The 112,073-nt window shown below is 40.9% G+C and overlaps 9 protein-coding genes and 1 non-coding gene across 17 annotated transcripts; 3 read left to right on the forward strand and 7 right to left on the reverse strand.

Moving 5' to 3' along the window:
- Positions 1 to 6,682: 6,682 nt before the first annotated feature.
- Positions 6,683 to 6,755, reverse strand: trnaf-gaa (transfer RNA phenylalanine (anticodon GAA)). Its single transcript has one exon. It is a non-coding gene; the product is annotated as a tRNA-Phe (tRNA).
- Positions 6,756 to 7,561: 806 nt separating this feature from the next.
- LOC137128121 (G-protein coupled receptor 22-like) lies at positions 7,562 to 20,621 on the reverse strand. The gene is made up of 2 exons (XM_067505850.1): positions 20,168 to 20,621; positions 7,562 to 11,006 (listed from the first exon to the last, which is right to left on the reverse strand). Exon 2 carries the CDS (start codon positions 10,893 to 10,895, stop codon positions 9,360 to 9,362), a length of 1,536 nt encoding a protein of 511 aa, XP_067361951.1. The 5' UTR covers positions 10,896 to 11,006; positions 20,168 to 20,621; the 3' UTR covers positions 7,562 to 9,359.
- A 1,037-nt stretch (positions 20,622 to 21,658) lies between these two features.
- cidec (cell death inducing DFFA like effector c) lies at positions 21,659 to 25,137 on the reverse strand. Its single transcript, XM_067506013.1, has 6 exons — positions 24,963 to 25,137; positions 24,534 to 24,602; positions 24,291 to 24,444; positions 23,769 to 23,918; positions 22,809 to 22,999; positions 21,659 to 22,136 (listed from the first exon to the last, which is right to left on the reverse strand). Exons 2-6 carry the CDS (start codon positions 24,584 to 24,586, stop codon positions 21,956 to 21,958), a joined length of 729 nt encoding a protein of 242 aa, XP_067362114.1. The 5' UTR covers positions 24,587 to 24,602; positions 24,963 to 25,137; the 3' UTR covers positions 21,659 to 21,955.
- Positions 25,138 to 28,483: 3,346 nt separating this feature from the next.
- LOC137127679 (urocortin-3-like) lies at positions 28,484 to 31,309 on the reverse strand. The gene is made up of 2 exons (XM_067504988.1): positions 30,398 to 31,309; positions 28,484 to 29,922 (listed from the first exon to the last, which is right to left on the reverse strand). Exon 2 carries the CDS (start codon positions 29,908 to 29,910, stop codon positions 29,533 to 29,535), a length of 378 nt encoding a protein of 125 aa, XP_067361089.1. The 5' UTR covers positions 29,911 to 29,922; positions 30,398 to 31,309; the 3' UTR covers positions 28,484 to 29,532.
- Positions 31,310 to 32,665: 1,356 nt separating this feature from the next.
- On the reverse strand, positions 32,666 to 42,520 carry uqcrc1 (ubiquinol-cytochrome c reductase core protein 1). The gene is made up of 13 exons (XM_067505375.1): positions 42,386 to 42,520; positions 41,056 to 41,196; positions 40,868 to 40,954; positions 40,548 to 40,677; positions 37,394 to 37,592; positions 37,096 to 37,175; positions 36,866 to 36,981; positions 35,587 to 35,730; positions 34,366 to 34,526; positions 34,167 to 34,252; positions 33,321 to 33,409; positions 33,044 to 33,119; positions 32,666 to 32,951 (listed from the first exon to the last, which is right to left on the reverse strand). The coding sequence occupies exons 1-13, from the start codon at positions 42,446 to 42,448 to the stop codon at positions 32,887 to 32,889; spliced, it is 1,437 nt and encodes a 478-aa protein (XP_067361476.1). The 5' UTR covers positions 42,449 to 42,520; the 3' UTR covers positions 32,666 to 32,886.
- A 324-nt stretch (positions 42,521 to 42,844) lies between these two features.
- On the reverse strand, positions 42,845 to 49,247 carry LOC137127231 (tubulin monoglycylase TTLL3-like). 4 transcript variants are annotated; one of them, XM_067503914.1, is made up of 16 exons: positions 49,106 to 49,247; positions 48,032 to 48,099; positions 47,786 to 47,923; positions 47,308 to 47,394; positions 47,109 to 47,212; positions 46,848 to 47,019; positions 46,700 to 46,755; positions 46,413 to 46,541; positions 46,206 to 46,320; positions 45,993 to 46,097; positions 45,722 to 45,908; positions 45,483 to 45,631; positions 45,162 to 45,405; positions 44,086 to 44,345; positions 43,741 to 43,916; positions 42,845 to 43,641 (listed from the first exon to the last, which is right to left on the reverse strand). In XM_067503914.1, exons 3-16 carry the CDS (start codon positions 47,892 to 47,894, stop codon positions 43,501 to 43,503), a joined length of 2,034 nt encoding a protein of 677 aa, XP_067360015.1. In that variant the 5' UTR covers positions 47,895 to 47,923; positions 48,032 to 48,099; positions 49,106 to 49,247; the 3' UTR covers positions 42,845 to 43,500. The 4 variants fall into 4 exon arrangements, with proteins under 4 accessions (XP_067360015.1, XP_067360012.1, XP_067360014.1 ...); XM_067503911.1 differs by having other exon boundaries at positions 47,786 to 47,950; XM_067503913.1 differs by having other exon boundaries at positions 47,786 to 47,966.
- On the forward strand, positions 49,151 to 52,378 carry hmces (5-hydroxymethylcytosine binding, ES cell specific). Its single transcript, XM_067503915.1, has 6 exons — positions 49,151 to 49,339; positions 49,728 to 49,871; positions 49,971 to 50,189; positions 50,463 to 50,617; positions 50,687 to 50,879; positions 50,966 to 52,378. Exons 1-6 carry the CDS (start codon positions 49,151 to 49,153, stop codon positions 51,152 to 51,154), a joined length of 1,089 nt encoding a protein of 362 aa, XP_067360016.1. The 3' UTR covers positions 51,155 to 52,378.
- On the reverse strand, positions 51,312 to 55,831 carry rab7a (RAB7a, member RAS oncogene family). The gene is made up of 6 exons (XM_067503917.1): positions 55,487 to 55,831; positions 53,965 to 54,027; positions 53,695 to 53,821; positions 53,321 to 53,539; positions 53,027 to 53,155; positions 51,312 to 52,888 (listed from the first exon to the last, which is right to left on the reverse strand). Exons 2-6 carry the CDS (start codon positions 54,015 to 54,017, stop codon positions 52,793 to 52,795), a joined length of 624 nt encoding a protein of 207 aa, XP_067360018.1. The 5' UTR covers positions 54,018 to 54,027; positions 55,487 to 55,831; the 3' UTR covers positions 51,312 to 52,792.
- Positions 55,832 to 56,831: 1,000 nt separating this feature from the next.
- rpn1 (ribophorin I) lies at positions 56,832 to 62,264 on the forward strand. The gene is made up of 10 exons (XM_067505271.1): positions 56,832 to 57,186; positions 57,938 to 58,002; positions 58,409 to 58,715; positions 58,808 to 59,017; positions 59,109 to 59,301; positions 59,444 to 59,543; positions 59,763 to 59,901; positions 60,779 to 60,898; positions 61,010 to 61,255; positions 61,347 to 62,264. Exons 1-10 carry the CDS (start codon positions 56,947 to 56,949, stop codon positions 61,527 to 61,529), a joined length of 1,803 nt encoding a protein of 600 aa, XP_067361372.1. The 5' UTR covers positions 56,832 to 56,946; the 3' UTR covers positions 61,530 to 62,264.
- Positions 62,265 to 69,689: 7,425 nt separating this feature from the next.
- Positions 69,690 to 82,932, forward strand: gata2a (GATA binding protein 2a). 5 transcript variants are annotated; one of them, XM_067503919.1, is made up of 6 exons: positions 69,690 to 69,950; positions 74,024 to 74,470; positions 75,268 to 75,842; positions 78,588 to 78,746; positions 80,976 to 81,101; positions 81,739 to 82,932. In XM_067503919.1, the coding sequence occupies exons 2-6, from the start codon at positions 74,242 to 74,244 to the stop codon at positions 82,036 to 82,038; spliced, it is 1,389 nt and encodes a 462-aa protein (XP_067360020.1). In that variant the 5' UTR covers positions 69,690 to 69,950; positions 74,024 to 74,241; the 3' UTR covers positions 82,039 to 82,932. The 5 variants fall into 5 exon arrangements, with proteins under 5 accessions (XP_067360020.1, XP_067360022.1, XP_067360019.1 ...); XM_067503921.1 differs by lacking the exon at positions 69,690 to 69,950 and adding an exon at positions 73,672 to 73,783 and having other exon boundaries at positions 75,268 to 75,843; positions 78,601 to 78,746; XM_067503918.1 differs by lacking the exon at positions 69,690 to 69,950 and adding an exon at positions 73,672 to 73,783.
- The last annotated feature ends 29,141 nt before the right edge of the window (positions 82,933 to 112,073 follow it).

Below are 112,073 nucleotides of genomic sequence, written 5' to 3' on the forward strand. Positions count from 1 at the left end.
TTTGTAGTAGGGTAGTGAGAACAGATACAAATACAACACAAACACTAATTAAAAGCAGATATGAATGAATCCATGCATGAAGGAATATTTCTACTAGCTGAATGTGTATTATTAGGATGTACAAACTTTTTTCACAAAACGGTAAAGTTGGGTGTAGCAAAGCTATCAACGCAGCTAATGCTGATAAAGTTACCCTTTAAAAAATACAACCACAAAAATGTATACAACAGTATCAAGTGATTATTAATAGGTGTATTGCTATTCGTCGCCCCACTTCACACCAATAATAACCAATTAATCAGACGGCAACAACCTGCGCTTTGATGCTAACGTTAGCTAAACAGAGCACCGAGCAGCTGTGAGGCTAGTGGAAACCTTTACACAGCAAACACTGATGACACATAAATGTGCCCAAACTGGTCCGTCCCCTTTAAGCTAGCATTGATCATCCCAAGGGTTGTTTTAGTGCTCTAAAAGTATTTAAAATATACACTTAACAATACCTCCATTCCTCAAAGCCCACCTGGTTTCTAAGCGTCCTTGTTCCGTTTTGTTTTTTGGCAGATCACGGATTTTCAGGTGCCATGGCAACAGCGGGGTTCGCGTACTCTGCGATACGTTTGTTAATTTCCCCACTCTCTGAAAAAGACACTTTTCACAGGCAATTTATAGGTTTAACCATTTAACAAAAATGTCAAATATTCCTAGCTTTACAAATGTAATTTTTTTAACAGTATTTTTGAAAATGCTAATAATTCAACTATTGAACATAAATTGACATATTGGCAATCAAAACACATGGGCGGCTAATTAGAAGTCATGACTACATTGCCTAATGTTTTCTCTCTGTTATTCAATTGGCACACAGAAAGAAAGTGAGTAATTTCATAAAACATAACCTAAGTGTAATCTAAAACAGGGGCCCATGAAGGATGGAGGATGATGATAGTATTAATTTTCTAACATGTAAAGATGTTGGATGGAACCTATATAGTTTACACAAATAGCTACAGAATTTTACTTTGATTTTTGGTTTCCAGTACTTTACATGAGTTGTACCAAGTTACCGCTGAAAACTACTTTATTGTATTTTACTAGCACAATATTTCATATTATCAGTACTGCTGTCTAGGTAGTTCTGGGCTAAAATAATTTTAAAAAGAAAAAACTTTTTTTATAATACTATTACACATCATTACTGAAGGAAATTGTACTTTTTCTTTAATGGGTGTAGTATTTACAATAGATGCAGTAATAGTCACCTCACCGTGTACAGTATTACTATTTATATCCAGGGTTCTTCATTGTGGCACTGTTGGATGTTTTATCCACCACAGAATAGGGAGCGTACGTGTATAAAGTAGCAGCAAAGTGGTCACACTATAATCATTTGTTATTACCAATTTTTTAAGAAAAGAAAAATTGCATCAGAGCGTAATCATGTTTTTACATCTTCTATAATGGCTGAGGAACAGAGTTATGTAACAGGTCATGAACTTGAGTTTGTAGAGAGACAGAGTGGGGGAAACACGCAGCCGGGCTCCAGACTGCCATCAAAAGGCCTCATTGGGCCACTCAATCCTGCTGTTAGGATTTGCAGTTTGCATGAGGGAAGAGGAGACACTTCCTCTTTGTTGGCAAGTGTTTTTTTAAACCAACCCTTGCCATCTTAAGTGTCTCTCATTGACGTGTTACTCAGCTTGTACTGCAATGGTACTAATTCATCAAACCCTTGACAGATGGTGGAAAATCACAGATACTCATTAAATATTCACACAATGTTTAATTTCAGTAACAGCCACCATAGCTCTACTATAAAAGTGAATGAGAACTGCTTTCAGTGTTGTTTTCTGTGATTTTGGTGCAAATACTTTCAACCACTGTAGCTTCAATTTCATATATTAAAGGTATTTAAATGTGTTTTTGTATGTTCTGTTAATATAAAACTGAAATAACTGTTTACCCTCAGTAAAACGCAACAGGAGAGCTAATGTTCCAAGCAACTTTAAATAATTAACCGTGTGATGAATATGATGCATGTGGGTTTTGAGACTGAGGACGTTCACAGACTGAGCATGTAGAGTGGACTGGTGCACCTGGTAGTGTCTATCTCCAGTGAATGATGTCAGTGATCTTCATATGGCTGCAACATGCAGTGCAGGGGGTCAGTGATCTGCACAAACCTTTGCAGCAATACTGCCTTTTATGTGATACAATACTATGTAATGGAAGATTAACATAATCTCGAAAGCAAATGTTGAACTATGGAAAACTCCAACAGTAAGAACAGTGTCCTGAGAATTACAAAAATGTCATTATAATTCTGATTTCTTGTACATAGAAAAATTACCTGGTGGGATGATGTTTACCACTGCAGAATCCTAGATTTACTTAAGTTTTTTTTTTTTTTACATATTTTCATAAATTACAGCAATGTTGTCCAATGGAGAGAACAAATAAACAGTGATTGCAGACTTTTCTCAATTGCAGCATTGATTTAATGTCGCAGATCTCCGCCCAAGCATATGCAAAGGTCAGCACAGTAAGGAGAAAGAACAACTATCTGAATGACTTCTATACAGGCTTACACAGAGAAACAGCCTCCCCACTGTCCTTGGAGCTTTTTCAAGGAACAGTGAGTGGGTTCTTCACTTTCTACTCAGTCAGACAATGCCTCTTTTCTGTCTCAAAGGGCAAAAGCAAGATCATACTATTTTCTGTTAGACAACTTTTCCCTTGTTACGTTTGGACTGTATGCATCATGGCCAGTTATGTCATAGAAGCTCTAGCATACTTATCTTCTGTAAGCCACATCTCTCCAGTTTAGGAACATAAATATATGGGTCTACCAACAACTAATGAATATGCATGTGCTTCTACCCTGTGTTCAATTCTTCAAAGAACTAGTCACATTGGACTAAGGAAGAGACAAACAGACTAAAGAAATGTGTTGAGCCACAGTCATTTGCCTGGGACATGAGATGTGTAATCTAGTATTCATAAATCAACAACTCACTCCACATCATGACTGAGGACTTGGTGATGACGGCTGTGCCTTTTCACAGTCTTGTGAGCACTCTATGTATAGTACCAAAGGCTAGCCATGTGTATGCAGACAGGACTTAGGGGTATGTCACAGCAGATAATTTGACTTATCGAAGCTGTAAAGGCAGAAGTATAAATAGCGACATGTAATTTTGCCTCCTTTCTATTAATTGTTCCAGAAAGCTACCTCGTGTTTAACTCTATGGTCTGCAGCTTTATTCTTTGCATTTACTGTCACAACATCTGCCCCAGGTGTTTTCAGAAAAAAAACAAAAAAAGCTCCTATAAACCCACTGGACACTATCTCTCCAACAGCAAACAGCAGTGTTAGCTGATGCACATATTGGGGCATTTAGAAGCTAAACAGCCGGTTCTGCCAGGAGCTGATGCAATTCGAAACATAGCTAGAAAGTAAGTGAGTATTGCACTTTAATGTGTTAAGTGTTTAGAAAAACATCTCCAAATGCCTGCTAAGGTTGCTCTATCTCTTATATGTCCTAAAATGTCCTAAGTCTTTGCCGCAAAGATGTAACATGGCCAGAATATATCAATGTTGTGTTTGCAGCTTGTTCTATTCACACAGCTGACTAAATCATTGATGATCTAACCAATATCACCCATCACTCAGTAACAATTCATCTGCAACTGTTGCAAAAAATTGATTATCTAGTCACTCCTTAAAGATACTTACACAATAGGTTGATGTAGGGCTCCATCTGGCCTGGCAGCGCTTCCTTGGTTATTTAAATAAAACAAAAACGGAAATTTTGCTGAGTGGAAGTCACTGTTGTTACAGTTATGCAAGCCTTTAAGCAATGCCAAATTGACCAGGGTGTCTGTAGGAACTGCTAGTAAGTGGAACCACAGTGAATAGAGTTTTGATCAGTGAGAGCAAAAACATCCGCTTCCCCATGCACATCCATCTGTCAGGTTGTCTGGACTCCTCTCCACCTGTGGGCTTCAGTGAGCCGCCAAACTGAATTGATTTATTCTGGCATCTTCAGGTTTTTTTTTATGGTTGTCCAAGAGCAGCGGGAAGAAGGCCACCAGGAAACGTAACACAATGAAAATGGAGCGGGGAGAAATCTTACATAACCAAGAGCATAGAATGTTACAGGGAAACAAATTATATATTAAATGAGAAAGCAAAAGTGGATTTCTCATCTCTTACTTTAAACATTCAGGCACAAAAGAAAAACTAATATTGATATATGTTACAATGATACACGTAATGACAGACCTGTTTTTTATTAGTTGTTACTGATACTTTTCAAAGCCAGCTGGTTACAGGAACAAGGCCTAATCCTGCAGGATGTCTCAGTTTTATTAATGAGATTTTTTTTAAATCGGACCTAAATGGCTTATCTAAACCTAGTAAAATTTCCCTCTGTGTGTCTTTGTTTCTTCTCTTCCTAACCTTGTTTTTTAGGTGAGTTGCGTCTGTGGACGTTGTGTACACACTAACAGCTCATAGTTTCCCTGCAGCAAACCAGAACATTTTGAACCATTTCTAGCCCACCCTGTCAGTCTCCTGCGTCCTTTAGTTCTGTGAACCATTTTCTGTGTGTTCATTATCAATGCACTGCTGATGATCACCACAGAGAGCCGTCTGGCCATTCATTCAGAATTCAATGGGTGTGACGCAAATCCCTGACCTGTTTGGTTCCCCGTGGCCTGGTCCTGCTCTCTTGAACGGTGGCTCTTTTGCCTCTACATGTCTCAGCTGGCACTCCGACAGGTTAGAACAACTGAGAGAGGGCCAGAATCTCCAAATGTAACACAGGAGCTCCCATGAACCTGCTGCAGTTCTGCTGAAACACTCATGGTAGGATCTGATGGCTGATGTGACCTCAATGTGTAGCACAAACAGTGTTACATAATTACTTATTTTATTGCAAAGTGTTTCATTTGGACCCGACAGGGCCCATTAAACCAAACTTGTTACCTCTTCAGTCTGTGCAGATTATAGTTTTCCTCTGTGCCCCTGTGTATTCAGTAAGTGGTACAACACAAGGCTATTTTTTAAATCTATCATTTCATTTAGGTTCAGTAAAAAAACACTTCTAACACTGAATTCAAAGATGCTTACTGCATCCATCTTTATGGATATGTTCATTAAGTGCTATATTTTGTAAATTCACTGGTAATCACCTTTGTGAATCCCTCCCAGTGATGATCTAATCGCTTGATTTTACACATATAATTTCTAACATCATGGATACCTGTGGCTACAAGTTGACCATTTCACCACCTTTGCATACAAACGTCGGCACATTATTGGTCTTGTATGTAAAATATCACACTCAGGTACAGTGTGTTACTTCTGTCACTGAAACTCCGGTTAAAACTCAGTCCTACCATCTACTGGCTGTTATAAGAACTACTGCTGTAACTTGTTATTGGTCCTCTGAAAACCTATTTATAATAATGATAAAAAGAAGATGAAGGAAATGTAAAATAAGTTGTAATTTACTAATCATTCCATGTTACGAAGTATTCAGTGAGGCACTGTTAATTCCAGCTTTTCGCATTTATTCAACAGAAGCCAAAACCATTTGTTCACTTCCATCTCACACTTACACAAAGGACCAGACTTCTGCCGAAATCCGGAATCGATCCAGGGACCTTTGGATCTGCAGTCTAACGCTCTGCCAACTGAGATATTTCCGCTTCCAAAAAACACCTTGCACTTTGATAATCCATCCAGCAGAGGTCACAATATGAACGTGTATCTACAAGCATTCTTTATACACATAGACTATGAATGTTTAAAATGTATTTATTTTACCTTGAGCAGTTTGCTTCGGTTTCAGTCTCAGTTAAAAAAAACAATGGCTTCCGGAAAACCCTCAGAAGTCCTGTGTATGAAGCAGATTAACATTTTCTAATGTGTTGTAGATAGAAGACACAAGCACTTGAGAAGGCCAGTCATTGTACACCGTACGATTTAGACTATTTTCCAAACATCACGCATTCAAAATATCTGATATCTGTACTGCAGCTTACTTTACATATCCACTGAAAAGAAAGCATTGCACTATTACAATCCGTTACATTATTATTACATTATCACCATCCCGTTTGAGTACTTCATCCTTCACACAGTCGCTTCTTTTCAGTAGCCTACTACATGGATCCTTTTATTAAATTCAGCTTTACGATTTGCTGTCACGAAATCAGCATATAAAGCATATGAAATGACAGGCGTGTTGTCAGTACATCATGCTGACTCTTCATGTGTCGTTACCGGTTTGTAATTATTCTCCCCGCACGTTAAATTCAATCTGTGTTGTCACTTTGCGGAGCAAGGTGCGCCGATGTTTGCATAATTGGTGGAGAACAAAATTACTTTAAAAGTGCTTATTTTTTTCTGTAAATGTCACTCAAGTACTTTGCGGAGTCTTTCATAAAAAGATAAATGTACGTTTAAAGGTTTAAGTGAAAAATATGCAACATGGGCTAAAAAATATGCAGTACAATAGGTGCTTTTCGATGCAAATTCAGTTCTTTGCACTTCACACGTGGTTGTAGATTTGGATTTCCGGTCGGATTTTTATCTCAGCACTAGCGGTCCGGCCGGTTAAATACGCTGGACTAAAGTGAGACAGGTGGTCTATGCTGTTTTTAAAGTAAAAGCTGCCGAAACCCGGGATCGAACCAGGGACCTTTAGATCTTCAGTCTAACGCTCTCCCAACTGAGCTATTTCGGCTGCCGTGGAAACCGTCCAGCATTGTCTCCTAGTTGGTTCTTTTTTATACTTCAGTAGTCAACTAAGGAGTTAATTGATACGAATTTTATTATTTTAAAACAGAAAAGAAAACAATCATCAGAAGAAGTGCAGGCAATAGGCTGTTTGTTTTCACCACGTTTAAGTGCTGCAGGCTCCATCCCACGTGGATGACCTTATTCCTCCTATACTGTGGAGGTCTGCAGCGCCTCCCTCCCACGCAGATAAAAGCCCACGCAAGTTTTCAAACAGCGTTTCGGCAGCTTTTTAACTAATGTGCAGTTTAACTTGACTGTACTTAAGTGAACAGTGCCTATACTGAATACACCCCCTGAAACAGTGAGGGATGGCTTCCCACCAGTGAGCATCAACCTATAGAGTAAAATTAGATTTTAACATACCAACAGGGACAAGACTGCTAAAATTAACACATAGAAGCATAGCCGCCTACTCTATATCTTTCTGTGATCTTCTGATTGTAATAAATCAACAAATGCACACAGTATACCGTGTACAAAAGCAGCCTCTCTGCTCAGCACAGGGTGTTATTTATTGCAATAAGGTTTGGTGTTGTCCTGGAGGACTTGGTGTTCCTTCAGGTACCAAGGGAATAATCATGTGAGCCATAAGGATAGAGCCCCATACTGACCAATTATTTTAGCCAAACGAAGTCTGAGAACCTCTTGCTTCAGGCTTTTTACTATTAGTATTTTTACATTTATATATTTGGTCTTTTTTAGAATGTGCACATGAGCCCAGTAAAAATGCCATAAATGTGTAGATCAGTGTTTCATATTTATTGACATAATCAAACTTTGCATGGTGACACATTCACAAAAAACCTTAAACAACACCACTTCGAAGAACATTCGCAAAGATAGCAATGCCTATTCTTGGTGTACATATAATAGCCTATGTATATATTTTTTTACATTCGAGAGCAATTCAATTGTGTGTGTGCAACCACGCACTGTTGTTACTCTCGTGTGTTTGCGGGGCACTGTGAGGTTGAGTCGACTCTTGGGACCAGAGGACTGACCCCACTCCTCTAATTAAAAAAAAAAAGTTTATAGTACAACATATACCAAGTGACTTGCACTGTAGATTTCACATATAATAAATCCAGATCTGATCCATATTTACATCATGTACATGTGCTATTTCAAAGGAGTATTCTGGGCAAAAGCCCTAATTAAGCCACAGGGACACCGTAAATATAATACAACCCAAAACAATAAACCTGCAGTGAATGTTTTTCATTTTTCTTAATTTCTTAATCTGAAATGTTGACTGAACTCAGCAGTTACTGTTTGTAATTTTAGACGTTTGCTACTGGAATTGCTGTATACAGCTAGATGCTGCTGTAAAATTTGATCAAAATACGCTACTTTGGCCAGATGACTTTAATTATAACTCAGTCAATATTAAATTAACCATAAGATACATGTGCATCAATTTAAAAGGATAGTTTTCCATTTGGGGAAAACATTTATTCTCTCTGATGCCGAAAGAATAGATACCAGTGTTAGAGTGTGTCTGGTGACTGTTTTAGCATAAAGACTGGAAATAGCCAGGCCCAGTCATGGGAAAACAAAATACAGCTCTTATATACACATGATATCTTTTTTTATTTGTTTTGATCCATACAAAAGTGGAAGTGTGAAAGTTTTTGGATTTTGACAGGGCCAAGCTAGCTCACATACCCTAACAGGCAGCTGCTTTGGCTTCATTAGCATCTAGGCATAAGAGCGATATTTAAATTCACTGTAAGAAAGCACATTAGTGTATTTCCAATGTGTCAAACTATCCCTTTAGACTATGTGCTTTCCTATTCCCTGCAGTATATGCAAAACATCAATAATATTTTATGTAAACACTGTAACATTGGAACACATACTTAAGCTAATGCAAAGGTCTAATATGTCCCACTTTATTTGTCCTGTGACTGGTTCCTCTCCTGCTCTCTGTGGACTTTCTCTGACACATTTACACCTAAACATCATCTTTCATGTAGCAGTCAAGAGTGTCTTGCCTGTAATTATGCAACACTGGAACAATCATGTGAACATATTATTTGGCGAAATGTATAGAGCTGAATTAGGACAGAGACTGTATGAAATTAATTCAGAGCGTTTTTAGAGTATTTATTTGTTCGGTGTATCAACGATTTTTAAAGCTGCCTTGGGGCATTCGAGTGGGATCCTTTGCTTGCTAAACACATTCTTTGGAGAGGTTATATAAGCACCACTACAAGAACGCTCTATCATACAAGTCCACATGTAAACAGACTTCAGTTTTTGACAGAGTGCAAATTATATACACTTGTGTGTCTTTTGTTGTATGACTTTCTTCAGCTCACTGTGAACCACAGCAACATCAGCATCCTGCCTCCACTGCTGCCTAAAGGTTAAAGATAGCTGTGTTAACCAAGGCTTGCTGCTGGTGGTAACATTAAAACATCTCCCAGAGGTGGAAACGTTCGGAAATTTCTTTTACCAACTTCACACACCAGTGAGTTTCATAATGAAACACACCTGTGACTCTGTTCTGGTTTTTAATTATACTGGCTAACCCACGTGTGTCCTCTCACAGGGCCTCAGCCAGGTAGCGGTCAGTACCTTCGCTTGCTTCCAGCCGCACCTGCCGGCTGGTTTTTCTGTTTTCCACCCAGGAGTTGTGTATGATAGTGCCCCCTGGTGAAGGGTCTACTTGGAGTAAGGACACCACCCTCTTCTTAACCTTGGCACGAAGGGCACGCCGCAGCTTCTGTCGGGTGAATGCATAGAGCAGAGGGTGGGAGACAGTGGTGCCATAAGCCAGGGCTAGGAACCAGAGACGCAGGCTCACCAGGGCATCACTGGGGCCAATGCCAAGTATTAACATGTTTGTCACAGAAAGAGGAGCCCAGCAACCCAGGAATGTAGTGATGATGATGAGGGACATCCTGAACACCCGCCTCTGTCGTTCTCGTCGATCACGATGTCGCCTCACTGCCCGCCGCAAAGCAATGATGGCTGAGACGGATGCCTGGACACCCATGGTGGCTGGCATGGGAGTAGCTGCACCAGTGTCAGAGGTGATGAGCGGGGCTGACGAGGACACCGCAGGGGGAGAGGTAGCAGTCGGGGTTGGGGAGGGGGAAGGAACAACTGGAGGGTGGCTGAGGTGTTTGCTGTCATCTGTGGCGCCCTGCTCCTGCCCTACCTCTGTGCCCTGGAGCATTCTGACCCCTGCTTTCTTTTTTTTCTGCCTTTTGTGATGCCCCTTGCAGGAGGGGCTCCTGAATCGTTGGCTCTTCTTCATTTGGGACCCAATACGGATGTTTAAAGCTCTCAGGATTCTGGAGTAGGTAAACAACATGACAGCCACAGTGGTGAAGAAGATGGGCACCTGCAGGATAAGATGGTAATACATACCCAGACCTGTGTGATAGTCCTGCCCTCCAACACACAGCAGTGTCCTGTTACGCCATGCTGGCACCACTGTTGCACTGATGCCATGTGAGGACAAAGACAAGGGTGTCACCTCTGCACTCTCCTGTAAGTCCTCTCCGCTGGACCACTGTACTTCGAGGAATGGGAGAAAAAACACGGCTACTGAAGTAACCCAAACAGCCGCCAGGAGCAGCACTGCTCTTCGTGTTGTCAGCAGCCTGTTGGCCGGCCGCACTGAAATGTCGTACCGGTCCAAGCTGATAACCAAGATGTTGATGGCAGTGGCAACGCTGGCAAAAGTGACACAGGCTTCATGGAAGCAGCAGAGCAAAGCCAGGTTTGGTCCTGGAGGCAGAAGAATCACCACGACTGTGAGGGGCAGACACAGCACACATAACACCACATCCAGCACATGCAGATTGACAGTCACCATGTTGCTCACTGAGTCCACCAAATTGGACTGAGAACAGTACAATACGAGGACAGTCAGGTTGCTGCTGAAACCCAACACCAACTCCAGCACGAGGAAGGCAGTGAGTGAAACCTGAAACCCCAGTGAGTACGGCATGTGCCAGGACACAGAGTTGCTGAGTGAGCCACCTCCTTCCTGCTCCTCACGGATTCCCTCCAGGCTGGCCGCCATCCCAATCCAGTCAGTGGTGGCTGGGCCTGTGGTGTAGCTGTCCATGATGACCTCTCAGTCCTCATAAATTGTATCTGTCAGACCACTGATGAGTTCCCATGATGCACCAGGCTGAGCCTCCATGATGCAGGGGTGAGTAACAGCTTGGTGACAGTGCTAGGAAGAGGGGAACACAATACAGACAGATGAGAAAATAACTGTAAAGGAGAAAATCAAAACACATTATCATCTTAGCATAACTTTAGATAGAAAAGTCAAAATACATGCGGAGAAATACCTTTCTTTCTTTCTTTCTTTCTTTCTTTCTTTCTTTCTTTCTTTCTTTCTTTTTATCTGTCCATCAATCAATCAATCAACCAATCAATCAATCAAGCCCAGCATCTGCTGCATTATGCATCCATCCTCTTTTCAATCTGTCTCCTATCAGTATCTCTGATTACCATTTTGGCTCAGTCACAGCCTGAGACCTGCACACAAGCTGTCACAAACCACACACCACCACATTCGGCTATCACTAATGGGTACTGAAGCTCGGTACTGGGCAAACTCAATGAAGCTAAGTAGTCAGACTTGCAGGCAATCAACTGCCCTCTCAGTGAATCAGTAAAAACAACATATTCAACAAAATTGCTTATGATCTTGGCTTTGCCAGCTGCAGCGACTGCATGATTTATTTAAAATACCACCACAGCCAAAGGATGTATTAGTAAGTGCTGCAAGATCTCATAAAAACTAATGACTAGTTCGATTAAGTTCATGACTGAAGAGTCATGACAAGATGGAAATCTCAGCATCAAGTGTTTCAAACATTTGATGGCAAACCCACTGTATGAGTAAAGAGTGCAGGAAACAAACAACACAGTAAATCAACTATCAACCTCTGTACAACTTCACCCTGGCAGCAAAAAAATCCGGCAGAGTGATGGACTCATTTTCTCCCCGTTTCTGTTGCCAAGGCAACCACGCTACAAGGGTCTATATAAATGAGGTCTCAGGTGCTATAACATTGAAATGTATGACAACGAGCTGTTTGGTGACACCAAGTTAGTGACAGTGAGGTGGTAGAGTAGGATAGTAAAGTTAGGACTCTCTCAACAGCAAAAAGAGCTAAGAACATGTTACATTCCCATCGAGGAAGCACAACATACACATACTGGAGGCTTTTTATTGGCCTGTTGAATGCTGAATCCAAATGTCAATGGTAAAAAAAAAACATCTACCTATGTACTGAATATTGCCTCTATTGACTTTCGTGTGTTGGAGCTTCTGAGCTTTTAGTGCAACATTTGGTAAAAATATGTTGCTCAAATGTTATGGAAAAAAGTTTCACAGTGGAGCTGTGTGTCTGGCTGATGTGACTTTAATTGTTTTTGGACAACAAAGGAGGCCTTAGGCTCAGATAAAAAAGTCAATCCAGCTGTGGTGCTTGTGGATCAAATCGTCAATTTAGAAAATGACTGACACTCCATTTATTCGGCTGATGACTTGTGAGGAAGCAGTTGTCAGATTTACATTCGTGGCTTGGGTTTAAAACTGTAACAACTGCAAAACATACTATATCTGTTGGGGATGTATGTAGCAATGAAAGGAGGGATACTGGGAAAAAATAAAGTTAGCGAAAAAACAAAAACAAAACGTGACAGAAAAAAATTATGAGCACCGAATAAGCAATGCCCTGCAGCCACTTTGGTTGACTCATGTTGGAGGATTCCAGCTGGTCAGGGTGTGAGTAAGACTAGCTGATTGCAGTAGAAGCGAAAATGGGGAAAGCAAGGACAAGGGGGTGGGGGTGGGGGGAGTAGGTTGATGGAAGGACGGGAGTGGAATAGCAATGGAAATGGAAGCAGGTTTTTTGGAGAAGTGAGGGATTCTTGTTTAAAGCAGGTATATACCACCTGTAGGTAGAACATCAGAAAAGCCTGTTGGAGCACTGAGGCAGATTACACAAAATGTGCGAGTGCGGAAAGGAAGTAGAAAAGAAAGGCGAGCAGGCAGGACTGGTAAACAATAAGTCCCAAGAGGCAGAGGTAACATTTTTTTCCACTCTAAACGCTTACATCAGCCTTGCTCTTGCTGGTGCTGGTTTCCTGGTTGCCTTCGGTCCTCAAAAGACCATTTGAGTCCCAAAAGACTCCACTCATGATTGTCTGAATAAAAGGCTTTATAATGACTGCACAGGTTAGATGCTTTGGACAGGAAAGGTGAACAGATGTTGCCATTCCTAGAAAAGAATGTTTTCAGACCCAATCATGTTGCTGCCTGATACTACATTCATTCAAGTTTTTTTTCCTTATTAATCTACACTACATACTGATACTCCATAATGACAACATAAAAATAATTTTAGAAATGCAAAAAAATGAAAAGGGAAAAACTGAAATATCATACACTGGATATTTAGCTCAAGTGCCTCCCATTTCTCTTGATTGTTGCTAAGATCTTCCTACACCTTGACTGGAGTCCACCTGTGGTAAATTAAAATGATTAGACATGATTTGGAAAGGCACACACCTCCCTATAGAAAGCCTCACTCAGCAGACAATACATACTGTATTAGAGAAAAAGCCAAGAAGTCAAAGCCTGCAGAGTTTAGAAACAGGGTTATTGCAAGATACAGATCTGCGAAAGGCTACAAAACATTGTGCTGCACTGCAGGTTCTCAGGAGTGGCATCCACAATTCAGAGGTTTGGCACAACCAGTATTCTTCCAAGACCTGGTCGCCTGACCAAACTGAACACTTGGGGTACAACAGCTTTAGTAAGAGAGATGAACAAGAACCCGATGGTCAGTCTGACTGAACTCCAAAGATACTTTTTGTTGATGGGAGAAAGTTGGGAGAAACTATCACTGCAGCCTGATTTGCGCTTTAAGGCAGTGGTTGTCGGAAGCCTCTCCTAAGTGCAAACACATGAAAGCCCACTTGCAGAAAAAATACCCGAAGGACTATTAGACTGTGAGGAACAAGATGTTCTGGTCTGATGAAACCAAGATTGAACTGTTTGGTCTCAATTGCAAATGTTTTGTCTTGGGGAAACCAGGCACTGCCTATGACCTGCCCATTCAGCAGCAGGGACTTGGAAACTGACGGTCCCATCCAACCTGTCTGAGCTTGAGAGGATTTGCAAAGAACAATGGCAGAACATCCATGTTTACAAAGCCTGTTGCATCATGTTTTTTTTTTTTAATTCACTGTCTTGTATATGTAACATGTAACATGTAACATGTACATATAACATGGAAAAGGTCACATCAAGGTGATATCAGCAATAGTCTCTCCCATTGGTCTGTCGGATGAGAGAGAGCTGCGCATTTTCCCGAGAGAGGATCTCATAATGTTGAGAACCCAGAAATCACGTGCAGTGAGTTTTTTGAAGATTTTATTATTAGGATCTCATTTGAAAAACTGGAATTGTTCATTCAGAGCCTGAGTTAAACAGTTAAAGGGTAATTTCGTGAAATTTTCTCAATAATGGTATTGCTCACAATCCCCATACAGATGCTAAAACTAACAATAAATCGTATTCCTGATTTGTCTCAGCCTGCAGCTTGGATTAAAGCTTGTTCGAATTTGTCACAGAGCTCCAAAAAAATCACACAGTTGACCAAAAAATCGCATCAGCCAGATACACTACTCCACTCTGTGACATGTTTCTTCATTATAAAACATCTAAATTACACATTTTAACATAATATTGTCTAAACTGATGTAAATAAAATGAAGATCTTACATATCTGCAAGTGAACGTCATATTCCTGATCGCTTTACAAAGCAATGCAGATTCAGAGCATCTGGGGCACTAGAGCACTGTGGCTCCATTGCAAAAGAGAAGCCAGGCTGGCTGACAATTTGAAAGGTGAATAGAAAAGTCTCAATGTTGTAACATATGGAACTTGTCTTTTAAATTGTTTACCAGTTTGACACTTCAGCTGTCACTTTATGTTCATCATAGGGTCTGTTCATAAAATCAATCTTCTCATCTTTCTCTTGGCAACAAAGCAAAACAGTGTATTTCTAAAAATACTAAACCTTGAAGCAGAATTGATTCTTTTAGAAAGCTACGTACAGTGGTGCCATACTTTCTGAACACAATAATAATAATAAACTGATCTTATGTTATCTGTCTACAGTCTGATATTTTCAGCACAATTTGCAAAAATGTTCTGTGTCATATTAGCACAACTACACAACAATTCAAGTAATTTTTTAATGAGTACTGTTTATGGAAGCTTGTTTTGTCATTTTGTTTTGATGCCTGGTAGCAAGCCCATTTTTTTATGATAAACCAGACTTTTTAGCAATTTGGAAGCTACATGGTAGATTTATAGGTCAAAATACTACATAATGCTAACAATAGTATCTTCATCAAATGGAGATTCTGATTGCAAAATCAGAATTGCTCCCTTTAGTTTGCTCATATTTTGCTGATTACTATTCGTTTCTTTCCTGGAGCTGTCAGATATGAATGCAACAATTTAGATCTGCTCCCTGTGGCTTGTAGAAAGCTATTCTGGGAAGAATCACCTGCACTGATAAGACATCAGGTTTCAAATAAGGGCAATCAAAATTTAAATCACTACATCACAAAAACTCCTGAATACCACAGTCTGTTGGGCTGATCAGATAATATAATAGATTCATTCCCACTCACCGTGCAGCAAAGCCTCATCGTGGGGGGTGAATTCACAAAGTAACATGCCACATCCTGATCTAAATGATGCTCTATAACCTTTTCCCCTATGGCATAGGAGCCAGAAATTGTGTGACAAGACACTGTTTAGCATGCATAATTGAACAGCTCCAGTCACTTCAGCATTTCCCAGAAGAAGCAGCACAAAAGAGTAAAAAGATGAACGGCAGTGAAGATAGTCTTGCTATTCCTGTGAGACAAGCTGATGTAACAGGTTGTCAAAATGATATCAAGTGAGAGGACAGGAATGCAGATGAAGAATACATTAATAGAAGTGGTGAATACATTTTAATGTATGACTTTTGTATAAATACCGTCAAAAATTTTAATCATTTTCGGCTACAACTACAAAAAGATCATGGTTATATTAGACTGTTTGCATCATGTGTGCTACCGGTGGCAACCTGAGCAGCTCCAGACAACACTTAATGATGATTATGATCATTTGAAAGGTTACTTTTAAATACTCTGTTGTAATTATTGTTAATAAATTATGTAACACGACTAGGAGCCACGGACAACTCGCCGTGAGGCCCTACTTACGATACAGGCACAGTGGTTATGCTGATGTTTATAGGTAATTTTTCACTATTTCACCATCTTAGTTTAGTTTAGCAGCATGCTAAAATTGATTTATTATCACTGAAAAAAAAAGCTGATAGGAGTACGATTATCTTTGCCCCTATTTAGCCATAAGCCACAGTACTGCAGAGATGTACCCCATGACCTGATGGTGGCGCTACATGAAAACATCAGGTCACCTCCAACATTAAGTTGCTAAAGCGTTTAAGCCACACTGCTGACAAAGCTACTTTTAATATCAAAGCTGTGTCGTTAATCATCAAATATATCCACATGCATCTACTTCTTTTCAATGAATGTTACACATACATGCTGACAGGAACTCTGAACATGAACATGTATCTGGGCTATAGCAGGTTGATGAAATTCATTTTTTCATCATTAAGATGCAAAGTTATGCAGGAAGGTGACTGAAAATCTAATCAGACCGTCAACTCAGCTGAGGGCAGCTGTAAGGACAGTATAAAGTTCCTGTTCATGCAGGAAGAGTGTTGTTGGGAGAGTCAGTCGTCAGTAAAGAAAAGATTGTCATAGAAAGGAAGTAGTAAATAATTAGGGCAGGCGTACAAAAATACATAAATTCTATTTTATTCTAATGCAATTGCAATGACTTTCTAAACCCATCACATACTGTATACATTGATGTGACTGTTGCAACCACTGCAAAAGGCGAATGATAAACTCTTTCATCAATGTCTGACATCCATGAGTCTGATTGTTGCCCGTTTTGTATCAAAAAAGCAGCTTCAATCACTTGTCAAGACTGTGCCAACACAAAGCTTAACAGATTGCTGATTGTAACAAGCCATTACTTAAGACAAAGCAGTGTACAGGAATAGAAACAACAGCATTTGAGCCTGGGAGTCTGTAGTGAGTGGGAATGATGTAGCTATGAAACAAAGAACATGTACATACCCTCCACCACCAGCAGCATGTCTGTGTATGTAGCACTCAGTTGTGATGATTAAAGTTAGGGTAATGGCTAGAGACTGCATTATGGCAACGACTGGCCTTAAAAATATTAAAAGGCCAGTGTGCAAATGTGCATCGTGTGCAGGCTCCCTGAGACATCAAGCTGTTATTTGAACGCTCTCTCTGATGGAGAGAAAACACTTGCAGGCCACTGTACATCCTCAGCACAGTTGGCCTGGGAGACACACAGACACATGTAATATTCCATTTGTACAAACAGTTAGTTGTACAACAGAACACCTGCTGAGTTTAAGTGGTCTTAGCTGGATTGTGAACACAGAGAGGATGAAAGTCTCATTCTGATGCTGCACTGGAGTATAATACTGGGTGTTAAAATTTTAGGGATTATCCGTCTGCCAGTAGATTAAATGTAAACACTTTGAAAACAGAACTCCCTGCTGAATCCGGTGCATTAAACACATCAACTCTTTAGTGAACTAAGACGAAGCACCGCTTTGACCTGCAATGCAAGAACCACTACTGCAGCGACTTTATGGTTCTCATTTTCAAGATTAGTATCATCATCTTAAGTGCTGACATCAAATGCGTTGTAGGTTGTAAATTTAAACAATATGCCACTTTTATTTGTTATGAAAAAATAATCTTGAAAAGTGACTGCATATAACCAACTGTGCAGCACAGTACAGAAAGCTGACTGGATGTGACATTTTGGAAAACACACTATGTTTGTTAGAACATGTCTTTAAGAAGAACCAGATGCAGTAAGTGCAGCACACTACAAAGACTGGAATGCAGCCATTTTTTAAAATGTGTGACCTATTGGTTGGTGATGCTTTTTTAAAAACAATAACAAGTAACAATAACAATAACCAGTCCAAGTACAGTACATTTATCATGTTTACCACAATTGCTCATATTTCTTATAGACACTGATTTAACTCTTCCGAGTGTAGACGCACAGTGAGGGCAAGAGCAAGGTCACAGGGTCTGATTTATTCCCATTGGTCTATTGAGCCTCTCTAGGGTTTTTACAGCCCTCCAATGTGGCAGCAGTTAAAGACACATCTATACCTTCTATGCAAAAATCCAATTATCATTCCTGTCCAAGCCATAAATATTTGGACTAATTTTATAATGCAGTTGGAAACAGTAAGCAGGACTACATAAAAAATGGAGAAATACAGAGAGTGTATGAGGGACAGCAAAACCAAGGAAAGTGCATTGGAGACTATGCTTAATTTTTGTATATCTTTAAATGGTGACATAGAATAAATGTGACCAGTAACCTGCCCACAGTGAGTGAGTGCACCTACTGTCATTTCAGTCATTTACCAGAATACTCCTGGTACTGGGGAAACAAATCCATTATTGAGAAAGAAAGGTACCAAAAGGTAAATGGACAATTCAGGTTTGAGCAAATCATCCAGGCTCTCACTGAGGATCTTTGTGTTGTCCGGAAACTTGAATTATTTATTGATGAACTCAAATATGGGCCTGAAATAGCCAGCCATCAAAAACCCATGTCCAGGAAAGAAGCAGAAAATAGAAGAAGTTGAAACAAGAGAAGAAAAAGGTGTGTGCTGCAACTGACATGTGCTTAACAGACAGTCTCACTTTGGGAGAAATGACGGTGTTGCTTGAAGATGTTTGTGCACACACACATACATGCATCAAACACACACATGCTGTCTTCCTGTGTCCCGTGGGATTTGGTTTCACTCCTTCATTTTGATAATCAAAGCTGTCCACACAGAAGAAGGCGATGGCCGTGATGCAGCTCAAATGCTTTCACCAAGACTTCTCCCTTCTTCTCTTTGCTTTTCTCCCCCGCGACGCTGCTCCGACTGACCCCTGCCTTCTCTGTTTCTCCTCATCTCACCTGCTGTGTCGTCCTGCATTTAGTTTCACTTTCATGCTCTGTCTTTGTCCCTTGCTGCTTTCTCATTGTTTGGTTCTGTAACAAACTGCTGCTTGTGATGAACAGCTGAGAGAAACTGCACAACAAAGGACGTTGACTGAATGGGAGCATTAATCTGAGTTATTCAAATCTGTCAAGGGAGACTGCAGAGCTGGGATGCTGAGCAGCATATTGTCCCATCTGACAAAACTCTAATGGATACGGTTTGTCTTCCTGCAAATGGTTTACAAAATGCAAATCAAACATCTAGTAGTTATTTTTTTGGCCAACCAATAGTCAAAATCCCATGGGTATTCAACATACAAATAGGAATAACAGAACCAGAAGATATGCACAGCTGTTAACAGTGTAATACTCGCCTTTCTAGTAAAAATGATGTAAAGTCATTAGTTTACTGTCAGTGTTGAAGCTGAGTTCAGTCCTAAATGTCTTCTCACTGTATGTTAACTATTAAATCTAAGCCCTATTTAGGTTATGACACCCTGAAATCGCAAAGTGAGTGAGGGTAGATGGAGCCATACTTTAGCAATAAACGGATCCTGAGTGGCAGTGAGACTAGGTTACAGGACGTTTAAGACATTTTAAAGATATTTATAGAATGTTTGTCACCCAAGCTGTTGGCACGCACAATAATGCATAAATGCAAACACACCATCCAAACAGATAACTACTACACTTAGATGGAGCCATGCAGGGTGCAATGTTTCCAGCGGACTGCGGTATAAAGACTCCCTCGGGAGCGTGGGAGAAATACACAACCCCGGAGCCCGTAACTGTGTCAAGCATCTACTCCCACATACAGCCCGAGGTTCCTAATGAAACCTAAATTCCTCTGCTGAATCGATAGGTTATTTCGTGGAGCGCGGTGTGCCAAACGCGCAAGGAGCTGTGCGCCCAACAAAGTTCGATATTCAGTAGGTACATTATGAACATATGTTCCCAGATGATAAAGACACGATATGCTGTAAATTGTGACTGTGCTGTGTAATTGTTCAACATAGACTGGCATTTTCAAAAGTTGAAGAGATGTTATCATAAGTAAATATTCAAGTCCACATTCACAAACAAAATGTCTTTGTTTCACTGGCAAATTAAGTTATTAATGGATTGCTTTGGTAGATGCTGTGTGCCAACTGCTGAGCATTTTGCAGTGAATTCTTCTAGATTTATGCACAAATAGCTGAGTTTTACTCACCTCGTCTCGGGACCGAGCTCTCAGCGATCCACGTCCGTGTGCCGATGGGAAGCGAGTCCAGTCTGTCCTGTGGAGCAGCGAGCACATGCTCAGCAGCAGCTGCTCCACCACCAGGAGCCAACACAACACAGTGGGACGGAGAGGAGGATGCACGGTCTGCAGGGATACTCTCCTGATGAATCCACGGAGGATGACTTGAGCGTGCTGACTGGAGGAGGGAGGGAGGTACCAGAGAGGATCAAGGTCATTGAGATCAAACGCGATTTAAAGCTTCACATTAGCCTGTGGTGCTTGTAGTACCCTATATGTCTTTGAATGAGAACTTTAAAGCCAGTCCGAACTGGTGTGGATCCACATGTCGTGAAACTGGACCTAAATGCACCGGGCCAGGTAGTCTGAGCCTGTTTACTGACAAAATCATATAACATCCATTTTGATGTATAGGCTATTGAAAATGTTATAACAGGTTAGTCACCTCTGCAAAACAATGTCTTGGTATAAAAATCCAGATTCTGTATCATAAATATATGTCTGGCTCCTGGAAAGTCTGTTGTGCGATTGTGGTTAATGCAGATGCTATGCTTTGAAAAGGAAGAACAATGGGGAAAAAAATCTCTGGTTCCACAACATATTATAAATTAAATGACATCTATTTGAATTCGCTACAAGCTGCCGTGTGGGGAGCACCTGTACCCTGCCTCCGGAGGGAGGGGACATCAAGCAGTTTGCTAAACAAAGCTGTCAAACCAGAAAGATTGTACATATACAAATTCAGTTCAATACACAACGAATGCACATTAAGAACAGCAGCCTGTAGGCAACAAGCATATGGCCAGTGTCTCCTCTTATGTTGGGTTGTGTGTAGTTGCACATCTACAGTTTATGCATTCATGTCAATATCAACATTAGGAAAATGTCCAAATTCTCCTTCAGCTCCTTATTTTATTACATTTTAACACTCATATTGTTCAGCACATGAACAATAAAAGCAGGTTTCAAGAATAACGCTGGCTCAATGATTAAGTCCCTGTTCAGTGGTTTTTCTGCTCCCATTTTATTCTGTAGACTCTAAAATCAAGACAATAGAAAACCAATACAGAAAGAAAAAGAAGCAAATCACAGGCAGGTATTCAACCTAGCAATCCCGTTTGAAATATGTCCGGCAGGCAATTTTGCTAAAACCAGTATTTTGTTGCCACCGTCCAAGACTTAAAGGCCAAAGTGGCACTTCTACCACCAGCTGAACTTTTCATCTCTCATCATACTGGTTTGCTTCCATCCCCTCACCTCCTGCAGCTGCTTGCTCTCTCTTGCTCCTTCCTCTTGACTTTCTGAGGCAGGGGCAGGCTGCAGCTGACAGGACAGTGCAGGCCAGGGGACAATTAGGGAAGCGTGGGAGAGACAGCTGGGCCTGTTAACAATTACACTGGCTGTGATCAGAAACAAAATGCACACACTATGGATACTTGAAATGAATTCCACAAACGGAAATGTAAAAAAGTGTTTTATTTATTTATCTCCATAGGGAAAGTTAGAGGAGTGAGTAAAAGTGCTTTGATGCTGGCTTCTACATACATGACAAAAAAAAAAAAAAAAAAAAATTGTAACAGGGCAAGAAAATGACTGAGAAGTGAAAGCTACAATGTCTGACATGTTCCCAAAATGCACAAGATACAGTGACAAAACCAGATGAAGACCACTGGTTTCATCTGTGACATCTACATTGTGTCCTAAATCTAAGAATGGACAATTGTCAGCATCGTCTCCACGATTGTCAGCTTGAGTCCTTCACTGGGAGACCTTTCCCAGCAGCATGCTCTGCAGCTGCCTGATCCTGCCTTCCTGCGGCAGTGCCAGCCTCTTCTCTGCTTGCTCCTCTTCGTCCAGCAGCTGCTCGATGTAGCAAGAGGAGCCCAGGAGGATGTGGCCTGTGGCCTGCATGGAGAAGATGGTCCATCGCAGAGCCTCCCTGGAAGCACAGAGAGAAGGGTCATAAATAGAAATTTTGATATTCAAAAGCATTTGAATAACATTAAATATACATACAGCATACATTTAAATTACTGTTCGTAATATTACAGACCACACCAGCTAGCAAGAAAATTTAAATGTTCAGAGCCTCTGATCACTTCTCACTTCAGAGTCATAAAAGCGACATCTAACGAACCTTTCACCGCACAAAAACCTCCTATTTGACAAGTCTGCAGAATGTAATCCTCTCTGACTAAAGCTCTGTGCCAAAGCTGGAAATCAACAGATCTCATGGGTGATGACATAACTCCTCTCAAAATTAATTTCAGTAAAACCTAGCTTTTGTTCTGTATATCTGACCATTTCAACATTGCCACCCACACATAGGTTGTAAAACATGACTTCATGATAGAGGCTACACACAATGCCGGTGTTAAAGCAGTGGAAATAAATCATAATTTAATAGTTAGAAGGCTGATGTATAGCAAAAGGTGGTGATGCTCTTTAAATTTAGAAACTTATTAAATGTATCATCAGTCAGGACCAGTAAAGTCACCAGAGAGATTCTTTAACATGAGGAAAAGCAGACACATAAGTTACATAACAGTTCAAAACAAAAGCATAAAAATATCAGAAGGTCTTGGGTATTTGGCAGGCAGTTATTACTCACTTCAGCATCTTTTTGGCAGCGTAACAGCGCAGGTCGTAAGACACTGAATAAACACCGTACAGGGTCGCTTTCACATTCAGGCAACCAATAAAATCCTTGGGGTTGTTCTTGTAGAGGTCAAAGGTCACCTTGGCCAAATCTGTCCGGTGCTGCCTCTTGCGTTCACTGAGCTGGACTGTAAAGGGGCCGTTCTGTAAGTAAAAAAACATAAGTCAGATGAAAAGGGGAGACACACAAACATTGTAGTTTCAGTCAGCGCACAGTGCCAAGGACAACGATAATCACAGACTAATTACAACGAAGCAAGGTCAGCGTGAGGTCGTGGTAATGTTGCTGGGGTGGGGGTGGGATACAATGCAAATCACTGCATGCATCAATGTCTGTGGAAATTAATTGCTTTTCAATGAACACCACTAAAATATTATTATACCTCTGGGTCAGATTAATATTCAACCCCAGTCTCTCATTTGTTTTTTTCTAAGAAAACAGGAAGAAACTAATCTCTGGCGTTTGTCGTTCCTTTGCACAATCATTGTTACTCCTCCATTCAGTGTGAAGGGTAACATATTTGCTGCTATTCAATTTCCCTGAATAGTCAGGTTCAGTATTTGTAGTTTTTAGTTGTAAGGTAAAGCAGTCGTCCACGGACCACAGGGTCAGTGTTTTGATTCTCGGTCCCTCCTGGCTACATGACGAAGTGTCATTGGGCAACATCCGTGCTTTACAAGTGGCCATTTAACATTTTGTTATTCAGACCACAGATCTGTGTACCATTCATATTCATGGCTGCCGCATTAAAGAAACCAATATTTTTGCATCTGTCCAGTCACCACATCGAAAGAATCACAGGCATAACAAATGCTGAATAAAAAGCAGATAACGAGTGTTGTGCTTTTCACTGTACATAAGGAGCAAATGATCAACTGTCACCTAATGGCTAATGTGAGACGTAAAACGTACAGGAGGTGGGGTCCACTTCTGTCCCTTTTCCAGCACCATGAGGACCGTGTTCTCTGGCAGTGTCTGGAAGAATTCCTCCGTATCCACACCAGTGCCATCTTCATCCAGCACCAAGGCGCTCACACATGGTACGTGTAATGAGTCACTGACCTGAGACAATAGGGACAAAGAGATGTGCTGCGAGTGCATCACTTGGGAAGTAAATGTGTCATGGGGCCAGACACGCTTTACTCAAAAGGCAACAATCCTCCTGGGGTCACATACTGAAAGACAGATCTTCACAGCAGAAATTACAGGCACACCCACCTCAGTCTTCAGAACTTTTACCAGCATGAGTTTAAAACACACAAGCATCAGAGAGGGTGAGTGAGGGAGTCACAGGCCGTTGTGTTATATTTTTAGCGACACACAGTGAGTCTTCCTCTTTCACCACGATATCTGATTTTTAAAAATTCCTTCAGCTCGTTGAGTCACTCGATCATATCATCATTCAACATCCTCTGCTTGTGACCCTCTCCTCACCTTGTTCATCAGGTCAAGTAGCACATCTGCCATGATGCCCTTCTTCACACTGCGGTCAGCATTTGTGACCCTAAAGGGTTTCGGCCGAGGAGCTCGGCCCGATAGAAGCTGCTGGGTCATGGAAGCACTGGCTGACACACTTGCTGTCACACATCTGAAAGGAAGGAGGGAAAAATAAATAAATTAATAATTACATTTAAAATGATAATATACATTCTATTGTGCACCCGACAGTGTTCTTACTTTGAGAGAGAAGACGGAGTTAGAAGGCTGAAGGACTTCATAGCATAATCCATCTAAGACCACCACAAACTGCAAATGATATAAAGTTAGCAACCCAACTTCGTCAGAAAGATAAAAGCATCATCACTGACAGGAGTATCGTTACTCACACAAACTGTCAGAGAACTTTCTTCAGCCGTTCTTAACTGTGCTGAACTTCACAACAACACTGCTTAGCTTACATGTGACTGCACTAACCAATCACAAACTAAGAAGACTTAGACTGAGGTAGATTCAAGGAAACCTACGGAGGCACAGTCGGCCAGGATTATGGCAAATCGTGTTAAAGTTGTCGAGGAAAATACTTAGTGCCCAGGCACTAAATACAGGCCAAAAATTATAACACACACAAAAAAAAAAAAATAATAAAAAATAAACAAATAATCTTACAGTTATAGAAAGGTGGCACTTCCTCAGCTCTTGTCCTGATCGAATACGATCCTTAAGTGTGGTTATTCCTGAAGTGCTGCTCCTACTGCTGGTTTGTCCACTAAATCGCAGTGATAATGTGCCCTCTTCTCGCTGTGGGGTTTTTTTTGCACTACTTGGTCACTGAACTTTGTGCTGATGACTGTTGAACTAGTTGCAAGTCGTCAGCTTAATTGAGTAATTCTCCATGAACACTCCCACTGACCCTCCCCAGTGGAAGCCCTGGATACCAGTTTATCATATAGTTATAGTATTACATCACTTACATTACCCAAGCATCCTAAAAGGGTCAGTTCACCTAAATAACAAAGGCAGTTCTCTGTTTAACTTGTCCAGGTAATGAGAGAGCATTTCCCCTATTGGAGCTAAATTTCTACTAAAGATGTAGTTCCTATGTAAACAAACTAAGTGATTTATCCACAATAACCATAACTCACAGAGTTATTAGAAAGACCATTGTACATTTGTCAATACCTTGAGCAGCACAAAGCACATTTTGTTCATTTCATTTGTATTGGGGTGCCAGCAGAAAATTGCAGTGGTTATTTATATGTTTTTTTTGAAAGATGACAAAGTCTTCATTAATAAAACATGAAGTTGGATAATAGATAGTGGTAAAAATTAATTTCCTTCACAAAATTCAATTGAATCAAATACATTGACATCAGGCTAAATGAAAATAAATCATAGTCAAAAGGGGAACAGCTGCATTATTGCAGTTGAAATTCCTCCTTTAGTGCACAAAAACAAAACAAAAAAAAGCTGGTGACCCTGAGGTATTTAAAAAAAAAGGTCTTTACACTAGAATTATTCAAAAAAAAAAATACCATGTTGTCACAAACTGAAGTCTGAGAAAACTTTGGTAAAAATGCCACTGAGCCTTTGTGTAGGTCATAGGTTAAAAAGACTATGACATTGATAATTACTAAAAATGAACAACCCTTGTAAATTTCCCAAGTTAGGGCATCATAAATGTAACACATAATCATACGCGTTTGTATTCCTGCTTATGAGTACAAGGTGTGGTTACTGTTATCAAATTATATTGCACAACTAAAGCTACAGGTGATCTAAGATCAGCAGCATGCAACAGTGACAATTACAACTTTGAAATAAAAATCATGTGACATAAATCTAAATGAAATCTTTCCTTTTCCTACTATAACAGAAATATAGTCAGCACTGCCCCATTTAGTGGTGCAGTAAACTTTAGTACAGATAAAAAGCCAGAGAATACAGTTTCCAGCATCACATGCAGCTGTTTTACACAATCTGCATGCCATTGCCAGTGGCTGCATTTCATGCTGTCTGAGTTTACACACAGCAGAGCAACAGACCATACACACTCAAAGGCCTCCTTCAGTCCTCAACTAGAGCTAGGGAATAAAAACATTACACGTTTCATTACTTATAGTTTGCTTATTGGAAGGATTTTCCTTAATTCATGTCACACTTATAAGATGCCAAACACATGCTGTCTGTAAAGTCAAAGGGGTTGTTATTATTGGTAATTAAAATGTGGGAAGGGAAGAAAAATTAAAATGGGGGATCACCAGATGGTGGACTGGGCTTTTTGTGGTCATCAAACAACTACCAAGTCAATAAGCTGGATGGAATTCGGTGAGGAAAATATTTTGCCCCGTTTGTTTTACATGTGTTTAGCAGGACAAATCTCGTCCATCTAATCCACAAAAGGCTGTAGTTTGATCTCAGACTATGTTTGGACAAAGACAAACTGTGAAAGGGATGGTGGTGATGGTGGGGGGGGGGGGGAATACTCATCTGCTCACAGATAAAACAAACACCTCGTTTCTCATTTTATACAACATCTGAGCACATTCAAACATCATGTAGCACAAAGTTGGACCAACAAAGAGTACAAGGTTCAAACTTACTTTACCCCCGTGTTTTCCTGAGTTTTCCCGGGCCGTCACCACCTCAGCACCTATTAACTCCACCTGGATGAGACTAATTAGCGACTGCAGTGTGCGCCATTTAACTGGTTCCCGTCAGGCTGTGCGGCGGCTCTACAGCACTGAAACAATAACTTCCCCAGTGTGGAAGTCAGTGGATAATCAGGGAGAGCTGTATTGTTTTTTTAACAGGTGTAATAGTTTTAGCTAAACTTTAACCTCATGACCTGTGACCTAGGAGTTAAAAAGCTGTAGTCATACTATAGTCGATAGACGAGGGACAATGAGGACACCGTGTGGACAAACGACGAACTGCAGGCAGGACACACCTGCTGCAGTCGGTTACAGTGATTTGAGCCGTGGTAAAAGACCTGCAGCTTTTTGTTACCTCTGATGATAAAATAGCATTTGTACAAGATAATGTGCATTGTTAGGATCTCAGGTTTGTACGTTGTGTGCACGATCCTGCAAAGGTAACATAAAGCTAACATAATTATAATCTACATTCAGCTAGTACAAAGAATACATGAAAAAAGAGTTGTAAAATTATGAAAATTACAAAAGTTGATTTGGCATGAGTTTTGAGAACACTCCTAATTCGTCTGGGCTCAGAACAAGCACCTTGGTGGATGGGCGAGGCCACACTTGGTTCAGTAGGATTTGATCCGCGGCCTTCTGCATCCCATCCCAATGCTCTACCACTGAGCCACAAGTCCCTTAATAAATTAACTGATTTCTGATGAAACTACATTTGTACTGACTAAAGGTGGATTAAATATTATGTTGATAAGGAAAATATTTTTAAAACTAAAAATAAGGTTCTAAAAAGATTTTCATCCAGTTGTGTGTTTTTAACCTCTTTAGGTGGTAAAATAACAATGTGAAGAAAACAAAAAAAAGGCACAAACAAAGGCCTTGAATGCAAAGGTATGTCATGTTATTTTGTTATTATTTTATAGCAGAGGTATATTCCTGTCACAATCTGGTTCTGTGACCTTTTTTCTTGTTATTGATGCAGATGTACATTTTGTGGGTAAAAGATTTAACTAGTTTTATATTACACTGAGTAGTTTCACGTATAGCAGTGCTTTATTTTATTAGGATGGTAATTACTAATAACAAATACTACACAAATGATGTTCTGTATTAGTGTTTCATCATCTGCAGTATAATGGAGGACACACTGTACTGTATGTAAAGTAAAACTAAATGCAAATACTCAATTCTTTGAGTACCTCAACATGGCACTTTACCACAGTAGTCGAGAATATGTGCTTATTCAGTGTTAGTGTCTACTGCCAGTGTTTAAAACATCTTCAGTCCAAGTTTATTTCCTGTAATTTTAGCATCTACTGTTGCAGAAGTAAACTTGTCCAAGCTAATCTGTGAAACAACTTTAAACACCACTAAACCAGATAAATAAAGACTGCTGGCCTTCAGAGGATGCTCATTACATAAAACAGAGTAGCCTGTGGGTACATTTCTATTATATATAACCTCTTGTAATGATGAGTGGAAGTTTTAGTCCTTTATTTGAAATATACATTATGGCTTCTGGAAACAATCCAAATGTTATGTCCTTTAGGGTTCACTGCTTGTGATCAGTACAGTAACATCAGGTTAGCTTATTAACACATATTGGCTGATTTCTCATTTTCTCTATTTCTCAGCATTACCGAGGGGCTTTAGAGTTTATATGTGCTGTAATCTAATCGTTTAGCAGTGATGCATCATATTTTGTGGGCTTCCTGTTACATTTGCTCAACACTGTTACAGAATGATACATTAAATAAGTCAAGGTTATTACCAGAGCAAAAGTGAACAAACGCAGATGTAAATCAGATGAGCAGTTTTTTCACTGCGCTGCTTCACATTTCATGCTCACTGCAGGAGCACAGATGAATCATGCAACAAATATTAGACTAATATAGAACAGATGAGACTCAAAATAGCTGTGACTTGTTTGTCACATTTATCCAGTATTAGTGAACAAAGGTCTATAGAAGGGATCTGTTGTTCCTTCAGAGGTCAATATCCTGCCCATGTTTTTGTCCTGATATCACACATCACACTACGCTGTGGGTGACGCAGGCTCATTTGGCTCAGACCCATTCATTCGTGTTTTATGGGTTGCTGATGCTTGTAATTACACTAAGCGCGGCTGATAGCTCTGCAGAGTAAAATGAATTAGACTTGAAAAATAGAAATGTGATTATCATATTGGATTTAATTGAACAAGGTTTTCTTTGAATTCAAGATTACGCATGCAAACACAAGAAACAGATTTCAGAACCTGATCACTGTTTCTGACTCAGAGGTGAACGATCTTCAAGACACAAAACCAGCTCCATCTTCAGCTTCGTTTGATGTAGTTTGCAATGTCCTTTAGTTTATGCTTTACATCATTCTCAGCCATAGAGTGTTTTGTGTGTATAATGAGGTCATAGAATACATTATTTAAGACAAGTATAAAAGTAAAGTGAAGGTCTAAATCACAGAAGCTAAGTGCAATGACTGTTTTCATCCAAACTTTCTAACCAGGTGCCAGTACCACAATGTGTTAACTCAGCTGTGAGGTGTGATTTTCTTCAAGCTCCCAAATGGCTCCCAGGGGCTTTTCATTTCCTCTTGCCTATTCGGGCCATCAGTTCTGCATTCGCCGCAGCCTTGGTCCTCATGTCCTGGTTCTTTGCCAGATCTATGAGGACACTAAGGATACTGGTAGGAACATCAAGAGACAGGGCGAAGCGGGATCCCTGCTGGGCTCTCTTTGGCACCTGGGAGGCTGGTCGCGGGGCTCGTCCTCGCGTGAGCACAGTGTGACGCTCTGACCGGAGCAAAGAGTTCAACACTCCACTGTGGTTTAGGATGTTGACAGCCAGCACATCCTTCTGTGTGTCTTCATCCAGTTTGGCAAGAGCAGGACTGCTCCTCTGGCTCTGGACACACCAAGGCAGCAGCAGAGCCAGGCAGAAACACACACCCACATTCCTCATGGTCAGGACTGTCTGTGAGGAGAGACAAAGAAAATGTCCACCAGTGTCTCAGAATTACACACAACTATTACACAACTATGGTTCTGCCAGGGCAAGTTCAGTGATGACATGCCAGATGAAATCAAAACCGAATGGCCTGATTTCAAAATAAAAAATTAAATGAGTCATAGATAGGAACAGTGAAAAAAAAAATGACATTTTAAGAGTAATATCAAACAAAGGTTTACATACACAGGTTTAGGTTTATGTGCACATCCAGTGCACATAAGTATCAATTGTGCAGTATGTGGTAGACATTAAAACACTAAAAAACACAAAAAATAAAAAATAAAAAGATTTAAATCCCCAGATGGTACATTCACCCAATAGTTACCTACCATTCCTTTTCATTTATTACTTTGTCCCACCCTTTAATACATCATATTTTTTGACTTCAATGCATATAAACCTGCGGTGGTACCATCAAGTGTCATAATTCTATACTTACAATACAGTGTCACTCCTTAGAAAAGTCAGTAACTTCACAAAAGTCACTTCTCCCTCCTCTGTTGTGAAGCAGGGCTCAGCTGATGTTCGTTTCTCTCTGACCCTCAGATATCCTATGACTGTATTTTTTGCCTCCCAGCTGTTGCTGCTGCTGCTGCTGTTGGTTCTTGAGCTGCACGATGAGCGACCTGTATGACACAGAGTTGGATGTTCAACTAGAATTCTGCCTTGTCCACAGCTTTGTACTCACCCACATCAGTCTTCGCAGTGGCACTGCCCCTTCCACTCCCTGGTTATCTTTTACATCTCTACACCCCATCGCCTTCCCCTCATTTAATCTAATTTCCTCCATGCTCATTGCCGTCTTTCTCTTTCTAAAAATAACATGATGGTAATCAAAATAGTTTGCCTAAATTGAATAGTTGTAACCATTTACTCTGCAGTCAAATCAACTAAAGCCCATCACCTTCATTTGAAAAGATACTAATAAGCTGCAAATTAAAAACAAACAAAAACTTGTGGTCATTCTCATGTTTCCATTGTGTATCTGTGTGTGCGAATGAGCAATTTCTAATTCTGTCTTATTTTAAATTGTTGGCTGAGGTTACACGGCTATTCTCATAAACATTTTTATGTGAAAGAAGAGTAGATTTCTTTTACAAGTATTAAGCCCTATGCCATTGACTGAAATACTGATAGTCAGTCAGTATTTCAGTCCGTTAGTAATGCAGGTATAGAAATCGAATGTCAGTTACAAAGAGGGATCACACCTGATACACTGCAGTTATTGAACTTTTTTTCTGTAAGCACTAAATGCTTCCACCACTGGGTAGAAACAATATCTTTCAACAGGTTATAAGTTCACTGCAAGGAAAAAAATAGTACTCTCATCAGGACTGTTCAACAGAACAAGTCCCAAACTGGAATGTCATGGTTCAGGCTAGACCAGGACCTTAGTGAAACACTCTCAGGCAAAGGGCAAAGATATGACATGTTTGTTACTGAAATGGCATCTTAACTAGCAGCCTATGTCACAAAATCCACAAAATTCAACATTAACTACAGCCTGAATTACAGTGGGAGCTAGAGCCATTAAACATAGTGTCATCAGAGTTAAAGGAGAAAACTGCATAAAAAAAAAAACTTTTAGGTAGAAACCCAATTGTTTCATGTATTTCAAATATGAAATGACAATCTTGGTTCAAAATCTAATAATCAGTATCATTTTCTATAGACCTTCTTTGCAACAGCCATGTGCGTAAGCCTTCTTGTGTGGCAACTTGAAGTCTGTGCAAAATATGACAAACAACAACCAAAAAGCTGGACTTTGCAGATCATAAAAATTTCACAGAACATATTGTATGAATACACATCTTCATGGTTGCAGAACACAGTGCTGGGAGGTCAGATGGGGGAACAATCAGAGAGAAAGTCCTTTGGAGAATAAGGCAGAGGCTGTCAGACCCAGGAGGCAGACTGAACTAGATGAAGCCTACCTCATTTCCTGAGTCACCTCCAGTCCAGCCCATCAAGGGATTTATCCTCATCTGGCTAACGATAAAAATATTACAAGAGCAGCTTGATCATGATGGTATGGCCCTCAGAATTATGAGGCGTTTACATTAACCTCAGATAAAAAAAACATGGGTCGCTTAAAGGTCATCCAGCAGCTCTCCTCCAGGGTCATTCTCATAGCATTGTTTGCAGACATACAGGATGACGCAGGACTACAAAGGAACGTGAGGATGTTACCTCTATGATTCAAGATTAATGTTGTTACAAATATCACTAGTCCTGGTTTTATCACTCAAACAATCAAGTGATTTAAGTTCTGTATACAGCTAACCTGGTGTACTATCTGAGAGCATATCAGATCTCATTTCCTCACTGAAGTTAACTGAACCTGCTGCCCATTCAAAATTGGAATGCGGTTTAATATGAGAACATAATTATCAACAATAAATTATCATCTCCAGAGCTTTTTGCACAAACTGGGCTAGAGTTTTATTTTCAGTCCCATTATCCTTAAATCCTAGAATTTGTGGTTTAGTTTAGCGAGTTGAGTTCTTGTGTTTTCTGCATTTAGAAATTTACAAACAATTTCCAAATTAAGCAATAATTTACAAAAAAATAATTACAGTTGATAACAAAATTAAATGGTCAACTAAAAATAAAGTTAATGTCAGTAAATATAACATACTATTGTAGTAGAGCCTTTGAAAAGCAATACACCACATACTATGCGTATTTGAAATGAAAACGCACTAGATCAGTTTTACAGTCTTTTTATTTTTGTCAGAATGAGATTTTCCGTTATGTACAATAGAGGACAGCAACACAATACAGAAATGATAAATACTCCTGCTCCAAACTGTCAAATCAACATGTGGGCAATTCATCCTCACAGTGACTGGAGAATGAAAGCAACAAGGGTCGGTTGGAAAAAGCAGAGCAATTGTAGGAAACATGGGAGTAAAACAACAACTCAACTTAAAACCTGAGCCAGTACATGGCACTGCGCATTCTATTGTAGTCAGGCAGCTGCTCAATAGGGCCTATTGGACAGAGACATGAGAGACAAATTAGAGGAAATCATAACAAAACTCTGACTTTGCTGCAAAAGTATCAACACCACAAGAGTACTCACCGACAGCTGCCACGGCAGGACACTTATCATAGATGTATTTGGAGCAGACATCACGTACCATCTTAGGGGTCACGGCCTAAGAGAAACATGGAGTCAAAGTCAAATCAAAGTCAAATCAAAGTCAGACCTGATCCTGAAGAAATACTACAAGACTTATTAGCTGATTTTGAAAGGGTACAGCATCACAATACCAAGGCAAAGAATATCATGCCACTTTTACTTTCGACAGGACAAAGAACCCAGAAGGACAGAACTTCACTTCATAGTGTCAACTCACATCAATCCGAGCATCCCACTCTGCCAAAGGAATACGCCGGTCGTAGTTCAGGATGTTTCTACCAATTTCATCACAAATTGGTGTTGTTCCTAAAAGAGAAAAGATGTATTGTGTTGGTTATGTCAGTTAGGGCGTGTGTAGGCCTATCACATTAATTCTATTAATATATTGTACAATAATTCAGTAACGTGACTTTAATAATTTTGGCTGACGATGATATTACCCAATGTGATTACATATTAGTTTACATAAAATTGTTATTTTTTATTTTAAAATTTGAACCCAACCTGCTGCTTCTTGTCTCTTGATGGTTCAGCATTAAAGTGTTTAACTTTGCAAGATAGCTGTCTATTTGCTAATGTACCAATGTTCAATAGTTGATTAGTGTGTATTTAATAGATTTTTCTACCATATAAAAAGGTGTTTCGGCAGCATAAAAATGAATACAAAAATAATGGTGAAATTTTTATGCACTGCCAAAACAATTTATTCAAAATTGGGGATGGGGTGGTTTTATTTCAAACAGAAAGGTAAGCTGGTAAAAGGTAATTACCGATAAATGAACAATCAGCGTTTGAATGACATTTGTGTGACAAATGCTTATTGCAAAACTAATCAAACAGCTGAATGGATATTTCTCTGCCCCATGAACCTGGGATGGTGAGAATGGCTATTTCCTCTTTACTTGAGCTTTACTGTAAAGTAACACTGAGCGTCTTTCAAGCAAGTTGCGTTCAGGGACACTACTAGGTCATGTAGTGTTTAGATCATTCATGTCCATTATTTTTGCACAGGTTACCCAATATTTGGGTGTTTGTGTAGATGCATTACAGACACATTAATTACCATTGAGCTGACCAACCAAGCTGGCCTTCAAGGCATTTTTGCCTCTGGCTACATCACTCTCTGTCACTGTAGTACACAGGTTCATCCTACAGGGAGCAGAATGTAAAAAATAAAAACTCATTTTACTGTATAGGTGACAGTGATACATGCTGTTTTTGATGCACAGTGTATATGATTCTGTCTTGGAGTCATTACTGACCAGGCATTCTGAGACCAGTGCATCATGTCTTCGATGTGATGTTTATCAGTCACAAAATAAATGCCCAGCAAGCCGGTGTCGACGTAAGAGGAGTGAAAAGTCTGGAAACTGTGACACAAGTTCTCCTCCACTGCTATGCGAGCCAGACGGCTGCTCAGATGCTGCATGTGAAAGGAAGAACACTTGTTATTTCAGGTATTTTCAAAATCTTTGCTTTGTTTTTGCTTTGGTCAAAATCCGTAAACTAGGTTGTAAACTTGGTTGCTTTTTCTCTTGGTTTGGTCTTCTGTCACACGTAGTAAAATCCAAGCAAATCACAATGCGTCACATAAAATGTGTCTAAAAACTGTCTGGTCTGACATTTGATTAAATAAATAATAGAAAGTAGAAAGTAAGTAGAGAAAAAAACATTCAAGTAATTACAAAAGTAGATCCTGTTCTGTACAAGAGAATATTCCTACGAGTGGAAATATGGTCTGAAACATGGAACAACTACACAATTAGCATTTACTTTTAATCGTTGTTTGGGCAATAAACCATGTAAAACATTGCAGTGGATTTGGAATTTTGAAAAAACATGTGAAAAACACAACACTGCTTAATACTTGGTAAAGAACACAAGGTGACAACCAACATTTCAGCTAAAACCTGATGTTTTTGGACTGGATCAGGGTTGGATCATGTTCTCATCACCAACCGACCGCTTCAGAGATTGTTTAGGAGTTAACCAGTACCACATTGAGTAAAGGGTCTTGGTCCTGGTGTTTTTGTCTGCACCCAGGTGCCACAGTCACACCGTTAGGTCTGAAAACACCCCTAATGTTCTTCAAAGTGGGACTATATAACAGCAAGCTCAGATAATGTGTTGAAAATACTTGTGATTTTGGTTAAATTATACTAAGAATCAGACAGCTGCAACTGCGAGTACAATGACACTGTTGAAAATAAACTGTTGAAAATAAGCTGTGTTGTAATGTATTTAAGATCTTGTTCCTCTGGATACGTCCAGAGGCAGGGGTGAGACCCCTGACCCAGGTTGTCAAAGAGCACTTTAATCTACCCCTCCATAATGGCCACTCCAGACATTATTAACCTAGAGTGGGCAAAGCTTAAAGGGGACGGATAAGTTCAGGAAGTATCACTGTTCATCTTGTCTTTTTACCCCCGTTTTCTAAGCTGTGCAAACTATAACGAGCCTGTACAAAAAGACAGTTCACCAACCTTTCCACCACCGTAGGTGAGGTCATAGCTACCAACAATGGAGTTGGCTACCATGAGGGGCACGATGTCTGGACTGGCAGCACTCGCCCCCTCAACAGCAATGGCAACATGTGCCAGAGGCAAACCATCATCACGCATGCGAATCTGAAAGGAAAGAGATAAAAAGATCATCAAGACAATTTACAGGTGAAGATTTGTATTTAACGGCCAAACTCAGGTTAACAAATTACAAAACAAATGCAAAACCAAAAAACTCATTCAGTTGCAGTGATAATGGAGATGTCCCAATATTGAGCAAAGCCAAGTACTAGAGCTGATCCAGGCATATTACAAACAACTTATAACAGATAAAACAAAGCTAATCCAGTTCCAATCCGTCTTCGTTTGTTTTAGTGTGTTGTTTTTAAGCAGATTAGTCTGTTCTGTATGGTTCATAAATGCAGGGGGGGGGGGCATGCAGACAGCCTGCTCATGTTACTGTGTTAATATAAAATGCACTCACAAAAACAAGAGGAGGGGATCTGTGACCAGTGCATTTCTATGTTTAAAAATATGGATTTTTGCTATCTTATTGAGTTTTTTGGGGCATGGTATGTGACAAAAAAAAAGCTATGAATGACATGGGGGTGGTTAGCTTGGGCTCTGCTGCACACACTTCAGCTGGTTCTTCAGGAAAAGATCAATGCAGGATCAGACACACTTGCTAACAAGGTATGAAATGTCAAGCATCCAAACAGGTTTATATGGAGGACGTTCTGACTACTCCTGGAGTCCTTGTAACAAGAATTGCAGGTCAGGTGTAGCTATACAACGAAAATCCAAGAATTGCAGGTCAGGTGTAGCTATACAACGAAAATCCAATACTGCTTATGAAAGGTCAGTGTGGAAATCTTCTTAACCAGAGGCGACACTGAATTTACTGGTTAAAATGACACATGGTTTCAGCTTCACTAATGAATTCTGTGAGGAACGCATTTGTGAGGGAAGGCGCTACTCTCTAATACTGCTGTCCAACCACATCAGCACCGAGTGATAATTCTTTAATTCAAATCATTTATTTAGGCCAATAAACTAAATATTTTTTTTAAGTTCCAGTATTTGGCTCAAGCAGATACTAAAAATATAGTCTGTCAAATGTCACAAATATATTGAATGAACATTTACTGTAGATGAATAATATAATTATTATGGACACGTTTTAGTGGAGACAGCAGGGGGACAGGATAATAATGTAATACATCAGTAACAGAAGAAAAGACTAAACAATAACAAATCTAACCTCACTCCCTGTAAATCGGCAGGGTGGCAACACAGGAATGGCATCTCCCTCATATTGAAAAGACACTTTGTTAAAGTGAGATTTGGCCAAACTGACCAGCTCCTCATGATTCACACCTGTAGAGGAAGCACATCCGATAAATGTGAAGTCATTCAAGAAAAAACAGACATTCACAACCTCCTAGAGCACCTCCTCATAGTGTGTGCCTGTGTTAGGAGAAGAGCACCTACCTCCAGCAGCAGCAAGCACCATGCGAGGGCCCTTGAAGTGGCTGTTTATGTATTCCACTAAGTCCTGGCGGGTCAGAGACCTGAGGGAATTGAATATGAGCTCAATCATTACAATTAGAATGTTTGAATGTTAGAATGCAGTTTGGAAATTACGTGGAATAGATATACTGATGCTAAATGATTAGGTATTTTAGTTTTTAACCACAATGTGCATTTGATCAATTTGAAGCAATTTAGGATTGTTCTCGGACTAATGTTGAAGTGCACTGTATGTGTGTGAGCATGCATTTTCTCCCACCAGGCATTTTTGGAGGGACCCAGTACACTGTGTCCCAGAGCAGTGCCCTGGAAAGCTGTGGCATGCAACAGATCCAAGCAAACTTCCTGCAGGTTGCCCTCAACTTCCTCCAGCTCACGAAGTACCACCTTCCTCTGCTGCTCAATCTCTGGCTCATTGAGTGAACAGCTCTGCACCACCTCTGACAGCAGCTCCACAGCTGGGAAGCACAGAGCAAAAACAGTTAGTGCGAAAAATAAAAAGGTAACACTGTGTCTCTGCAGTGTTAGCCACCTGCTAGTAACTGTTACTGTATGACAATGCACTGAGTACGTCACCTGTGTTTTGGAAAGAGCTTCGGTCAAAAAAGCCCGTTTCAGACATGAACTCTAGAAAATGTCAGGAGGATCAGATCCTGACATTGTCTGGAGTTTCCCTGTCAGACATGTAGCCAACATTGGGAGATACTCCGTGTAAGATGCGTTCTCACTTGTGAAGAAATACGTGTAATTGGGCAATGGGTGATGTTTGGGCACTTTGAGCAAGGGGCAGGACGTGACGCAAAAACAAAGCTGTGGAAGTGACAGTGATGTGCTTTGTAATTCAGTCATACCACAGAACATCATTCTGTTCCTTGTATTCGTTTTATGATTTGCAGATCTGCCTTTACCGACAGAAGTTCACAAAATTGTAGTTGTGTTCATATGAACGAATGAGTTCTTCACCTTCGGGTGTTTGTATTTGACCAGTTGCAGGATATGCACGTCGTCGACATGCCCACTCCCTCATGGTGAATTCTCTGGAGTATTACCTCCTCGGTTGGGGTTGAGTTCCGTTGGGGATAATCTGGACTTTGCAATAGGGAGCTGGCCCCACAGACTTGGGAATTTGCATTCACACGTACACCCTCTCCAGATAAATTCTGTATAATGTCTTAATTCCAGTGCATGTCTGAAAAGGGCTAAAGACTGCTCAGATGACTAGTGTTTCAGGTCAAACTGTGGCTATCTTAAGTGACATCTGTTCCTGAGATAACTGATAATGTCCACGCAACATACAATCAGAGCGAGTCAGCAAAATTAGTTCGACATAAAGAGAGATATTATAGTAGGGTTGTAGTGCATAAACCCCCATTACAAAAACAAATGAACATTTTAAAGTTCGGTGGAGCAAAAACGACAGGCACTAATCTACAGAGAAGTGGAACAAAGAAAAAAAACATATTGTCAGATGAGTCATCCTTTACCATATTCTAGACAAGTGGGCAATGCATGTGTGGCACACACAGAGTGGTACAATGAGGGTGATCTACTGTAACTTAGCAATTCAAACCCCTGTGGAGTTGGTGGTACGTATGCAAATTATTAGTCTAGTTCTGTCTTTAATCTCACCTTTTGCTTAGCTGGCTTTAGTTATTGCATTGTTTTCCTTTTCAAGATGGTAAGTTCTGTGGTATCAAACGCAGTCAGAGGCGTAGATCTTACTAATTTTGCACAAAAGGACATTGTGGAGGTAACTAAATCTATTTGGGGCAAAAAAGGTTCCATTTGGCGAATGTGGGCATCATTGCCGAACTCAAAACCACACAAACTAGGTGCTGACAGTATGTTAAAGAGCAACAGATTGGATGGCTTGGAGTGCGCCTGTGACAATGGGTCATAGAGTGCTGCAGCTAAAGTTGCACCACTGGTGCAGAAGGAGCGCATCCTCAAAGATTTTCATCTAGCGAAGTGCTTACAGGATATGAAGGCCCCAGTGGGGCGGCCAATGCCATAGGCAACATGGGCAATAGACCATGCCAAAACACAGCTCTGTCTGTTTAAGCACTGCCGTCGGTGCCGTCAAATTTCAGTCTTGGAACATTGAAGCTTTCAGACACTGTCTCACTCTGACAAAAAAAAAAAATCTTTTGCAGGACTGATAGATCTCCAGTATTTGTGAGAGAGGGACATTGCGCAATTCATTAATAATTTTAATGTTCTGCAAGGGTTGACTGGAACGCTTGTCCGCGGCAAGTAAGCCATGTTTGGGCAAGTGAAAAATCAGTGTGACAATCTGCAATTTTCCCAAAACATTATTTGTGTGTGGACCCCACTACAAATTGTGACTGTTATTTCATTGTAAAGCTGTGTGGAACATGTTTGATCTGTATACGAGCTCTGCTTTCAGGTGAACCAGAGACCGGGACATTATAGTTTTAATTTGATGCAGCCCTATCCCTGTTTCCTAACTTCACCATAACTACATAAAAGATTAATAAGGACCCACACCACAGACAAAGCATTCACCTGGTGTGAACATCTGTGTTATTAATTACGTACAGAAAAAATTTATGGAGTAGTTTTACATTTTGCTGACCGTTTAGTGGCGACTGATGCATTTTAAATGCTTTTGGTTAAAACCAAACAGAAATACACAAACAGTATTTAAAACTCTCCCCTCTGACATACCCAACTGTTGCAAGTTAAAGAAGCTGCCAGGACTTTTTCATAAAGTTATTTTATATTAAACTACAACAGCAGTACGGCTGTGCCAGGGTTAACTAAATGAGCTAAGTTTTCTTACCATCATAAAAAACTCTATTATAATAAAATTATTTTAAATATCACCATCAACTAACTAGAGAAACTGACTGAAGAGTCACGATTTTGCCTTGAAGTGAGCAGCTCTCCAAAACGTGATCTAAAGTGAATATTAATATTTTGACCAGATAGCTCAAAATCTTGTGAATATTAAGACTTGACTATGAAGTAGGCTATTTTACTATAAATAACCATCTAAAACACAGGCGCTACCTGTTTTTCATTTCAAAGCATTTCTGCTTTTTCAATTAACAAAACAAATACATCATTAAATCCTAAAGATTTTTTTTTTTTACTTTTAATACAAAAGCTCACATCTGAATACAAATTGAGTAATTGATTCAAAACTAAAATCCCTTAATCATGGTCATATTTTTTTCTGACCCTGATATTAGTAGATAACCCCTTCTACCAGCTGGACCAAAGTTACCCCAAACTTAGTTATCTTATCTTTTGTTCACATTTAAAACACATTCAAACATTTGTAGCCAAAGTAACATGCAGGCCAACACGTGGGAGATATCCATATTGATAAAAATTGTGCATTAGTCGTGTGAGGCACATTATTTCAGGGCTAACAACGTTCTTCTCACCTTTAGGCAGGTCTTTAGCCAGGGTCTTAATGTAGTATGCAGTGTGCTCCCGAGAGGTGTAGGCACTCAAGTGAGCACCCATTGACTCCACCTGTTGCTCCAGGGCTGTCTGAGGGTACTTCTTGGTTCCCTAAAGGGCAAGAAGAAAGTTGATTACATTGTTTCATATTTACAGTTAGCCCTTACCAATGCCAGACATGGATCATAGGGTCACTTAGCCAATTTTAAACTGACTTTGAAAGGTCAAAAATATGCATTTTAGTGAAGATCATTATCATTAGTCTCATTCATGAGAATATAGGAGAATTTATGCCATTCACCTTGAAAGCCATGTGCTCCAGGAAGAAGCCCGTCCCATTGTTCATCTCACTTTCATAACGACTACCTGCACCGATCCACACTCCAACCTTTAACAGAGACATACAAATGTTGAGGAATATGCCAATCTACAATCTACACGTCTGATAAGACACAATTTTAAGGGGCCAGCCTACTGGTGTGTACTCACAGTGCAGGTGGCATGTCCAGTCTCCTCAGATGCGACCCTAAAGCCATTATCCAGAGTTGTGAGGCGTGTTTCTGGGGCTCCTGCCAGGCTCTGGGCATAGCTGACTGAGGCCCGTCCACGCCTCAGAGAAAGCAGGATGGGCTAAAGGGTTTGAAAAAGCAAAAATCAACAAGTCATTTTAAAATTCACAAAAACATTACAATTTATATTTCCTTCCACTGCCTATTAGGAGGGCCTCAAGAGATTTGATCCAGGAATATCTTTCACATCACCAATTACCTGCCCTCTGCATATTTGAAAGTTTTCTACCATTAGCTGTAGATTGCTGGCAGTGCCTGGTTTGAAAGTTTATTGTTCTAATGTAGAACGGTACTTTCGAGTCCCTTTTGTCTGTTTCTTAGTTAGCACAACAAAATAGGGGGGGTTTGAAACACTTTCGCCATTTGGTACACCACTGATTCATCTGCAGCTAGTATGCCATATTTTCTTATCACTATCACTTTTGAGGCATTTCAAATGTATAATGTTCACATTTTTCAATCCAGTCTTGTTGACCACTTCATACACCAAAGTGTGACCTATAAACATCTACAACAGCTGAAAGTGATTTGGCTGCCAAATTGTGCTTAACTATGAAATTATACAAATCAAAAAAATCCAACCCAGAAACAGAAAACTGTATCAGTAACGTTATATCAAACGCTCCTCATATTATCTTATATAAATCGTAGGTTAGCACGGTCTCATTTACATCAATCACTTTGAACTTTTAAAAGAAATGCCATTTTAGAACTACTTTAATGGATCCACAGTCTGTTTAAAAGTATAAATAAATTAAGTAACAATTATTGACATAACCCAATTTATATCAACGTCAATGTCTTTTAAACGGTAAAGTAATATGGTTTTAGCCTCAGTTAGCCAGGAAAGCTCAGCTGCGATATGAGGGCAAGAGAGGACAAGAGACAAACTCTACGGTTTCTGTCGCATTTACACGATCAGCAGCCGTAATCTATAACACTAAATAGCAGGTACATAAAGTGTGTGTTACACGTCAAGGTTACTGTCAGCCGCAAAGCTTAATTTGCCAGTTGACCTTGCACTCACTGCTAGCTAACTAATGCTAGCCGGTTAGCTAACGCCTTTAGTCGCTGTGGCGGTGCATACAGTTCATCTGACGTTAGCATTAGCTCGTTAGCCTGTTCGCTTAGCAAGCGGTCCACTCTCTTACTTTGCTTTTCATCTTTCTACCGCGACGTTAGTGGTAGCTCGCAAAGACACTTGCATTGTTACAAAAGCTCTTCTGCTTAACCCTTCAATTTGTTCTTACACTGCGGGTTTTGGTGAGGGCTCGACCCACGGTGCTCCCAACTCGGCACACGGACGCCGCCATTTCTCAGTAAGGTTACAGATCGCAGGGGGAGTCGCTGATATTCTCCTTCGCTGTCCAGTCAGTGTATTTCCTCTTTAGTTGAATAATAGCGCCACCCACTGCTCACCATGTGATATTGTTGAGCAAGGCCTGTGCATCTTCATTAAAGTGAGGCGTTTTCTTAGCACGCAGTAGATTTAGTGAATGCTTATTGTATCATCATTTGGGCTTGCTATGTGCAGTACACTTAAGATTTTTTAAAATGTGCTGTCATTACTACTTTGTTTGTTGTATTATTACTAACAGGTTGATACTATTACTCAGAAGAATCCACACGCTTTGCAGTGAATATCTAACTGAACTACTTTCTATGAAAGAAATAGACAAAATACAAATACATCTTCAGTAATTTCATGCCACAGCTCCAGCATTTATTGTTAAAAAAAAAATTAGCAAAATATTGAAACATCATCAATTACACACTTAAGCTGAAAATACAGAAAAATAAAACAACCAGATACACCAGATGGCTTAGCTGTTTTCATAATTTGCTTGTGTTTTGTCCATTTGCATGTGGCTCCTAAGTGGCATTGTTTGAAGTTATCATGGCTGCTGTTTAATAAAAAAACATTGTAAAGGAAGGGGAGCAAAAAAAATTGCTATTAATTTCTGAGTTTGTTTTATGAGGACAAAACCCCCTGTAAATTCAAATTGAAAGAGCACATCAAAAACAACAACTTTTTATTGTTTTTTTTTAAGTCGTCAAAGTGGTTGTGGCTGCTTGCCTTGTCTGTCTTTAAATGGTAATCTCCATAGAAGGACCTTCATTTTTCTCTATAGGACTGAGGTGAACTTTCTCTGAAGAGACTTTTGGTACATCTGTTTTCTTCCACAAAAATACAGAGTCAGATTTGGGTGGACGATGGATAGGTGCATGGACTTTAGTCACTGGCAACTGAAGTGGGAAGATTTCAACAGAGACAGTCACATGTGGCTCAGGTGGATGAGGAGGAGCTGGCAGAACCCTGTTGGTGGGCTTTTTGAGTTGAATCTCTACACTCTTCAACAAAGGTTTAGACTACTTTTTCCACAACAGGGCCCTTCTTTTTGACAGAGCCCTTGCGTTTTGGTGCTGATCGTCTAGGAGGGCGTTTGATCCTGAAGCCCTCAACAAGTAGGCTGACTCCTAAATACTGCGGCACTTCTACTGCTGCCTGGAGAACAAAAGTAAACAACATATAAATGACTCTATTTATTCATTTTGCGCCAATATCACTATTATTAAGCTGAAGGGCAAGAAAACTCTTGCTCACCTGTCTGTATATGAGCTCAAAGTCGCCTGTGTTCGCAGTGCGATCAACTCTCCGATCTAGGACTACTCGTAATGTGTCCTCCTGAACAGCAGCACAGAGGCGAGCTGTCACAGAGGTGGAGGGAGCCATGGTGGGACTGGCATTGATTTCTATCAACCATGGACGCAGGTCACGACCTAATTATCACATATCAAAATGTCTAATAAATAAAAACATTTAACTATATTTGAATGCTGTGTTTATTCTATTACTATACTATTTTGGAGCTACTAAAAAGCAGTTTCAATATATGAGATTATGCATGTTGATATGAGACACAGTATAACAAGTATATCTCCACCCTACCTAATATGAAATCAGCACCATAGAGCTCAAAGGTGTTTTTGCGTGACTCCATCAGATCCTGTGCTGTCTGTAATGCATGTATAATAGCCTTCTTCATCCCCGGGACGACCACTGTCTCCCACTCTGCTTCCCGGCCCTGCCTGGACAGAAAGGTCCTGAACTGGTCATCTGACCACATATTGTCTGCTGGGATGCCTCTATGTCGCTGCTGGGAGGGTCTCAGGTGCTTCTGAATGGAGTTATTGCACAGGTGGACAGAGCTGGAATGTTGGGGTAAAGAGAATTCAAGGCAAATGAAAGAATGAAATGGAAATAGATATAAGATTATAGAGACAGTGGAAGATAATAAATTACTAATAGTAGGAAATTTGCTTTAAGGAATTAACTAGGGTTTGTTTTTATTATTTGATACAATTGCATATACATAATTTGTCTGATATTTTTGAAAATCCTGACTACTACTTTAACAACATTATGACTTACACTGATGTCTAATATTGAGGGGTATTTTCACACTCTGTATGAAATCAATACAGATACCAGAAACTCCTTATGGGCATATTAATATAGCTTTTTATAGACAGACTTGAAAAAGTGTTTACTTTTGAAAGGACATTGTCCCAAATCAGTTAAGTTTTTGTCTTTGCATATTTTTTTGTGTCACCACATTTTCAACGGCCATCTAGGTGTTTGTTATTTTCACGTAGTCATAATATACAAGTCGTAACCTAGTGAGAACAACTGTTATGTCCTTAATACTCACTTTACATCAACAACAGAAGCATAGATTTTACATCATTAAGGACATGTTTCAGTTTTCGAGATGACTTAGTTTGTGGCAGATGTCAAAGACATCAAATACAAATTGCAATTTAAATATACCCCAAGGAGATGCCTAACAGTTGTTTTCAGGTCATGCATGAATATAAAAATATGTAAAAATAACCTGCATCATCATAACTAAAGTTGGCTTCTTTATCTCACTTCCTTTTTTCCCCCTTTTTTAAAGTTAAGTTGGTTTCACATCCACTTGTTTTTTTTTCATTCTTGTCCCATCTTTTACCATTATGTCTTACCTGTCCATTGTATCTAGTGTGAACGGTTGCGTAGAAAAGCGCAAATAGCACTTTTTATAGAACCACACAGTCAGAGGGTTCCAGTCAGTGACCAGGAACCACTGGCGCACATCAAACTTGGTGCCAAGGATGAGCAAGGGACATTCCACATACTTCTGTACCACCCACTTGCTTTCCTTAATAAAAGTTGGATTACCGTCCACCAGCCTGAGAACCTGATCCAGATGCTTGACACATTTTATACCTTGAAGGCAGACACAGCAGTCAGGTAAGAGTTTGTCAGCTACATTATGAACGTTCTGAAAATTACTGACGTCTCACCTCTACCCCTGGACTTTGCTCCAGGTTTGATGATCCAGATATTATGTATGCCATCTATGTCCAGCTGTGGACTGACCTCCCCCAGTCTCTGCAGCATCGCTTTGCAGCATTTGACATAATGATCACTGTTTTCAATCTCTGCTCCACCACTGAGTGAGGAAACATGGAAAGCAGAGCTGTGAGATACTATGAAGCACTTTGGATTTTATCACATCTTTATCATAATATACTGAACTTACTGAACAACAAGGTAGTAATTGTTGATAAACTCTGCCCACTCCTGCTTCATTAGTGAATGTGGTGTCTCAGAGCTAATGTCTATGTCTCTGTGCTCCAGACTCTCCAGAGACTCCTGACATACCCTTAGGGCACTGTCAATTATTTGGGAAAGGATAATGGGCTTAGATTTCTTTCGTTTCTTCAGATCTAAGGATGGAGAAATAATATTGTATGTCTCTCTTTATTTGGCTACATTGTATAAATACTCTGTCGTGTGAGATATGGTCATACCTTGACTAGAGCAAATGGTTTGGTTCATTTCCTCTCCCTTAATGCTCTGCTGCCTCTCCACGATGTATTTCAAAAGACTGGTGCAGGCTGTCCTCCTGTAGTCCTCTATACAGAAGACACAGAAAGAGAGCTAAGGTTTGGAATCTTTTCCTATGAGTGAAAGTAGAAAAGGTGAAAATGCTTAGGTACAGTATATAAGCAATTAGATCTGACCAATAAAAGCATGCTTCTCATCCTGTGCTCCTAGTCTGTAACAGCGGGGGAAGAATGTGTCTGGGTCAGCTGAATCGAACCAGTGCAGGTTCCTCAGGTTCACACACAACCCTGCCTGTCAGAGAGTACAGACAAAATTATAGTGTGTGTGACAGGGGTGACTCAGGGTGCATTTTCTATTGTGATACAAACTTAATAGAAACATACCTTGGTGGTGAAGCTGCCTGCCTTTGCAAAATGATTGATGATTTGTTCTTTTTGCAATCTGTTGGTGTTGATGGCATCTCTACGGTTTGTCCAATAAAAATAAACCAGTTCATTCCGAACGAGGCGAGACTATGGAATAAGAAGAAGGAAGGATGAAAGTTAGATCAAAGTCTTAGAATTAGTTACATTTTGGTATTCCGGACATTCAATCTTGAACATGCTCATCAAAGTTTGCTATATATCACCTTAACCTTATGTCAGTCTACAATCATAAAGGATTTCTTTACCATAAAATCATATAGGCCATCTGGAACCTCTTCTTGTTCTAATTCGTCCAAGTCGTCTGAGAAGAAGAAGCAATTTTAACTAACACATATTCAGGGAAACAAAGAAATCTCATTTCTTAAACAGTCACAACAGTTTTAACAAGCTTACTATCACTCTCATCGCTGTCCCCAGCATCAGTAGAGCTGGTTCTGCTTTCACTGCCACGGGGCTGCCATGATTTCTTGTGGGGGTAATGCGATCGTTGCTCAACCCAGCCTCTGGCCCTCAGTGCCTCCCTGATGACCGGGTAAGGACCCTGGATAGAAAATACCTTATGCCTCTGGGGAGAATGAAAATAAAGAAATAATTCATGTGTTTGTAGAAGAATGAATAAAAGGGTTTTGTATTTCTTCAATTATGTCAACTAACCTTTACAGCTTTTTTCACAAGGGCCTTGGCTGTTTTCAGTCTCTCGGGGTGAAGAACAGGTAGGCTTATAAAACGTTGTTGATTTTTGCTCTCTGGAGGTGTACCTGACACACACAAACACACACACACTCAAACTTGTAAATGATGATACTGTACCAAGTGAAAGAGCAATTCTTTTTAGCATGTTGGTTGTACCTACTCATTGGCTGGCTTTTAGGTTCATATTGGTTACATTGCTGGGCCACAGCTGTGACCTTCTGATCCTCGGGCTGGCCTCCGGTGTTTTCTGCAATAACAGTAATATCAAGATTTTCGTAATATGTTCAGCATATTAATACAACTGCTAGCTGAGGCGCAAAGCCTTGTTGTAAGCTTGGCATAACATAAATAGCACAGTTTTCTTCAGTGATAACATGTAGCAGTCCAGTATACAAACGAAGCAATGTTTCTAAGTGCAAAAAAACAAAAACATGACTCTTTAATAATATCTCCTGAGACATCAATTGTCTTCTTGTACTGAATATGACCTTATGAATAATTTTGTGATCTCATACATATGAACACCCGACAAATGCAAAAGCCAAGTTATACAACAGTAACTTTTTAAAAATGTATTATTATTATTATTATTATTTCAGACAGGGACAGTGTTTTTTGTGGTTCTGTCTGTGTCTCACCACTGTCTGAGCATGGTGTGCAGGGTCTATTAGTATTCTCTTGTTCCTCCTTGTCCAGCTGGACAGGCTTTGTGGACCCACTGGCCTCCATATTGACATCAGCTTGCATTCTTCAGGGCAAGCTTTTCTTTTGATCTTCTACATAGTTTAGCCAGACACGATATGCTGCAAAAGACACACTCTACTTTTTAAAGGTTAAAACCATACATGGCAAAGATAAGCAGAAATGATATATAGTTTACATACCTATATTTCGAACTCAGATGTCATGCATCTCTGGCTACTGTTTCTGTGAGGGAGTCTCTCTCCATGTGCTGTGGATAATAAAGTACGTTACGTTGTTGTGCAAGTGACAGCTCGGCCAGTTTGCGATCACACACATATTTTGATATAAAAACACCGCAGATTACATTATATTCAAAGTAGGTTTAATAGTATAACACTAACATCGGTGACTCTCTAAAACGGACTATAGTCCTGTTATTGCCAGACACTCAACTAAACGAAGTGTCTGATATATTGTATGTTAGACTAATCCTACCCCATTTTAAGCAGTTTTGACAAAATAAAAAACGTTTGTATCCTCTTACCTACTGAGTTCTACAAGTGTATTAATTAAAGTACCGTAGTTTTTACTGGAGGAACGCACAAAGAGCCTGTCTCTGCGCTGTTTACTGTTGTCATGGTAATCATGGGATATTTCCGATGTAACTAATCAGACAAAAAATTAATAAAAAGTCGTATTTATCAAACATACCCAACACTATTCAATAATAATTTTCTTATTCCTTTTTAAAAAAAATGTAACTAGCTTTTAGGGTGGCTAACAAAGTTTTAAACCTTGATTGTATACTGTTCTGTCATTGTTACACATGTTAAAGAGATAACTAGTTATTTTTGATTTAGTGTAGTACACCTATTTTAACATTTGACTGTTGGAGCTCTCGTATCCATGTATAATACACTTTTCATCTCTGTGCTCGGTCGCCATTTTGCATGAGGCGGAGCTGTTGAACGTCACGGTGTCACGTGGACACTTGCGCCTGAAGCTCCGCCCAGGCAAGTCCTCGCACAACATTCAAACGCACAAAAGCCCGCTCGTAATTATATACAACGTTCTAAACATATATATTTATATTTTTTTAAATACAGTAGCGTAGGACATTGCACTTGAAATCAGGTAAACCCAGTTACGCATTAACGCGACGTTTTACAGGCACTGAAAACGTTTATTTTAACCGAAGCTAACGTGCTAACTTTACCATATATACAGTATATCTATGATGCTAACGTTAACTGCTACCTAACAGCTTGACCTACGTTTAGATTTTCCCAGGAGGTTGAAACGTTCGTTTAATCCGGAAAATGTGTGGAAGAACTGCGTGCACTCTTGCTCCCGACGAAGTAAGACGAGCCTGCACCTACCGAGACCGAGGAGGGCAGCGGAGACACCCCCGCTGGAGGGATGGCGATGCAGACAAATACCGACCGTCTTATAACAGGAGCCCACAGTCCATGAGTCCAGTGCTGCTGTCACAGAGGCATTTTGATAAGGTGATAGAACCACCGTATCTTCACACACCGTTTCCCTTGTAGTTAAGACACATTTGAAAAACAAGCTTCCAGAGATATTGCGTCAGGTAGGGGTAGATCACATGTACAATGGTTCCTTTTATTGGTTGTAGTTTTATTATATATTTCTAATTTACTTCTAACAAGGGCTTGACGATATAAAGCACAAAAGGTTACAATGGTAAACACCACAGTCTGGGAGCTAGTGATGAGAAGAGACATAAATAATCATGAATATGTCTATCACAGCTTCAACAATATGGAACAATGTAAACCTCAAATGTAATGTATACTGTATGTTTAATGCAGTGGTAAATATTATAGAATGTAGATACATATATTGTTGTATTCACCCCATGTACACTTACAGAATGCTCCTGTGGATGAATGTGTGTTGGCCTCCATGCGCTGGGGACTCATACCTGCCTGGTTCAAGGAGAAGGACACAAGCAAGATGCAGTACAGCACAAACAACTGCCGCAGCGAGAACATATTGGAGAAGAAATCATATAAGGTGCGTGCAGTTGGAGACACTGCTGAGTACCTTTTTATCGAGACGTTTTGAGTGTTCATGTAAGGAGACAACAGTCTTTGATTATTTTTTTCCCCAAAGGACCCCCTGCTAAAGGGACAGCGATGCGTCATCTTGGCTGATGGTTTTTATGAGTGGAAGAGACAGGAGAAGGATAAGCAGCCTTTCTTCATCTACTTTCCTCAGGGACCTAGTCAGGGGAAAACCGAGGCTCGGGATGACCGCACAGCATCAGTTTGTAATAACGATAAGTCAGGGACAGAGTGCCCTGCAGAGGAGGCCTCCACTGGCTTAACAGAGGTTTGCATTTCATCGTCTGCAGCATTATTAGCATACAGCTACAGCAGAAGTTACTATGGGTGGAAATTTCCTGTTTGGTAGAGCAACCCTAGGCAAATACATACATGTGTCCACTAGGTGTCAATTTGGCGCTCAGTATACAAACACCTGGTCGAATTTTAATGTAGCTGTATTATTTTACACAATTTCTTTAATTTAAACAGTACTGACGGTATTAAAAAGTGTACATTGGTAAGACCAAGCATATCTGCTTTTTTGCTGTGGGTTGGTCAGGAAGATGAAGAACTGAGTGAATGGAAAGGATGGACGTTACTAACTATGGCTGGACTGTTTGACTGCTGGAAACCCCCAGGTGGTGGAGAACCCCTTTATACATACACCGTAATCACTGTAAATGCTTCCCCGAACCTGCAAAGCATCCATGACAGGTAAAGTAAGTTAATGAAAAAATTGTTAATCTGTGTGAAATTCTAAATTAGTGTGTGGTTGCATTCTAGGATGCCAGCAATCCTGGATGGAGAGGAAGAAGTAAGGAAATGGCTTGATTATGGTGAGGTAAAGTCTCTGGATGCCCTGAAACTGCTCCAGTCTAAAAACATTTTGGCTTTTCACCCGGTGTCTTCGCTCGTCAACAATTCACGCAACAACTCTCCACAATGCATTCAGCCAATTGATCTAAACAGTAAAAAGGTATTTGAATTACTGTAGTTACTGGGTTGGGAAATTGTGTTAAGCTAAACAGGTTTCAGCTAAGAAATCTGACCTTTGACCCCTAGGAGCCGAAACCCACAGCCAGCAGTAAGATGATGATGACCTGGCTGACAAGCAGTGCACCTGCAAAAAGAAAGGAATCCAATACGTCTGGGAGTAAAGAGCACGAAAGCAAGGCTGAGACTCACCGCAAGTCTCCAGGAGCTCTTCAGCAGTGGCTTCAGGGAGCCAATAAGAAACCAAGAATCAACTGAAAACTAAAATGTAAAAGACTATTTAGGCCTTATTTATTCCACTTTATCCTTCTAAAAAGGTTGTTTGTTCAGGGGTTTTCATATTGGAGTGTAATAAAAAATATGTTCAAAAACTCACAAGATTTTGTCAATAAATGTCAAAATCAAACACGGTATGCTTTATTCAAGATTTTTTATTACCCTTATTACTTGAAATGCAGACATTTTGAAACAATGTAGATGCTATGCATTTATCATATTACTATAATGATGAATGCCAGTACTTCCCCTCAGTTTTTTCTTAAAAGTTATTTGAGTATGTATGCTAATTTTATATTTGTATCGATCTAATGTATTTCAAAGTTTTAAAATAATACAGAGACAGTTAAAGATCTGATCATTTAAAAGAAATATCAAGCACTTAAAATTGTTTGCCAACTGGTGGAGTCAGATATGGAGATTTACAACACAACTTTTTGCATTTCCCACACCTTGATTGACAGGTTTAGTTAATATACAAAGTCTTGCAGTAATTGGCAGTAAAAGAAATGTACTAGCTAACAGTACTCAGTTATGATTGATATTTATACTTGAAAAGAAAAAAAAGCCTCCTCCAGTACTATCTAGTAGAGTGACATGCTGTCTTGATTTTGTTCACAGCCACATTATACCAAGAATAACTGATTACAAGACAAACCATCTCTATAACAGCAGAACAGCAAATAAGATGGTGGGGATAGTACTTAGAAGGAGGAGCCAAGTCTAGATTCAAACAATGTCCTCAACCTGAGCTACAACCGCATTTATTGGGGCTCCTAAATGAGATTTATAAACAGGTCTTCAGTTATTGTGGATTACAGCAAAATGCAAATAAAAAGCTGTACACACTTCTCTGATGGACTTGTCATGAACTGGATTTCCTACCCTAGCTATGCCAATAAACAAGAATCTGCAGGCAGCATCCAGATGTGATCCACACATGCACTTTCACCCATTCCTTCACTACTTTAGACCTGAATGCCTGTTTATGTATGATTCATTTTTGTTTGCATGAGGTAAAATGAAACAATGGTAACAAGTGTTTTTTGAATGTAAAACAAATATAAGCCACAACACAAATGAGTAAAATGGGGGAGGGCAGTGTTTCCTCTATTCTTGCAGCAGTGGTGGGCTGTTAAATTAAGAAAAGAACCAGATTTAAAAAAAAAAAACCTATCTTTACTTATAAATACAAACTTATAGAAATTAATGCTTTGATTTTCCACTTAAAGTATCCAAGTATAATCAGAACACATACAGTGTGTATAAGCAGCAATTTGCATTGAACCAAAAATTAGATTTGCCCAATCCACTACTACTACGAAAAGAAGTACATGGGGAAACACTGGCAAGTAATGAAAATCATACAAGTAAATTCCATATTTCCTTAAGGTGTTCTTTGGGCTTGGAGACATTTATTTTGTAGAAAATGTGTGTTTTGTTTACACATGGAAGTGAGTGCAGCATGTTTGTGTAGTATATTCTGCGTGGGATGCTGCTTGTATGTGGGGCATTAGGAATTAACACAGTGGGCCATGAAGGGAAGGGAAAGGGAATATTTAGACAAGGCAAGACAGGGTCATGAGGGCAGTGGAAACCCTCTGATGGTCCTCGGTTTCCTCAGCAGCTGCAGGTCTCTGCAGACGGCTTGGCTCGCTCGTTCCTGTCCAGTTTTATCGGCTCGGGGAACTCGTTGTACAGCTCCACTTCGGTTTCCTGAAATCAATACAAGCTAAGTTAGTGCCTGGCTAAGCACCTGTCAACTCCCACAGAAACAGATGTTGAGAAATTACATTTAGTTTTAAACACTGGAGGGTCACCCTGACTACTAGGATGTCTTGCTGGCCCAGTTACCTGTTTAAGAGCGTTGCGTGCAATAGTCTGGAAGGCCTGCTCCACATTGATTGCCTCCTTGGCGCTTGTTTCAAAATATGGGATGTTGTTCTTGCTCTGACACCAAGCCTGTGCTCGCTTGGTGGTTACCTGAAATTATTTTCATTAGAACAATAGAATGTTAATTCCCAGCTTTTTCGCCAGTGCATTATCCTCAAACAGTACTAAACACAATAATACATTTCTTGGAGAAAACAAGAAGTGGTGCACATAAAGGCAACTCTGACAACCATAAAGCTTATAATATGGAATCACCTGTCTGTTCTCCAAATCAATTTTGTTCCCCAGCACCACAAAAGGGAAATTCTCTGGATCTCGAGGACTGGCCTGGATCAAGAACTCATCCCTCCAGCTGTCTAGAGTCTTGAAAGTATTGGGTGCCGTCACATCAAACACCAGGACACAGCAATCTGCTCCACGGTAGAATGCTACGCCTAAGGACTGGAATCGTTCTTGACCTGCTGTGTCCCAAATCTGAGGTACACAATGGAGACGAATTAAGCATCAAGAAAGACACGATATGTTTACATGTGCATATTCTAGTTGCTTTAGATATGATATTTGTATTTCAATTAGATATGTAACAATACATCACTGTGACATTTTTCAGGAAATTATTTCCTAAGTACCTGCATTGTCACAAGTCTGTCATCCACCATTACTTCTTTTGTCAGGAAATCAGCACCTATTGTGGCTTTGTACTGGTTACTGAACTTCTTATTCACATACTGGTTCATCAACGAGGTCTTCCCAACTCTAGAAAAGAATATAACATGACAACATTCAGACCATAATGAAAAAAGCATAACAGATATCATTATAATGACTAACTGACTGGCAAAACACAAAAAGGGTCATATTAGAGGTTGTCATATTAGATGGAATGTACCATCACTCACCCAGAGTCTCCAAGAATGATGACTTTGAGTAGAACTTTCTTTCTTGACGTCATTGTGCCACAGCTGTAAAGACATAAGATTGAAGTGGAGAAGAAAGCTTCTAACAAAAGCTGTTGAATACTAGAATTGCTCAAACAAGTTAATTTCTGCTGTGTGCTAGTAATGACCCTTTTGGTATGGACCAACAGGTTTCCCTGACCGTATTTACATGCACTTAAGTAACCTGAGAAACAAGCATTCTCAGGTAATCGAGGAAAAGAGTTTACATGCACTTAAGTAACCTGGTTACCGAAAATCTGCATATACATGCAGCAGAAGCGTAACCTGATTTCTCCTAACAGATTATGAGTGCTGTATGTGTCTTGAAACACATTGCAGATGCAATATAACTAAAAGAAATGTGTCGACTATGTTCGACTTTCCGTTATCTTTAACATAAAGAAAATACAAGCTGCACCACATGTTTCAACTTGTAATGAAAGTTTCAAAACCGGTCCACAAGTGCCGCACTTGGGCTTTTGACATGGCATCTGGTATTTTGGTTATTACACCAATAAAGCACATGTTTTGTGCTATTTATTCCGTTGACAAACTATTCAACAGAAACACATTTTTCCATTGACCCTAAATGTATCACTGATCAAACGCTTTCTTCCTTGCAATCAACACATCACTAAGCAATTCTGACTTTGGGTGACTGGACTTTGTAATAATAAACCAGCTCATAAAGCTGTAATGATCAAAGTCCAAACTCCATTACTGATGGGATTTGAATCACCATTCCAATAAGATCATTAAGATCTTTTGAAAAGCATTACAGAAAAACAGATTTTCTCTGCACATCACCAATAAACTTTAAAGGCACTCGTGTGAACACAAAAACACGACTTGAATCCACAGAGTTTTATTATGGAGCAGAATTAGCATGGAGCAAACAGTGAGGCTCTTATAATCTGCACCCCATGACATTGTGTCATGGATTGATCACATGGTCTAAAAACACAGGACTAACGGAACCATGACTTGGCAAGCATGATTAGCACAGCAAGCACCTTAGCAAGCCTCAATACACATACCGGTATAATACGTAATTGTGATCGATCTATCGGCCTAAGCAGGTATACACATTTGCACTTGATAGACTGTAGAGTATTATATTAACATCTTACGATACGGCCATAAACACGTCAAACAGTTAACGTTAGGGTTAGCAAGGGAGAATAAACAGCACAATTAGAGATCTTACATGCAATAGCTCATAATTGGGTAAGAAAATGGCCAAAGCGATAGCATCGCAACAGAATCATCTTGAAATATATATTTTATAAAAACAATTAAAGGCTGACGTTTTACATAATGAGGCAAGTAACAGTTAACGTTACCGTATCACTGACACTTCATAATTTAGGCTAACATTTGGGTTAGCTAAATGGTAATAATTATTGATATGGGCTGTTTGTTAACGAGTGCTACATTGTTAACACATTAGTAAATTCAACAGTTAAAGTCACTACATATCTACCTGGGCAATGATCCTGGGTTGAAAAATATCAAAAGCGGACTTTTGCTCTGCCTTCGTTGAAGAAGCGTTAGCTAAGGCGCAGGCTAGTTAGCTAACAGGCTAATAGTTTCTATAATGGTATGCTGTAACAAAGCAGCACGTTTACAGAGTCGACAGCTAAATAATCTCCAATAGCTAGCCTCACAGTCAACACCAGTTATCAAAATAAATGTTGCCACTACAGATGTATGCCCCGTTTGTATAACAGAAGTAAGCCTGTCTCGCCCTATTCCCGTTGACGCTCGCTTTTTCTTGCCAAGCTAACGTGCTACCAACTAGCCGAGCTGTTGACTTCCTCCAAAACAAGCCCTGACGGTGGCGGGTGACGTCACACGCCGGACACGCCTTGTTACACCTGACCCGAGAACAGATACTGCACGTCAAAAAAGTGACGATTGACGAGAATACAGATCAAAACAATGTTGGTCCACGGATTCTATCATCTACAGACTTGTTGCAAAAGAAATGTGTTTTTATTTCACCATTGTGGTTGGACAGAATGACCTACCTGGGACAAAAATGTTGCCTACTAACATTACAACATGCTGGTGTTAGTTCTGCGTTGCTGTTCTTCAACTCCACTTTCTCACCTAGTATGAGATCTTACTGACAGTTGTTTTTTTCTGTTTGCCACCCACATGTTACCAGCTCTTGTAGGCTTTTTCATTCAATGATCCTCAATTGCAGTCTGTTCCAAAAATTTCCAAACTCCATTTATCTTAGTAGTAACCAGATTCTATATTTTTAATACACAAGCAGCTACATTGTAGGCCATCAGATTTCCATTTTGTTGTTTTGCAAATGTTTATCCCCTTTTTTAATATTTATAATTCCTTCGAACTTTTAACATGATGAGGTGGCCTTTACATCAGTCAATATCTCATCATCAGTGAACAGCTGATGTGTGCAAAATGGGGATTCAGATTCATTGTGAGCAGTGATTGTACGTTTAACTTAAACAAATCCTAGACAAAACTCAGATAATGACAGATACCATAGTACCACACGTTTGTAATTATAAACCGAATGAAGGACCTTTAGAACTTCAGTCCAACATTCTCCAAACTGATCAAAAAACATTATATCAAGTGGACTGGTGCCACCAGCAGGCCAGGCAAAGTCATTACATGTTATAGGCAGTCTAGCAAACATTAAAACGCAGACACGAAAAGTTTCACAATTATCGTTTAATCTTTTTTTTTATCGTTTAAAACAATTGTATACTGTTTGTGTTATTTTTCATGTTCTTGTCGGACGCACACTACGTATTGCACAGCGCGCCGTGACGTGATCGCGTCGCAGTAAATGAAGCGTCATCTTTTCTGTTGTAGAGCGGTACGGCGGCCTTTCTTTGCTGCTCTACATTCCTCCAAGTCTTTCCGCTTTTTATCCCGGTATTTTAGCTTCATACTTCTTTAACCATGACTCGAACGTTGCCATTTCTCGCAGCATACTTGCTGTTTGTGGCTGCTTTCAGCCCGCAGGTTTCTGCGGACAATTTGGTGAACGAGGAGGTTAAGAGGACAGTGGATCTGAGCACTCATCTGGCTAAGATCACCGTGGAGATAGTGCTGTCCAACCAGGGACACTCCGCCGTGCAGAGCTTCGTATTGGCGGTAGAAGCGGACTTGGTCCCGCACCTAGCATACATCGGAGCCTCGGTGAGCCAAACATCAGTGACTTAAACAACGCCAACACCTCTGCCCATAACCGACTAGTTAGCTTTAGCCTGTTAGCTAGTTGGTGATAACATTAATGGTATACTTATGCTCTGGAAAATTTGGAAGCTTTAATATGTGGTCATAGTAGCAGTAGGGCATAAGTTAAGGGTGGTGTACCATGTGTACCAGACATTTTTCGCTCAGTGCATTAAATCTCAGCTTTTAGCCATGTGATTTAATTCATTGTGGTCCTGCAGGCTATGAGCTCTGCAAGCATGGAAGCAAACAAATACACTCCGCCAAAGTTAGCTACTTTTTCGACATGTGTACTACTACGTGCAAGGTACTAGCACCAGTCCATGTGCTTTGAGCCGAAATGTAGCCAACAGCTCAACATAAATTAGATGAATACATTTTGAATTGCTAGTGATGCTGGCAATAAGATATTAACTTCCGCAGAGCTGCACGCTCTGTCAGTGGCTGAATGACACGTATGCGCTGGAAGTTCACTTCCGTGTGTGACTGCGCAGACCTGCCCCCTTACAGTATGAATGAAAAGGTTGAAATGCATAGTGATTAGACAGAATAATGCCGTAAATAAATCTTTTATATTGACCTGTTGACCGACTAGTAAGCTTCCAAGGATTTATGTTAAAGGGATTTTATGAATTGCATCATAAGGCCTATTGCTTTTCTTGAAGTTCAGTTCATTACATTAGTACAGCATATTCTGACATCCATATTTCTGCAGGTGAAGGGTGATGAAGACGAGGATGGCACACTTGAACTGCAACAAACCACAATTCAGGGCCAAGGGTAAGGTCTTTGTGTAAGGTCTATTGTAAAAACACATGCCAAATCAAAGTGCAGAACATGTTCTGCAGTGGCGACCCCTGAAGGGACAAGCCTGAAAGTCGTTGATCTTTAAAACACAAGATTTCTTTTGTAAAGAAAAACTGAAGCGCACCTCTGTCAATTCAGTGACTTTTTGAAAAGAAATGAGTTTGATTATAAACAATATTTAGTAATTTGTAAAATAACAAAGTTACTTGTTGATAGATCTTCGGTTGTCATTAGCGTCTTCTATAAACAATGTTGCAGTGACAAAAAGAACTTAATGAGAACAATAAACAATTTTAAAGAGAATTAAAGTCACCATTCAAATGCGTATTATCCTTGCTCCACTTTCTGTTTTTTTTTTTTTTTTTTTTTCCTTATGCAGTGGAGAGTTTTACAAGGTTCAGCTGCCCTCCAGTTTGCCAGCTGGTGGTCAGCTGAAAGCAAAAGTGGAGATGACATTCAGCCACGTCCTGAAGCCATTCCCCACTCAGATCACGCAGGCTGAACGCCAGCTGGTGGTCTTTCAGGGGAACCACTACCTGTACTCCCCATACCCCACCCGCAGCCAGACAACACGTGTCCGCCTGGCTTCCAAGACTGTAGAGAGCTACTCCAAGCTGGGTAACCCTAACAAGAACGATGAGATAATAGAGTATGGACCCTTCCGTGATGTGGCTCCATTCAGCGAGGTACAGCTCTGACCAGCTTTGATGAGCCTTGGGTGAAACTGCTAGAAGTTGCTTCAACATTTTGTGTTGTTTTGTTTTTTTGTACTGTCCAGGATACAATGAAGATTCATTACGAAAACAACACACCCTTCCTCACAATCAGCAGCATCACTCGCACTATTGAGGTGTCTCACTGGGGCAACATTGCTGTGGAAGAGACCATTGACCTGAGGCACACAGGAGCCATCCTGAAGGGGCCTTTTTCACGTTACGATTACCAGCGTCAGTCTGACAGCGGCATCTCATCTGTCAAATCCTTCAAGGTGTTCTATTAGACACAAACCATAGTCATTGGATGTGTTTTTATGGTTTTGATGACAATGATGAGGTCTATATATTCTTTCTCTTTACCAGACTATCCTTCCTGCTTCAGCCCAGGATGTCTACTACAGGGATGAGATTGGGAACATCTCTACCTCCCATTTACAGGTTCTGGATGACTCTGTGGAGGTGGAGGTCAGACCTCGCTTCCCCTTGTTTGGAGGCTGGAAGACCCACTACATCATTGGGTACAATCTGCCTAGCTACGAGTACCTCTACACCTTGGGTGAGTTCTAGTGACCTTGACTAATCCAGAAAGGTAATAGTGGAGCATATGAGCAGGAAAGATTCTTTTTTTAGCAACAGTTTTCCTAATCACTGAGTTTTGGGGTATGGTAATGAGCACATTGCATCTCTTTATTTCTTAGGTGACCAGTATGCACTGAAGATGAGACTAGTTGACCATGTATATGATGACCAGGTCATTGACTCTCTAACTGTGAAAATCATCCTTCCAGAGGGGGCCAGGTCAGTGTTTTCAAAAGAATGTCAGGCCAAGTAGAGACTTCTTTTGCAGTAATTGATTTTTATATATATATATATATATATATATATATATATATATATATATATATATATATATATATATATATATATATATATATATATATATATATATATATATATATATATATATATATATATATATATATATATATATGAAATTCTTATGTCTTGTTCTATCAGAAACATCCATATGGACACACCTTACAAGATTGATCGTATGCCAAACCAGCTACACTACACATATCTGGATACATTTGGTCGTCCAGTGCTTGTAGCCACCAAGAACAACCTAGTGGAGCAGCACATCCAGGATGTTGTGGTGAGACACCTGATAGAAAATATATTTCCGCATGAATTCATTATAAAGTAGCAAAAGATTGTCAAAGACTGTTTTGACTACAGTAATTTATATGTAGTATTAATGTTTAAGTAGTGTTGCTAACAATATATGTGTTATATGTTCTGTAGTTGAGGTCTTTTGGCTTCACTGTGTCTTCAAGGCTTAGAAGTTACAGTCCAACTCTCTTGTGCCACCCTGAGGCTAAGATATGTTACAGAAGTCCTGAGGAGTTTTACCCTGCCAATGTAGTAAACTAATCTGAAGCCTTCCTGTAGTGCCATCCTCAGGACAAAGACTTTTGCCTCTGAGTCCCATTTCATGAAGCAGGCTTATTGAGTTTGAGATAAATTTAGTCTTTAAGATCAGCCTTTCTCACTGCTTGATTTTACTCTGTAAAGTTACGTAGATAAACCAGTTAACCTGCTCTATGTAACATGGCTCTAAATTGACAAGATACACTTGTGTTTTAGTTTCTGGACTCAACAACATTTTTTTGTCTTTGATTTGTGGTCGCTGCAACACTCCAGTTTCTCTCTGGTATTTTATTGCCCTTTGGACTGCTGGTGGGGATTTAGATGTTTAATGCTGTTTTATTATTGCCTTTTATTATTTGGAGGTGATACTGTCAAAATCAAAGCTTGCCTACTTCTTACATCTGAGACATTTGATATTTCTACTTGATGCGACTTGATTAAAAAAAATCAATGCAGGAAGTGAAGTGTAGTTCAATCCACAAATCTGTCTGAAAGTGCAAACTTCATTGTTTCAGCACTAGAAATCAGGTCATCTGTCTCATTGTGCTGTCTTTGTCAGGTTTTTAGGAGAAAAACAATTATTGTGATCATTGTGTTTTCAGGTTCATTACAACTTCAATAAGATCCTTATGCTGCAGGAGCCTCTGTTGGTTGTAGGGGCCTTCTACATCCTTTTCTTTACTGTCATCATTTATGTCCGCCTGGACTTTGCCATTACAAAGGTATGACATACTATGTGTTTGTTAAAGATAACTCTGTGGTCTTCTGCACTAATTCTGTCACCTAAAACTGTTTCCTTTGATGCATCACCCAAATTACTTTTCTTTGTTCAGGATCCAGCTGCTGAGGTGCGTATGAAGGTGGCCTCCATCACAGAGCAGGTGCTAACTCTGGTCAACAAGCGTCTAGGTCTGTACCGTCACATGGATGAGGTGGTCAACCGCTACAAGCAGTCCCGCGACACCGGGGCTCTAAATAGTGGCCGAAAGACACTGGAGGCTGACCACCGTACTCTTACCAATGACATCAGCTCGCTGCAGGCCCGCCTCAAAGCTGAGGGCTCTGACTTGGCTGATAAGGTGAGTGACATGTTTAAATAATTGCGTTCTAAATGAATTGGCAGCGCACAGTCAGGCTCCCTACACTCTCTCTGCGTCCCTGTGCCCTCAGGTTGGAGAAGTGCAGAAGCTGGACGGCCAGGTGAAGGAGCTGGTGTGTCGCTCCTGCCAGGAGGCGGAACGGCTAGTGGCAGGCAAGGTCAAAAAGGAGGCTTACATCGAGAACGAGAAGAATCTGACCAGCAAGAGACAAGAGCTCGTCAGCCGCATTGACAGTCTGCTGGATGCCCTCTAAACTACTCCTGCCACACTAGTGCACACAGGCAGACACACACCACCCCTGCTACAACAGTGTGTATGTATGAGAATTAAAAGGAATGTGACACAAATACATTTTCTTAACATCCTTAAACCTTGTCATGGACTATTAACATCTCATCTTACAGTAGTGATGGGTTTATCCAAACACTTGTGCCTTGTGATAAACTTGAGGTCACAGCATATTTAGCTCTACAACAAATACATTACAAGGTTTGGCTTTTTTGTTTCTGTTTTTTGCTTTGTTGAGTTACGCTCGATCCTTCATTTTCACCTTCAAAGACGGATTGTTATTTTTCCCCACACTTTGTTATGTATGGTTAAGGGACTCTTTTTGAAGTGGATAACTGAATAGCCCAAGTGTTTCAGTCTCATGTCTTTACTCGCATACTCTTTATTCTACAGTATCACCTCTATCTGATTTCATTTTCTCTCTTTTGCACTTATTTTTGTTTTCTACTTGGCCCTGACTGTATGATGTCTGGTGTTTTATATTTGAATAAATTTGAAGCTCTGTTTCTGTCATCCTAACTGATTTTTTTTTTTTTTCAATTATGTTTTTTACATTTTGTATGATTTTTTTTGTTTTGTTTTTTTTGACCATGAGATTAGGTTGTATGTGAGGAAAGATGTGGTAAATGGGACACATTTATGGAATGGGCAATGATATGGAAAGCTGAAAGATATGAAATAAAATTTTTGTGAAACATCATTTAGCATGTTTACTAGTGTAAACAACACATTGGTGTATTAGTTTAGTTGGGGAAGCAATATCCTCACTTGATCAAAAGAGGGCACACCTGGGTCAAGAACCCCCACCTCAACAAAATGGATGCTTTTTATGATCAACAAATCTACTCTACATTTTCATTCTGTCAGTGCCATTGAATAGTCTGCTGACAAATACATAAAAATAAGTATTATTGTGGCAGCTCAAAATAAAAATAAGCCATATTTGCACTGTGTACTGTTAAAACTGGCACTTAAGAGGGAATTTCCAGCACTTTGTTACGTTTCTTGTTTCGGAGTAACCCCACCTATAATCCCTCTGCTCCCCCAGTCAGCAGAGCAGCTGACCTGGCTTGATCACAGTCTGAGCGCAGGACAAACATAAGGGTCAGTCTGAGGTCATCGCTTTCCCTCTGAGGTCACCAGGGGTCTTGGCAGGTCATTTCCTGGTCTATAATAACAGGCCCCGTTCCCCTCACAATGATAACGTTAACATATTGTATGTGCCATACAATAATCATTCTGAAAATACACGGCAGGGGGAAAGCAAAGACAATATCTGTTAGCACTGATGCTTGGTGCTGGAGAAAGGCCACACAATGGCATTTTTGTTTGTGTGTTTGTACTTGAGTGGAGATTTGGAGCAGTGAGAGCTCGAAGAGCCGCCGAGTCTCACTCTCAGGGGCAAGCTGTTGCTGCATGCACACGTCCACTTTTACACCAGTGCCTATGTTGAACCAACCACTGACTCAATACATGTGAATGATGCTATCAGGTCTCTGAGTTTTAATCTTGCACTGATAAGATTAATATATTTTCTCATACTGGATTGAACTAAATGAAACTTTCCGAGAATTAACCCTTGTACTTGAAAATAATACTAAAAATTAACAAAATTAAAAACATTTCTTGCCACAGTTTCTTGCTTGAAACCAGTTTTCATGGTTGCCGATTTACTAAATTGATGGCTCACTAGACAACAATATCAAACATAAAAATGTATGTAAGTAATTAAAATAATATCAAAGGCACACTGTAGTAACTAGAGATAGAGTAAAAACTGTAAAAACAAGACAGGTATGTTTGGACTTATTTTTTGCCATTAGAATTTATGATTTAGCAAGTCGTGTTTACTGCACATAGTCAAAGACACTGGACCATCAGAGTGGATCATTCTTATCTGAGCCTTAACTAGCCGTAGTGCAGTCACTGCAGTTTTGCAAACTAGATACTGTTTTTCCCCATAAAACTACGCCACAGACGTCAAAAAGTCTGATACTGATCTTAACTCACTTCTAACTAAATATTACATTTTCCTTAGCTGGACCTGCAGGCCTGCCATCATGCATAATATTGCTGATGCATTTCCCTCCCTGTACGGCTCATTTGTCACGTAGATGGTCATGCCTTGTGTGGGAGTGGGACTTGGTTGTTGGTGGACTTTTAGTCTTTTCAGTTCCAATCCTGTCCTCTGGTCCAGGATGTGATTACCGGTTGCAGAAGAACTGCGGTTTATCTGTTGGCATAAGCTGAGCAGAATACTGTTTAAACCGGAATTCATGTGCAGCACTGTATCCTGATGTGGCAAACCGTGTGTGTGTTTGAGGTGGATGGTGGGGTATATGCAGGGTGTTGGACTGGTTGGGCCATGTGGTTGAGCTGTCATGATCCCCCTTCAGACATGAAGTTGATTATTATGTTCCTTTCCTGAAGTTTAGTAATGATGCAAAGTACGGTCTTTCTTTTGCTGCCAGAAAAAAAATAATGAAGATGCCAAAAAAAAGAAAAGACAAGAAAAAAAATGTGGAGTCAAACTAGGTATCAGTTGAAGGGGTAATCCACAAGCTCTGGTCCTTGTGACGTGGTCATGATTGATTACATTGAGGGCTCACCTGCAGCACTCTCCCTCTTAATCTTTCTCGGTCTAAAATACATACACACACATACACACACAAAGAGAGAGGCCGAAGTCACCAGTCAGGGAACAATATCCTGCTTAGAAGACCCTTCACAGCACAGTCTCATAAATCACCAAGACAGAGCCACCACCCTCACTGTCAGCATGTTATTATGCACACACACACACACACACACAAACATGTACACACACACTCACTCACTCATTCAGGTCCATATTACCCACAGCATACATTCATTCATTCAATTCAGTCCATCCTGCTATCCAGCCATAAAAGGTGGTTATCAAAAAGGAGAAAACAAATCTACCCTGAACCCAAAATTCACCAACAAACACACACCTCACCTGTGTTCTTTCCCTCTGGCTCTGCTTAAAACACACGTCTTTACAACAGCAGCTCTGTGTCCCTCTCTGCCCCAGCCCTTTGCACAGGCCATTCCTTAGTGACAGGGTGCTGCGATGAGGGGATGAGAGACCATGAAGTGCAAGGTGAAGGGTGGATGAAAGCCCAGCAGCTCAGGTTCTGGGGCCTTACGTCCTGTGCAGGTGGCAGGTGTGATCTGGCCGGGTGCAGAAGCGTGAGGGTGAGGAAGAGGAGGACAATGAAGATGTCTGTGGCCCTCGATGCAGCTGCAGGACGCAGGGAGGAGTAGGCCTGACAGGTAAGACAATCAGATAGATGGAGGAAGGGAAGGACAGTGCAGGGAATGCAGAGATGGAGATGGGACTTCAAACAGCGGATTGAGCCTTGGTGCAGAGAGAGGCATTCTTGTCTGTCTTGGAGGAGGTGGGGATGGAAGGAAAGCAGGGAGGATGGATGGCACCAAAGAAGACGAGCATCAAAGTCCACTGATGTGTTCGTCTTGTGCGGATGTTTACATCGCACACACTTTTACCCAAAGCCTCTGTGCTCCGCCTATATCTGTGCATATTGATGTCAACCTCCCTCACTGTATGGATTTGTATCGATGAGACAGTAATCCCCTTTCCCTGCCGACCTTGTGTGCAACTGTCCACAGCTCCCACTAAGACCAGCTGATCTCTGCCACATGGCACTCCATCAAAGCACTTATGGTCATGCCTCTCATTGCAAGTTTTGCCAAAAACCACGCCTGTGTGCCTCATATGTCCCTCTGTGCAAGCGGCAGATGAAGGTCTAATGCTACTTTAAACTTTGTATCATCTTGGATCACATGAAGGGGAGTGAAACAAAGCTTCTCTCTGTTAAAAAGCACTCTCCTCAGAGCACATGCACACACGCACACACAAACACACACACACATTTCCTACTTTCTCTATCAGACCTGATTAGAGTGACAGGGGCACTTCCCATTGGCTGTGAGAGTGGCCCTCTCCTTCCCAGGGCAGCCAATTTCCCCTACTCCACAGCTGATAGGAAACTTTGATTGTCCACTGAGCTCAGGAGAGACAAAGAGATTTTTCCTCTTGCAATCCACATATCGCTCCATCACATGTCTACCTACAATCTCCTTGCCCACTTGCACTCTCTCCTCTTTTCTACCATCTCTCCCTCTTGAATGTTCTTGCCTTATGTCCATGAACCCATACCCACTTTCTGTTGTGGGCTGCAGATTGTGAGTCCATTAAACTGGCACTAACTGCTTTGATGGGCAGGAAGTTTCACTTTATGTGGTGACATCTGTATCCTGTGACACAATCCTACCCTGTATACATGATATACTGTCTTGGCTTACGACTGTCCTCTACTAAGAGTCCCATAATTTAGGAGCACAGGCGAATGCTGGTAAAAGTATTTGCATACTGGAATGTACTCATGTTGGCTGTGAAGTTAACCGAGGAACGTCAGGGCGTCTAAACATGTAGAGAGAGCCAACAGGAAACATCTCCCTCTCTCTTTCCACCCGATGCTGGTCCTGCCTGAGAACACGCTTCCTGTTGGAGCTCCTCTGACATCCTGTCCAGTCACCCAGCTGGAACATTCCAGCTGTGCCACAGTCTCCCTCCCTCTCTGGGCAGCTTGATTATTACAGCTTATTAATGGCTCTATCCTTTAGAAATATTTATGCAAAACACATATATGGGTAACGCACACACACACACACACACACACACACACACAGGACTGCTCTTGTAATGCTTCTACAGCCCCAACTCGGCAGGGGTCGCTACATAACAGCATATTTTCTCCTGCGACTTGACTTTGTCTTCTTTGCAGGGCGAAAGTCCCTATCAGTCCTTCTGGATTCACATAAGACTCTCATTTATATTTACTAGTGTTTTAGCGTAGTAAAATGCGCAGTGGCATTAGTCTAATGTTATTAGATGAAATGGCACATACATGTTTATGAATAGGGCTTCAGGCGGGAGCCATATGGGGTGGAAAAAGCAGGTTTGGTGACTTTGTGTATGACCTTTTCGGAAAGAGAGCTAATCCCGAGCCATAATAGACTCCGGGACCGATATGGAAAACTGCTGCACCGTTATCTGGGTTGTCTAGGAGACCATCAGAGAACCGGGGCCGGTGGAGGTGCCACGGTATTAAAAAGGGAGTGTGTGTGTATTGGAAAATGTTTTCTTCTTTGTCATAAGTGCCACTCATAAATACAGCCTTATATCTCATGCTCGATTATGGACGTACAAGAGACCCCAGAATTATATTTGTTACATTTTTCCAGCATGCTGAAATAATACATTTATGTTTGAAGACAGGAGAAAAGGTCAGTCATGAGAAAAGTGAATGTGGACGGCCTGCTCGCCTCGTTCATCGTTAAAATGATACTGCCTGGTATGAATAATAACGTTTAGTAGATCTTCTGCCTTACAATGTAGCAGACACGCGTTATTAACCAAAAACAACAGCTAATTATTTTATTATTAACACGGGCCTGCAATGCGAGGCCCGGCTGCTGTGGTGAGGAGTCCTGCAGGCCTTTGGACAGGACGAAGACGATGCAAGTTAGGCGCTTCAGCCTCTTGTCAGCCTGAAGATAACGCTATCATCTTTTGATATGTTTATTAGAAGGGAATCGTTTCGACACGTGAAATTACAGTAGGAAACTAAGATCATCATGTTATCTGCATTTGAAGCTGTTAGGCTATCTAGCGATAACCTAAAATGTTAAAAATCACGCTTAAATGCTTACACGAACCATCGCGTTTTATGAGTTTACAAACATGTGACAGTGTTATTTTTTAAAAGAGGGAATTAACTTGTATCATAAAACATCTGAATTTCCAAAAGGTGGCCTAAATTTAAAACACATCTATAGCAGTAGATTGGACTAATAACACAGATAAGCATCGTATCAGCCTGATATATGTTTAATATAGCATGTATTGATATGTAAAGTGTGTGTACCAATAGTCTGGCCAATAAACTCCCTCCAATGCCAAATAGAGCTTATACTGGCCGTACGGCTGCATCGCGTAAAATGTGTAAATATTTCTCATTCCCTGCGCCTATCTGTCTTTATCAACCTGCGGGATCCCCTCCCCACGAATGATGCATTAGATGCATTGAATGTATTTGTTGTGCAAGTTTGAAAAGGCGGCGATAATCTGGGAGTGAGAGATAAGGAACACCAATTTATTCAGCAGCACTTTGGACCCCGCTTCCAGCCTCGGTCGGAGCTGACACCCCAAGCAGTTTGCTGATAACGATTAGGCCATTTATTATCTTCACAGAGAACAAAGATTGCGTGGTGCCGATGAAATATTACCCCTGGTAATAATCAGAAGGAGAGAGGCCCTGGCATCTAATGCAGTGTGCATATAATATCATCCCTGACGAAAACCGTCCGGAGTCTCGTGTAGAACATGCAGAAAATTGATTAACAAAACAAGAGCAAGTAGACAAATATAACATTAGGCTATGGTGTTGTGAAATGTACTTATTGATAGAGATAATAATAATAATAATAATAATAATAATAATAATAATAATAATAATAATAATAATAATAATAATAATAATAATAATAATAATGAGAGGAAGAAGAAGAAGAATGCTTTTAACCGGTTAAAAATGTCTGGTAAATGTCTGCAAGACAAGATAAAAAATCTATTTCTCAATGAATTGGATTATAATAATCTAGGTTTTTTATATTTATAAATGTTCAGTCAAATTTAAGGCTGTCGTGTTTTCATATTCTAGTTATATTAATGTTGAGATTAGTCTAAGCTGTTGTAACTACAGATGCACTGTAGGTCTATAGCTAACAAGCTACCAAATAATCAAAAGTAAAATAATCCTGTTTTGGGAATAATAGCTTTTATATCTTCCACAGTTTAAATAAAGATAAATCAAAAAATAGCCCAGAGACTCATACGATAACTTTTGAGTTTTCATGTGAGTCAAAATAGCAATATTAAGAAACTTTGAGAAAACAGCTGTTTTTTATAGGTTATTCACTAAACAAAGTTGGAATTATTCCGTGAACTTCCATTCTGTCTCAAATATCAATATTTTGAGCTCTCGGGTCTTTGCTCTGAAAACAAATGTTATTAATTCACTCAGACATTGGTATTTATTTACCCCATTTTATTTTCTTTCTAACTCTTTGTGTTTGATGGAGCACTCTAGGGAACACGAGCCCCGAGTCGCAGAGGTCCTCGCGCCCCTTGCACCTGCCTGGCTACAGCGTCGCGCACGAGCTCACGTCGCGTGCAGGAGATTTTAAGGGCTTTGCATGTTTTACAAAGTTGTTGTTACTGTGTAGGATACCCCCCCCCCCATAATAAAAAAGAAAGGGGGTGAGGGGGTCGTAATTTTGCTCTTTAACACATTTACCACAATGGGCGGGGGGAAGGAGCAGGGGCTCGGAGTCAAAATCTCCCCAAATCTCCCCAAGTCAATTAAGACCGTAGTCTGTCAGTCTTTGGCAAAATTTGGTGATAAACAAAACTGAGAAGACACAATAGAGACGTCCAGTATTTGACTCTCATTTTGGTTCAACTTCACAGGCCCGTGGCTCAAAATAAAGACTTGTCAGATAGTTGTGTGTGCATTTAGACAACCATCCAGCTTAAACTGAACTTCTTCTCTTGGCTGAAAGCTCGAAAATACTCTCACATTGTTTTGCATGTTATGCTTTATTATGCATGAATTATACTGCAATTGCGACAAATGGGGACGGAAGGCGGGGGGGAGGGGGGCTTGTTTGATCATTGGAAAACTCTGGGGAGTCCTCGACAAAATGTAATTATTTAGCTGCTTTAGCCCTCAGTATGTCTTTTTCCATTTAACAATTCTAGACATCAACACGTTTCTGGGATGGTTTTGGGGACCTTGTTATAAAAGGGCTAAAATGCGGGGACCCTCTGTAAGAGACAAGTTAGACTCCACTGATCACCTCCTGGGAACAGGTATTGCTGCCAGTTTCTGTCTATTTAACCGGGACCCGGAAGACGGGCTGCTGGCTGACGTGCCATTACGTTGCTATGTGTGTGTGAGTGTGTATGTGTGTCTGCATGCAGCCTCTCTTGCGGCCACAGAAGTTTTTGCTCATTTTCAGAGAGGTTTGGATACAGCGAGAGACAGCAGGCACACACCGCTCTCTGCTGGGTGATGCACTGAGATCAGCTCGGCCTCCTATTCTTACGGCACGTCTCGGGCGCGTCTTTAAAAATCGGGGCTCATCCGGACGCCTTTCCGCAACGATCGTTCATTTTACGCCGTTATTTTGGAGAGAAGCACCGAAGCTGAGCGCTGGATCAGATGGAGCCACTTTCACCGGTTTGACTAAGAAACGCCTCTCCGGACTGGAACAGGTCAGTCAGTAATTTATGGCTTTAACAATAGCTGTCATTTTAATATGCCATGAATACATGAGTTTGGCTTTTACAATAAAATGTAAAATGGTTAAAAAATATAGGTTAATATCAGTCGGTATTAATATTATTGTGGCCAAACGAACGGGGTATTTTTTTCATATTGCTCGATACAGTTTCCATATTGGTTCAGAAATTATGCTTGTTGCTTTTAAGCTTTGTTAATAATATTTACATTCACATTCAGTCTCAGTGTGTCATGATTGGTACATGAAGCTTCATAATAAAACAGAATATAATATGTAAAGGCTATACAACGTTTGTTATATTTTCCCTTTCACCCTTATAAAAACTAATAATTTATAACCCATGAAGCTACAGGATAGTACTTTATAGGCGAGCGAATAAAAAGAAAAATTAACAAAGATGAACAATTATTAGGCAACGTTTAAAGCCTATTGCACGCAGGATACGGAGACAATTTCTACAATTTAAATGCGTCCACACGGTCACAAAAGTATTAGGCCACTATCAAAAATTTGTTTCACTGTAACCCACTTTATGTCGCCGCTGGCGAGGTGGTGTATTTCTGGAATAAAACCTCGATCACGAAATGGATTAATGTATCATCAGCGTGATATTAGTGACGACAAAAGTATTCAATTGTCACGCTTTACAGTGCGTAATGACTCTAGCGATCCTCTTTCATCACCAGAAAGAGCAATCACATCAGTACAATGCTGGAGCAGGGACAGGGGCGGACTGGGGTCTCCACAGGCATGCTGGCGCTGGTGTCAACACACCTTTTTACACCGACCCCTCTCTCTCTCTCTCTCTGTCTCTGTCTCTCTCTCTCATTCCCTCTCTTTTATGGACGAGGCTGTTGATAGATCATTCAAATAATGCTAAGTAATTATGTAGAGTCCTGTGAGTGAGCAGAATATGTCGCAAAAGTGTTGCAAAATAGCTACACGTTAAAATTCTGTGAGCATGTAAAGAGGTCATCACAAGCTACATCTCTGTTTATCATAAAGTTTTGTTTGTAGAACCATTGTGTGCCATTTACAGCAGCTCCATAAATATTCTGTATTTATAGCCCCAGTAGTTTTTTGTTAAGAACCTCAGAATCACTTTCAACTCGCTAATCTCTTTTGTTAAGTGTGTTATCCATGCGTTATGTCTTCCCTTATTCTGAAATGTTATTATTCTGAGCACAAACTGCTTAAATGGCAGTGAGTGCTGCTCTCATAGCAGCATCCAGGCCCCTCTTTCAGCCGTTATTTGGTCTTGTCTCTGGGTGCTTGTGCCTGTAAAGCCCCCCCAGTGCCCTGGCTCGATCTAATTAGCTGTGAGTAAAGGGGACAATAATGCTTCAGCTGGCTTGTGTCATTCTCTTCTCTCTGGCTCTGCTTATCTTCACAAGCCCCACTGTGGCTCTTCACCCCCCCCCCCCCCCAACACACAGTCAGACGCGCACTCGCACTTGCACAGTCAAACGCACCTACACTCTGGATAATGATGGATGACTGTGCCCAATGGGAACAAACAGGTAGAGAAAGCCAATCCCATTTAATAACAGCATGGATCGGAATGATAATCTTGTTGTTCATTAGCCACTGTGGCTGCACAGCGATACAGTTGTTGCACACAGTTCTCACCTGGTGCAGGACTTGTTGTGAGAGGGATAGTGTTCTCCGGTCTAGGATAGCATCCCTGTGTGAAACAATGCTTCTGTGTCCTTGAGAAAGACAAAAGCAAAGCAACAGCAACCCCCACCGCCACCCCCACCACGCACTCTCCACTAACCCTCCGTCACCCTCTCCCATCCTTTGTTCCAGCACAGATACAAATGGGATTAATGAAGGTATAAATTACAGAGAGCTAAATCCTGCTGAGTAATCCATTTGGCAAACGCGAAACAACAATGGGTATGCTGCAGCAGCTAGACTGAGCCTGACCCACTCTCCAAGACCCAGTGGTTAACACAGTCAGATCGCAACACAGGCACACAAGCTGACCACTACAGGCTATAGTGACACGTTACCGTGCTGAGAAAAAAAAAAGTCCTTTCACTACTAACCCTCTAGAACAAGAGCATCACTGGTCACTTATTCATGCACAAACAGAGCGAGTTCTTGTTGCTTCAGCTTCAAACATGTGTGACAGAAATTACTCCATGGCATAAAATAGATTCCTTTTATTAAGCATACAAATAGTGCATTATTTATCCATCGTGCGCTAAAGTACAATATTTCTCAAAAGGACAGTGAATATGTTTAAGATGGTCTCACTTCGCCTGCAAACGTTGGTGCTCCTGTGGAATGCCAGTTATTCAGGTAGCTGGGCCTCTGCTGCCCCACAAGCTCTAATTTGTTGCTTTTAGGAGATGACAAGCTCAAAGGGCTGAGCTCATCAACTCACTGCCTCTGGCAACGTGCCAGTGGTTTAATGACTGATGGCTGAAACACACATTTACTCTGCAGGTATAACATCAGATTAGAGCGTGATTGTTGCCCTAATGACCTGCATTGTGGCTACAGTGTCATCACAGTCATAGTAGGGGTCTTTTACCTGGAGACCTACCTTTTGACCAGATAGCAGAGGCCCCGCAAGCTCCCAACCCCGTCAGTCAGTGACGTCACGTCTCGGCGTCTGCCTGGCGGCCGGTCTGGGTTAAATTCCTGATCTCTTTCTCTCTCTCAGGTGTATATTTTTTGCTCGCAGGGTTTATTTTGTCTTCGTGTCTCTGTAAATAGGCCTACGTGCTCAGTTAATACAGAATATGTCAAAATTCAACAGAAATTTTGTTTCACCCTATATTTGGCCTAAGCTATGTACCACCTTGTTTCTTGATACAATATTTGTAACAATAATAAATAGCAACACGCGTCTGTTAAATTATTTGTGTGAGAGGTTTTTTTAGGACACACTAATGATCACCAACTAGTTTTTACAGGTGAGGCCCTGCGTCCATCCCTGGTGCCCCGAAGTGAGAAAGAGGCGCCATTAGTATGCAGACTGTGTTTGAATATTGTTTTGTTCCTCCTGTTTTCACAGGAGGAATGTCCTGCTACTAATTAAAGACTATTAGGCGCTCCCAACAATGGGGCAATTTCGGGGTCATAAATCGACTCCTCCTCTGTTGGTTTTAGAGGTGCAGATAAAGCAATTTATTTACACAACAGCACTATGCGAAAAACAACACTTACAATTGCTGTCAGCAATGTGAAGCTCAATCAGCAGAATAATGGTAAAAGAGAAAAAAAATATTTGCAAAGGAATGAGACACTAAAGCATCATCCACAGTCAAAACATTCCCTAAGATATTGTCATGGATGTTTTTCCGATGGGCTCACACAGGTGAAGGCGACTTACTGCCGTACTTACTCATTAAAATGTTAAATAAGTCTAATTATCATAAGCCATGTATTGTACAAGCTGAACTTGCCTCCTTGTTAAATGTCTGTCTTTAGGTTTTTAAGTGCCGCAGAAAAAAGGCAGATAATCAGAAACTATGATACTTATACAGTGTGAGCTTCATGAGAGAAAAAGACCCCGGAGAAAATACACTGCTGATTGATAAGTCTTTTAGTTTCTCCGTGCAGGAAAATGGAAATAGAAAGGAGAGCAGGGATGCAGCGAGCCAATTGTGGCAGGGCTGCATGTGATTGGCTCACATCGAAGCCCCGCCTCACGTTGCTTGATATGGGAATTTACTGGCGCCAGCCGTAGCAGTCTGCGCCACATCTCATTAATGAGGCTGAGTATTGCACGGATCAGGAGATTTACACATGCAAGCTGCATTTGCCGTCATCTGATTGAAATTGCAACAGGTATCCAGAGGAAACTTATTTTTATTTGTTTCTTTATGCGGGCACGGAATACAGTGATTCGACACAGAGGCAGCTGTGCATTACTTTGTTATTGACTTGTAATCAGGTAGAGTATGCAAAGTAGATTTCACGTGTCTTCTGCTGCGATTAGATGAAATATAAGGATTGATTTTTTTACTGAATGGAACGGGAGCGGCCACGGTGTTGATGAATTAACATTTTGTTTTCGTCTCATTGCAGGGATCCCGCAGGAGAAAAGAGGAGCCCGGGTTATTTAAGGATTCTATTTCTGAAGTAAATAAACACAGCAGAGACTTTCACAGTTCAGGAACTATACTGTAAGAAGGAACTAATCGCCCCTTGCCATTTGGAGGTAAATATAGCCTAAAAGTATAGACCAACACACAAAGACGCATTCAGGCATTCAGAGGAGAGGAGAGGAGGCGACCAGCTCAGTCATGGAGGTCGCTGCGGCTGATCAGTCTCGGTGGATGGCGCACCATCATGCAGTGCTGAACGGCCAGCACCCGGACTCTCACCACCACACACTGAGCCACAACTACATGGAGCCCATGGCGCCTTTACTGCCCCAGGACGAAGTTGACATGTTCCTGAACCACTTGGACTCTCAAGGGAACCCATACTACACCAACTCCCGGGCAAGGGTCACCTACAGCCAAGCACACGGTGAGATGCGCTTATGTTTACAGTCACAGTATTTTCGCAAGACGTTTAGTCACGATGAGAAATTGGGAACGTGAAAAATCTGCAAATTGCATTTAGCATTAGTGTTACAATAAACCTGTTTAAATAACAATTATCAGTCGATAATTAAACCATTATTTATGCTTATCTGCGTGTTTGTGTGTGTGTGTGTGTCGGGTTTTCGAAAACATCTATTAATTCGGACAGGAACACTGTTAAACAATGTGTAAAGTTATTGGCTTAAAAGTCTTGGCACCCCTGGGCCGATTCACCAACATAAAAGGAATTTCTAGCAAATGACAGCGAGAGGAAAGGGAAGTATGTCATTTAACCCCTCTCTGTTGGGGCAGGAGTTTCTGGAGGGAGAGAGGGAGAGGCACTTCCCGGACTTAAAATAAAAACCGCAAATTTACTAATAATCTTTAGTCCGAAAGTTGCAGCCGATGAAAAGATACCGCCCTGACCAGGAGCTAGTTTTAGTGTATTTTTTACTTTCGGATTTTTTTTTTATTGTCCAAGCCTGTGTAAACTTTACAGGCGAAATGTGTGTGACTACACTCGCTTGATAGAAATTTTGAATTAACTGGTTGTGGAGAAAACTGTTATTTAAAAATAATTGCCAGCATTATACTAAATGTCGGACCTCAGTAATTCCGGGCAGTTATTAGGTAAGACTTTTCTGATATGCTGTGCAAACGTATGGCAGAATTGTTTTGTTAAAGAAACATATTTAAAAAAACAGGAAAAACTTCATTAAAACGGATTATTTTGCATTTCAGCTCGCCTCACTGGGAACCAGGTTTGCCGTCCACACCTCATTCACAGCCCCGGAATTCCCTGGCTGGACGCAGGGAAAGCAGCTCTCTCCGCTGCCCACCACCACAACGCATGGGCGGTCAGCCACTTTAGCAAACCCGGCCTCCACCCCACCGGCTCCGGCTACTCCTGCAGCAGCAGCACCGGCACGGCTCCCGTGTCGTCGCTCACCCCAGCGTCCCACTCCAGCCCGCACCTCTACAGCTTCCCCCCTACCCCTCCGAAAGACGTGTCCCCAGACCCAGGCCCTACCTCTCCGACCTCCACCTCGACCAGGATGGATGAGAAAGAGTCGATCAAGTACCAGGTGCCGCTGACGGACAGCATGAAAATGGAGAGCTGTAGTCCGCTGCGCAGCGGCCTGGCCTCGATGAACAGCCAGGCCGCGGCCACGCATCACCCCATCCCGACCTACCCGGCCTATCCTCTGCATACAGCCCACGAATACAGCGGCAGTCTTTTCCACCCCGGCAGCCTGCTCGGAGGGTCCTCCTCAAGCTTTACGCCCAAATGCAAAAACAAAGCCAGGTCGAGCTCAGGTGAGTCTCACGTGTGTTTGAGTTTCTCTCTTAATCAGATAAAATACCAAACTGATAAAACCATAGGCTGTTAAATGGTTATGGTTTATTCAGCTGAGCAGTGAAGCGGTGCGCACTAGTCCACAGTTTACTCAGCCAATCTTTAGTACATAAATGTTTCATTTGTCATCGTGTAATAATATTATTATAGCCTGCCATTGTCATAGGATTCTGTTTTTACAAGTGTGTGGACATTGGCGTACGGGCATTTATACAAGTGTCTAGTTTATACTGATAGTAGCTCTATTTATTTTTGACCCCAAATTTAATTCTTACTACAGTTACAACTTTAGCACGACTTGTTGCTCTAACGAGCCACATACACAAAAAGGTGATCATTTCCATATCGAATTCTTCTGTCGTCTGAAAAGCTGTCCTGACAACTCTTATCTCTGTCCCATCACAGTCCTCGCCTATGCAAGCTCCATCCACTTAAACACGCTCACTTTAGAGAGGAATCAACCATAGGTGAAACCAGTCACTAATCGGGTTCAAGCATTTACTAAATGTCCAGCAAGGGCCAAGATCAAAGGATTCTGCAGCACAAGAGTAGACTTGAAAGAAAACGAGATTATATCTAATTAAACTAACAAATTGCTCATAGTTGTATTTCTTTTTTGTTGGTTTAGTTAAAAAATAGAATAAAAAAATAAATACTCTAACACAAAGGAAAAATTACAATATATTTTAAAGTCTTGCGCAAAAAATTTCACGTCACCTTTATCTAGATTTTTATTAAAAGTCTACTCTCAAATGCCTTTTTCTTCGTGTCATCGGCTCGTTTTTTACTCCTCTAATTTTGTGACCGTTATTGCACTTAAAAATGAAGGAGTCACGACGCCCTGGCTCCTGCCATATCCTGTATACCTCCAAGTGAACAAATCACGACCTCCACCCCTCCCACCGCTCTCTTCAGTACTAACAAAGCAAAGGCGACAGAGCCCTGCTGTTTGTGTTTTTAAGCATGGCCTTGGCCCAATCCACTGTCACGAATTGGAGGCAACCAAGTCCACAGGAGCTCTCTATGTGACAGATTAAAGTATAGGCTATTTCAGAAGTGAACAGGGCATTTAGTAATCCCAATTATATTCTTTCCCAAAAAGCAAGACAAAAACAAACAAACAAACAAAAAACAAACAAATAAAAAGGGAGCCAATAACATTATTTTCACTAAAACACAGGCTTTTGTTTCTGATTGTCTGGCCAAGCACCTGATTCAATACACCACATACTGGGAGTAATATTTAGACTTTATGTCTGATGTTAATGTGCTGACATTTGAAAAATAGCTCAGCCTCGTAATGGGTCTGTAAATTCCCTACATCCTTCCAGCTGTTGTATGCTGGATTAATGGACAAAAAGTAACAACAGACGTGAAAAAGCATTTAGAGCTAACAAGTTGCTCTTAATGCAGGACTGCAATTATCAACATTGCCATCCATTGTTCCGGCACTTTTTAATACACCTGGGAAATGTTCACTGTCTGATAATGTGAGTGAATGTGAGCTTTTGTAGGAGGGAAATGTTACACTCTGACATTTAAAAGAAGCTGGCCACACTGCGTCTGAATCACTAACACAAACATATCAGCTGCAGCATTAAAAAGGCTCTTATCTATCAAAGTCTATGTCCAGTGCCAGTAATGGTGATTGATTGTTGTGCAAAATGCCACAATGACATTTCAGCTGTCAGCACATATACCTTACAGTAGTGTGGCTTCCTTTACCTCAAGCCAGAACCCCTCTACCGCCTCCTTTCTACCCTACCTTTTCACACTAAGCTTTTTATCTTCCTTTTTTTATTTCGACACTATACATTGCACAAGACGTAATACATCAGTCATTGCTGGTGAATATTTAATACGTTGATGACCCCAACTAACACTAATGTGGCTGCTAGACTTGCGAAACACTTAAGAAGAAGAGAAGGGAGGTGCAAAAAAAGCACCGAGATGCATTTCAAAAGGAACATAGCTTTGTGCTCAGGTCAGATTCCATTGTGGCGCGAGGGTGGGAATTTGGGTGTTGCTGGCATTATAACAGGAATAATGAGAGGATGCTCTAGGGAGAGAAGGATACTTGAATTAAATGAATCGGTTTAGCAACAGGCTGTTTGAAGTCAGTCAAACCTGTATGGGAGAGAAGAGGGTTGAGGGAATTACTTTGAAAAAAGACGGTTTTTATATGCACAGGTGTTTGTTCCAGTCACTGTTACAGAAAAAAAAACAAACCTCATTAAAAGAATGTTGGCTTGAACTCCTTTTCTAGATTATTAATTGCAGCCAACTGGCATGCAAGGTTTCCATCAAAGGCTGCAACACTGTCTGGCACATTTAATACCATCAACACACACTTATGTTTCCTCTCGTGGGTGCCCACTGAGCTGATGAATAATGTAGTCCTAATTTGATGGTGTGTCTCATTCTTCTTGTTGGACACCTCTGGACATGTTCTGGCTGCCTCTGGGCTCCCCAATCTGGATCGGTTTACATAGAGGTGTCTATGTTCATGACAGCCGTGCACATTAGCACACGGATATGGACATTGTCACCATCATCAGACAGATTTTGACTTCATAATACAGGGCCGCCTGGGGTCATTCAGTGTTGCGTAATTGCCCGACTGGTCTAGACAGCTGCTATTTGTGTTTTTTGTCAGATGGTGAATTTTTTAATTATATAAAATTTCTTCTTGTCTCCTTCTCTTGAACTATATGCAGAGGGCCGTGAATGTGTAAACTGTGGTGCCACCTCCACCCCTCTGTGGCGGCGAGATGGTACGGGCCACTACTTGTGCAATGCCTGCGGACTGTACCACAAGATGAACGGACAGAACAGGCCGCTTATCAAGCCCAAACGTAGACTGGTGAGTTCTCACTGCACACTCCACTCTGAGACAGGGCACCTAAATATGAGCACAAAGCAGATGCCGGCTGCACAATTCCAGGAAAGTTATATTTTCCCTATGATCTTCCTGGAATTGTTTGTCCCTCTCGCCCCCTGATGATCCGCCTTCATGGCCTGTTACAATACTGCTACTATTGCCATTGTTCCTGCTATCATTATTGCTGGTACTTCTGATACTGTTACTGATACCAATGCCCATGCTGCTTTAGTTAACACCATACTTGAGTAAATGAAAAGCAGCATGAACACATAGAAGTCTTGTTGTTGATGTACCTCTGCAGCTCCAAAGCCTCCTCTGACATTAACCCTATGCTGAAGCTGAATACATTTCTTTGTGCTCTAATTTATTTATTTTATGGCTTGAAAACAATTTCAAAATCACTGTATTCTTGTATTTAATTATATTTGAAAATGTATCTCCCTCTCCTCTCAAACAAGAACACATATGATTTTTTAAAAGCTTTTTACAGCTTATTTTATTATATTACTACTATTACATTTAAAGGTCAATCCTTTCCAGTTGCTCCTGGTCTGTTTACTAGTTTGCAAAAGTTTTATTCTCATATTCTTATTCTGATATTCTTATTTCTCATAAGTAGCTGTCTACAAACATATCCAAGCATTTTGTTTTGTAGATATTCTGAAGCAGCTGCAAATAACAATACATGTCTACAAAGTAAAAATGATTTTATTTTCTGTTATGGTTACCTTTACGTTACCTTTAACCTAAAGCATTCGGTGATTGAGAAACATTGACAAATGTTCAACAGCAACCAATTTAGGAACATAATAATAATCATAATAACAACAATAACAACAACAACAATAATATAATAAAAACATCCATATAAAAGTATTTAAATTAAAAAAATAAATAACACAAAATTTAGTACAGGTTTAAGCATTTGACCTGAATCGTGTGGGCTTTTTTATTTATTTATTTACTATGGATAATTATGACTGCAGAGGCTGTAGCTTGCGTGTAATAGTCTTCATGAACATTAGCAGGTAATTTGGGCCGCCATCAGTCTATCAGCAGGGTAGAATATTTGTATGTTTTTAATTAAAAAAAAAAAATTATGTCGTTCCTTGACCATCTCCACGTCGTTTCTCCGCTGAAAAATCCATTACAGTTTCACTAGCTCAAACCATGTGGCTGTAGGTTTTGCATTTTCAGCTCAAGTGTTTTTCAGAGTTGTGTTCAAAGGGGCATCCAGTTGTTTCCTATCCGGATATCTGCCCGGCCCAGATAAGGAAGTCAGGCTCCCGGCTGTTTCCGCCCTCAACCAGCGCGCTGCATTCTCTGTGGCCAGACTGACATATACTGTAAAGAGATTATCACAACAGTGGAGGAGCCGCTTATGTGTGAAGAGGCAGACCGTGAGGGGCGGGGATTGGAAAATAAATGGATTTATGCTCTTCTCTTGTTTGTCATTCTCACTGGGTAGTGTACAGTCTTAATGCGCAGCGGTGTATTTTTTCATATACGTTATGTTCATATATAGTTATTGTTGCTGTCCTGGTCAATAGCAAAGAGTCCACCTGACATTAATTAAAAGAAAAACCTGGATGCTGCTTGCGAAGCAAAGGGAGCCGGAGGGCCCTTGCATGTAAAGCTAATGTTTCTTATTATGTGTGAAGAATTGATCCGCAATGGACGCCGGAGCACACTGCCAGGCAGGACACCGGGTCTTACACGACTTGTAGACTAGTTTCCCTGGATCAGGATAAACGCCGGGGTTACACAAGGCCTCTATAATAGCAGCGTACTTATGCTGCTATATTTTATTAATTAAATATTACAATTAGGACAGACTTTTACAGAATGGAACTTTTTCTAAAAAAATAGGAAAACACGTCTTTACTGCGCACTTAGACTATTTAATAATGGTTATAACGATCCGCATACATGCAATCGATTTAATGGAGGAGTTAAGTCATGTTTCCAGTCTTCCCTTATTGCTTCTCTGCATATGGCTTTGCCGTCAAAGATGAAATGTCCCGAAAATACCCGAAAGTGTCGCCATTTAATTGAATTAAAAAAACTTTTTTGTCTCTTATTGATTTTGTGCTGATGCATAAATGTATTGCTGTGTCTGTAATTTAAAAAACGGAACAATTATAAGCCGCCTATAGACGTCTAAATAACCATAATGTTTAACCCATGCTCGTTCTCTGCTTTCTCCAGTCCGCAGCGAGACGTGCAGGCACCTGCTGTGCAAACTGCCAGACCACCACCACCACCCTGTGGAGGCGCAACGGGAACGGAGACCCGGTGTGTAACGCCTGCGGCCTTTACTTTAAACTGCACAATGTAAGTAGCCTGAAAATACACTAAGCTTTTTTGGGGGGGAAGGAGGAGGGGAGCTGGTCGTTAACTGGTCAAGTGGGCGGACAGCTCGTATCGATTTAGGAGCAGAGAAACTGTGAGAGTGTGGAGGCAAAGCCTGCTCACCCTGTCGAGCAGAACCCACCGGTCGCCCTTTTTCTTTTATTAATCCATCGTTGTTTCAATGGGGGGCGTTACTCCCCTGAGAGACTGCAGGGTGGGACTGTCATTCAGTGTAACAGCGTCGGTTACACTGATGAGGATTTGTCTGAGGCTGCTCCTTTCAGCTCCAGCCTGGTCCTCATCCCCATGTATTCATATGGACCAGGACGGTTCTGTTTGGTTTGAAATTAGACAAAAGCTAAAAACGCCCCTGACTCACCTTTTAATGGAGCTATGTATGCAAAACAGCTGCTCATTATTTACAGCATTCATTTCACACTGGGCTACCATGAAAGAAATGGACATGAACTACAATGCAATATAAAAATTGTGTTTGGCGACATTTTAAAATAGGAGCTGATGCAGCTAAACAAACCACAGTACCGCTGTTCTGTAGCATTCACACTGTCAGTGAAGTTTTTGTCTGCTGTGCCTTGAGCTAATGTGCTGCTCTCTACAGGTCAACAGACCCCTGACCATGAAGAAAGAAGGCATCCAGACACGCAACCGCAAGATGTCCAGCAAGTCCAAGAGGAACAAGAGAGCAGGGGACGGATTTGATGAGCTATCCAAGTGCATGCAGGACAAGTCCTCACCCTTTGGCGGTGCACCCGGCCTCACCAGCCACATGACCCACATGGGTCATTTGCCTCCATTCAGCCATTCGGGACACATGCTTCCTACTCCTACGCCCATTCACCCATCGTTTGGTCACCCCCACCACTCCAATCGCTCGCCGGTCTGGGCTGAGCCTCACTGAGGCCCCCTCCAGCCCAAGAATTCTTCCGTTTGTAGGATTCACCACATCGCCATTAACACTAAGTGGCGGAAAGCTGTGCAGAATTGTTTCCGTCATGTACAGTGGTTGGAGGGAAGGGACTTTCAGTTGGACTTAATGACAGAAGTTTGTGTCATGCTTGACCTCACTGATGGGACGCTCCACAGAGCAGGACTTTAGTGGACTCTCTCAAGAGCTAATGCGACTGCTTGCGACTTGCAGGAATGGAGTGAATGAAGAAATTTGTCCTTCATTTTGCTTATTTTTACTAAGTCACTTTGGTACCCACCTCTCCTCGACCAGGTAACAGGAGACTCATGAGAGGTCCTAAAAGAACCGCTGTTTTCACCTCATGACCATCTCATCATATACTGAAATATGTGCACCCTGTCCATCCCTAGGCTGTCCTTCACAACTGCTGTGGACAGACAGAGGCTTCTCAGTGCTGGAAGTCTGCAGAGTGGCTGACAGCTACAATACCCGCACACCTCTGCTACATACCAGTCAGACTGAGACTACATTACCCAAAAACTAGTGCTCTCCTCACTCGCTGGATTGTAAACCACCACAATGGTCACCTGTTTTTAATATTGGACTTTTATGGAAAAAATAGGCGCAGTAAATAGAGTGTTTATAAATGCTTAATTGCTATTATTGTTATTATATTTGATGTTATAATTATTGCTACGATAATTTATTTTCACTCTCTAAGCTTTCGTCAAAGACACATGGAAACTGTTATGACTTTAATTTCATGGTTATTACATAAAGAAAAACACTGACTTATCTTAGACAAAAAGTTCCTGAGCTGTACGTTTTTATCATTTTTTCCATCTCACAAACGTAAAGGAAATAAAGTTTAATACTGAAGTCCAATCTGTCAGTTCTGCTTCAGATTAGTCTGTCTCTGTCATTCGTATATATATTTATAAAAAATGTATAGAAACACACAGGCTCACAGACACGCAAACACACACACGGACACACATGGGCCCAAACACACAACTTAAGACAAAACTGTCCATTTAATGAGGGGAGCCTGATAATTTACTTTTACATTTTAGCCTTTGGCAGTATCAAAAGCAACTCATAAGTGAGGTACACACACACAAACACACACACACACACACACACACACACACACACACACACACACACACACACACACACACAAAAGCAAGTTGGGGCTTAGTGTTGTGAAGGATGCTTCAACATGTGGACCAGAGGAGCTGAACCACCGACCCTGCCGTTAGTGGACAACCTGCTATACCTCCTGAGCCATAGCCACCACATTATTTTAACCATAACTGATATCAGATGTATCAAGGGAAGCTCTGTGATCCCTTAAGCGTGGTAATGCTTTGGTCAGGCTCCTCCTCTAGCCGTGATGGCGCGTTGTTAAGAGAAGGCCTCTTTGTGGAGCTGGGGCCTCAGGCTGGACCATTGTACTCAGACAGCAGGCTCCAGCGAAGGGCTCCAAAGTCACACACAGCCATACATATGCACATACCCACATGCTCATACACACACTTGGGAAAAAAACAAACACAAACCCTAATTCACACCCTTATTTAACCAAATAACCCACACAAAGTCTCTTATTTATCTCCAAGGGCCAGTGTTTTCTGAATTCGCATGTTAAACACTGAGTCATGAGTGCAGTTCAGTGGGAGCTGTTCTCGCTCCCTGTGTCTGTCGGATCAGCCCTCTCTTTTGGCTGTGGTGCATGGAGTGAGAGGAAGGACAGCGGGTCTTTAGTGGGAGAGAGAAGAGGAAGGAAAGGCAATCAGGCGACCTGAGCAAACACGTGGGGGTCTGCTCAGACCCTTTGCACACAGATGTGCACGCAGCTGAGGGTGCCAGGAAGCAGGCGTTGACTCTGTTTCTCCCTCACCTCTGCCTTTTTTTCATTCTCTTTCTCTTTGTTTTGTTTATCTTTGTCGTTCACCGTCTTTCTTCCCATTTATTCTGTTTGTCTTTTATCCTCCCTCACTCTCCATATCGGTCATTCCGTCTCCCCCTCTCATTTGGACGATTACAGTAAAGTAACGGAGCTGAAGAACAGAGCAAGTCACTAATGAGTCTGCTCGATTAGGGCCAATTTGGGGTCATCATTGTTGGGCTCAGCATACCCTCACACAGCCACGGCACAAACCATCCGATTAAACAGTCTAAGTTAAAAGCGGACTAGTACCCCTCCCTGAAACTTTCACCCTGCTCACATCTGCTGGACTGCTGTGGAGGTTGATCTGCTGGGGTTTCCCACAGGCTCGATCAGTTCAAATTGGAAATAATATTTATTCTAGGTTTTATTCATGTGCTTTTGCTATCCAGTATGGCTGGAGCCCTCTGTTGTCCGCTTAGGCTACATCAGAGCACACACAAAACACAGACTGCATCTGAGTGTCTGTTTTCAGAGAGTGGGTGGGATACCCTGATCCACTTGCTGAACACCAGTGAAAATGTAACGCTCGACTGCCAATAAGCAGTCTAGCCATCTGTGTGTAGCATAGTGTTGTGGGTGCTGGGCCGTGTACAGGCCACGGTTCCAGCGGGCTGTATGCTGCCACAGCCAGCGAACCTGCTTGGCTGGGCTTGGCCGAACTCCCGGAGCCTGAGAGGGGGAGAAGAAGAGAGCCAGCACTCTTCAATGAGGCCCTCCAGAGGGTACGAGAAACCCTCCCAAAAATAATACAGCAGTCTGCCAGGATAGCAACTCCCAGAGCTGCATTCGCCTGAGCACACACATGTGTACACATATACAAGGATGGTGTGTGACAAGGCTTCTCATGTCTGACACAGAAGCAGGGCTTCTGTTTGTAGAGAGAGGAGCCACATTTCAGCTCCTAGGCCTTGTGTCTTTACATAAGGTAGCAGGCACATGACATGCACAGTTGGCTGAGTGTTTTGGTCAGCCACTGCCACCGTTGCTCCATTTTCAACTCCCTTAAATTAATTCAGACTGGGTAATGTGAATGTTGTTTATACTTTTGACTTATCAAAACTAACTAGATGAACAGCTACAAGGAGCAAACATCCCTCCTAAACTCACATCGTGAATTATGTGACACAGAAAGAGCCATAAAATAGGATGTTACTTATCTTCACTATCAGAGTGGAGTTCCATAGAGGAGATGAAGAGGAGAGATCACAGATGCTTCGGCGGGGTGAACATGGTGGCCACCTAGATCAGAGCACAGAGAGGTTTACGACTTCAACCTGGAACTGGATGTTTCAACTCATCCCGACTCCCTACCTCCTTCTACCCTCGGCTCTTCCGTTTGTCCTCCCACACTATGTCCATCTCCAACGCTACTCATTCCTGCTCTGAGCTCCATGAAACTCTCCATCTCCCAATTTTTTTCCCTGCTTAACCTCCCCTACTACTCCCTCTCTTTTCTTGTCTCCCACTCCCCCAGTGTATTTGTTTTTCCATCAAATTGAATTAGTGGTATAAAAAGGTATCCCAGCCGTCCCCTCACAAAGTTGAGTTAGGGAGAGAGAGACATAGAAGATGAAAGGAAGGGGAGCGCAGTTCAGATTCAGGTCTCTGAGTGTGTGTGTTGCAGTGGGGGTTGACCTTTGCCTGGGCCTAACTAAAAAAGCATCGCTCCTTCCTCAGACCCCTAGAAGGATATTAAAGCTGCAAGATGGGGTAGTATTTAGATAATACAAACACGGAACATGTATTTCGATCTTTATTTGCCATAAAGTTCCCCAACTAAGAGGCTTGTTTGTTGACTTAAGAAAAAAGGGAAGTTAAGCACTGCTATGATAAAGCATAAACTAAACCCTTAACAGTTTGAAATGTAATGGCTACCAAGTCATAGTGATTGTGCTATGAAGAGACCCACATGTGAACTTCCTCTTTTCACGGATCAAGAGAAATTCATAGAAATACCCCTTTAACATAGCCTGACAGGAAAAAGGTGGGTACGTTCAGAAAAACACCTGATAACATGGTTCATGGAAACCTCCACAGATACACCATTTGTCACTTGAAAAACTCTCAACACTTCTAAAATCAATCAACCATACCACGTAGCAAGGATGTGATCAGCACAGCTTTGGCAGTATTAACCGTCAGTCAGAAATCAGCAGAGCTGACAGGACATAATCGCTTTTGACCTCTGTTGACAGGAAACAACCGCATCCTGACCTGCCATTGCAACGAATCTCACTGACAATCTCTATGAACGTCACAAATTAGTCAGAAAACGTTAAAAGTGTTTTGATCATCGTGTCATTTTTGTCTCCTCCATGATGTCTAACGCCTGCCTGCCACACATTTTTTTTCTCTACTTCAGGCCCAACCATGAAGGGCTGCTGGTTACAGCTGCACACCAAGCATGTTTTTTTTAAGAAGTAAAAAAACAGGAAGTGAGAAGTCCAAACAGGAAATACTTATGTTGTACTATTAGTTGTACTATTATGGCCAATTAAGAGCATGAAGGTCTGACAGTGAGGGAAAAGAGAGATTGATTAGTACTATGGTTGCACAGTATTTAGGTGTTATTCTCGGTTTCATCTCACCAAGTTACATGCTTACATCCTGTAAGCAGCCTTTGCTAAAATCAGTGAACCGCTGGCTTTGTTAATATAAACTGTATATGTTTGATACGTGTTGAATTATTTGCCAACAGACTCTGCTCAGACACAAGAGCTAACCCTTCGACAGTGCTAACCTTGATGATTAAGTTAACACCCAGTTTATTAAGTACATCTAGGTAAAACTAATGCAGTCTAATAAAAGTCTAAAACAAAGCTAGCATGTAATCTGCTGATCAAACTGTTTCAGCAAGTTGGTAGTTCAACTGTACGAGAATTTGTGGTGACGTTAAAATAGCAGGGTTAATTGAGATGTGGGGTTTAAATATTTGGATTTATTAACTTAATGTATAGGCTATTAAGCTTGAAAGATTTTATAAAATATGTGATTAAAATATGATAAAAATATACAATTTGTTTTATAAAAAACATTTGTTTAATCCTCAGCAAGACTACTTCCTCAAATCTATACCACCATCAATGAGATGGTTTGTTAATATCAAAGTAGAGAAGTGAAAGACGAAAGACACAGGAACAGTGTTTCATATCATTCCTTTGCGGCTGGATATCGTATTGCCACAGTTTGTGGTTTTAGAAGGGTTTCTGGGTAGAGGATACTAATAATGAAAGGTGTTTATGAGTAGTGCACAGTGTTACAGGTCTTTGTGGCTCATATGTTGTACTTTTCAATCATTATCCCTTCTTGAACTCAGTAACCGTTTGCCTCACTGTGCTGTCAGGGATGTTGCTGCCATGCAACATATGGTGGATTTAAACTTCTGGCTAGATTAGCTCCCCTATTCACATGAACCTGTTGCCATTTTAACAAAGACATTCAGGATTTAGCATCAGTCATATGACTATGCTCAAATTCTGGTTGTCAAGCGTAAGAAATGTGCTAAAGAAGTAGTTGTTAGAGGCGGGGTGTGGACATGCAGAGCACTCCTCCCTCAACTCACCTAGAAAATGAGGTCAGTCTCCTCTCACCTGGGACAAGGAGCATTCAGGATGTTCACCTGGGACAGGTAGTGTTCTGGTCTCATTCATGCCATGTTCTGGTGTGCTGAGGCCCTCCTACTCATCTGATATACAAATTCATCCCCACTGTCTAAGGACAAATGAGCCCATTCATCTGGAGGCTCCCATTGACAAACTGTGGACCAAGTACAGTACTAATGCCTAGAAGGGCTCAGGGGAGCAGCCTTCTGGATCTGCCATCCTCTTCCGCGCCCATATAATGTCCCTCGCCATTCTCAGCCTCCACACCGCTCGCTTTCACCAGCAGGTAACTAGAGAAAGGCATGAGTGGGGGAGTCGAGGACACATTGGCTCGGAGCCAGGAGCGGGAGGACAGGACCCAGGTGCCGAGCCCTGGATGGATCATCTGGACACTCCCACAGACTGATGACCAGACAGAGAATGGGAGGACAGAAGAAGCCCACAGAGACCTGCTGTGCCCTGCTCAGACTCTCAAGCTGTTCAGCTCTCTATTGTAGGCTAAAGATCGTTGCTTGTGTGGTGGATTAAGTGACAGAGCTGCCCTGAATTCACTTCCTTCTCATGGACCAACTTGTCCTCACAACAAAGCATAGCTACTCTTAATGTCTTATGGTATTCAGATGCATCTGGATTGCTTGCATGTGTAATACACATCTGCTAATAACAATATTGCCTGTATGCAGAAGTACACCAGGGAAACTCTGACATGAATCCTGGCAGAGCCATTTGGCTAGGCCTTGTTTTAGTTACTCCTGCAGAAACGCTGCAAGAGGTGAGGGCATTTCTACACTTATCTCAGTGTCCATCGTTGGTACAAAATGTTGTTGTGCCTCTGACTTTGTTTGTGCAGAACTTGTCAGGTAAATACAGATAAAAAGACACAAATACAGACACAAAGAGATAGGCCAGTTTTTTTGAAGAGAACAATCAACGAAACAGTGTGTTCATTTTTGAAAAGTGTGATATGATTAAACCATTAAAATTAACCCACAAGATAATTTTACAGAAAGAGAAACATGAAAGTGTTGTTTGTAGGGGCCGAAATTGTGAATGTTCCTTTAGCGCCAACAAGTAGATAAAACAGGAAGAAAGAATGTTTTTGCCTCACTGTATTCATTCTTTATTCTTTCTGAGAGTGAGCAGTAGTCTAGCACTTTCTAACTGACACATTTTATTTTTGCACTGTTTTAACACTACAGTTTGAGTTTTGTGTTTCACCGTAATAACCACAAGACACGAGGATTGGTCCGACACACTGCTATTCAATGTCTGTACTTATTCAAGTTTGTTTTAGTTTACACCAGTTTCGGAACAGGGGACATGTGCAGACCTGCCGCCATTATGAAGTACATGCCACTATTCAGTGGAGACAGAAATTATCAGTAGCATCACACATGCACACCATCACTGCAGGCCTATCTGTTGAGGATCGGTATAAAAGGCGTTGTGCTCACTCATTGGCTCCGTGGGATGTTGCAACCCCAGCACCTAACTGGTCCTTATCTCCCTTGAGCAGACTGCACAGGTTGATATGCATCTGTCATATTTGTCGAAAAGAAAGACACCGCAGCGAGAGCACGATGAGTCAAAAAATTGGGCTAGTGACATAAACTCACTTCCCTGTGGTTTCTACATGACCATGATCATTTGCTTGTATGTGTCGACTCCTTACTTGACAAGATGCTCAACACAAGCACAGCTATGGATGCATGATAATAAGCTCTTGTATTGGCAGTTTGCATATGGATATTTTAGTACAACTGATCACTAACTGCACTTACATGCCTGCACAGGTGTATATTTTGACGCGGTGCTTTCCTGTAAGAAAATGTGAAGCTTAGAACAGATTGTCATCATTCCATCATGGACATCACCATGACGACAGATAAGGGCCAGCCGTCTTGTCGTCGAAGCAGGCTAGCATCAGTGCCATCAGCTGCTGTGGGTAGCCAAGCCTCTGACTATGCGGGTATGAGTATCTATCTAAGGGCTATCTGGTTTGATAAGGGCTGGGAAAGAGTGCAGAGAAACATATTTACCAGCAAGCTGCTCACAGCACTAAAGAGTGTAAAGAATGTACACAAAGTGAATAGTGAGAGGAGTGTCACAGACAGCTTCTCTGTACTTTAACACAATTTCTCACCTATATATATAGCTATGCATACAAGCATACATGCCAGCATATAACAAGAAATGCCTAGTGCTCTTCTCTAAGATTGCAAACAAACCATCATATCTTTTTCCTGTTGGGTCAGGTTGTCAGAGGGACCTGTGGACAGGTATACAGCAATCACCCTTCTCTTGATCTAATTAAATTGAGTATTTTTCTCTGTCCTGCATTCATGACACTGATTGGTTTTGTTTGCTTGCCAAACGATCATTACTGTAACTGGTATCACATGAACACACAAAAACACATTATGCACACTTGCATTGATGCATGCTCACACACAAATACAGAGCATCTAATCCAGCTAATCCATCCTGCCAATTGAGTAACTAGTAACATGGTTAATCACCCATGTAAAATTAAAGACAAGACCAAACTGACTGATAGAATTATTCAATTTACCCGCCTGATTAAAACATGTCACCACTGCTACGGTTCACTGAATATCATCTCCGGAAAAAAAAAAAAAAACTGAAAAAAAAAACCCACATTCAAATTCATTAAAAGTCAGCATTGGCTTTATTCACTTATTGGTGTAACTAACAAGCTGTGTAGCATAACTGGTATGTTCAGATTCAACAAATGAGCTCTAAAGAAAAAAATGGAGTCACTTTGAAACTCTTAAAAAAGGCAGTCAAGAGTTCTAGAAACAGGAGACACTTTTTTCCAAACAAGGGAAGCACTCTCCTAAAATGGAAGAATGAGTATTTTACAACGGTAGAAATGTTCGCTTGACACGAGCATGTTCGACCCGAGGTCACTTCCCAGCCCTTGCTCCAATGTGACATCATAGGCCTCATGGGTCAAAGTGAAGTGCGTTGAGACAGTAGGGTGCAGATTGAACTACAAGTGGACAGCGGCAGAGAAGCAGAGTGAGACAAAGGAAAAGTGTGGTGGCTGAGAGAGGGCCCTCAGATTTGTTTCCTTGGCAGGATGACAAAACTGTGCGGAATGCAGTGGAGAGGGGAAAGAGAAGTGATCAAGAGCTCAAGAGCAAAAAGAGGGGGGAAAAATAGACAACAGAGTAGAGGAGAGAGGCCTGCTGAGATGGCATGGCCTTCCGTTGATTCATTTCCCCTTTCCCACCCTATTGCCATTCTCCCATTCTCTCCCCACTCTAATCTTAAACTGTACAACCTCAGCTACATGCTCTGTGTGTCCTTCAGCATTAAAAAAAGCATCTTTCCAGCCTAATGCAAGGAGTAAAATGAAGCGCCCTCTGTACATGAATGCATGAGGATGTTTAAAATGAAGACAGAAGTCTGTCCCTGCTAACTATGCAGTAAAACCAGTGAAACCTACCATTAATTCAGACCTTACATACAAGCGTGCATGCTCATTCACACAGCAGACAAGGCACACACACATACAAAATTATAGTAGAGAGGGCAACGGGCTGCCTCTGTCAGACACATTTCACAGTGGCCTATCATGGCCGGGCGCACCAGGCCTGCGGCCAACCACTGCTTATGCACTGGGTAAACACTACCACCTCAGCTACATGGCATCTCACACACACTCCCAGAGTGCCATCCAACATGCAACTCGGGTCACAAATACAGCCTGTGTGATTAATGGAGTGTGAGCATTAGATATGAAAGCATAACTAAGCCTCAGTGATAAAGAGCCACACACAGCCACTCTGTTTCCCTTCAGCTGGTTTTCGAGCCTGTCACTTGTGTCCATCCTTTGTAGACATATTCTGAACTCAGCAAAACTTTTAGCTTAGAAATACCATCTTGGCATAAGGGTTTACTTTTAATTTGAAAGTGATGAAATGCTCTGCCATGGTAAAGTACTTTTAATACCTTCATTATATTTTACACACTCTATACTGAATACTGGCATCAGATCTAAGTTTCAAGGACACACACACACACACACACACACGCACACACACACACACACACACACACACACAGAGTATCAGAAGACACAGAACATTAGTAAGTCTCAAATATGTTTTTGATGTTCTGCGTGCACATTAGATTTTTAATGGGTGTAAATGTGAATCCCACATTGATTTACTCTGTTCTCCGGGTTGACATAATTGCATCCTCTGATATTGCGATTATAACAGAAGCCTGAATAGAAGCCTCATGTTTACACAATGCTAAGTCAGGTCATGAGTCATTTGCAGTTATTCAACAGTTTGAATGTAGTTTGGCTTCATTATATGCCCATCATGTGACAGCAGTCAGCCAGAGCGCCCCCCTTCACTGCTCCATAGCTCCTCTTTCCTCCTCTGCGTCTTCTCATGCCCCCCTCTCAGTCACCCCCCCACCCCTTCAACCTTTTACTGGCGCCTTTACGGTTAGTTAAGGATTGCCACAGGACATCATGTGACAAACAAGCAAACACACACAAACACGCTGGTGTGTGCTGGTGCGCATACACACACACACAGACACACACACACACAGACACACACATACACACCAGCAGACATACAAGCATGTAAACTACAAGCATCAAACACATTCATTCGTCATTCTGCCTTGCATTGACTTCTTTCATGTGGGTTAACTTGAATGAGCAGTAAAGTGTCCAACAATAGAATCCATTCTACTGGCAGCATCGAGGCTGTGCGTCCATGTGTGTTAGTCCCAGAAGTGGCCAGACACACCTTGAGGCAAAATGTTATCTTTTGCTTGCCGCAGTAACAGCCTTGCTACATCCAGGATTTGTTACTTGTTTTTTATGTGACAAGTTAATTTACACTGGTTATGAATCAGAGTGTTTCCAAAGTATTTACATGGTTTATCCTTGATGACTCCGTTGCCATTAATATTTCTAAGAAAGAAGACAGTTTAGGCTTCAAGCACTTTGATTTATTTAGGGATTTTTCCCATTTTCTGACATATGGATGTTGAAACAACAGGAAATATTAATATTGTGAAAGGAAGCCATTTTGAGGATAACACTAACTTGATCCCCTTACTCATTACTCAACCTCCTTACCTACACTATCCAACCCAGCCTTGGCTCCGTTGAATCCCCCCCTTACTTTCCCTCCTTGTCTGGCAGATCTCCAATGTCTGAAACTCTAGACAGCGCTGGTTCTGCCCTTTCTACAAAATTTAGGAAGCCATTAGCAACATCAAATCATTACTTCAGGAAAAGGGAGAATGCAAAGCGTGTGGTGGAGGGGTGGAGCACCGTCGAAAGAGAGGAAGAGAAGAAGCGAAGAACAAAAGACAAACATAGAAAATGAGACAGATCAGATTCCTCAAGTTTTCAGTCACTCCATTACAATAATGTGCAGGGATCTACATTGCTAATACATAAAGGAATGAAGCTGATAATAAAAAGTAAATGTAGCCATTGTGTATCCAGCGTAGCGACGCTCTTGTCCACTGAACTGGATATGAACTGGATATAAAAATAATAATTTCATCCCCTGAAATACAAGCCTGGAATTGCTGCATTACAACATCTTTAACTCTTGTCAGGACTATGTCCACAAATAGATGAAACTGGAACGACAACCTGCTAAGCTAAAGGCAAATGATTAAGCTTTTTTACGCCATGGTATAGCTTCATTTATGGATACACTAAGCCAATAATTATCCAATAAGCCAAATCATTATAACCACTTACCTAACATTGAGTTGGTCCCACTTTGTCGCCAAAAACAGGCCTGATCTTTCAAGCCATGGACTCCACTAGACCCCTGAAGGCATGTTGTTGCACTGGCACTGAACCGGCAGTAGAAGATTCTAGAAGAAGGTGCGAGGTGGGGCCCCTGTGGATCGGACTTGTTTTTCTAGAACACCCTACAGATGCTTGATTGGATTGAGATCTTAGTTTGGATGCAAAGTCAACACATTAAACTTGTTCTGTTCCTTAACCCATTGTTGAACCATTTTTGTAGTGTGGCGAGATGATGTTGGTGAAGTTGTCAACTAGCATCAGGACATCGCATTTCTATGAAGGGGCGGACTTGGCCAGCAATCATTTTAGGGTAATATGTGTTAAAGTATCCACATGAATGGCAAGAACAAAGCTTTTCCATTAGAAGATTGCCCAAAGCACCAAACTGCTTTTGCCGGCTTGTCTTCTGCACGCGCTGCATCCTGGTGCCATCTCTGCTACAAGTAAGCAACACACAGCCATCGACATCATGTAAAATTAAATGTAATTTATCAGACCCGCGTCCTGGTCCGATTCTCTTCCTGCATTGTTTCTGTGCCCATGGTTGGTGCTTTTGGTGATGAATTGGCATCAGCATAGGCACCCTGACCAGTCAGCAGCTACTTAGCTCCATAAGCTCCAGTTGTCTACCCATCAAAATTTGGCCCTTATCAACATTGCTCAAATTCTTATGTTTGCCCATGTTTTCTGTTCACTTGTTGTGTCATATATCCCACCCACTTCCATGTGCCATTGCTAATTCTTCCAAAGTACTAGATGCATTTACAGTCCACTGTAAAAAACAGCAGAATGTTTTAGGACAACTGGTAATAATACAAATCAAACAAACAGAAGAACATACATAAAAGGCAGAGCCGAACCATCTCATGAATTGCATTTACAATGGAAACATTTAAAATATGATTGGATCAGAATCTAAGTTGCATTTATAAACAAAGAACATTTATTTGAAGTATAAAAAGAGAAAAACAAAGAACTACATTTTTCTTCATTCACTCACAGTGTAGGTTGAGAAGATTTTGATGAGCAAACACTAACTGGATAAAGGAATTAGCAAACATGAAAGCTAATCACCAAAGTAAGATTGGGGGTGTTGGCTACATTGACTGCATTTACATGCACTTAAGTAACTTGGTGACTGGAAATCGGTGTGTAAACGCAGCAAAAGAGTAACTGAATTTCTCCTCCAATTCTGACTTGTTTGGAAGCCTGGGTACAGTGACAGAAAGCTCTGGTTTCCGACTTATACTTTTGTGCGTGTGTGTGGTTGTTGGTGTCACATTGGAGTGACAGCGCAGGGGGAGAGAAAGGAAAAAAGGGGCGACACATGCAGCTGATCCACAGTGGGGTTTGTCTGAATTTAAAAAATCAGCTGGAGAAGTGACCTATTTAGACTTTTATGATGCACGTTGTGTTAGTTACTTTTTCTTCTATGAGACATTAGGTGAACTTTGTTTTTAAAATGAGGTGGCATCGCCCCACTAGTGATTCTCCTTGGGTTCAGCCTAACTCAGTTGGGTGTTCCTCAGCTTGTTGTTACACACATTCGCAGTTGGAACAAGCCCATTAGAAACCTGGTTAAAAAATCACCTTGGTGGAGCTTGGTGTCCACGACAGGAAACCAAGAGGAAGCTGCCGCTCTCCAAAAAACATCAGGGCCTTTGTGACATTTGCCAAAGAGCCGCTTCACATAACTACAGGGAAAATGGTTTGTGTACTGATGAAAGTAAGGTTGAATTGTTTGTGAAGGGCCTGCTTTATATGTATTGTGCAAAAACATACCACTATCTCTCTATTTATAAAGACTGTTTAATGTCATGGCCGATCAGTGTTTTTTTGAAAAGTTCTCAGACTTTGTCAGTCCATATAATCACAGCATGCACATGGTTAGAATGGTGAGATACAGAGAAACTATGCAAACATCTATTCTGATAATGTTTTTTAGTCTTTCTTAGAAAATAAAAGAAGAAATCAGTAACATTTTGAAACTGGCAGTGATACTGACATGCATCAGTGACTTCACATGAGTAAAATTATGATATGACTATTTGGATGTAGAAGGGAATTTTACGGACAGTATTTCAGCTATTATCCACCAGTTATTAGCTTTAGCTAATTTGCAATACTAGATGAGTATTTAATATACGTGAAGAGCAGCTTCACATAACTACAGGGAAAATTGTTTGTGTACTAATGAAAGTAAGGTTGAATTGTTTGTGAAGGGCATGCTTCATATGTATTGTGCAAAAACATACCACTATCTCAGCACTATCTCGATGATAAATTATAGTTTAGGGATTTTCATGATTTGGAGCTGCTTACTGTTTAATAAAGACACCAAACGTGATTATGTGCACAGTGTGTTTGTCTAAGTATAGACAAACACACTAAGGAAGCAGTTATTTCCAAAGGGTTCACATCCTTTTTCTTGCCCCAAATGTTTGCCTATTAGGTGACTTTTGTAAATCCAAATAAATTGTACTCAAAATGTCAATTTAAAAATTCTTTAGGGAAGAATATTCAAATATATTGAAAAAGTTTGCAATGGCAGTAATTCTTTCTTTAGGCCCCAGGAACTCCATTAGCTTTTGTGTTAATTAGTTCCCTTGCTATGACCTTTTGATTTTGTCCATAGAGATTTTTATTTCAGGCAGTTACCCAAGCACTGAAATTTTTTTATTCTCAGAATTGTCACTTAGTGCAATTTGTCTGCCCCAGAGTGTGATTTGCTTTAACACAGCTGTCCTGAATATGGCGGTTTGAGTCCTCCTCACGAACAATGGTACATGTGCATTTGTTTACAAGCTCAATCTGTTGAGAAAGTTTATGAAACCAAACAAGAATGGTGACTGACATATTGTATTAATATTACAGCGTGTAACATCTCTGCAAAGACTTTATTTATTTATTGCCACAGTGAAAGTGACACAGACAGCAGCACAAAGGGGTCTTACTCCCAGGTTTCGGTAACACACTTGTCCAATATAGTTTGGTTGCTAACCAAAACCAAACCTGGCAGCATTACAACAAAGTTGTATCGTGAATTAAATATTCAATATTTGTCATTTCTGCCAGTCTACGTTTCCACAAATATAAATGAAGCAGCTGTCCCACTAAAAATAACCTTACAAAACTTCAATTATGTGACTAAAATTGAAACTTGGATGTTGAGCTAAACAACACAGGCAATGTTATACAGCAACAAATGCAAGAGCACAGATGACAACTTCCAATGTCCTGTTAGTGTGTCATTTAATACATTGGCTACATTTGCTAAACTTCTGTCGATATGTGTGGATGTTCAAAAACTAAAACAGTACAACTCATAGCCAGCTAATATGTTCTTAATTATTGGTCCAATAGTAAGAACACAAGCTCCACTTCCATCTTGCATCTTTTTATCTTATTAAGCTTTCTTTTCCTGTTTCTTGTCATAACAGAAGCCATTGGCCTCTAACAAGTCAGTATTGGAATTCACTTCCATGTTTAAGAAAATGTTCATAGTCACTAAAAACAGCAACTATAGCTTTGAACTGCTAAAGAACAAGTTCTGATTCTTCTTTTTATGGCCTCTATTATTTGTTCTCACCCCGATACTCCTTGTCTCGCACTGTCACCCCAACACTAATCCAGTTCAAATGTAAACAGACTTACATCTTCATTCCTCACTTAAACCATATCAAATGTATCAAAGCCAAGGCTCAGTGGTGTCCTTGGTTGCAGAGGGGTCAGACTACGGCCATGCGGGGCCACAAAGGCCACACACTCTACCCAATTAGCTACAGAGCCAGTTAGACTGTCTGACCAACAACTTGTGTGTTTCTGCTTGAGTGTATGCCAGACAGAGTCAGTCTGAGTGTACGATCACATCCGTAACTCTGAGTGTGTATATGAGTGTGTAAACTTACAGTGTGTGACTGAATGTAAACAGTGCTGTGTACTGAGTTAATAGGTCAGTTCATGGTTATAAGAGGCATGAATATATTGGAGTGTGTCTGTGCATCTGTGTGTCTAGCAGAGACACAAAGTCTCAAAGCTCCATCAAGTAAAAAGGAAAATATGTGAAGGGTTGTCTGCAGGCTAAGGACAATAATGCAGTCTGTGTCTGCAGCCACATTATTTTTTTGGTTAAGTCAGGAGCCCTGGAGGAGTGTCCCATTGCTTTGAGAGAGCATCGCCTTTTTTCCTCTCAACCCTGAATATGCTTTTTTTCTTTAAAATATAACACAGACAGTAAGTCCTTCTTACATGACATACACATTAATTGTACAAGCTGGTTTTAGCTACTTTTGTGTTTAATTTACTATCTATAACAAGTTTTTTTTTTACCATGTGCAAAATTATCAAAGACAAGCAGTTAATTACAAAACCACAACTTGTGACCAGGAAATAGCCATGTTTACTTAAGACTAACAAAAGTGCAAAATGTGTTCTTTTTTTTTCAGCCATGTCTTGTTTTTCTTCTCCCAGGGGAGGGGTTGGTTGTCTCTAGATAAAATCCTTTCACCCACCCTTTGACCTTTCCAACAACATGTGGGTGCATTCATCATTTGTATATATATGTGAGAATCAACCACAACGATAGCTCTCATTATTTACCTATCTTGTTCAATCATGGAACAGAAACAGGAGAAGGGTCCCAGGAGATTTTACATTAGTCAGTTTCCCTCAGTGCTCAACAAGTAATATTGGTGAAGACAAATTACAGTTCATCTTCACAATCCAGTCTCAACTCATTCAAAAAACTCAAAAAATGTAATACTTTTAAATTCTAATGAGAATGATTTCTCCCTAATCAAGCTATCTGTATTATTAAGGACAACATATTTTGTGAGCTCTAGAAGTCCCTTAGGGGCCCTCCAGTATAAGGGACCCTCTTGCCAATCTCCATCCCAAGCCCATCGCTCTTCCTTAGCCACTCAACTGTCAATCTGAACCTGATCTGGGAACCCGGCCTTATCTGATCCCTCAGGGTTCCCTGGAGGATCAAGGGGTAGAGGTGGTGGGGTATCCCAGCCAAGCCAAGCCAGGCCCTGTCTACATACTTCCCCATAAACAGATACCACCAAACTTACGCAATGAGATGCAAACTAATTGTGAGAGTTTATGTTTTAGTAGATGGTATCAACCAAAAATAGAATTGGTAGTATGTGATTAATGTCTTAAGGTGCAATTAAGTGATGTTTAAAATCTATTAGCCAGTAAGAGATGGTAAACATTGTTTACCATAAAAGATGCATATTTCAGTAGAAGCACTTTATAAACTATTTGTGTGTCTTTTCCGTGAAGGTTGTCTGTTGTACTGTGTGGGTTGGTTTTGTTTCTGTTGATTCATGGTTTTATTTTCGTGCCCTTTTAAATTACCTCTATGAGAACCCGAGGTCAGAGTGATTTGAATTGAATTGAATTGATGGAAAAAGTTGAATAAATCCAATTTAATTTGAAATTCTAAAATAAACTGTATTTCCTTTTCTAAAATAACAATGCAAAACTTAAAGAATGCTTTGTTAAAGCTAAAAGATTCTCAAACACTTATGTAAAGTATGTATGAATATACCAAATTGTAGCTTTGAAAATGCAATGAAATGGAAAACTATTTTGAAAGTGTACTTCAATAAAGTTACTTAGTAACTTTCTATCATCTCATATGTTTTAAATAACTATTTGTTCTCTTTTTGGTTGGTTGGTAGGGTCAGCATGGCCACTCTCAGCAGTCCGAAGCTACACAGACCCATACAGAGGTTGTAGAAGTACACAAACTCAGTACTCAAGTAAAAGGGAAATTATTGCCCTAAAAGTCAACAAAAAGAATGTAGTCTACTGAGGCAACTATGTACAATAAACAATACTGATTATGGTAATTATGGCAAAAGATGTAAAGGGTCAAAGGACACTGTTGGCATTAGCATTTATTATTTGATAATATTTTATAAAGACTGTTTAATGTCATGGCTGATCAGTGTTTTTTTGAAAAGTTCTCAGACTTTGTCAGTCCATATAATCCCAGCATGCACATGGTTAGAATGGTGAGATACAGAGAAACTATGCAAACATCTATTCTGATAACGTTTTTTTAGTCTTTCTTAGAAAATAAAAGAAGAAATCAGTAACATTGTGAAACAGGCAGTGATACTGACATGCATCAGTGACTCCACATGAGTAAAATTATGATATGACTATTTGGATGTAGAAGGGAATTTTACGGACTGGATTGCAACTATTGTCTACCAGTTATTAGCTTTAGGTAATTTGCAATACTAGATGAGTATTTAATATAAACAACATAAAACAGCAACAAAGTAAAAAAAAAAAAAAAAAAGAGTAAGAAATTATAACTAATCCATTAAATGATGTGCAACATACCTTTGGATTCACAAGTTCAAACTGTGGGGTGCTACAAACAACAAAAGTCCCAACGGTGTTGTACCCATGTTCTAAACATGCACACATCATTTAACAACAAAAACTCCATGGGAAAACACACACATGCGCACGCACACACACATACAGAAACACACGCAAACACACTGGCACTTCCTCAGTACCTGATAGAAATGTTTTTATGTGATGAAATTTTTGATATAAAAAATATTACTACATCAAAGAATTAACATAGAATGCTTTGTCAGTGTGTTTGTCCATCTCTCAGCGTGTATGACATTGTATCATTGTGTTGACTTGTCTGCTTCCCTTTATCGACAGATTCCATCATGCAGAAATAAGCTCTGTCAGTTCTTGTAGCTAATCGTTCCGAGGCTCGTCCATCAGACACAGATTCAATTGAAGGCTTTTAATTAATAATGTCGTTTATCGGGGGGGGACATCAGATGCTGGGACAGGGTGGGGGACACTGGGAGCTTGTCATTGTAATTGGGACGCCTGATTAGGCTCCGAAGGAAGCTTTTAAGCTAGCAAGGTTATCAGTGCTCCTCCCTCTGCCTGTCATCACCTCCTCAATGTGGTCTCCCCTTTCCCTTCGTTCTTGTCTGATCACTTATTTCCTTATCTTCCCAGCTGGTTCCTCTGTCTTTTCCTATTCTAATGTACTCTAGGGGGTCTTCAACAGGTATCAGATATTTAATTTCTTCAATGGGCACTCTCTCTCTCTCTCTCTCTCTCTCTCTCTCTCTCTCTCTCTCTCTCTCTCTATATATATATATATATATATATATATATATATATATATATATATATACACACACACGTATATACAGTATACGTGTATATATCCCTGTTCTCATCTGGAAGAGCAATGTCCAGGCAATTAACACCTATACCCTCCCGGTCATCAGGTAACCTGCTGGCATAATAAGCTGGCCAAAAGAGGAGATAGAGGCCACTGACATCAAGAAAAAAAAGCGCCTTACAATGCTTGGAGGGTTTCATCCCAAATCCAGCATCCTGAGACTCTACACTAAGCAGAAGGAAGGAGGCTGAGGATTAGTGAGCGTCAGAGTCATGGAAGGACAAACAGCTCCACGGTATTTACCACCGTCAGATAGAAGAAGCGGCTGACATTGATAAATCTGGACGTAAAGACAGCATAAAGTAACTGATCCTAACAGCGCAGGAGCAGGCTCTGAGAACAAGATCTATATAGACCAAGGTCTACCATATCAGGCAGGACTTCAGGTGCAGGCTGTGCAAAGATGCCCCTCAGACAATCCAGCACACAAGATGCTAGCAGCTAGGGCATACATGGAAGGCCCTTAACCGGCTGACATATGTGCCAAGTACGGAGCCCCAAACTCAAAATGGGACACACCTCCACAGGTGGACTTCAGATACAAATGGACAAACTAGTGTGTGTGTGTGTGTGTGTATATATATATATATATATATATATATATATATATATATATATATATATATATATTATGTATTTAGTTATTTATTTATATAACATCTTAATAATTAGATAGAACTTTACATTTCACCAAGTCTATGATGTCTCTCAGCCTGAGTCTGACTTAATGCTGCAGAAAGTGAGGCTCAGCACTCAGAGAGCTGGACAGCTCCTGTCCTTCCTGATGTGAAAGGAGACTTATTGATCCCAGCAGGCTGTGTTGGGAGCCTAATGCATTTACACCCTGCTCTAGTCCCTCTGCACATACTGTTTGTCCCTCTTAATTACAGCTGCACTATAACGGATCCATACAACTCCCTTGATACTCAATGACTTTCTCTCTCCTTTTTTTAACCCATTCTTCCAATTTCCCCCATTTTTCTCATTTTCTCCCCCACCCTTTGCTTTTCTGGCCTCTGGGATCCCTGGGGTATTATCTCTAACGGTAGTGTTTGTAAGGCCGGTCTGGTGCTGGGCATGGTTGATCCCTCATGGCTGATTGCTGTGTTCCTTCAAAATAATTCAAATTGACCAATAATGTGGAGCAACAATGAGGAAATGCCCCCAGATGTCAACCGAGGCATCGTATTGTTGAAGACTATGTTGCGTTTATATCGTAATAAACATAATAGCATAATTTATATAAGAGGATCTGCTTCAGAAAATATCCCATTGCATGAGCGTTTTGCAAATTCTATTTAGAGTTTTTGCTTTTTAGCAAGAAAAGTGAGTTATAATCAGAACATAAATTTAATTACCTGAATTTCCTTGTGCAGACATCCAGGGATCGTAATGTAAACTGTAGCTGAATTAATCTGTCCTGACCTCTAGAAGAATGTCAGAGCTCAAAAAGGAAACTGATTTAGGTATCAGACTAAAAGGAAAGCAAACGGGAAGGACAGGAAACACCATTTAATTTTACTGTTGTGATTTACTGCATCTGAGAGATCAAAAAACATTTTTGTTAGTGTAGGGCTAAAACGTGTCTTCCTCTCTCCCTCTCCACCTTCCTCTCTCACTGTATGCTGTGATCTCTGAGGAACATCCCACCCTGTCTCTGTCTCAGACTCCTAACCACACCTTTGGCTCATCAAAACTTTGTCTCAAACTGACCTCGGTTCAACTCTGCTTTTAAAATGCCAAATCATAGGAGCACTCTTACACTTTTACTGTGTAGCTAAATCAGCAAAAAAGAAAACTTCAGGTACACAGACAGAAAGAAAAAACACCTTATAGTTTAATTTATTTATGTTTTTGAAATCAATCACACATTTAGATGACTAACAGCAATAACAAATGAATCATTGTGGATCAAAACAAACCAAATTTCTTTCCATGTAATAAAACACATTAATGTCCCATGTGACTAATATCTAACTGGGAGATAATAATGTCAGGGGTTGTGCTGGGGAGATCTGTGATCTTTGTCTGTCTGTTTAGAAAAGATACGTAAATCATCAGAGAATAGTCTTAAAATGTGACACAAGAGAGAGTCAGATAAGAGATGGGAAGGGAGAGCTGGGACAATGCGATGAGTGCTTACATACCACTGGGTTTATGACAGTGATCATTCAAACACTTAACCCAACACTTCACAACTGTGTAACATCCATCTGGTACTGTATGTAAAATGCGTTATTCTATAGCTACTAAATAATGAAGCTCTTGTCATGTACGGGTATTACTAAGATTTTCATTTCATTAAAATTGGCAGAATGATAAATAATGTGTGATGTGTTTAGTAAAATGCACAGGCTTTTTGTTGCATTTCTGTCTGAGACAGAACAATGTGAAGTTAAAACAATAGTGGCTTGTAAAGCTTGGGGATTTTTTTCTTTGAAATATTTGAAACCAGGTGTTCATTTCTGTTGGGTTGTTTCACTTTACTTCCCAGAAATCATCCATCCTTTATCTTAACCACTTATCCTGTTCAGGGTCATGGGGAGCTGGAGCCTATCCCGGCCGTCATAGAGGCGGAGGACTCTGGACAGGTCGCCAGTCTATCTCAGTCTATCTCTGAAAACCCTTAGTTCAGATTATTTTTTCTTGTTGCTCACATTATGTTTTCTTGTTTGTCAAATGATCACATGACCATGATTACAAACTCTGGCGTTTGTAATCATGGTCAACCTGCTTTTAATCAGCTCCCTCAGATTACATCATCTGAACTCCTAGTGATGAGAAACTCCTCCGGATGATGTCATCCAGAGGAGCTTTTCAGCTAGAAGCAGAGAAATATTTTAATCAGAGGGAAGTTTGAAAGCATTACTGTACACTTAAATCCTACACTAAAGCCATAGAAAGCAAGTGGAAAATTGGTTGTCGTATGTCTTTGAACTGTGGGAAAAAAACAGAGTACCTGGAGGAAACCCATGCAACCAGAGGGAGAAAGGCAGAAAGGCTGCAGCCTTCCCACCAGGACCTTCTAGCTGTGAGGCAGCAGCGCTGACCACTCCATCACCATGCTGCCCTTCCAGAAACTATTAAACCAGTATGTCTTGTCATGTTTTCTCAGGCTTTTGTGTCCTAGTAGCTTGCAGTGCTTCTTTTTTATCTGTTCAAACTAACAGCACTGTTACACCTGTACTTCAAAGCTAAAACACTCAATCATACATTATCTTAATCTCTCATCGAGTTTGGCAGGGTGCTGGAGTTGATCGGCGGGTTACACCATGGACAGGTCGCCGGTCTATCTTAGGGCTGACACCGAGAGAACTAAAGAGACAGACCATTCGCAGTTTAGTTGACAACTATATTATCTCGCTAACCTGTTAATCCACATGCAAAGAGGCCTGGTGTCAAATGAGAGTTGTGTGGTTGCTTAAGTTGCAAGTGTGATCACCCCACCCACCCACAAATACACACACACACACGTGGCTGAAAAAGCAGAAAAGATTTGTTACTTGGTGACCGTTAAAGCACTTATTAAGACAATATTACCATCAATGTTTATTGTTATAAATATTCATGAATATGTATTCAGAGAAATGTAAAGTTCTTTCCTATATTTGCCAGTATCACTGACAGTGTCAGTGTCAGCATACCTCAAATTAAAAAATATAAAATTAAAAAACAAACAACATCAAAATGAATATATAAAACAGCCCATTTGACTATGGGACAGAGGAATTCTACAAAAATGTCCGGAACAAACCAAGTATTTCAGTTAATTCCGGGATTATGTACATTAGTACAAAACTGAATCGGAACTTAACCTTTCTGTAATGGAAATCAGTTACCGCTCCACCCAACTACTGCCTACTACTTTCCCCAAATCCCACCCATCTGTGTTTTTGGTGTGGTGTGGTCTTAAATGGTTGGACCACGGAGTTCTGTCCCGCGGCCCATCCGTTGGCTTGTTCCTAATCCAGTTAGAGCTGAGGGGGTCTGGTGTTTCCCGTCTTGGCTGAACAGGCTGTGCTAAATGAGGTTTTTACTTGCCCTGGGGAGGCCGACTTTAATGGACCCTCTCAAATTAATACATGAAGAAGAGAGGCAGACCAGTGCAGGCTAAGGCTGTGTGGATCACAAGAGAATGAAGGACAGTGACAGTAATTAACAGGTGAAGTGTTCAGTCAATCCACTGTTCAATCAAATGTGATAATCACACAATAATCGGTGACAGAGCTGCCTCTAAAAGGACACACACACACCAACGGACACACATCTATTAATGTCTACCAGTAGAAAGATTGTGGTAATGCTGTGAAGCTCTAAGTGACTCAACAAGGAGGCGGCAAAGGTTTATACGGGGCTCAGTTCACTTCCGCTTTTCCACTGCTGTGAACTATTATGAGTATGAAAGTATTTATAAGCTGTAGCCACTGTGGTAGCAGTTTGAAACCTTTAACTACAGTTACAAAATAGCTCCATCTATATGCCTGCACTTATTCTGCCTCACATACAAACAGCTCTCCACTCCACCCTTTCCCACCGGGTCTATGGGATGGGCAGTGGACTCAGGGGAAATGAGCAACCACACACACACACACACACACACACACACACAGACACACTAAAAACACAGTGGCAGAGTTGTCCCATTCAGGCCTCTGTTCTGCTCTGTCCATCAAAGCTGTCAATCTCAGGGCATTTCTCGTTGCTTCCTCCCCCCACAGACCTCGACCCACCTTTAAAGGGCTGGAATATTTGGTCCTGCCGGTTGCCAAGGGAACCATCCAGATGTTGGCCTCTGATTAGCTGGCGACGGTCAAATGAAATCAGAAGAGTTGTGATAAGATCGCAGGGCGACAGAGACTGGGAGAGCAGTGGCTGGAGTTGGAGGGGGATGGGGGGTAGCATTAGTAAGAGGTTTGCACACACATTCACACGCTTTATTCACCGGGGAGTCCTGTTTTTTTCACATAAACACTTTGATTTTCAGTTGGCATAATCTTTGTTTTTCTGTTTCAGAATGTAAAAATGGCACCAATTGTCACTCACCCAGAACCATACAATCGTGCTCTTTTTTTCTAATTGCGTCATGAACATTTGTATTGAGTGACAACAGAGCACCTTTGACTCTTACCTGTTCTCCAGGGACAGTTAAAATAGAAACAAACGGATGTAGTGGAGCAGCCTGTTAATCCTGCAGAAAGGCTAATGTTGAATGACCTAAGAGAACTGGATATATATAACTTCAAATTCAATGTGAATTCAATGCTTTCGTTCCTATTGCATGTGCAATACAAATGGCTTTTAAACAAATACAAAACACAAACAGTTTTTCTCTACCTAGCACACAAGTCTATCCCAAGTCCTATTTCCTGTCAATGAAATTACATTAAGCATCTCCCTCTAGCTCCTTGTCCAAAGTGACCCCAAACTGGCTGTGACTGATAAGGGTGCTAACTAGGTAAAGGCTGAAGCACTTCCCAGTGTTTGGCCATTGAAAAGAGCTACAGTGAAGGGAACACAGGCAGCTTGGCCCTGCCCCTGCTTGCTCCATTTTCTAATAAACTCCAGCAATCAGATCAGCGCTGCTTTAAATGGACGACTTGATGGCAGCAGGCTGCATTAGCCGCTGGTGTTCTCCCAATGTGATTAGACAAAGACAATGACAGTTTCCAGCCAAAGCAGGCAGGTAACACACACGCACACACACACATACACACTTGGTATTGAGATACACTAAGGCTCACAGACACAGATATGGACTCAAGATGTCAAAAAAAGAAAGGTATATAAATGAGTGGAGACCTCACACATACATACACGATGACACATACAGGCAGGACCTCTTGTGGCCATTTGTGGTGCTAAGGGGAAGGTCTGAGGCCGATGTCATTATTATTAAGCAGTCAGCCTCTTGATCTTTCCAAGTAGTTGGATGGCCATTTAGATGTATTAGAAGCTCTTTTAGGGCAGAGGTCATGTCCCAAAGCAATGCTATGATCTGTGTGTGTGCTTGTAAATTTGTGTGTATGGATGTTTGTGTGAATTTGTGATTTATGCCTGTAGAAACGGCTCTCTCACTAATGGCTCCTCTGCTTTGAGGACAGGCCTTTTACGATCACATAATTACCCCAGATTGTTTTTATGTACACAGTGTGGTACCTCTCTGCTGTGCACGTGCCTGATATGAGAAACTGGCAACAAGTTGCTAAGTGCAAAAGTATCATAAAAACGGCTGCCATACCTCAGATTCCTCTATCAGGGCAGCAGCTTCTCCTCAGGACTTACAGAAAAGGGAGAATGGTCCCTTGGCACACTTATCGGGTAAAATAAACTTCAGTGATGCAAAGTAATGGGTGAGTGATATGAAAATGCATTTGAGGTAGAGAATGAAAACTTTCCTGCTTATCACAGGGCTAGACAGAGAGAAGTGAGACTGTACTTAACAGATTTAGACGGTCAGTAAAGCCCAGCACCTGGACAGAGAGAGGAGAGTCCTATCTCAGGTTACAGTGTAGACAGCCCAGCTTAAACTGGACTTACTGAGAAAACCTGGATTGGTCTGCAATGGTAGAACTTGTAGTGAGAAGAAAACCAAACTGAGTTATTTTTCTGGATTCAGATAAAGTGTATGTTCCCTCCGTGTTCAGCAACTTCAGCAGTTTTACTGTTTTGTCAAATGAGTCCCTCTTGCAGTTTTCTAAAATATATGCCAGATAGCTAAAAAAGGTAGATTCAGATGGAAAGATTTTGATGAGTTTACTCACGCAGAACTCTGTGAGCCGATAAAAGCAGACCACCGGCTGTTTTTTAGTGTTTTATGTTGGAAACACATTTGTGCAGCACTATGCTACCTGACGCCTTCTGATCCCATGGCTGATGATGGACTGCGGATCAGCTAGTTAATTTAGGCCAGATAAAAGCCTCTAATCTTCGTTGAGGTAGATTACTGTAATACAGCCTTTCTCATCTTTTGATCTTTTTTACTGCTGCGTCGGTTCATTTGCATGTGTCAGAGATACAGCTTTATTTAGGGCTCTTATTAATGGGAACAGGAGGGATTCTAGATACTAAAACCTAAGGCAGATTAGCACTGACCCCCCTTGCATGCTGTTTCTTCACATACATTTATGAGCATATTTTCTGTGTGTACAGGTACACACTCACATCCTACAATCATGTAAATACAGACAATTAGATGAATCAGGTGCATGCACACACATAATCTAATATTGCATTATGTGCACAAATAGGGGTAAAGCAGACACACACACACCCGGATATTTAGAGATCCGGGGATGCAGGCACACAACAACACACACACTGTAAGACAAACACAAACATTCCTCCGTGCCTGCCCCTAACTGACAGCACATTGGACTTTCAAGCGTTGTCTCAGGCCTCAGTCTGTCATCCTCCTGTCTCTCCCCAGCTGCTTCGTTGTGGCAGATATGGTCGATGTGGACGTGTACTTTGTCCAGATCATCCGTGAGATGAGATGAGAGGAAGTGGGAGGTATTGTTCTTCCTGTGGCGCTAAGCCTCTGGGCGATTACCCTGTCAGGAGGGAGAACTCAGCGCCGGCGCCGACTGCCACGAACCAGTGCTAAATCCCAACTGATCGCAAAAGAGGCCGATTTTACACTTTAGATTCTTCCCATCTCTTAATGCGGCCGATGAGGCAGAGGATCTTCGCCTCTCCCTCATCTTATCCACGGCTGCTATCCTCCTCAGTCGGTGGCGTCAACCATTAAGCTTGCGCTGTGGGGATAAGACTCAACGCCTTGTCAGGCCAGATCAATGTGATTTTACAATGCAGTCCGAGAAAGGGGCCTGTATAGCCAAGCGTGGCTAAACTACAGCACATAGCCCCTTCCACATACTCAGGCAGTGCTCAGAAGTGACTCTTACCACCTCCTTGTATCTTGCTCTAAAAAGATACCATAATCTAAGAAAAATCTTGTACACAATACCTGCATGTCCTAAATCTGACTACCTCACACATACCTGCACTATCTCACCCCTTTCCTCTCTCTTGTAGATTATCAGTGGGGTTGATCTCTCTAAATGCCTCATTGAACTCCTCCATCGGTTTATCTTATCTATTTTCTCAGAACACTCCCCGGGACAGTTCTTCAAATTCCTCCTCAAGTTGTCAAAAGCACTTTTTTTTTCTTAGTGAGAACACCTGAAGGTACATTCCCTGAAGATGGCACTGTATTGTGTATGTGTCTGTGTGTGTATGTGTGTGTCTGTGTGTGTGTGTGTGTGAGTGTGTGTGTGTGTGGTAGAGGATGTCTATGTCTGAAAGGAATTAACAATGATACAGCAATTATGGTACTGCATAAAAAGGCCCCTCTCACTATTATTAGAATTGCTATTGCATTTTTTCTGTGAACAAAAATAACATTTTTTTAACTGGAAAGAAGGCTCAGGGGCAGATTGAGTGAAGGTGAAATGAGAAATAACAGAAATATCGTTCCCCATCAGAGCATCCAGCTGCACGATGACAGCCTCCTCCCTGCCAAGTCCTCAGACTGATTTCCTGTTTGGGTTTGATTATCATATAAGGCCGTGCTAGTATATCATCCCCTCCCTCTTTTCTGCTCTCCTCTCCTTTAGTTTTACGAGTGACAGTTGGGAATAAAGTAGAGCATAAATCTCTGGCAGTAATAAAGCTGCTCAGGCCAATGTTCCTTCCTAATGCGGGTTCGTCTCTCCCTCATCACAAATTTGTACTTTTTACATGACAAGCCCTGACTGCCTTTCATTGCTCCCAGTAAGTCATCCTCAAGTGTCAGCTCTCAATCCAGGTTTAAGAGTATGGGGAGATCCACAGACTATAGCACAAAACATCCTTGTGTGCTGGAATACACACTATAAACACATACATAGTGTGTTCACATGCCCTACACACAAACACACCTCCAGCAACTTTTGCACATACACACACACACATTTAAATACTGTTTGCCGCTGCCTGACCACATTCTTGTAAAGGGCAATCATGAATCTTAGCCAAGAATCTGAGTTCTCTGCTGGTAAGGCGGCCTGTGGCAACACTCCTCCTATCCCCAGTAAAGTCATCCCTGGGTGGGCAGGAGAGCCCCACACATCCCTGACCTCCATCCATCAGCCATGGGGGAGTTCTCTCCTCTGCTCACTGACTGGATCCTAAATCCATCTGCCTCACAAACACAGACAAACACACACACACCCTTGGGCAGCATCAAGATTGTCCGAGGCCCGCAGGTGTCAAAACATGCACTAACAGCTCCGAACACAGCCCACAACCATCTCATCAGTCAGCTGTTAGATAATGCTGTCAAGGGGGTACCTATTTAACTGTTTAACTCATCACTTACAAATCCATTTTAACTCCTCATTTGTAGCACTCAGGAGGAAAGTGCCATTATTTCAGAACAACCTAAAGATGTGATTACACAGGAGCAGCATGTGAATAATCTCATAAACACACACACAGACACACACACACACACACACACACACACACACACACACACACAAATAAAAATACAATATTGCAAAAGCTATGGCATGACTTTGATTATATAACAGTATCTTTAAGTCAATAGTACCAGGATTCGGGTAAGCACCCACAGGTGGGTCTTGGGGAACTGAAATGTCCCCAGATCATTCCAGCATGTAATTCAAAGGAAACTGCAATCAGATCTGGTTTCACTAATTTATCTCATGTGCCAAATCATTATGTCACCTAATCTAATGTATCACTGTACATTATTTGCCTTTAACATTTGCCTTTAAAATTAATGAAAATAAATATATAATAATGTATAATATAAAAACCATCACAAACATCATGGTTTGATGGTTTGATGCTATTGTTCTCACAGCAGATTTAGCTAGCATAGTGCGGTTAGACTCTGAGAGGTGTCACTGTCTACAGCCTCTTCCAAATATTGACTCTTTTATATAAATCTGATGCCAATTTACCATGTGAATCTAATATCTGAACTGCTGTCACTTCATTTCACAAACATTCCTACTTAAAGTCTGCTACCACTGCACCATGAAGTTAAATATGCAGGAAGACAGAAAGAAAGAGAGGGACAAAATGTGTGTCTTCTAACATTATCATCTTCTAAGATCACTGTAATAAATGTATTATCTCAATTGTCATCTCTCTTACACAAAGAAAATAAAATAAGTTTAATAAACTAGAAAACGTGGTCAAAGAGCCCATTTTAAGTTGCTGAGGAGATTTTTTTTCATATCAGATCAGTCTATAAAAACTATTCTATTTTTCCTCCTGCTGAGTGACTGAGAAAAAAGAGGTTAAAACCTCTGTAATAATCACTTCCCGATATTTTTCTATATTTTCTCCCATGCCAGATGCATGGACAAAATCAATATCCAACAAAAACCTTTTTATATACAGCATTTGAGCAAAACTGATTTATATAAAAGCCCAACATCAGTCTCTCATTCAGTTCTTGTGCACTGTTGGATATTATAAGACATAAATACTTGCTCTCTAATAATGTTTATTTATCATGAAATGGATGTAAAAATATAGCCATGGATTCACTGTCATTAAATCTTAAATTGTTAAAGCATCAGTGATACAGATAAGACACAACTGAAAACATTTGCTAGTGTCACCAGGTGTCAAATATCATAAATAAAATGTGTCTCTTTCAGTCACGTTACTGATGATGTTGCCAAATCAAAATGACTCCAGAAGCACATACAGACGGCCTTGTTGATTCAAACCTAACCACAGTTTTTACTGGAATCCACAAATAGTAAATATGATTTTATAATTTCACTGCTTTTATGGAGCATACAAAGCATTGACCACTGCCACAAACCACAGCCTTTAGAAGTAAGTTTGTAATGCTTGCCTCAACTTATCTAATTGTTGTGTCAACTGTTTTGATCTGGACCACCAGAGTTAATGTTCACTGCTGTCCTTCTGTGGCTTATGCCCAGAAAATCCTGTTTTTCATTTTAGGATCAACACATGGACAGAATGAATTTCATGAGGCAATAACATTTCTTTTGATGGTTTTTATTTCTTATTTACTCACCATTTCTCTGTCAAACCTTGACAGCAACCAGCAGTGCACTGAAATGTCACAAACTTGGGACCTGACAGAATAAAAAATGGTTCCCTGGAGTATAAGTTTGAAAAGCACAGAGTTACATGGTCATGTTGCCAGTGAGAGCATGTTAGGTCACACAAACACAGACCCTGGGGCTGCCATAATGTCAGAGGGCAAAGCCTGACAGCCTCTGTGGTGTGCAAGAAAACACTCCCACGTGTAGCAGAAATGTCTCCAAGCAACACAAAAATTCTGTTTTTTATAAATATGTGATACCTAACACAGAGACACAAACACACACACAAACACACAGATGTCTT

This window comes from Channa argus, chromosome 5 (genome assembly GCF_033026475.1).
Source record: "Channa argus isolate prfri chromosome 5, Channa argus male v1.0, whole genome shotgun sequence".
Classification (NCBI taxonomy): Eukaryota; Metazoa; Chordata; class Actinopteri; order Anabantiformes; family Channidae; genus Channa; species Channa argus.

Excerpts from the sequence above, each read along its gene's own strand:
- LOC137128121 (XM_067505850.1), bottom strand. The coding sequence starts at position 10,895 with ATGGACAGCTACACCACAGGCCCAGCCACCACTGACTGGATTGGGATG.
- cidec (XM_067506013.1), bottom strand. The coding sequence starts at position 24,586 with ATGGATTATGCTATGAAGTCCTTCAGCCTTCTAACTCCGTCTTCTCTC. Across the intron at positions 24,445-24,533 it reads ACTCCGTCTTCTCTCTCAAA|ATGTGTGACAGCAAGTGTGT; the intron begins GTAAGAACACTG and ends CCTTCCTTTCAG. Across the intron at positions 22,137-22,808 it reads GCTGCCAAAAAGATGCTGAA|GGAGGCTCTGCGATGGACCA; the intron begins GTGAGTAATAAC and ends CTGTGCTTCCAG.
- LOC137127679 (XM_067504988.1), bottom strand. The coding sequence starts at position 29,910 with ATGAGGAATGTGGGTGTGTGTTTCTGCCTGGCTCTGCTGCTGCCTTGG.
- uqcrc1 (XM_067505375.1), bottom strand. The coding sequence starts at position 42,448 with ATGGCGGCGTCCGTGTGCCGAGTTGGGAGCACCGTGGGTCGAGCCCTC. Across the intron at positions 34,527-35,586 it reads TCACCTACGGTGGTGGAAAG|CATCTGAGCAGCCGTCTGGC; the intron begins GTTGGTGAACTG and ends TTTCACATGCAG. Across the intron at positions 33,410-34,166 it reads CTTGGTTGGTCAGCTCAATG|GAACAACACCAATTTGTGAT; the intron begins GTAATTAATGTG and ends TTTCTCTTTTAG.
- LOC137127231 (XM_067503914.1), bottom strand. The coding sequence starts at position 47,894 with ATGCAAGCTGATGTCAATATGGAGGCCAGTGGGTCCACAAAGCCTGTC. Across the intron at positions 47,213-47,307 it reads ACCTAAAAGCCAGCCAATGA|GTACACCTCCAGAGAGCAAA; the intron begins GTAGGTACAACC and ends TGTGTGTGTCAG. Across the intron at positions 46,756-46,847 it reads GGACAGCGATGAGAGTGATA|ACGACTTGGACGAATTAGAA; the intron begins GTAAGCTTGTTA and ends TCTTCTTCTCAG.
- hmces (XM_067503915.1), top strand. The coding sequence starts at position 49,151 with ATGTGTGGAAGAACTGCGTGCACTCTTGCTCCCGACGAAGTAAGACGA. Across the intron at positions 49,872-49,970 it reads TGGAGAAGAAATCATATAAG|GACCCCCTGCTAAAGGGACA; the intron begins GTGCGTGCAGTT and ends TTTTCCCCAAAG. Across the intron at positions 50,190-50,462 it reads CCTCCACTGGCTTAACAGAG|GAAGATGAAGAACTGAGTGA; the intron begins GTTTGCATTTCA and ends TGGGTTGGTCAG.
- rab7a (XM_067503917.1), bottom strand. The coding sequence starts at position 54,017 with ATGACGTCAAGAAAGAAAGTTCTACTCAAAGTCATCATTCTTGGAGAC. Across the intron at positions 53,156-53,320 it reads TTGATTTGGAGAACAGACAG|GTAACCACCAAGCGAGCACA; the intron begins GTGATTCCATAT and ends AAATAATTTCAG. Across the intron at positions 52,889-53,026 it reads CACGCAACGCTCTTAAACAG|GAAACCGAAGTGGAGCTGTA; the intron begins GTAACTGGGCCA and ends TATTGATTTCAG.
- rpn1 (XM_067505271.1), top strand. The coding sequence starts at position 56,947 with ATGACTCGAACGTTGCCATTTCTCGCAGCATACTTGCTGTTTGTGGCT. Across the intron at positions 58,716-58,807 it reads ATGTGGCTCCATTCAGCGAG|GATACAATGAAGATTCATTA; the intron begins GTACAGCTCTGA and ends TGTACTGTCCAG. Across the intron at positions 60,899-61,009 it reads TGGACTTTGCCATTACAAAG|GATCCAGCTGCTGAGGTGCG; the intron begins GTATGACATACT and ends TTCTTTGTTCAG.
- gata2a (XM_067503919.1), top strand. The coding sequence starts at position 74,242 with ATGGAGGTCGCTGCGGCTGATCAGTCTCGGTGGATGGCGCACCATCAT. Across the intron at positions 74,471-75,267 it reads CACCTACAGCCAAGCACACG|CTCGCCTCACTGGGAACCAG; the intron begins GTGAGATGCGCT and ends TTTGCATTTCAG. Across the intron at positions 78,747-80,975 it reads TCAAGCCCAAACGTAGACTG|TCCGCAGCGAGACGTGCAGG; the intron begins GTGAGTTCTCAC and ends TGCTTTCTCCAG.